A 144,179-nucleotide genomic window follows, 5' to 3' on the forward strand; every position below is an offset into this window, starting at 1 on the left:
AGTCAGTAAATTGCATTAGAGATAGTTCCCCAGACCTGAAGGTCAGAGTGTCTAGACAGGGCAATTTTGCCTTAGACTTTTGTAGGGATGGGTAGACAGGTTACAGGTGTGGGGGACTTGACAGTGGGATTGTTTTGCAGCTAAGAGAAGTCTCAGTCAGTCTTAAACAGGAAGTGTTTATCTCTGTGTCTACCTAGTTTCTTTTTTTAAAAAATTTTTATTTATTTTTATTTTTTTAAAGATTTTATTTATTTGAGAGAGAGAGAGAGAGAGAGAGAGAGTAAGCGAGCACAAGCAGGGGGAGCTGCACAGAGAGAGAGAGATACAGGGCTCAATCCCAGAACCCTGAGATCATGACCTGAGCCAAAGGCAGATGCCTAACTGACTGAGCCACCCAGGCGCCCCTTTGTCTACCTAGTTTCAAGGGAACAAGCAGTTCTAAGCTAATTATTCATGAGACAAAGAACAGGACATTGAGCAAAGGCAAAAGGGTCTATGTCTGGCCTTGTCACTCCTAACCAAGATTTTGTATATGTGTATATATGTGCTTTTCTTCTCTCTCTCTCTCTCTTTTAGTTGGCAGCATTTCAAATCTATGCAAAGGAAGAGAGAATAGTATAATGAATCCTTATATACAATCCTCCAATTCCATTAAGTATCAAAATTTGGCCACTCTCGATCATTTATCCCTCTTTACTTTTTTCAACATATTTTAAGACAAATCCTAGACATTGTGTCACTCACTCCTACATACTGGAATATGCATTTGTTAATTATATTTAACCAATTTTTGAGGTTTGGGAAGGCTTCCTAGAAGAAGCGGCATCTAGATTGAGATCAGAAGGATGGATCACAAATAACCTGGTGAAGATGTAGGTGGCGGCCAGAACAAGGCGCCAGGAATGTTCTAGACAGAGAGAAGAGCATGCACTAGGTACATTTTGAGGAGAAAGGGATCCATGAGCGATGGGAGTAAATAGGAAGCGGTGGCCCTTTCATAAAAGGCTTTGTGAGCCTCAAGTTCCAGAAGGCCTAAATTCACTAGAGGAGAAAGGAGAAAACGGTGTATCAAAAGATTTCCCCAGCCCACGGGCTCTCTGTAGCTTCACTCCACTGGGGTCCACTTTCAGCTCTTGCCTGAGGTGGGGAATCTAGAATCTCATGGGTCTCAAAGCATCAGACTAAGCAAAATGTGCACAAGGGACTCAGTTCTCTCACGCAGCATCCCCCATTCCTGCCGGCCGAGGTGGGTGGGCTCCCGCCTGGTCCACCCCCTTCCAGGCTGTTAGATCAGAAGTGGGGGCTTGTCTTTCACAGATTTATTCCTCCCGAGACCCACTCAGAGAAGTGGGGAGGTCCATGTTCTCCAATGAAAGAATGGGACATTACACAGTATACAGCTCAGTCCACAGGCCAGGAGAGATATGAGCTGGCAACAGAGACTTGGGAACCGACTGCAGAGATGTGCTTGAGGTGGAAAGTGAGCCTAGGCCAGTAGCCAGAGGGATGCCGATATTTAAGTGCCTAGCAGAGTAGTTACATTACATCTTGCCATTATCTCCTTAAGCTTCATAATTGCATTGGTTCGTTATTTTTCTTGCACCCAAGTGTGTTCCTGTAGTAAAAACTACACGTCTGTGGCCTTGTCTTTGGAGATAGTAAACCTACGAGATCACAGCAGGCTGTACGAGGGTACAGCAGCTTGGAGACGGTGGAGGCGACAGTGAAGTGATCAGGAGGAGAGAGAAGCCAGCTGAGTCCCTGGGAATTACAGAATTATAGGTTGGGGGAGGGAGAAGCACGGAAGCCAGAGTCACCGAAGGGGGAAATAGTTAACAGAACGAGCATGGGGACCCACCCAACACAGAATCCACATTTAACAAAAATCCATTTCCTTTATTAAATATTTATTTAAAACATTATAATGACCATTTATTAAGAGCCACATGCTTGGCATCTTTTCTCGTGATTTCACATAATTCTAGGGACACCCCGCTGAAGAGGGATTCGCAGTCCTGTCTACAATGAGGAAACGTTGGCTCTGAAAGATCATCCAGTGCCTTCCTGGTTAGAAGCGCTGGAAATGACCTATGTTCTGGCTCAGCCACTTGTCTAACTGTGGGGCCTGGGGCAAGTCCCTTCATCCTGTACCCCTTAAAGACACCTGGCATTTGAGAGACCCCCGGCTTGGAACCACCGGTCTAGGGGGGCTCTAATGCCCCTGCACTCCAGCTCCGCGGTCCAAATCTCAACCCTATTTCACAGATGAGGAAACGGAGGCCAGAGACAACGCCGGGTCTAGAACGCAGGGCTCCTGGTTAATAAGAACCTCTCATTGTGACGCTGAAGCTGCGGACCAGCGCGGACAGTCCCTTCTCCCTGGTTGCACAGAAGGAGACCATGCCCAGAGGAGATGCTACGGTGAAAAGAACAAAGCTGGAGACGAGAGTACTCGCAGCCGGGCTAGAGGGTGAGCGCCCGCCCCGCCTCACCGCGCCTCCCTTCCGCGCAGGTGCGTCGGGGCGGGAGCCGGGAGGATCCGGCTTCCGGTTTCCAGGCACTACTGACGTAGCCGCCCCTTCGCTGGGGGATGCCGTCTCCTAGAGCAGGCCGGGGGACGCCCAACTTGGCTCCTTCCTCGCAGCCAGAATGCGGTCGCCACGGAAACCGCCTCCCGCGTCACCCGGGACCACAGCTCCCCCTCCTTCCCACGCAAGGGGGAGAGAGGTTTCGTCCAATGAGATAGCGGGAGTCCTGTGACGTCGGCGGTAGCTAAGTGGGCGTTGGCCGAGAGCGGAGCCCGAGCCTGGAGCCTCGGGCAAGGGGTTGGGAGGGATGGTGCTGGGTGAGAAATAAGGCTGGAGTCCAAGAGTGACAGCTTCCTCTCCTCCTGGATGTCCCACAGGCGCCTCCTCTCGTGTTCTCCCCGGATTCACCTGCCTCCCCGTCTCCCCCCCCCCCAACCTGTTGAATTCAGTTTCCACGAAGGTGGCCCCTAGGTGGGGGAGGACGGATGGGAGAGAAGCATTGTCAGAGAAGGCTTCGCTAGGGAAGCCGGTCGCTGAGTTTTGATTCTGCCTGGAAGGGTTGAATGGGGTTCAGACAGCAATGGGAGGTAAGGGTGAGGAAGGCATTTCTTAATTGGGGAGGGTGCAGGATGGAAATGCCACCCTGGAAACAAGCTTGCTGAGCTAACTGAGGTAGGTGCACATGGGGGAAGGAGGGCACTGGCCCGAGGCGTTATGTGGAGCCTGAGTGCCAGCCTTCTCCGCTTCCTCCTGCTGGAGGTGGCCAGCAGACAGTGAAAAATGTGGGTCTGCAAGCCGCGGAGGCCCGAGTGAACGTCCCTATACGGCAAGCGTCTACGCACTGGTCTTTGTGGTTGGGGTGAGGAAGGGGGGTGACTTTGTCAGGAATTCTTTGGGCCCAGAAGGTTCTGGGGCTGTTCCTTAGAAGGCCACAGAACCTGGCTCAACCCAGCTTGGAGAGGGTCCCTGGAGGGAAGTCCATCATTCCTCCCTCAGTCACTTTCTCAGTGTGCGTTAAGGGCCACTGTGAGCCAGGCCCTGTCCCAAGGACTGGAGATACAGTAGTGCACACAACGACCAGGTTCCTGCCCTCAAGGAGATGGCATTCTGGGGTGCATTCGAGCCTGCCTTCTAGACTCTAGACCCCAGACTCTGCTCTGAAAGTGATCCTTTGTGTCCAATGCAGTGAAGAGATCATGACCAGACATGGCCCAAAAGAGGGTAACCCCCCTTTTCTTAATTTCAGCTTCGTTGAGGTATAATCAGCATATACAATTATAAGATATTTGAAGGGTACATCACAGCGATTTTATATATATATATATATACACACACACACACACACACACATATATACGCATTGTGGAAAGATTCCCCCCATCTAGTTAATTAACACAGTCATCACATTACATGTTTGTCTTTCTCCTCCTCCTCCTTCTCCCCTTCTTCTTCTTCTTCTTCTTCTTCTTCTTCTTCTCCTTCTCCTTCTTCTTCTTTCATGAGAACAGTTACCGTCTACTCTCAGCAAATTTCAATTACACAATACAGTGTTTTCAACTGTGGTCACCGTGTTTTCCATCAGCTCCTCAGACCTTATTCATCTTACAGCTGAAAGTTTATACCCCTTTACCAACTGTCCCTATTTCCCCCACACCCCAGCTTCTGTCAACCACTTTTCTACTCTGTGTTTCTATGAATTTGGCTTTTTTTCCCCCAGAGATTCCGCATATAAGTGATACCATGCAGTATGTGTTTTTCACTGGCTTTTCACTAAGGAGTGTATCCTTTCTTGATGGCATCCTGACCATATCCCAAAACTGCCCTTCCCTCATGCTAAGGACTGAGGCCTCAGGGCCAACACTCTAGGCCCCTGGGTAGTATTCATCCCCTCTGCCCCAGTCTGTTCTCTCCCCTTTGGTCTCCAATCGGAAGATTCACCCAGGAAGAATAGGACCTGGGTTCGAGCCTCAGTCCTATCCTGAGCTGCGGTCTCAGGAAGGAGTAAAAGGGGTACGGTGTTGAGGTTCAAGGGATTTGGGGGCCGGCCAAGGAAAAACATGACCACGAAGGACAGTAGCACACAAGCTTTAACAAAGTTGGGCTTGAACAAGATCACACACCCGGGAAGTCCCTCCGGGCCTGAGACCATCAGAAGCTTACGGTGAGCTGGTGAGCCACCATCCGGCAGAGGGAGGCAAGGGAACCCCCAGGGATGTGGGACTCACAGAGGGGGCTTCCAGGTCTAGCTCCTGTAGCTCAGCAGCATGGTGGGGAGTGTCTGAGTCAAAGGGCAGCTTGGGGTCTTATAACTGTCAGACTCTCTCTTATCTCTGGCTCGCAGACACGGGGTGAGCTGTGTCTTGCAAAGTATGCAAAGCAGGCAGGCTCGAAATGGTTAAAAATCTGCTTGTTTGAGCTACTTTTTAAATAAGTGAATGTGTAAAAATTTGCATTTTGCCCTGGGGGGCTTTTGAGCTGGTGGGTTTCAGCCCACAGAAAGAACAGCCTAGGGACTGATGCGTGGAGGCCATCTTTGTTTTGGCTCATTTATATAGGACACGGACTGCAGGAGCAGAGAAAGGTCTGCTGATGGCCTTCCCTCTTCGCATGACCTTGTCTCAGGATCCCCTCAAAGACTAAATGAGGGCATCTCATGGGGGGTATTTTCCACCCTTGGAGGACTCCGAAGCCTGGCATTCAGGGTCCTTCAAGATCCGGCCCCTGTTGGCTCCTATACCAGTTGCTAAGTATTGTAATGGCACAATGGGGAGATAGTCTCCTTAGAACAACTTTCCTCACGTCATCCCACTTGGAAGCCACAGTGGCTCCCTATTGTCCACTTTGTCCCACAGACTTGGTGGCTTCAAACAACAGAACTTTCTTGTATTACAGTTCTGGAGGCGAGAGCTCCGAAATCAAGGTGTCACGGGACCGTTCTCTCTCTGGAGGCACTAGGAGAGGAGTCCTCTCTTGCCTCTCCCAGCTTCTGATCTTGCTGACATTCCTTGAGTTCCTCGGCTTGTAGAGGAACGTCTGCGCCCAGGATCACATGCTGTCTTCTCCCTACGTGTCTCCCAGTGTCTGTGTCTGTCTCTCTTCTTACAAGGCCATGGGTCATGTTGGATTAGGGCCCATCCTTCATGACCTCATCTTAACCTGATTATATCTGCAAAGATCTTATTTCCAAATGAGGTCATACTCACAGGTATGGGGATTAGGACTTCAACAGCTCTTTTTGAGGGACACCATTCAACCCAGAATACCAGGTGACTAAGCTCCTGTTAAGTGACTGTGATAGAAATACGCAGCAGCATCCTTAGCCCTTTCTTAGGAAACAGCGTGTGGGTTCCCTTTGCTTTGTCACTGTCTCTTCCTCCATCTTGCCGCCCAGAACTTGAACTCTGATCTTGAGGCCATGGGAGACGAAGCAGCAACACAGAGGAGCTGGGTTCTTCATAGTGCAGAGCACACCTCCAACCTGGACTTTTACTTTAAAGAGAAATAAATTTCAGGGGCGTCTGGGAGGCTCAGTCAGTTAGGCATCTGCCTTCGGCTCAGGTCATGATCCTGGGGTCCTGGGATTGAGTCCCACGTTGGGCTCCCTGCTCAGCGGGGGAGTCTCCTTCTCCCTCTGCCCCTCACCCTGCTCTCTCTTTCTCAAATAAATAAATAAAATCCTCAAAAAAAAAAAAAGAAAAAGAAAAAGAAATTTCAGTGCTTGCTTTGATATACTAAAAATTGGAGGTGACACGGAGAAGATTAGCATGGTCCCTGAACCAGGATAATACGCAAATTCGTGAAGTGTTCCATATTTGTCTGGATGATCTAGAGGGTATCGTGCTAAGTGAAATAAGCCAGTTAGAGAAAGACAAATTCCACGATTTCACTCATATGTGGAATTTAAGAAACAAAACGAATGAGCAAAAGGGGGGAAAAAAACCCCAGAGAGATGAACCAACAGGCTCTTAACTACAGAGAACAGACTGATGGTAGGGGGGAGGGGGTGGGGGGGAAACAGTGACAGGGGTTAAGGAGGGCACTTGTCAGTGAGGAGCCCCGGGGGATGTATGGAAATGCCGGATCGCTACGTTGTACACCCAAAAATAATGTAACACTGTATGTTAACTACACTGGAATTAAAATTTTTTTTTAAAAAAGAAAGAAATTTCAAAGCGTATAAATCCTTTATTGTGGAGATTGTACTCATAGCAGCAGAGCCCGGTTCCAACTAGTAACACTTTGTGCCGTCCTGGACTCGGGATTTCACCATGGGGATTGGTTTCCCCTCAGAGTTGCCATGGGGAAGTGAGCACAGGTCCTTTTGCTTTTAGGTTTTCAAACTAACTTGGGGTTTCTGTCACATCCTCCCTTCTCGGGGCCACTCACCAGTGCCTCATCTCTCTCCGCTCCTCTTTTTTCTCCCTTCCTCAATTCAGAGGGTTTCCTAGGGCAGGGAAAAAGTTACTCCCTTGCATTCATCCAAATCTATGATTTCTGCCAAAAACGGCCTGCGCTGAGTCCCTTGGGGCTTTGACATTTGAAACTCAAAACCTTTATCTCTCATTCTGTTGTCTCAAAGATGTAATCTGAAAGCCAGAAATCCAGAATGGACATTTTTCTGCAGCTGTACCCCTCCTTTCTCTGGGGTTGTGAGACCAGAATGCTACAGCTTATGTGCCCTTGTAGGGGAAAGGTCACAAAGGCCCAGGAATGACCAGGAGTGAGGACACGCTGGCTAATTTATCAAATATGCTCCTGCCCCATGATCATGCACCTCTATGTGGTGTCAGAAAATGCCAGTACTGATGATGTCTCTAAGAATCTCCCCCAAGGGGGCACCTGGGTGGCTCAGCCGGTTAAGCGGCTGCCTTTGACTCAGGTCGTGATCCCAGGGTCCGGGGATTGAGCCCCACATCAGGCTCCCTGCTCAGGCTTGGGGGGGTGGTGCTGGGGGGCTGCTCCTCCCTCTCCCTCCACTCCTCTCTTTCCCTCTTTTTCTTCCACTGCCCATGCTCTCTCTCTTTCTCTCTTGCTCTCAAATGGAGAAATAAAAAATCTAAAAAAAAGAAAGAAAGAAAGAAAGAAAGAAAGAAAGAACGAAAGAAAGAAAGAAAAAATCTCCCCCAAAAGAAGTGTTCTGCGTTCGAAATAATTTTGAGAAACAGCTTTTACTATGCGAATATGCACCTTGATGTAGACAGAGTGCACATATCCTAAATGTATCTTCCTTTCCGGAACCATATACAACACACCAAAGCACAGGAGAGTTCTGTCTTCTAAGATGTGTCTTTACTAAGAATATATGTGTGTGTTGTCCAGGAAAAAACATAGCTGGTACAAAGGGTGGCCTCTGGGGATCCAAAGTGGGGAAGCTGACTTCCTTTTCACTGTACAACTTTTGCTCTTTGGGGTTTATGCTTTCTATGTGTACGTGTTACCCAATGACCTGGAACGGGCGCTATCTTGGGAAATGAGCGGCTGAGCCGTGGCCCGGGCAAGGCGACCTGCCCTGTCCCGGAGAACCTGGGGGGCTGGACAAATCGAAACCATGGATCCTGGCTGGGTTTGCCAACGCTGTTGCCGACCAAACTTAGATAAACCCGTCGCAAGAGAAGCCAATAACTCAACAGACAAGGTTTTTGGGAAAGAGAAAGGGAGAGATTTATTTCGGGTGCTGGCAGCCAGGGCAGGTGCAACAGAGCAGGCAGAGAGCCCGCGATCCCAGGCGAGGGTGGTAGGGATGTGTTCAGCATGAGCTCAGGGGCAGGGAAGGGGACCTATGGGGGGTGGTCTTCTAAGCATTCCATTGCTATTGGGGCTTTCCCCACCTAGCAACTGGAATGTTCCAGTCATTGCAAAACATCTTCAGCGCCTCCAGAAAGTGCCATGAGAAATAAGAACCATGGGTTTCAGTGGGAGCCTGAGTTAAGCCATCTTGTCTGTTACTGATTTTAATGGTTGGGGTCTGTAGTTGAGCAAGAGGGCTTGGCGACTCATGTATTGAAATAGAGACAATAAACTGATGGACGCTTAGGTAAGCCCAAAACTGGATATGGAGTTGACATCAGGTTTCAGTGAATCCTGCTGGGGGCTGAGCTGCTGACCTCCGTTGAAGGTCATCGCAAGGTACATCCCTCAGAAGCTTGCCACTGAGGCTGCTGTAAGAATGACATCGAGGCTGCTGTGAAATCGGAAAGCAGGAAAAACAAGAACAAAATCTGATTTAACTGCTCTGGTGTGGAACTGGATATGGCAAATGTTTTAAAAACTCTAAGGAGTAGCCAGAGTCAAGACCCACTGGGACTAGAGGAAACTGTAAGAGGTCTTCCAGAAGCCTTTTCTCTTGTTTTGGGCAAAGCACTGGGGGAAAATTCAAAAGTAAGACTTGGTCTCTATCTTCAAATGGCTCCTGGAGCTGGAAGTTGCTCTGTTTCTTATCAGAGATGTTTCTGGAAAGAGCCTCTCCCCCCACTCCCTGTTTACCCTCAGCTTCTTTACATAAGAGCTGGGGCTGGGGCTGGGTTTGTTCAGAGAGAGCTGAACCGAAGTATTGTGTCAGCCTCGAAGATAAAGAGCTTTGGGTCACCCGGAGCCCTGAGGGCAGCTGGCCCTTCCAGATACTTCTGGGAGAATTCCACATTCCAGATCACACATGCAGGCGTGGGGAACCCGGGGTGGGGGGTGGGGGGCTGTCCCTTGGCTTGTACAGCCGCAGATCCGAATTTTGCTCTAGAAAAGCCTTTTTGAGTGCCAGCCCTTGGACAAACTATGTATTTTTTGCCATCTTGATACAGAGTCACACAACCTTTTCAAACTCTAGCAGTGGAGAAATCATAATTTCTCAGGAGAGAGAGCATTCCAATTCTGGAAAGTTCTATTTTATCCTAAAATTTTTATCTTGAAATCATTATGGGCTCGCCGGACATGGCACAATTGGTACAGAGGGTCCTGTGTTCCCTTCGCCTCACTCCCCCCACCAGTGACATCTTATTTGGGGGTAGGAAGTTTCAATTGACACTGGCACATGACTGGTCTAGAGTACAGCACTTACTCACTTGTGATCACTTTTTTTAAAAAGATTTTATATATTTGTTTGTGAGAGAGAGAGAAAGAGCACAAGCAGGGGGAGGGGCAGAGGGAGAGGAAGAAGCAGGCTCCCCACTGAGCAGGGAGCCGGATGCGGGACTCGATCCCCAGGACCCTGGGATCATGACCTGAGCCGAAGGCAGACACCCAACCGACTGAGCCACCCAGGCGCCCCACTTTTCATCACTTTCTAAATTACAAAAACCCTGTATTCATTTGTGTTTGCCACTTGTATAGATCTGCATAGAAATTCCTGTATTTAAGATATAGATCTGTTTCATCCCTGAAAGAGAACTTCCTGCTGCCTCTTTGTGTTCACACCCACCCGTTTCTAGATGGGGAATGTTCTATAAATGGACTCGTACAGCATGCAGTCTCCATCTGAAAGGTCACAGCTCGAGGGATATATAATTCACACACCATTCATTCAAAGTGCCCAGGTCAGTGGCTCTCACTGTAGTAAGAGTTCTGCAACTATCAGCACAGTCAAGTCAGAACCTTGTTGTCACCCCAAAAAGAAACTTTCCACCAGTCAGCACTCGCTCCTGATTTCTCCCCAACCCTCAGCCCCAGGCAACCACCGATCTGCTTCTGTCTGTATAGATTCGTCTGTTCTGGACACTTCATAAAAATGGAATCATATAATATTTATAATCATATCTACTTAGCCCTTTGTATTCTGGCTTCTTTCCCTAAGGATGATGACCTTAAGTTTCATCCCTGCTGCAGCAGGAATCAGGACTTTATTCACTTTTATTGCTGAATAATAGTCCAGGGAATAAATAAAGCACCTTTGTTTCTCCATTGATCCGTTGTTTCCCCTTTTGGCTCTGATGAACTGATTGAATTGATTGGCTATTATGAATTGATGGATTGTTTCTACTTATGGCTATTATGAATAATGTTACTGTGAACATTTACATACAAGTTTTTTGTGTGGATATATGTTTTTATTTTTTTAGGTATATACCTAGGAATGGAATTGCCAGACTTTAGGGTAACTCTATGTTTAACCTTTTCAGGAACTGCTAATGAAGGATAGTTGGAAGATAGGCAGGCAGGGACGAGGGGCCCCCACCCTAAGAGGAAACCACCCTTAAAAGGATTTTACACCACCCTGGAAGGAGCCCTCCACCCTTTCCCACATGATAGGTAGATGACAAAAACCTGATTGGGTGCGCATGGAGGGTAAATCAGATTAAAGCAGCCCGCCCACAAGCCCATAAAACCCCCTTAGATTTAGAAATTCGTGGGGCAACACTCTCGGTTCCCCTCCCTTTTGGGGACTTTTCTGCTATCACTCAATGAACTTTACCGCTCAGTAAACTTTGGTTTGCTGCCCACCCCTCTTCGTCTGGTCTCTTTATTCTTCGAAGCTGCGTGACCAAGAACCCCGGGCAGTAAAGGCAAAGAAATCCTGTAACACTGCCAAACTGTTTTCCCAAGCAGCCGTCCCAGTTGACGTTCTCACCAGCAGCGGATGAGGGCTCTGATTTCTCCACATCCTCAACCAACACTTGGCGACTGGCTGTCTTTCTGATTCTAGCCGTCCGGCTGGGTGAGTAGAATCTCATCGTGGTTTTTGTGGGTTTTTTTTTTTAAGATTTTATTTTCATTTATTTATTTTTTAAAGATTTTATTTATTTTCAGAGAGAGCGAGAGAGCACAAGCAAGGGAGAGGGGCAGAGGGAGAGGGAGAAGCAGACTCCCTGCTGAGTAGGGAGCCCAATGTGGGGCTTGATCCCAGGACCCTGGGATTATGACCTGAGCTGAAGGCAGATGCTTCACCGACTGAGCCGCCCAGGCGCCCCTAAACGTTTTATTTTTAGATAATCTCTACACCCAACATGTAGCTCGAACTCACAACCCTGAGACCAAGCGTCACACACTCCACTGACTGAGCCGGCCAGGCGCCCCTCACTGTGGTTTTGATCTGAATTTCTCTAATGACTAGAGACATGGAGCATCTTTTCATGTGTTTTATGGCCTTTTGCATATCTTCTTTGGAAAAAATGTCTACTTGAATCCTTCTAAATTGGGTTGTCTTTTTATTGTTGTAAGAGTTTCCCCACATAATCTAGATACAAGTGTCTTAGATTTATGATTTGCAAATATTTTCTTCCGTTCTTTATGCTTTCTCGGTAGTATTCTTTGAAGCACAATTTTAATTTTGAGGAAGTCCAATTTATCTCTATATTTTTCTTTTGTTGTTTTTTTGTCTTCTTTAAAAAAGGATTTTATTTATTTATTTGAGAGCGAGCGAGCATGAAAGTGGGGAGGGGGAGAGGGAGAGGGGGAAGCAGACTCCCCCCTGAGCAGGGAGCCTCATGCAGGACTCGATCCCAACACCTGAGATCATGACTTGAGCTGCAGACAGACGCTCAACTGACTGAGCCACCCAGGCATTCCTTTGTAGATCACTTTAGAAAGTACTGCTATCTTGGCAATATTAAATCTTTCAATCCACACACACAGGGTGTCTTTCCATTTATTTGAGTCGTATTTAGTTTCTTTCAACAAATATTTTTAGTGTTCAGACCATAGATTTTGCACTTCTTTTGTTAAATTTATTCCTAAGTATTTTACTCTTTTGACGCTATTGTAAATGGAATTATTTTTCTTTTCTTTTTTTGGAATTATTTTTCTAAATTTCAGTTTCAGATTATTCATTGCTAGTATATAGAAATGCAACTGATTCTTGTATATTGATGTTGTACTCTCCAACCTTGCTGAACTTACCAGTTGTAATAGTTTTCAATGGATTCCTTAGGGTTTTCTTTTCTTTTTTTTTAAAGATTTTATTTATTTGAGAGAGAGATCAGGAGCGTGAGCTCAGCAGGGAGCCCAACAGGGCGCTTGATCCCAGGACTCGGGGATCATGACCTGAGCTGAAGGCAGACACTTAATTACACTGAGCCACCAGGTGCCCTCTCGTTAGGATTTTCTATATACAAAATCATGTCATCTGCAAATAGAGAGGTTTTTTCCCATGCATTTAAAAAAATGTTTATTTATTTTTAAGTTTATTTGAGAGACAGAATGCACACGAGCAGGGGGAGGGGCAGAGGGAGAGGGAGAGAGAGAATCTCAAGGAGACTCTGCACTGACCATGGAGCCCGGCTTGGGGCTCGATCTCTTGACCCTGAGATCATGACCTGAGCCAAAATCAAGAGTCAGAGGCTTCACCGACTGTGCCACCCAGGTGCCCCTCCATGTTTTTTAAAATAGACTATTTTTTAGAGCAGTTTTAGGTTCACAACAAAATTGAGACATATACTCTCTGACCTTACACATGCATAGCCTCCTTATCAACATTCCCCACAAGAGTGGGGGGTACATTTATTACAATGGTGGAGCTACAGAGACACATCCTTACCCCCCAGAATCCAGAGTTCACATTAGGGTTCACTCTCAGTGTTGTACATGCTATGGGTTTGAACAAATTTATAATGACACGTATCCATCATGATGTATCCCACAGAATATTTTCACTGCCCTAAAAATCCTGTGTCTGCCTGTTCATTCATCCTTCCTCTCTCAACCCTGGCAACCACTGGTCTTTTGACTAGTTCCATAATTCTGCCTTTTCCAGAGCATTTTGTTGGAATTATACAATATGTAGTCTTCCAGGCTGGCTTTCTTCACTTAGCGAGATGCATTTAATTCTTTAGAACTGAACAATATTCCCATTATCGGATGTACCATCATTTATCCATTCCCCTACCAAAGGACATCAGGGTTGCTTCCAAGTTTTGGCAATTAAAAATAAGGCTGCTTATAGACATCTGAGTGCAGGTTTTTGTGTAGGTGTAAGTTTTCACCTTCTGTGGGTAAATACCAAGGAACACCATTGTTGGACTGTACGGCAAGAGTATATGTAATGTTCTGAGAACCACACACTGTCTTGCAAAGTGGCTGTTCTGTTTTGCATTCCCACCAGCAACAGATGAGGGTTCTTTTTCTCCACGTCCTCACCTGCAGTCCTCACCTGCATCTCGGTGTTGTCAGTGTTTTGGATCTTGGCCATTCTAACAGGTGGGTAGTGGGCTCTCGTTGTTTCGATTTGCATTTCCTTGCTGACCTACGATGGGCAGCATCTTTAAATACGCTGCTTTGCCAGCCCTATGCCTTTGATGAAGTATCTGCTATGGTCTTTGGCCCATTTCTAAATTGAGTTGTTTTCTTATTGAATTTTAAGTGTTCTTTGCGTATTTTTGGGTAACAGTCTTTTAACAGCTGTGTCTCTTGCAAATATTTTCTCTCGGTCTGTGACTCGTCTTTTCGTTATCTTGACTGTGTCTTTAATTCGCATTTTTCTAATGGCTAAGGATGCTGAATATCTCTTCATGTGTTTATTTGCCAGCTAGTGTAAGACCCGTTTATGCTTTTTCTCTCTTTCCTGTTTTCTGGGGTTTTTTTTGTTACTGTCGAGAGTTATTTATATATTTTGGTTATGAGGTCTTTGTTGGATATGTGTAATCATATACTTAAAAAATTAGTTTCAAGCATGGAAGTAGCCATGAATGCATTCCTTTTTTTTTTTTTTTTTTTTTTTTAAAGTAGGCTCCATGCTCAACACAGGGTTTGAACTCACAACCCTGAGATCAAGACCTGAGCTGAGATCAAGAGTCAGATACTCGGGATGCCTGGGTGGGTCAGTAGGTTAAGTGTTTGTCTTTGGCTCAAGTCATGATCCCCGGGGTCCTGGGATTGAGACCCCCATCAGGCTCCTTGCTCGGTGGGGAGTCTGCTTCTCCCTCTGCCTGTCACTGCCTGTGCTTATGCTCTCTCTTTCTCTCTCTGACAAGTAAATTTTTAAAAAAATTCTAAAAAAAAAAACCCAAAAAGAGTCAGATACTCAACCAACCGAGCCACCCAGGCACCCCACATGAATGCATTCTTTATTTAAAAATAGTAAAATAAGTTTAAGTTTAAACCCCCAAATCCTTTCCTTTTCCACCATCCCCCAGGGATAACCATTATTATGTATTTGAGGTATATCACCTAGATTTTTAAAAAATAACTTTTTTCAAGATGCACAAACTCACAGAATGTATATGGGGCTGTTTTGTATATGGGTTTTACAAAAAGTTATACTGTTTGTATCACAGTGCAAGATGCATTTTTGAATCAGGGATATTCTAGAGAGCTTCTTAATGCTGATAGATATCTCTGGTCTGTTCCTTCACACTGTTGTAAAGCCTTGCATTGTATGACTAAGTTATGTTTAGCCTCACCTCGGCTGCAATCATCCAAGCGGTTCCCAGGGCTTCTCCAGCGAACAGTGCTGCAGTGAACTGCCCTGTGCAGGGCTCTGGGCACACGTGGGAGTGTTTCTTTAGCAAGATACAGAGAAAGGGAATGTTGAGAACATTAAAGTGTGTGCCATATATATAATATATATATATATATGCAAGATTTTATTTATCTTAGAGAGGGAGGGGGGAGAGAGAGAGAGAGACTTAGAGATGGGGCTGAGGGAGAAAAAATCTTAAGCAGACTCTGTGCTGATTGCGGAGCCCAACACAGGGCTGGATCCCATGACCCTCAGATCATGCCCTGAGCTGAAATCAAGAGTTGGACGCTCAACCGACTGAGCCACCCAGGGCCCAGTGCTTTTTCTATTTTAATAGGTCCTGCCAAATCACCCTCCAAGATGTGTGTGTTTCCCCACGCCTTGGCCGACAACCACATGTCTTTTGAATGTAAGACCCACTATTTGGTGGGTCCATTGCCTACCAACTGCGAAGAAGAGGCTGTCTGAGGGCGGGGAAGAGGAGTGGGACTCAGACACGTGGCCGGGGAGGGGGAGGGGGGAGCTCACACCGACCATGCCTTCTGTGTCACGGGGCCTGTGTTCACATGCTTCCAGCTCATTTCTGTTAGGGACTGTCACTGACTGGAGGGGACGGAGGAGGCATGAAGACTAAGTCCAGTGCGGATTCTGGATTAGAATGTGAAACAGAAAACGTGAGAACACTGGTGAGATCCCATGAAGTCTAGTTTAACTGTGGTGTACCAGTGTTAATTTATTCCTTGTGACAAGTGTGACCGGGTTATGCCGGGAGAAAGACACACAGGAACTCTCTGTCCGACCTTGGCAACTGCCTGTAAATCTAAAATTATTGTAACATAAAAATTTGTAAAAGAAAAGACTTGAACATGCAATAAAATACAATGTGTGGACTGTATTTGGATCCCAACAGAAACAAACAAAGAGATTTGGGGGGAGAAAACAGCAAAAATTTGAATATAGATTGGGCATTAGACAATATTAAGGGGTTATTATTAATTTTGTTAGGTGTGATACCATGTTTGATGAACAAAAATCATCTTTACCTATTGAAGGTACGTGCTGAAGTATTTATAGGTGATATGATATAATAGCTGGAATTTGCTTTAAAATATTCAGAAACAAGGGGGGGCCCCTGGCTGGTTCAGTGTGTAACTCTTGATCTTAGGGTCATGAGTTTGAGCCCCATGTTGGGTGTACATATTACTTAAAAAACAAATAAAATATAAACGGACACCTCCTTTAAAAAAAAAGTTAAAATATTCAGAAACAAAAGAGAAGTACTTAGGGGTAGGTAAAGCGATATAATTTCTTGGGGTTACTTTAAAATATTCCAGAAAGAAAAATGTAGTTGGGGAAAAAGATGAAAAACAATTGGCAAAATGTTGCTACTTAATGAGACTGAATGGAAGATACAGGGTGTGGGCGGGTGTCTGACATACTCCTCTCGACTCTTATGAATGACTAAGTTTTTCCATAATAAAAAGTTAAATAGGAGTGACTTCGTGACACCCACTTTTTCTTCCCATGGGACTTTTTTACTCTTCCATAGCACTTCCTCTGTTGTTTGACGCTGTCTGTAGGACCTGTCTCCTCTCCGCACCAACCTCATCCAGTCCGATAAATGCTTCATGTGTACCAGGCCCTGTGCTGCCCTGGGGGACGGGATGTAAGGAAAAGCAACGTTGTTGCTAACTCATTGAATTTATAACCCAGGGTGGGCCAGGTCCTCTGGTCATGGCACTGGATCGCTCGGCTCTCTGTTTGTGTTGTCCTAACTCCTTACTTTAAGTCTGACCTTTCCGCCTCCGGTTTGTAAGGACTCTTGTGATTACACCGGGGCCACCGAGATAACCCAGGGTGATGCCCCGTCTCAAGAGCCGTACTTCATCACACCTGCAAAGTCCCTTTTGCCACTTAAAGGTAGTAACATATTCGCAAGTTCTGGGGGTGAGGACGTAGACATCTTTGAGGGGGTGTTTTTCAGCCGACTCTGTCGTTTTTTGGAGTTCTGTGTTTATCCTAAAAAAGACTTGGAAGTTAAAGAGATGATTTAAGCAAAGGGAAAACCTGATCAGTTCTGACCTTTGCTCTGTTGTATCCGGGATGGACGTGGTGGGCGGGGCGGGGGGTGCAGCGGTTAGGAGAGGAGCAAGGGCGTCTACGGTGAGAAATGAGGAGGCTGTCGAGACAGCTCAGGTGAAATCACTCAGCCTGGATGAGAATGGTAAAGATGGAGAAGAATGAAGAATTATGTTTGATGAATGAATGAATGAACCAAGGAACAGGCTGTCTTGGAACAAAAGGAACTTGCTTCCCGGCTTGGACGTTTCCACTCTAGAAGCACAGAGCTCTGCTGCTGAGACGTGCAGACCTTGACCATTGCAGCATGGCCTTCCAAAGCCCACGTGGTCCAATGTCACACAGACATGGTTTTTATTAAGAACGGGGCCAGGCACGGTTAGAACCTTCCTCTGCATTTAAAAATCACATGCCCTGTAATAAAAAGTATATTGTCTGGGCCGTCCTCACAATCCTCCTAGAAGGTAGGCAGTGAATGCCTGTTTTACACTCAGGGAGAAGCCACAGAGGCCAGATTGGAGTCAGCCGGCCGGGTTCTGGGAGCCTCCGTCTCCCCTGGGCCCTGTCTGCAGGTAAAGCACCCTGGACACTGTGTGCAAGCTGGAAAGGCGAACGGGAAGAACCCGAGTTAGAAGGCAAGGCGTGCATTCTAATTCGTGTGACCTTGGGCACGTTCCCTCCCCTTTCCGGCGTGTGAAACTAAGGGAATGGTGGCTACGGCCCTTTCTAAGCCGACTTCTAGGACTCTGGAAAATGCATCTGAGGATCTTTCCACCAAATCGGGCATCCTTTGCCAAGGTCAGTCCGCGGACAGCGGGCGGGGCTACAGCCTGAATGCGCTTGCAATGTGGACGAGGGATTGCTGCGGGGCCTTGGAGGTGTTAGCTTTCAGATCAATCTGCTCCTCTCCCTTCAGTTCAACACATTGTTTCTAGGATGTTTGGAACGCTCTGCCCTTAGGAGCCTTTCCTGCTGGGTGCTTGCGACCACCCAAGCATTTCAGCTGTGTGTTTTCCTTTACATAAAAGCCACCTCCTCACCCTCTCTCAGATTAGCAGTGCAAGTGCCCACAAGCCTCACAGCCTTCCCCTGCCCCGCCCGCCCCCCAGAAGTGGTGTTCTGGGGAGACTGAGGCTACAGACGGCCAGAGCTCCCCCCGGCGCCCCCAGGCCTCTGCAGGCGGCGGTCCGCAGCAGCTGTGTGCGGGCTCTCGGATGAACCTGCGGGCTGCTAGACGAAGGCTGGCCTTCCGCTGTGGGGCCTGACTCCACGGTTGAGCTCCGCTCAAAACTGTCCGTCTGGGCCCTTGATCTTTCTCTGGCAACCAGGCCGTCCGCACGAGGGGCCTCCTCGCCTCGGCTCGCAGCAGGCTCTGCAGGCTTTCCCCAGACCATCAGCGCATAAGCGGCCGTGGCCGTGGGGCCGTGGGGTCGTGTGGGGCGCTTCCCACCTTCGTACAGGCTACACGACGGTTTCTTCTCGTCTCCACTCTGCTCCTCGTCCCCGTGCGGTGTTAAGGGCATGGGCGGCACACTCCCGCGCTTCCGATGCCGGCCGGTAGTTGCTAGCTTTGTGGCCCCGGGCGAGTTCAACTGCTCTCTGGCCTGTTCCTTCATCCGCAAAATAGGGGTTAATGATAGCACCTGCCTCACAGGATGAACGTGGAATTTCAATATATATATATATATATTGAATTGAATAAATGGAATATATATATATATATATGTATCTGGCATATAGGATGCACTCTTGCTATTATAGTATTTTTTTTTAAAGGAGGCTCCATACCCAATGCGGGGCTCAAACTCAGGGCTCTTGAGATCAAGACCTGAGCTGAGATCAAGAGCCGAACGCTCAACCCACTGAGCCACCACCCAGCTGCCCTTATTACAATGAATTTACATGTTGACAATCTAAGAAATATGAGGTCTAGCCCAGAGTAGGGAGACTAAGATTAAGATTTAATCTATTTTTTTAAAAGATTTTATTTATTTATTCAACAGAGATGGAGACAGCCAGCGAGAGAGGGAACACAAGCAGGGGGAGTGGGAGAGGAAGAAGCAGGCTCATAGCGGAGGAGCCTGATGTGGGGCTCGATCCCGTAACGCCGGGATCACGCCCTGAGCTGAAGGCAGACGCTTAACCGCTGTGCCACCCAGGCGCCCCTAATCTCTTTTTTTTTTAAACTTCCCCTCCCTCTGCATGGGGCACAGAGGTCCTTTCTTCAGCGTCAATCTCTGTAATCGCCCCTAACTCATGTTTGTCCTTCATGTTATAGTCTCAGCAGCACCCACATCTACTGAAAAGGACATGCACGAATGAAGACCTCTATTGACCTGCCGCTCTTGACTTCCAAAGTAATTTGCTAAAGGAGACTTAAAACACTGGATTCAATCAAAAGGATTATTTTGAAAACTTTGCAGGAACTTTTGGTAAATGTTTTGATGGTTTTACTCTAAAGGTAGTAATATAAGGTTGCCAAATATTAAGATTTACGTCCTTGTTGCACAATTTTGAGAAATGACATTCTGATTTTAAGACTGGAACTTAATCTAGCCTTTGTTTGGTATGTAATATTTAACAGCATACCCCGTATCGGTGTTAAAAAATAGTCCCAGGGGTTCAGTAGTTGGTCAAGCGTCTGCTCAGGTCACGATCTGTCAGGATCGTGGGATTGAGCCCCACGTAGGGCTCCACGCTCAGTCGGGAGTCTGCTTCTCTCCCTTTGTGGCCCCCATCCCCGCTCATACACGCTTACTCTCCCCCAAAATAAATCTTTAAAAAAATGGGTCCTGTGAGGTTTAAACTATGCTAATTATAACTTAAACGTGCTCATTCTGGCACTGCTTATGAATTAAGTAAGAAATTAATATTAACTGGATTTTGAAAGATAGTGCTCAGTCAAAATGGGGCCACTGTTTCTAACCCACCGACTGTGAGTTAATAGGCCACATTTCCCACCAGACATCCGATGTGAGACTGAATGAATGGTCTGAGGCTTGCTGAGATGGTAGCAGGGTGGTGACTCCTGCCACAATTTGGAAATTAAATGACCCATGGGGATTATTCTGATTAGAACATGAATATAAAGCCATCCCCTAGTCATTCTGGACTTCAGTGGTCGTCTAAAGTGCTGCACACCCGTGACTTTCATGACCACACGGGATTCTCCCAATGCTGCTGTCATCTAGGGAATCCGGCATTCCCCCACAGAAAGCCCTAGACTGAGAGCTCCAGAGATGTAGTGTGTGTGTGTTTAAGGTTTTATTTATTTGACAGAGAGAGAGAGAGAAAGAAAGTGCACAAGCGGGGGGAGCGGCAGGCAGAGGCAGAGGCAGACTCCCCGCTGAGCAAGGAGCCCGATGCGGGACTCGACCCCAGGACTCTGGGATCATGACCCGAGCCAAAGGCAGATGCTTCACCAACTGAGCCACCCAGGCGCCCAGAGATTTAGCAGTTTTAAAATCTCCTGTAAAGATGCCCAGGTTGATAAGTCTGAATGTTACATGTTATATCTATCTATATATATATAGTAAACATCAAGTAACAGCACAAGCATTTAAAAAAAAGGAAGTTTATTGGTCTTTAAATGGCTCAAATTGCAAATAAACCAGTCGGGTAGTGGCATCAGCCTAAGACATGTGACGCATCTTTGTCAGTTGGCTTCATAGCACCTCAGTACCCAGGAGAGGAAAGGTCTAAAGCAAAGTCACAATGTTAGTGGTTAGGACCCCTGGTTAAATAAGACTGCAACGAGTACACATGGAGATCGCTGGGCCCGCGGGGCCGGCGTTACATGGGTAACTTTAATGCTGCACATGGCATAGCCTATGAAAAATACGAAATGAAAGATGTACATCTCAAACCCTTTTAAGGACAAATATTTAGCATGACAAGTCAGATGTAATATCTAAAGAGCTGAGTTCCTAAAAAGCCTATTTTTTTTTTTTTTAACTTTACGTACACACCTGTTACCTGGAATGCCTGAACACATCTTTGACTTGTTGAAATTAGGACGGAGCAAAAAGAAAGACGAACTTAGTTGAATCAACTGTCTGAGCCCCGTTCCAGAGAAGGAAAGAAAAATCTGGACAGCGGTATATTTCCCGTTGAATTTATGTTCCCAGATAGCATGCTAGAATTCTTCCGGTGGGCGCACCACACAACGGCGACACAAGCTCATGTCTGGCCTGCGTTTGCCAAACACGCTTTCTGCACTACACTTGGGGTGGACTGTCTGGTGTTAACTTGAGGACAATGTGGCTCTGGTCTGGTGTTCTTCGTGCTGAACTCGGACTACAGAGACTCCCGAAAACTCTCCCAGAGCCAAGCTGTCACCTCTGAGCACAGACTGAGAAACTAACAGGCGGCCAGCACGCACACCTTCCCCAAGTGCCCAGTGCAAAATGCACGCACACTCATGACGTTTTTCCTGTGCCCTGTTCCAGAGAGACCAACAACCTAACACATGCTCACCACTGCAGAAAGGGATTTCCAGGGACCGGCATCTTAAAAGAAAAAAAGGGATCACTGAAACGTAACTGCTGAGTCCTCACAGTCTAAAATTATCTTACAAGTATATGCTGGCCCTTCACTGCGAACTACCTTACAGTTAATTAAAAGGAATCACGGTGCTCTGGAACCTTACTTTCAAGAACCAGAGTATGGCACACATTTTGAATTTGGACAGACTCCTAGCAGACGGTTATTTTTTTACGAATCTTCTATACAAAAGTTGTACTCCATACCAGGCAGATACTCTCTCACTGGGACACATGGGGCGATGGGCCCATGGCACTAGTGAGGACACACCCAGAAGGATGTCACCGGGTATTTTTCGGTTTCTAAATTAAGGCATATTCAAAAATTTCCATGTACAAGTTTTACACCACTTTTCCACGTTAATCACCAGGTAATTAATGCAGGTTCACAGATGAATTACTCTCAATTTAACTATATGCAACAATCATGCCAATAACTTTTCTTCTATATTTTGCATAACAATGGTTAAAAAAAGTGGTACAGTTTAACTACCATGTTCACAATTGTCATTTTTCAAGGCAGTAGAAGACCAAGACATTTTAAAATGATATAAAATTTAAGCTTTATAATAAACCAGAGGAAGTGGCCTTTCCTCCCATCCCCCCCACCCCATCTCAGCTCTAACAGTTCCAGAAAGACTGCCCTCGAAACACAAGCCCACACGCTACATTCAGGACTGCGATAAATGTAGGCAATTATGAAAGAAGTTGAACTTTGCTTCTTGGAGAAGCCACATTAATTTCTTTTTTAAGTGAATTTGACTTTCAGTGCAGTTCCAATTCATGCTTTTAGTGATACATAACAATTTCCAAATTGTTAAAGTAATTTCAGTCAATTGAGCCTTCGATGGCAATGCTTATAAATTATATTTATTAGTATGGTCAAGATAAGAAAGGAGTTTGGGCTTTGATTATAAAATGCAGCATCTTTCTCTGATTCTCTTGGCTAAACTTTTCCTCTTCTTTTTTCCGTTCTTTTCTTTGCTGTCTTCCATCTTTCTGGCTCGAATTTCCCTCATCAGATCAAAAAATACCTAGAAAGAAGAAAACAGGGTAAATAAAGTCAACAGATAATATGAGATTGGTACTCCTTGGAACCACAGCAGTAAGCCTTGGGAATAAACTAAGAATAACTACTTAAGAGCTCTTGTTTGGGGAGTATAGGGAGAAGACTGCAAAAAACCAAAGTCTCCTTCTCCAAGTAGAGTGGGAAAATTGGGAAATTTTCTGAGTTACACTTTTCAGTAAAATTGTTCACATAATATAACCTAATCTTCCCATCCCGACTTTCAAGATAAAGACGACAATAGCACTACAAATGATAGCTCCAAAGTTACAACTCAGTGGATTCTGCTTATAAAATTAATGAATGTAGGGGCGCCTGGGTGGCTCAGTCGTTAGGGGTCTGCCTTCGGCTCAGGTCATGATCCCAGGGTCCTGGGATTGAGCCCCGCGTCGGACTCCCTGCTCAGCGGGAAGCCTGCCTCTCCCTCTCCCACTTCTGCTTGTGTTCCCTCTCTCGCTCTGTCTCTGTTAAATAAATAAAATCTTTAGAAAAAATTAATGAATGTATTTTGCCAGTTCATATTTAAAGGTAATTAATTTATGTTTAATAAAATTTATATTTAGTAACTTCTCTTCAGCTCCATTTTTAGAAACAAAGCTGAGGAAAATAAGTGCTTCCTTTATTTTGATACTAGGTACTAAGAAGACAATTTTCTTTGTTGCAACGTATTTGAGATTTTATCAATTCTGATGTCTAGAAACTGGAAAATGAGACCTATTAGCATCATAATTTAAAAATTACTAGTGAGTGTAACAACTCAAAAGTTAAGTATCATTAACAAATGTCCAAGGGCAGACCGACAAGGGTCTAGAAGGACATGAGCTTACACCGTACACACAGTTGTGAGTATGTGTATGATGACCGATGAATACCTTTCATGGTCTACACTCTCATATTCTGAATTTAAAAAAATTCAGTTATTACCTCTGTTTTACTTTTCTTGTAAGCATAAAATAAGAAGTGACACCACACCGACTTATTAAGAACTCAATTGAAAACAAAGATTTCAAAAATTCTAGTTAGCTTGTGCACTGTGAATGTTGTAAGTCAACAAATGTCTGTTACGTAATGGCCGGTGTGCGTCTAGCTCTCTAAAGGAAAGGCTGACTGGAAGAGCGAGGTGCTGTAAAGGGGAGGTAGTCAGCTAACCTGCATGGGTGTCGAACAGGAGTTATGTGGATTTGCCTGCATTTGAAATACAAACGATGAAATGATAAACCAAACACTAATATTATTTTCAGGACGAAGGGAACAGGGGACCCAGAACAGTGAGGCGTCTCTGAATATACTTCATTATGCAACTTCTACTTCAGAAATGTAAATGTTTTACAGATTAAAAAAACGAAATTAAACACAAAAAAGCAGCTGCCAGAAACTAAAAATCAAGCTAAAACAAATTAAGATGAATAGCACGTAGTTGGTGACATAGTCACACAGAGGAAAGAATTCAAGAGACTTTAAAACACAGCCTATGGAATATACATCTCAGAGCAGAAGCTTAATAAAAGCAAAACCTCAACAAATAAAAAACAAAACAAGCCAAATCTTAAACTTCACTTGGTAATTTAGCTGTTAATAGCAACAGTGGTATTGCTCTTCCGGAACGATCTGACACGCACGCTGCAGGATAGTGTAAGAGCAGTGATGCTACGTAGCTTAGGAACCAAGACTTCCAGTGTGAGAGAGAAGACAGGAAGTCCAAGAGGGAGAAAGTCCTGAACGCTAAAACTGAACTAGAAGTAACAGTATGATCTCAGGACTTGTTTTCTTTTAATAGCACTTCACTGAAAGGCCAGGAAGCCAAGACAAGGCCACAGCGGAGAGCACATTTGTCCTCAGGCTACGGCTGCTGAACACCAGTGGTCCTTAGATAAATGGCGGATTCCTGATGGGGAGCGAGAAACAAAAAGTCAGAAAGCAAAGAAGCTATTAAAAAAAAAAAAAGGCAAGGAAGTGATTAGAGACTAATGGCTTAAGTCAAAGGGGTGCAAATGGTTAGGACAGGGAAGAACTGAGCAAAGAAACCCCGCGGAGAACGCAGGAGACTGGACCACACAGGTGACACAGACCTCGGGGGTCTCTGCCCCCACTTGCTGCATCGCGCTTCCCTGGGGTGATTTCAGAACGCCTGGCCTTTGAGTCCACATCTGGCCAGCCGAGGCAAGAAGCTTCCAGACTGGCTACACGTACTGCCAGAGGACTCCCTGCAGCTTCCTCATGCACATATTATCACTATGGAGTGAACGTCAGAAGAAGGTTTAATTTTTTTTAAAGGAGGCTCCATGTTGGGCATGGAACCCAATGCGGGCCTTGATCTCACGACTTGTATATTCTGAGCAGAAATCAAGAGGTGGATGTTCAACCGACTGCGCCACCCAGGCGCCCGTTATAAAATTTAAAAAGCAAACTACAGAAATGCACGATCTACATACACAAAAATACTATATATGTACACATAGTGTACAAATGTACTGTATATACTGTAAAAATCCTATTTATACGGGGGAAACACAAGCCTTCCCTTAGACTCTATATACTGGTCTTTAAATAAGATAAACGTCTGGAAACATACACCTGAGTTACCAGTGGTTACCTGCCAGGAAGGGGAGTGGAGTGGAATTTGGGTGAAGAGTGACTCCCCTTTCTCCTTACTTAGAATTTTTCTTCATACAATAAGCATATGTTCATGTTTTTAACGAAAAAAAAAATACAGTATTTCTACTAAAATTCTTTTCGCAAATTGGTTCTCTTCACGTAAGAAATCATACTCTCCTTTTTGACATCTGCTTGCTCAACCTCTTGCCATTCCTCCAGGGTGTTCCTTAAAATTAGGAGCAACCTTGGAGTTAACGCTTTAAAGAGCCAGAGCGTTCAGCCAGAGGGCCACTAACAGGGTCACGAGATGAACCTGGCACCCCGTGAGTCCACAAGCAGGTTAGCCAGCTGGTCCTCTTGCCTCTGGGTGACTCCTCTGTGACAGGCGTGGCCTCTGGGATGGGCCCGGCTTATCACTCAGATGGTCACGGAGCTCTTCACAGGGTGGATTCAAAATCTACCTCTTTGAAACTTCAGGGCCAACGGTCTACTTGGAATCCAGCGGAGGACATGGCATGAGCCCTTAATGTCTCATAGGGGAGCTAGGGTTTATTTTCTGTGACAAAACAAGATACTTCCCAATATGATAGGAGACAGTGGTAACTAACACTCACGACCCCAGAAAACCTGTCCCCGGCTTCCAGACTGGGTGACATACACCCTGGGAGATACCACAGGTACGCCAACCAACAGTGAAACAGCGAGATGACGTGCGAACCACGTCGGCCACACCCAGAGCTCGCAGCTGCCATCATAGGCCTTTTGAACTTGAATCAGGTATGTAATCTTTCCACATCTCAGTTTCCTCATCTAAAAAGTGAGCATGAGAAGAGTACTTCTGCTTTACGGGGTGAAAGATGCATGGCTGGTGCCGGCCACAGTGCCTGCGTCTTCTAAACATCAATGAATAGGAGCTCTTTTAACTATTAACATTATTTCCTCAGCAAGAAACCAAGTATCACCTAATTCTAGAAACTGCATAGGTGCTGCAAGCTACTTTCATTTAGCCACTGGGGTACTTTATCTGGCATTTACACTTTTCAGGGTGTAGCAGTACACGCAATTGCAGTATTCAGTATGCACTTGTACCTTGGTTTACAAGCCGCCATATTTAATGTGATTTTGCTCTGGAGAGGTGACCACTGACTAAATACTACCTTTGCCAAAACCAGCCACAGTAATACTCCCTATGTGTTCTTCCAGTATCTTGCCACTCTCCATCAAGAGGTGAGTTGATTCCCCTACCTCCTGACCCTGCGGGGGCTTTGGGACCAACAAGGCCAAGAGAACGAAGTGGAAATAATGCTGCGTAACTTCTGTGGCTAGGTCATAGAAGGTGATGTGGTTTCTTTCTGGTTCTTCTTCTCTTGTGACGCTGGCTTGGCACTCACCCTGCCACCCTGCTGTAAGAAAGCCTGACGTAGGACACCTGGGAAAGGTCACACGGTGAGGAACTGAGGCATCCTTGGACAATAGCCAGCATCAACCGGCTGAACGAGACATGTGTGAACGGTCTTTAGAACCTAAGCTGAGACGCTTCCAGTTCCCAGACCTGAAGCTTTTCAGCGGAGGTACCAGACGCCACGGAGCAGAGACAAGTCATCTCCACTGTGACTGTTCAAATTCCTGGCCCAGAGATTCCATGAGCATAATAAATGGTCGTATTCCCCCGTAAGTTTTGGGGTATAGTTTGTTACACAGCCAGAGTAAGTAAAATAGCCCTACACCTTTACCTTTCGTCCTCTGAAAATACATGCATCTGGCCAAAAAATTCATGCCAGCAGATGACACCACAGGGACTGTCAGAACGACAGCTTCATGGCCTGCATGGTTACTGCTCGCCTCTCCTCGCCCTGCCTCCCCCCCAGTTTAAATAGGTTTTAGAGTGTGTGCTCTACAACCCGCTCAAGACACCAATTAGAAGGAAACCAAATACACACACGACGGTAATATTCAATGTTGCCTCTCAAAACTCCAAACGCACCGAACTTTAAAACATTTTCAGTACTACTTTAAATATACTTGCCGTGGCTTTAGAGAAAACTGGTACACGAAGGAGAAATCTTGTAACACTCATTTTGTACAGCTATCCTGGGCCTACAGGAATCCGACCACGTGACAAACCGAATCAGCTCAAGACAGTATATGACAATGTCTTGAAACCTACAGTAAATGAACAGAATCTCTAATTTTTTTTTAACCTAATGATTTCTGGATCAGCGTTATAAACCTACGGGCACAAGCAGACTGGTTCGCTAACACCTGAGGCCACCTAGCGCAGTGCTACTTGAAGTGTGGCCCCCACCCGCCCCTGGGCCACAGTCTGCACCACTGGGAAGCTTACTGGAAATGCCAATTCTCAGGTTCCACCCACAGCAAATAAATCAAAATCTCTGGGGGTCAGACCCAGGAATCCGTGTTCCTGAAGTTTCAAAGACGATTCTGCCAGTTAGACTCTGAGAGGCACCGGCAGAGCCGAGTAGTGCTTGATGGCTGGAAAAGCCCCTTGTGGGGGGCTCGAGGTGCCCACGCCTCGGCCCAGGGGGCAGTCTTTCCTGAACACAGAAGATGTGGGTCTCCGGCAGCAGGATGGACTACTGCACCGGGGCCAGCTCCTAGAAAGGAGGCAAGGGTGTTCCTCACCTGCACTCAGGGAAGGGCCACCTGAACAAAGGGGGAAGATACAGAGGAGGGCAGAGGAAAAAACAGAGGGTGAGGGTGGGGAGGGTGGGGAGTGTGGGGGCAGTAACAGATTTCAAAGCCCTCTCATCTGGGGCTCCTTTGTCTTGGGAGGCACGTTCCTTCTGAGAACCTACATGGTGCTGGGCAGGTGTCAGCTTAGAGGACTTAGGCCATGCCTTCTCAATTACCCAGCCCATCAGGATAAGAAAAAAGAAAAATTTAAAAAGGGCAGGGATTCAGGTCAGAAATCCTGTCAGTGCTAGAAAAAAAGTGGTGTCTCGTGTTTCAGTGTCTCCTGGGAAGCTGAGGACAAGGTGAAGTACCTGAGCGATCAGGGCGGATAAAAATCAGCACATACTAAATCCCTGTTGGAAAGTTCCACCAGTCTCTAGACACAATGGAGCTGAGTCAGAGCGAACCTTATTGTTAACACGATGTAGCCGTGAGGAGGGCCGCCCTTTACCTTGTCAACATTAGCTCGAGTTTTAGCAGATGTTTCCACATAGTTCACATTCCACTGGTCGGCTCTGGTTTTTGCCTCTTCTACGGAAACCTGCCTTTTATCTTCTAAATCTGATTTGTTACCAACCAGCAGAAATGGAACGTTCTCATCTTCTTTTACTCTTAAAATCTGCTCCCTGGATAAGAGGAAATGAGAAAGAAATATTAGTATTACCCCCGTGTGTCAGACCAACAAAATAACAAATACCATCTGCAATGAGCATTTATTTACATGTTTCTTGAGCTCATTCATCGCATGGTGGGAAATGAGCGTCACGTCCTCCTTACTTTACTCTCAATCCCTTGCATCACACACTCACTTCGTGGACGAAGGAACAACACACCACAGAGGTGAGTGTAAATATGGAAGTAAAGGTACAAAATGGAAGTGTCAAACGCTACTTCCTCCAAATGCTTTTTAAAAATAAACTTTTACAAGAAGGGTGGTTTTAGATTTGCAGAAAAGTTGTGACGACAGTACACAGTTCCCGTACTCTCTGCGCTCAGTTTCCCCTACTGGTAACATCTGACGCGAGGGTGTGCGTTTATCACAACTAATGAGCCAATCTTGATACATCATTATTAACTGAAGTCCAAATTCTATTCAGATATTCTTAGTTTTTACCTAATGTCCTTTTCTTGTTCCAGGATCCCGTCTAGATCCCACACGACGTTTAGTCATCAGCTCTCCTTAGATCCCACGTGGCTCTGACAGCTCCCAGACTTGCCTTGTTTTTGATGACCCCGACAGTTCTGAGACTTGCTGGTCAGCTCATTTGTAGAAAATCTCTCAACTGGGATTTGTCTGATGTTTTTCTCATGATTAAACTGGGGTCATGGGATTTGGGGAGGAAGATCACAGAGGGAGGAAGTGCCATTCTTATTCTTACTCATATTCTTATTACCTCATATCAATGGTCCCATTAAATGTTTTTAAAAGCCCCACACAGGCCAGACATCTCTTGAGTATAGATTTTGCGTTTAGAGAGAAGTTACAGGCCGTCAGCAGTTTTAAAGGTATGACAGCTCTCTCTCAGTCACGTGACTCTGAGCAAAGTACTTCTTTGCCTCGGTCTCCTCCTGTATAAAATGGGGCTAACAACAGAACCTTCTGGTTGCTAGGAGGGTGAAATGTAAAGTGCTTACTTAGAACTGTGCCTGACGCCTAGTCAATGTTCAACGAATGTTAGCTGTTCTTAATGATTACTAGTACTCTACTGGAGAAAGGGGTTTTCTTCTAAAATCAACATTCTCTTGCTACCTTCCCGATGCCTCTCCTTTGAAAGTAAGAGACATTGAAACTACAGGAACGGTATTCTAGATTAAGAGAAAATGAGAAAATTAAAGGTGTGATCAGAATGACAGGTCAGCAGAGGACACTGATTTTGAGGGATCTATCGTAATGTTTGAGATGGAATATGAATCTTCGCCAAGCCTTAATCTCCGATTTGTCTACTTTGTGCTTCCTAGACAGTGTCGCCTGAACACCACTGCCACCTCCGCCGCGAGCATTTTACTGAGTGCTCCCGAGGGGCCGTGGGCTTTAAATGCACTAACTGCACGCATTACGTTATATGCCCCGCTGAGAAACAACTGCTGCCAGTTTTAACTGTCAGATGTCCTCCTATAAGACACGGCCCTGAGTTTAAGAGAGGACAAAATGCAAAAAACTGTGTGTCCCGGAGTGTATGAAATTCGCTAGTATCTAGCTTGTCTTGTTCATGCTTGGAGCAGTGCCTGGTGTGTGGTGAGCACTGAGTGAGTATCAGGCAGGGTTATTTTTAGTATTCTTCATTCATCTGATTACCGATGTTGTCGTAAACATTCTAACAGACTCCATGCTTGCAGGCAGCTCTCTGGACCCGCACTCCCCGTTTTCTAGCATGAACAGATGGTGGACCACATAGACAGTCACCTCCGTCTTCCGCTTCTGCATTTACCTTAGCCACCCTTTTAGGAAGGAACAAGGTCAGTGGGGCACAGTAACTGGGGACACGTGCTGAGCTGTGTAGGATCGAGGGCTGCGATGTTTCCCACCACTCACGTGAGCTCTTGCGAAGAGCATGTCAACACTCACCATTGCTCTTATTACATTTCTGATGTGCTTGTGAAGAGGATACCGGTCAGTGATAATCTTTTTCCCGTAACAACAAATGTGCTGTATCTTCTTAACTGGTTTCCTTTGTGATCAACAGCCTCAACTAAGATGTTAACAACGGACTTAGCCCTTGATCTCACTAACCAGAGACGGACCCTGGTTTTTGTGACTCTGGTACTTCTGGTCATACGTATATATAGTCATTAGTTTATTTCTTAATAAACACCTAGTAAGGTACTCTGAGTCGCTGCTTCAGGAAGACCAATACTGAAAATACAGTGATAGCGTTCATCACTGCTGTCAAAAACGTGGCCATGGAAAGCCTGGACTTACTGGGCTCGGGGGTGAGAAGACAATATTCATTATAGTTAATTAGTTGGTTTTAATGAGCTACTTTCCCGGATGTCAGAGAAAGGCAATGCTATGTCTACAATTTTCTTTTCTTTTTTTTTTTTTTTAAAGATTTTATTTATTTATTTGACAGAGACAGAGACAGCCAGCGAGAGAGGGAACACAAGCAGGGGGAGTGGGAGAGGAAGAAGCAGGCTCACAGCAGAGGAGCCTGATGTGGGGCTCGATCCCAGAACACCGGGATCACGCCCTGAGCCGAAGGCAGACGCTTAACCGCTGTGCCACCCAGGCGCCCCTATGTCTACAATTTTCATACACATTTTACTTCATGTGATGCCTCCTTTAAAGAGTGTTAGAGGCTGTTATACAATTTTAGAATAGGAAAGTACCTTCACAAACTGGTCCAATGTCTTCGTTTTTGACATAAGGAAAATGAGAACCAAAAAAAAAAGAGTTTTCTAACATTTCTACCAAACCTTTACTAAGCATGCCCTGTACGATACATGCCAGGAACTGTGCCAAATATGGATACTAGGGATTCTCAGATGGGTAAGAAATGGGTTCTGCTTTCAAGAGTTTTCCCCTTCAGGAAAAACACATGCCCATCAAGCGGATTCCGAGAGTGTAGTAAGTATGCTGGTGGCACCGTCGCAAGCGCACTGGGTGTGCAAATGAGGGGCCGGGGGGCTCTGCCCTGGAGGCGGGAGGCCCAGGAAGGCTTACGAGGAGCGGTCTGACTCTGTGGGTCAGACCACGTGCAGCGGAACCATTCGGACGGTCTCAGAAATGCTTTCCTGTCGCCGCTGAGTCACTGGGACTATATTTATTTATGGGAAGGGCAACACGTCGGAGGCACAACAGAAGAGTAATGAATGATTCACTTCTTCTCTGTCACAGCAGTAGCCCAAGATTCTTACTCTTGGCATCAAAAGACTTCATTCCCAAAAAAAAAAAAAAAAAAAAAAAAAAAAAAAAAAAAAAAAGACTTCATTCCCTTGAGTTACCACTTTGGCTTTGGCACCTCTGGTGACATTATCCCATTACCTAGAACAGGACTTGCTACATAACAAACACTCAAATCTTTGCTGAATGAGTGAACAAGCACTGACGTTTATGTAACTTTCAACATGTCTCCCAAGACTATAAGTTACTGGGGCCTGCCACCCTTTGCACTTTATCACGTACAAAACTCCTTCCTTAAAGAAACCAACAAGGTTAATTTTACCAATAAATCTGCATTTTATTTATTTATTTATTTATTTGAGAGGGTGAGAGAGCAAGCACGATGAGGGGGAGGGGCAGAGGGAGAGGCAGACTCCCTGCTGAGCAGAGAGCCTGACGTGGGGCTCGATCCCAGGACCCAGGGATCATGACCTGAGCTGAAGGCAGACGCTTAACTGACTGAGCCACCCAGGCGCCCCAATGATTTGCATTTTTAAAGTTTCTCAATGACATGCTTTTTTGCAAAGAATGCTCTCTTAAATTCCTTAGAGACTTTCAAGTCTACATGAAAAGGAAGCTTTATATGAGTCCAGGTTCAGGTTTCACTCAACCACCGGAAAACTTCTTTCCTCATCAGCGGAAATCCTTCTTATCCTTAGGCTCACCTATCTCATGAAGGCCTCTGAGCTTCTCTCCTCTCCTGGATCCCTGCAATGATCACTGTCCACATCTCCTACCTTGTCACTACCTTGCTCTTGGTTTCATGCCTCTTTCAACTAAGCTGTGTGAATCTTGGAAATAGAGGATACACTACATGCTTCTTTTGCGTCCCTCATACCAAGGCAAACTCGTAACACAGAAATAAAAAAATATAATTAAAGAATACTTTTGGGTGCGCCTGGATGGCTCAGTGGGCTGAGTGTCTGACTGTTGGTTTTGGCTCAGGTCATGACCTCAGGGTGGTGGGATTGAGGCCTGTGTCTGGCTCCACGCTCAGCACGGAGTCTGCTTAGGATTCTCTCTCTCCCCCTTCCCCTGTCCCTCCCCCTGCTCACACTCTCTCTAAAATAAATAAAATCTTTAAAAAAAAAAAAAGAATACTTTTGATTATGCATGCAGTATTAGAGACTACTCAAGAACTTATTTATGCCGTAGTTCTCTTAGAACCCCTCCCCCTTCACCAACCACCTCCCTGCAAACCAAATGGATGACAGATTTTGATTAAGCAAACAGCAAATAAGATATAAAAAATATTACATAACACAACCTCGTGTGCCAATCTATAGTATTTTTATTTCTATTAAAAAAATCAGTGTGTGCTGTCGGGCATCTATGTTGTGAGGACGGTGGCGATGGGCCTGCTGAGCATTCCACAGGCACTGTCACCAGTGATGAACACAGAGATCTAAAATGTGGGGCAGAGCTCCATGATGGGAGCCAAGTGTCAACTATGACGGCAGCAGCAGTAGTATGCTCCAAAGAGAAACACCTCAGTAACAGGTACTGAGGCTGTCACGAAGTCACGCTCCAATAGAGCTGGCACTGGGACAGCGGTAAGATTATGCGAGGTGTGCCAAGTATCTGAGCATCAGTACACCATGGATGGGTCACCGACTGCCATCAGAGAGGGAATAAACAGAATTACACAGAGTGAAAGACTAACAAGTAACCACCTCTAGTTATCTGCTTGTTTCGGGGGGAGACACTACTGTGCGGAATGTCAGCGCAAAGGCGCCAGTCCCCACCATACCTGAAATCGGCTGTGGCTGCAAAGGATTCCATTTCTGTAATAGAGAAGACACAGAGGAAACCCTCCCCGCTCCGGAAGTAGTTGTCTCTAATTGCGGCATAATCCTCCTGCCCAGCGGTATCCAAGATGTCGATCTGCACTTCCTCCCCATCCAGCACCACCTTCTTCCGATAGCTGTCTGCTTTGGTAGGCTCATAGTCTTCCACAAACTACAAAAGATAAAACATGGCGTCAAGTGAAGTTGTCAGAACAGTACAGAGAGGTCCCATGCACTCTTCCTTCCGTGTTCCCCAATGGTAAACACTACATTAATTTATATTTTCATTTTAGATAATTCAGTGGCTTCCAGTTTTGCAAAAAGCAATGGCTGAATGATCAAGTCTAGACTGTTTACGGCTTGGAAACTGTGCCTTCTTCCTGCAAACATCATTACCTGCAAAAACGATTATACATCTATTTCATCAAATATATAAAAACTCCTTTCAATGTGACTCTAAATATAAATTTTCATGCCAGAATTGTGGAAATAACTTGAAAGTGCGTCAATAGTGAGGTAAGTATTGAAAGTGGCTGTGAAATCTCTTCTCTAAAATGAACCAAGTCAATGAAGTGGCTTATACTACTCAGAAAGGCAAATCACGAACTTTGACATCTCTCTCTAAATGTCTGATCTTTTAAATAATACAATTAAACAACTTTACATTCCCACGTCTATCTTCAACTCTGTACATCTCACCTCGGTATTTTTCATCAGTGTATCACTGTTAGCATGTGTGTATGTATACATACATACTTTTGCCGGGTTTTTAAAATTAGTTCCTATAAATATTTTCATTATCTGATATTTTCTTATTTATTTGCTCAGTGTCTATATCCCCCTATGAGATTATAACCCCTGGGAGCAGGGACCTTGACTATACTACTCATCACTGTAGCTCCCAGGGCTTAGAACAGTGTCTGGTACATGGAGGATACTCAATACATAATTATTTAAGAAATGAACACAGGGAATTTGTAACTACAAAGGCTACAGAACATTCTACCATATTTCCATGCTAATTTTTATTACATATTAAATATTTATGAAGATTTTAATACAAATGTTCAGATATCACATCAGATACTACTGTGAATATGAATATTTATGAATACTAAGTGAAAGCTTAACCATTCATCAAATGTCAGGTACGTGAATAGTCTTACTTTTGACCTCCTCCTTATCGTTAAGAAGGGGCCTGATTTAGCGATTAGTTTGAAAGACTAGAGATTAGTTTGAAAGACGAGCTATTAAAATGAACAGTATGGAAAACAGATTGAATAGATAAATAAGCAATCTCATTTAAAAACCATTTCAATCTCTTCTTTCCAAATTTTTTATTATAGCCCTTAATGAGCAAGACAATGGCTGGATCTAAACCGTTTGCTGTGACAGAAATGCCGATGAGCAGGCCATCGGGTGCTAAGGATGTGCAGGATTTGCTGTTAGCAGACCAGGCTTCATGCTCCATTACTCATCGGAGATCACTCCTCTTGGGCAGGCTGAGAAACCTCTCCGAGGTTCTGTTTTCTCGTCTGTAAAATGGGGATACTACCATACCATGCAGGATTGTTATAAGGATTAAGTAAGAAAGAGTAACCATAAAACCTTGCTTCTCTGGAGAAGAATTGAGATAAATGCTTAAACTGGATTATCAACTCTTAAATCATTTAGGCTTGATAAGGGTCTTCTGGGAAAAGAATATATTGCTGTATATGGGCTGAGACCTTAACTCTGTGGCAATGAAGTCTGATATAAATACAGGCACACAAATCTGTAGCCTTCTTGTAATTATGTTTTAGGGACAGAGCCTTCACCTGTCTAATGGTGAGTGCAGCGCCATGCCAGATACTACAACTGATTTTTTCACTATTATTAAAATTACTTTATTTTTATTATTACTATTATCACAGGACACTTTATTAAGTTAACTTTAAGTCCCAATCAGGTACTATATCTACCGGTTCTACTAATTCAAAGAGGGAACCTCCATTAAACACTTAGAACAAAAAAGCCAAAGTTAGATTGCTTAAAAATAGGTACTATTTCCAGTTTTGTTTTTTTTTAAAGTATTAACGTTTTTAAGGATCTTGAGTTATTGAGTTGTTAAATCAAGATGCATATAAATGTTGGCTCTGAATTTAAAAATGGGAAAAAACGATGAGCATCTTTCAAGGATTCAGGAATATATCTAAAACGGCACCAAGACGAAGCCACAGAAATCCTCTCTGAAAGCCCAAACTTTGCTATCCATTATAAAACGGGCACTCACCTCATCATACATGAACTGTAGGGTCAGAGCGGACTTGCCCACACCGCCACTGCCCACCATGATGACTTTGTGCAGGGCCAGAGAATTCTGACCCTTGGGCTTGTTTGCAGCCATCTTGTGTCACAGAGTTTGCAGCAAAGGAGTAAGAAGAATCTAGGAAGAATGAAAAAATAAGTAATGGTCAGTACATTCTTCTTCAGAATTCCAAGTGTAGGAAAGAGATACGGTGTCCTTGGGCTTCAAGACACTCGTTTTCATTTTCACGAAATCACTGGGGTGAATTTAAACAGATGGCCAATGAAGTATGCTCATTCAGAGGAAGCAGCCCTTATCAAGAGAGCACCAGGACAATACAGCAAGTAGAGGAGTCAAGGGCGTTTCTCCTGGAACAGCTCGTTTTCAGTAACGAGCTGTGACCCAAAGTGAAAATGCTGACAATCACGGAGCATTACAGGTACTAGAATATAACCACACGGATGATGAAAACAGGCTCAACAATCGCTTTGTTCTCTCATTAGCCTTTATCGGCAATAATTAAAGAGATGTTTCTTCTAATTCTAGTAAGAAACAACTGACTCCCCTCCTACGCTGCTGCAAAAAAAAAAAAAAAAAGTTGCCGACTGAAAGGCTTACTCACTGTCGGTTTATAAATGAAGAAACCTCATCCCAGTAACTTGGTAGCAGAATTAGAGATAGAATCCAACACCGTCTTATCACACGTCTCAAGGGACATCATGGAGAAGACGGCCGATCTAACTTAAATGCCTGGACCCGGTGTGCCCTCACTTTGTTCAGAACACGCATTTGGGTACTCCTTGTATGTGCTCAGGGTGGGAGGACCAGGTTCCTCCAGAAGCCGGACGCTGCTCTACACATTCGGCGCCCAGCACCCAGCCTTAGAAAACAAGGCCGTGACGGCACAACCAATAGCCCATGTGGAGCCCAAGCTAGAAGCCTTTTTGTTGTTGGAGGTTTGAGCGGGCTGCAGCACCCTTCCTTCTCAGCATCCTTTGCCTGGTTTTGATCACAGTACAGATTTCCCAAATTGCAGCTCACAGGACCACACCAACTCCTGCCTCCCCCCCCACCCCCCGGGTCCTGGGCCAGTGTCTCCCAGCTGGGCTGCATTGGACCCCCACTGGCCTCCCTCAGTTCTGCAGGTACTCTTTGGTGCCTCTTGGCCCTCGCCATGCAGTATCCTGCATCTGGCAGACTCTTGAATTCTATTTGGCTAAGACCTCTCAGTTTTGGGGTCTCAGCCTTACCTGAAACTCTCAACCTCAATTAGTTAGGCTCTTCCCTGCCCTGTACTCTCATACAGCACCTGATTCTTCCCCTCATAACCATTATTACAAGTTGCAACTGCGTGAATGTGTTAGTTGCTTATTCTGGGTCTTCCTCCCTAGTATCACCAGAAATGACGAGTGCACGGGGCCACGCCTACTTGCTTTACTTTATGCTTAATGGGATCAACACGGCTTGGCAAAATCAGCCACTTGGTACAAACCTGTTGAATGAACAAATAAATGTGCTCAGTCTGGCAACCTCGGGGAGTGATTGAGACGGCACTGGTATAAAGCAGCCATTGCTACCAGAGATTCTATCACAGGTCTGGGCAAGGACAGTCAGTCGGCTGTGGGTCTGTGCTTCACACACTGGCTTACGGGCACCCGAGAGCTGAGCAATTCTCAGGCTGCGCCCAGAAATCACACCTATATGACTATTTGCCCAAACAGAAAAGTCTTTTTTTTTTTTTTTAAAGATTGATTTATTTGTTGTACAAAGACAGAGGAAAAAAGAGAGAGAGAGAGCACATGCGTGTGAGTGGGGGGAGAGGCAGGAGAGAATCTTCAAGCAGACTTCCCCCCCCTGAGCGCAGAGCCCCACAAGGGTCTCGATCTCAGAACCCATGAAGTCATGACCTGAGCTGAAACCAAGAGTCCCACACTTAACCCACTGAGCCACCCAGGCGCCCCCTCAAACAGAAAAGTCTTAAGAAAAAAAACCAACCACCACTCATAATCTTATTATCCATGTAACAACATGAACGTGTTATACTTTGAGACTGCTTTCAATCTGTATGGAGCCTACCCTGAGCTGACATATATGCAGTTTCTGATCCCATTTTGTGTATCATAAACAGTTTAGCAGAAGCAGCTTGCCCTGTGAAGTGTCCTGTAAAGAATCTATACTTGGAGGCTAGCAATTTGATCAACTCAACAAACAAGAATTGAGTCCCCCGTTTTCCTGGGTACCAAGGACATGATCATTAGATTATGAATGACTATCACGGCTCAGAAATACTGAAAAATAACAGCATATTTCAGATAAGGAACTAAACGCCTGAAGTCTTCCCAGCCTAAGCAGTTTATGGAACATGATGGTGCTGGTGTTCCTACGGGAATCAGGAAATGACTTCTCCCCATTATGATCCTTACTTGCTGGTAGCTGTAATCACTTCGTGACTATGTAACTACTGTCTTATTTTTAAAACAGTAAGTATACTCTAAGAGCTCTGTGTGTGTGTTTTGAAAGCAAAACATTTAGCAGCTATAGCAACTGGGTTAAGAACACTTTTCCTTCCAGAACAATTTACAATACTGTTTAAATATCTGTAAATATATAATTTAAATATCTTCATTATACTTATTTCATATACATATTTAAATATATAAAATATTTAAATATTGTAAAATATTGTGACTTAGATGTAAAAAAGGCAGATTCCCAAAGACATTTTTCCAAAGTGCAATAGGTCCCTAACACCTATGAGCTGCATATCCCATACGTTCAAGAAGCTATGCAGGAGGAGAAGCTTCCACGGAGGAGACACTCCTCTCTCCCCAGTTCAAAAACTTGGCATTCCACAATTTAGCCCCAATCCCTAGTCTAGATGTTGTTCTGATGGTAAACAAGCCGAAGGCCCTGCCTACCTGGAACTTCAGACAAACACATACATAAATAAGAAAATTCCATAGTGCTAATTTAAGTGCAATAAAGACGTTGAGGGGCTCGGGGCCGAAAAGTAGGGGGATGGGCTAGTTTAACCAGGACGGTCAAGGATGACTCCTTTGAAGAGGGAGCATTTGAGCTGAGACCTGAATTTTATGAGAGAACCAGGCAGCTCTGAGGGAAGAGCATTCCAGATGAATGACAAATGCAAAGACCTAATATGGGAGAGTTTGGCGTGTTCCAGGTGAAGTCCAGAGTGGATGAAGCCTTGGGAGTAACAGAGGGGAGAGTAACAGGAGGTGAGACTGAGAGGTAGAGGAGGCCAACTGACAAAAAGCTTTGCAGGCCATAGAAAGGTGTCAGAGTTTAATTTTAATTGTAATGGGAAGCCCCTGGAGAGTTTTTAAAGCAAGACAGTGACAGGATTTAACTTCTCTCCTTAAAAAGATTAGCCTGGCTGGTGTGTGGACAGTGGATGGTAGAGGCCCAAGAGCGGAGAGCAGAGGAGGCTGTCTCATAGCCCATGCAAGAGAGGGCAGAAGCTTGGCCTACAGCAGCTGCAGCCCAAATGGTAATAGTACGAGTCCCCCATAACTAGTACTTGCGTAACTATCAATACTATCAATACTGGGGACAACGACAAACCTTTACCGAGCATTCACAAGTGCCAGGCACTGTTCAGAGCACCTCACACATAACAGTTCCGTTGGGGACCACATGTTATGAATGATCCGTCCTATGAGACGTGTACTATTTTAATTTCATTTGAAAGCTGAGGAATCCGGATCACAGAAGTTGACTTGCTCGAGGCCGAGTCAGGACTCAAACTGAGGCAGGCTGGCCTTCCCAATGCTATCTGGCGTACTTCTGGAGAAACAGCTGACACGGGGGACACGGATGGGGGGGAAACAAGAGTATCTTCTAAAAATACTGAATGTGTGGTGGTGCCACTATTTAACATAGAAAAACACAGGAAGGAATAGGTCTGGGAAAGAAATCCTAAGCTCTGCTTGTATATTGGATATCCTGTTGGGGATTGAAAAGGAAATTGGATGTTCTAGTCTGGAATTCAGGAGTGAGGGTAGAGATGGACATAAAAATTTGAAGGTTTACAAATGTACAGATTTAATGACATCCCTATAAAAATACCAACATTTTTCCAGAGAAGTAGAACAAATAATACTAAAATTTATATGGAACTACAAAAAACCCTGAGTAGCCAGAGCAATCTTGAGAAAGAACAAAGCTGGATATTTCAAGATTTACTACAAAGGTGTACTAATCAAAACAGTATGGTACTGGCACAAAAACAGACACATAGATAGATGGAACAGAATAGACAGTTCAGAAATAAACCCATGATTATATAGTCAATTAATCTTCAACAAAGGAGGCAAAAATACAGAAAGGGGGAAAGACTGTCTCTTCAACAAACAGTGCTGGGAAAACTGGAGACCTACACGCAAAAGAGTGCAACTGGACCACTTTCTTACACCATATATAAAAATAAACTCGAAACAGAAAAAAAACCCCACAAAACCCTCAAAATGGATTAAAGACTTAAATGTGAGACCTGAACTACAAAACTCCTAGAAGAAAACGCGGGCAGTCATCTCCTTGACATCATCTGTAGAAACGCTTTTCTAGATGTGTCTCCTCCTCAGGTCAGGCAAACAAAGGCAAAAGTCAACTACTGGGACTGACCTAAAAAAAAGCTTTTGCAAAGCAAAAGAAAACCATCAACAAAACAAAATGCAACCTGCTGAAGGGGAGAAGGTATCTGCAAATGATATCTCTAATAAGGGGTTAGTAACCAGAGCATACAAAGATGTTATACAACTTAACACCAAAAAATCAATCTGATTAAAAAATGGGCGGAGGACCCGAACAGACATTTTTCCAAAGACGTACAGATGGTCAATAGACGCATGAAAAGATGTTCAACATCACTAGTTGTCAGGGAAATGCATACCAAAACCACACTGAGGTATCACCTCACGCCTGTCAGAATGGCCAAAATCAAAAACATAAGAAACAAGTACTGGCGAGGATGTAGAGAAAAAGGCACCCTTGTTGCACTGTTGGTAAGAATGCAAATGTGGCAGAGCCCCTGTGGAAAACAGTATGGAGGTTCCTCAAAAAATTAACAATAGAATTACCATATGATCCAGTAATTCTACGAAGTGGGAATTTACCCAGAGAAGGAAAACGCCAATTCAAAAAGATAAGCACCTCTATGTTCGTTGCAGCATTATATATAATATCCAATATATGAAAGCAAGCCAAGTGCTCACTGACAGATGAATGGATAAAACAGATGTGCTAAATATACACACTGGAATATTATTCAGCCATAAAAAGAACGAGATCTTGCCATCTGCAACAACAAGACTACACCTAGAGGGTATAATATGCGAAGTGAAATAAATCAGTAGGAGAAAGACAAATACCATATAATTTCTCTCATAGATGGATGGAATTTAGGAAACAACAAACAAAGAAAAAGAGAAACAAAAACCCAGACTCTTAAATACAGAGAACAAACTGGTAGCTGCCCAAGGGGAGGTGGGTGGAAAGATGGGTGAATAAGCAAAGGGGATTAAGCATCTACTTACTGGGGAACCTGGGTGGCTCAGCTGGTTAAGTGCCTGAGTCTTGATTTTGGCCCAGGTCATAATCTGAGGGTCATGAGATGGAGCCCGCATGTGGCTCCACACTGGGCATGGAGCCTGCTTAAGATTCTCTCCCTCTGGGGCGCCTGGGTGGTTCGGTTGGTTAAGCATCTGCTTTTGGCTCAGGTCATGATCCTGGAGTTCCAGGATAGAGCCCCATATCGGACTCCCTGCTCAGTGCGGAGTCTGCTTCTCTCTGCTCAATGGGGAGTCTGCTTCTCTCTCTGCCCCTTACCCCGTTCAGGTTCTCTCTCTCTCAAATAAATAAAATCTTAAAAAAAAAAAAAAAGATTCTCCCCCTCTTCCTCTGCCCCTCACCACCAGCCCCCGATACTCTCTCTCTTAGAAAAAAAAGAATACACTTATTGTGATGAGCACTGAGTAATGTACAGAATTGTTGAACCATTATACTGTATATCTGAAATTAACATAACACTGTATGTTAATTATACCTCAAAAATAAATAAATAAAAGAGAAATGTAGAAGACAGGGTGCTTCCAGGAGCAAAGTACCTTTAAGAGTGGGCCAGAGGAGTGGAGACAGGTCATGAAGGAGGAAGGCCATCTCTTTCTTTTTAACAGGAGGTGAGGTAAAGCAAAGAACAGGGGTATAGGTGAAGGTTGCAGACAGATTTGATCATTTCTTTATTTAACTGCATCTATATTTCCTCAATGAAATATGATCACACACCAATTTAGTGAGGGAGTTATAATTCAAAAGCAAAGCCTATCTAGATAGATCAATGGAACAGAATATACAGTAACAGATCTGAATACATACTATAGTTTAGTGCGTAATAAGGGTGGCATTTCAAATGGAGGTGGGGAGGGAAGCATGGAGGATAATTCAATAAATGGTACCAGGACAACTGGTGAGCCATCTGGAAAAAAATAAAGTTGGATCCATTCTCCCTACACCAATACCTACACCGTAAGCAGATCAAAGACTTAGATGATAAAATAAAATCACAACAGCACTGGGGTGCCTGGGTGGCTCCGTTGGTTAAGCGTCCAACTCTTCATTTTGGCTCAGGTCATGATCTCGGGGTTGTGGGATTAAGCCCTGTGGCGGGCTCCTCGCTCAATGCGGAGTCTGCTTGAGATTCTCTTTCCCTCTGCCCCCCCACCCTGCTCATGCTCTTCCTCTGTCTCAAATAAATAAATAAATAAATAAATCTTAAAAAAAAAAAAATCACAAAAGCACCAGGGTTGGGGGGGGGGGACCTGAAAGAATTGTTTGATAATCTCAGACTGGGAAGGGCATGAAGTATTACATAATACTCATCATCAAATAACTGACAAATTTTACTACTCAAAACAATTTCTATATGACAAAATCTTCTACAAGCAAAGTAAAAAGATAAAGATAAAACTGAGGAAAATATTTGCAATTCATTTCAAAGAGATAATTTCCCTATATAAAATGTTACTATAAATAAAATCAACAATTATAGGAAAATGGGCAAAAGGTACGAATAGTCACAGAAAAGGGAATATAAATGGCTCTAATCGGCTCAACTTTGCTGATAAGAGAAATACAAATAAAATTACATTGGGAGGGGCACCTGGGTGGCTCAGTTGGTTAGGCAGCTGCCTTTGGCTCAGGTCATGACCCCGATGCCCTGGGATCGAGTCCCGTGTTGGGCTCCCTGCTTAGCGGGGAGTCTGCTTCTCTCTATCCTTCTCACCCTCCTCCTGCTCATGCTCTATGTCTCTCAAGTAAATAAATAAAATCTTAAAAAAAAAAAATTACACTGGGACACCATTGTTTTACCCATCAGGTTGATAACAATTGTTTGCAAAGGTCAGCAAACTATAGCCCCTTGACCTGCTTTTTGTATGGCCCGTGAGCTACCAATGGTTTTATGTTTTGAAGGATTGTAAACAAAACAAACCAAACAAAACCAAGAATATACAACAGAGAATGTATGTGGCCCACAAGCCTAAAATGTTTAACTTCTAGCCCTTTACAGTTTATCTATCCTGGGTGTAAAGAAACGGGTATGTCCATTCACCAGAGTGCGAGTGTAAGCTGGATACACGGAACAACCCCAACCACAAAACACGTGGATGCTCTTTACCCAGTGATTCGGAGGGGGCCCCAACATAGTGTTAGAGCAAGAAAAACAAGATGTAGAACAATGTATCTTGTATGCTATGAACCCCATATACAGATGAGGAAGAGGCCTATTTAGGAATTCACTTGTTTATTGTATCTGGAACAATATAAAATAGTGGTAACACAGGGTTGCCTGTGAGGACGGAAATGAAGTCACTGGTGGATAGAAGTGGGACAATGGCTTTTTATTGTGTACCATTTTTTTGCATTCTGATTTTTGTATCATGTGCATATACAACTTGCTTTAAAACAACAAAGAATTAAAATTAGTCATAAAATAAACTAATAATATAAGCTTGTTTATTTCTTGCATTCACTTGGCAAAAGTGCAATTAACTACCTTGTTTCAACTTTCATCCAAACTAGGAACTGGAGGACTGAATCTACATTTTAATTAAAATATGACATATCCATGTGTGTGCATGGCTTTCTCCCCTCAACTTATGAGACAGGGATTCTTGAATTTCAAATGGTTTGGTTTATTTGGTTTCTCAATTATCTTCTACCTTTTACTGTTCAATTTTTTTAAAAGTGATGTCCTAGAATAATACTAGAGAACCTATTTGGTTACAGGTGGGCTTCAACTTTTCAACCCTATGGTTTTTCTCTGCTTCATTCAGAAACTAGACACCTATACCATGTTCAAAACAGTCATAAAATATGAATTCCCTGATTACCCCTCCCTCTCTGCCTTCCTTCTTTCCCTCTCTCCATCCACGAAGGCACTGTTCCCAGCGCTGGGGCTGTGGAGTTGAATGAACTCCACAGGCCACGGCCTTGCCGTGCTGTTTAGTGGATGGGTAGCCACACTGTATGAGTGTCCTGTGGCTGCTGTGACAAATCACCACAAACCTACAGAGGCTTCAAACAACACGCATTTATTGTCTTACAGTTCTGATTGCCAGAAATCCCCAGTGAGTCTTCAGGCTCAATCAAGGTGTCAGCTGGGCAGGTTCCTTCTGGAGGCTCCAGGGGAGAATCTGTTCCTGGCTTTTCCCACTTTTTAGAGACTGGCTTCTCCTGGCCCTTAAACAGTCTCAAATTCCTTTGCAAAAAGAATGAAATCCCCTTGCTCCACCACTACACTCTCTGCTTTTGTGGTCACATTGCCTTCTCCTCTACTGTAGTCAAACCTTCCTCCACTACCTCCCTCTTAAAAAGGACACTTACAATTACATTTAAGGCCCACCCAGATTGTCCAGAATAAGCATCCCATCTTAAGATCCTTAATTTAATCACACCTGTAAAGTCCCTTTTGCCACAGAAAGTAACATTCACAGATTCCAGGGATCAGGTCCTGGATATCGTGGGCTGTTATTCAGCCTGCCACACACAGAAAGGGCAAGATGCTTCAGACTACAAATCTTCAATCCAAATTTGAAACTCTCTTAAGAAACTTTCTAACAAATGATCAGTCTAGTTCTCCAATACTGAATAAGGAATACTCTATCAAGTAAGATATCAAACAGTCCCTGCCCACCAAAAACAAAAATCCCAATAATCTTCATATTTCCCACTTCATTATTGTCTTTAGACTTTCCTAACAAAGGCACTTATTATTAGTGGTAAAAGTTCTTAATGAGAGATTCCTTGTAATAAAGAGATTAAATGAAGCATTCACCCCCTCCAATATCAATACTGCATTAAAGGTTTATGATCACTCAAGTACAGTTCTTATCAAACTACTACTAATCACAAGTAGACAGAAGCCAAATTGGTGACTCATTCTCAAAATGTAAAGTATTTCACACAGGCACACTCACCCATGACACTCCCTATCTGCAGTAAGAATATTTGCTCAATAACACCCCCCCCAGGAATTCAGTATAAAATTAACAATTTTAGAAGAGTTAGAGTATATTTGACCAAGGAAACAAGACACACTATTCTTTTTGAAAGGGATTTAAGACTATTTAGGCTCATTACCAGGCACAAATATTATCACTGGTATAATTTTCCAGTCATTTAAAGAATGGGTATTATCAATACTATTTACTATTCCAGAAGAAGCTTCCAAATTCTCCTCAGAGAGCTAGCTTAACATCAACAAAGTCCTAAAAAGAGACTAGAAGAAATGTAGATTAACTGACCTATCATGTGAACACAGTGCAAAAACTCTAAATAAAAAAATGTTAGCATATAGAATCCAGCACATTAAGAGTAAACCAAAGTGACCAGGTGGGATTCAACCAGCTATTGCAAGAACAGCTTTATATTTTAGGAAGTCAATATAATTCCTTATATTAACAGATGAAAATAATCATATAAGTATCATCATAGGATCTAGAATCTTCGATAAAATTTGAAGTCCACCACTTATAAAAACCCTTAATAAAGTAGAAATTTATTGGTATTCACTCAGTACAGAAACTGGTGACTTTAAAAGCAAAACCCTAAAAATCTCATCATGCTTCATGACAAAATAAAAGCATTTCCACTAATGTTTTTGTCAGGAGTAAGATAAGAATGCCCACTATCATCACTCTTTTTAGCATTGTTCTGGAAGTAGCATCTGATGACATCAGAAAGAGAAATAATGAGCACATGATCATTATTAACTGATAATATAATTTCATACTGAGGCCAAAGGAATCAATTGAAAAATTGCTATTACGAGAGATTTCAAAGGGTATATGGTTCTTAACAAATATGTTATATAAAAAATGAATTTCTTTTCACATAGCCAGTTAAATGTGTAATGGAAGAAGGGGCCAAAGCAATTAAATGGGGGAAATGACAATCTTTTCAACAAATGGTCCTGGAACAACTGTAACAACCTTGGAAGAAAAGAACCTCTACGCATTTCTCACACTATACCAAAAAATTAATTCGATATGCATGATAGACTCAAATGTAAAACAAACATATGAAGTTTTCAGAAAACAGGAAAATACCTTTGAGACCCTGAGGGATAAACAGGTTTCCTAGAAAGAACACAAAATACATGAAGCACAAAAGAAAAAAAACTGAAAAATTGGACTATCGAAACTAAAATCCTCTGCTCATCAGAAGGGACTGTTAAGAAAATTAAATGGTAAGCGATAGGCTGGGAGAAAATATTCACAATATATGTCTGTCAAAGGACTTGCATCCAGAATATATAAATAACTCCAACAATTTATTAAAAAAAAATAGAAGCAACCCAATAAAAACTGGGCATAATACTTGACCTTCATAAGCACTTCATGAAAATATTTCTTTGGCCAAAAAGTTCATGAAAAATTGCTCAACATTAGAGGGAAATTCAAATTAAAGTCACAACGATTTCCTACTTCCGGCCCACTAGAATAACTAAAATTAAAAAGTCAACATTGAATGTAGGCAAGGATGTTGAACTATCAGAACTCTTATGCCTTGCTGATGTGCGTATAAAAATGGTACAATCATTCTGAAAAATGGCGATTTCTCAACAAGCTAAACATATACATACCCTATGACCCAAAGTTCTACTCCTACACTTTACCCAAGTGATATATGTACACAAAAAGACTTTTTTTTTTTTTTTAAGATTTTATTTATTTATTTGACAGAGATAGAGACAGCCAGCGAGAGAGGGAACACAAGCAGGGGGAGTGGGAGAGGAAGAAGCAGGCTCATAGCGGAGGAGCCTGACGTGGGGCTCGATCCCGTAACGCCGGGATCACGCCCTGAGCCGATGGCAGACGCTTAACCACTGTGCCACCCAGGCGCCCCCACAAAAAGACTTGAACAAGAATGTTAATAGTTTTATTCATAGTAGCCAAAACCTGAAAACAACCAAATGTCTAACAATTAAAAAAAAATACATATATACATAATATTATATATAATTGAAAAATGGAAAAAAGACTGAATTTACAACAGCATTCACAAAGGGTACATAAGAAAGAATAAGACTAACACAAACTGTCTAAGATATACATGAACACAATTTAATAATGAACTTAGATAACTTTATAAAGAGTGACTCAAATGAAGAAAGATACTGTTTTGGGGGCAAGAAGATCGTATATTGGTTAAGGCACAAAATCCTGTAATAAAAAAAGACTATTACCTTATAATATATAAGAATTTATTTACAAAAAAACCCCAAAACACAAACACCACTGAGTCAAAAGACAAGGGACCTGACTTAGGGAGTCATCAGATCTATCTCCTGAGTTTTCTTTACCCTTAAATTTGTGAAGACAGTTTCTGATGTTGAAAACCGGCTTTAACTTTTTCTTTAAAGGCAGTTTGGTTTACATACAATAAAATCACCCTTTTTATGAATTTTGATTAATGTACAGAGTCACATAACCACCACCACAATCAAGATACATAACATTTCCATCCCTCCAAAGAGGTTCCTCTTACCCCTTTGCAGTAAATCTTCCCCCACGAACCCATCCCCTGGCAGCCGCTGATCCAACTACAGCTCCCATCACCTTTTCCAGAACGTTATATAAATGGACCATGTTGTATGGAACCTTTTGTACCCGGTTTTCATTCTCCTAATAGCTAATCATGTTGAGCATCTTTTCATGTGGTTCTGTCATCTACGTCTTTGGTGTTTAAATCTTTTGCCCACTTATAAAAATTCGGTGGGTTGTTTGTTGTTTCAGTGAGTTTTAAGAGTTCTTTATATTTGCTGGAACAAAATCCTTTATCAGAAAAAGTCTTCTCCCAGTCTGTGCCTTATCTTTTCGTGTTTCATTTTCTTTACATGTTTTTTGAAGAGGAGCAGCTTTTAATTTTGACAAAGTCCAACTCATCATTTTTTTGTTTCATACTTTTGGAATTCCAACAAATCTTTGACGAATATGAAGTGACAAAGAAACTATTGTTTTGAATATTTATAAACGAAGCCTTTTTCATTAGTCATTACAAAGAGAAGGTGGAAAGAAGTCCAGGTGAAACATAACATTAGGAGTAACTGTCACCCGAAATTCTTAGGAGGTTTTCCTCCACTTTCAAGTACACGAGCAAGCGCTATATGAGCAACATTCAAAGTCGGAAAGTTTTATTTTTGAGGCACTGTTTTATTTTTGAAATGTAACAACATACTATTTTCCAATTATTCGAGCTGCACTGAATAAGGAGAATACAAAATTATAATAAAGACTGAACTAAGGAAAGTAATACTGTTCTAAAGGTACAGTAGCTGGAAACCACTTAATGATGGCCTAACATTTTGCCTTGTCTGAATAGTAAAATTCTTTATAGGACTTGCCAAACATGTCAGATATCAGAGCACAGACTTAAAATCACAAAGGCTCGGATTACTTTATCTTCTTGGGTCTCGGCATGTTTGTAAAGCCAAGGTTAGCATGAATTAAACAGCACAAGTAAGATGTCTAATACGGTAAGGATTGGTAATACAAACATTCATCTTTCTACGCTCTTTTTAGAAGATCCTACCTTTCTGTGCAGCATGTATTCAGCCGCCAGTCAGGGCAAAATTACTAACAGCGGCACAAAGGTAAAGCCCTTGCCACAGTTAAAGCTAACAAAAATTCTCTAGAACAAATGAGGAAGTGAGGGCTGAGACTTAAAAGACAAAGCACTAGGCTACCTGGAAAGCCCAGGAGGGGGAGAGATGAGGCCAGAAGTAAAAAGGGCCAGAAATAGAACCTTATGTACCAGGAATTTAGATTTTTGTCCTCAGAGCAGTGGAGACCCACCAGGAGTTTTGAAGCGAGAGACTATGACTCAGAGGCAGGCAGAACGGCTGGAAGGCTAGAGGGCCATGTGGACTTGAGTGTGGACCAGGGAGAAGGTGTGGATGGATTCAAGAGACACTCAACCAATTTGGGGACAGGTTAGATGTGAGGGGTGAAGGAGGAAGTTCAAGCCAAATCACCCAACTTTCTGGCTAGAATGGACACGGGTAAGGAAAAGAAGAGGAATGAGCAGCCTTTTGTGGGGGGCGGCGCTGAGGGGTAGGTGGTGAGAAGGGTTCATGCAAGGAAATAATGGATGTTATCAATACTGATCTTTTAAATAGATCAAAACAATTCAAAACAAGAATCTAAGTATAGCCTAAGTATAAGTGGTTTTTTTCACCCCGGCCTCAGTGGTTTTGTTACCACATTATGACTTTATTTATTTTTTTTAAAGATTTTATTTATTTGAGAGAGAGCGAGAGTGTGAGAGAGAGCACGCACATGAGTAGGCAGGAGGGGCAGGGAGAGAGAGAAGACTCCCCACTGAAGAAGCCTGATGCCAGACTCAATCCTAGGATCCTGAGATCATGAGCTGAGCCAAAGGCAGACGCTTAACCAACTAGGCCACCCAGGCGTCCTTTTATGACTTGATTTCAATAATGTTGAGAAATAACAGGGTGGAACCCGAAAGGTAAAACAGTAAAAAACCGATAAACTACTATTTACAGCTATTTTAACACTTGTCTCTGAACCCCTAAATGTGCTTTTTTTTTTTTTAAAGATTTTATTTATTTATTCGACAGAGATAGGGACAGCCAGCGAGAGAGGGAACACAAGTAGGGGGAATGGGAGAGGAAGAAGCAGGCTCATAGCGGAGGAGCCTGATGTGGGGCTCGATCCCATAACGCCGGGATCACGCCCTGAGCCGAAGGCAGACGCTTAACCGCTGTGCCACCCAGGCGCCCCCCTAAATGTGCTTTTGAAGTAAAATTATGTAGTTTACAAAAACAGTAAACAATTAGTAATTATAAACAATATATATTTTGCTTCTGTACTGCTATGGTAACTCTGGAAGGATACATAACAGATCGTAATCATTTGAATTTTGAACCATGTGAATGTTACTTATTTGAAAATTAAAAACATTAAGTGTTATTTACTGAATTTACCAGCTACAAAACTGGATAAAGAAACAATACTCAGAGACTGGATGCTTAAGAGATCAAATAAAAAAGTATAATTTGGATAACCTGTATCTGCTTTAGGTTCTACTGTGTATGAGTTTTAATTAAGTGTATATATATATATATACACACACACATACATATATACATACACATATATATACATATATACTGTTACAGTTTCTCTTATTGATAGACTTATGAACTTCATATTGTCTAGGAAAGCTCTGCTAATTAAAAAAATGCAGACAGAAAAAATAATTGAATTAATCATGTCTGAATGATTCAGCTTAAATATTATTCAAGTAAATAAGACTTATATGAAACCTAGAAATTAGAGGGGCGCCTGGGTGGTATGGTCTGTTAGGCAACTGACTCTTGGTTTCAGCTAGAGTCGTGATCTTGGGGTTGTGGGATCGGGTTGGTGTTAGGCTCCGTGCTCAGAGTGGAGTCTGCTTGAATTTCTCTCTCCTCCCACCCCGCCCTTCTCCCCGTGTTCTCTCTCTCTCTAAAATAAGTCGATCTTGAAAAAAAAAAAAACCCTAGATATTAGAAGAAATACTGACAAGTATAACAGTAAACAGTCATGAGCACCTGAAATGTTTTTAAGGAATTTAAATTCACATGAAGACATTTGTTAGATTCTACTTTTTAACGCATGTTTCATTAGTATGTTAGCTCTGTGTAAAGAGGCTTCTCTGATCTTTCAGCTTATTTTTGGATTTCCTTTCTGTTTCTTTTTCCTATGCCCATCTTCTGAGTCACCATATAATTACTGAGAGTCAGGTACCATGCTAGGCATCGGGGGGCAGTGGTGGATGGGCACAGAGATAAGCAGGTCAGGATCCCTGACTTCAAGGATCTCACAATCAAGTACTAAGACATGGTGGGAAGAGGTTAAGCTGTAACACACAAGTTTGCTTTCCGTATCCCTTTCCACTAAAGTTATACTTGTTTTTCTGTGTTATTTGTTGACTTCCTGGATGTAATTCTTATGGCTATTTAATATGTCATTCTGTAGATGTATAGCAGTTTACTTACCAAGTCCTGTAATAGAAGACATTACAGCCGGTTAGAATTATTCAGTATAACAATGAATGACCATCTATTTCTATATTTAAAATGCTTTTCATGAGGTAGATTCTAAGAAACAGAAATGAATGAATGGATTGTTTAAGGTTTATTAGGCATAATGTCCCACTCCTTTTCAAAAGGGCTGTACAACTGTTCACAACATTCCCATTAGCGATTGGTATTCTTTAAAAAAATTTGCTAATCATGTATCAGGAAAAAGACCTCATTGTTATTTCTATTTCATCTTTGATTACATGAAGAGGATGAATATTTTTTCCATCCATTCAGTTATTTTGTGAATTGTTAATTCATAACCTGTACTAATCTGGCAATAGTATTATACTAATTTTATATAATATCATGTCACCAGTGGCAGGTAGATCTCCTTCCCATTACAGACCTGGACACTCCATGTCCACTGGCATTTTAACAGACACGCTTCACTTCAAGGTTCTTGGCCAAGGAATAGGATGACAAGTTGGATTCTTCTCCAAATATCAAAACAAGGAGAGTTTATCTTGGGTCGCTAGCACTTTCACTGGAACTCCTAGTCCTCCTCAGGCTCCGAGATTAAAAGAAACTTTGTTTGAAAGTAGATTTCCAAAATAGCATGGGAAGCAATGTTGCTGCAACATTTGTATGGGCTGGGTGTGTGGGTAGGATATCCAGTTGGCTCTTAATACAGACATATATTGATACCATGTCCCATCATCTCTTCTGCTCTGCTCCTACTGACGCAGCTTGAAGTCTCTTCAGCCATCTTTGGGGAAGAAGAGATTCCACTTGCAGCCTTTCCTCAAGGGGATGCTGGCCTGGGGCTTCCTCCACCCCAGTTCATCCATCAGTGCCATCTGTTTTCTGTCTTCTAAAACCTGGAAAGTCTCTGCTTTGCTGATGGCCATTCCATCTGTTCCCATTCTCAGTGCTGTTATGAATTTACAAGTTTCTGTCTGTAAATTTTATTTTCCTCTGTCATTTCACTGGGAGTCGGGGACACAGAGGAGTTAGTCTATTGCCTTTCATTACAAACTTCAGTTAATATTCTTAGCTGACTTACTTGAAATCCCAAATTATTTCAAATTCAGGAACTATGAAAATCTCAAAGATAATCTAATTAAAATTAACCTCAGTTATCTTTTAAGATTATTTATTATTTGAAAGAGAGCAAGCGAGAGGGCACGAGGTGGGGGGGCAGAAGGAGAGGAACAAGCAGACCCCTTGCCAAGCAGTGACCACGACACGGGGCTTGATCCCAAGACCCTGGGATCATGCCCTGAGCCAAAGGCAGATGCTTAACCGACTGAGCCACCCAGGTGCCCGAAATGCCTCAGTTTTAAAGAATACAATTATCCACTACCAATTTTAAGAATAAATAGGTTTCCTGAAATGAGTGACCAAATAATCACAAATACAGAAAAAAAGATTAGGCAATATCTGACATAGAAAAGGAGTAGGAGTGGGGTGCCTGGGTGGCGCAGTTGTTAAGCGTCTGCCTTTAGCTCAGGGCATGATCCTGGCGTTCTGGGATCGAGCCCCACATCAGGCTTCTCTGCTAGGAGCCTGCTTCTTCCTCTCCCACTCCCCCTGCTTGTGTTCCCTCTCTCACTGGCTGTTTCTCTCTGTTAAATAAATAAAATCTTAAAAAAAAGGAAAAGAAAAGAAAAGAAAAGGAGTAGGAGTGAGGCACAAGTGGGAGAAAAGAGAAAGGATAGCCAGTAGTCTTCACTGCTGCTATAGAGAAGTGTTGAAGTGATTTTTAAAAAACCCATTTTCTTTATAGAATTGAGACAGGTCAGCTAACTAAGAATTTACAAAGGGCCATATTGATCAGTCATACTCTGCAAATTAAGTACTGAAACTCTTTTTATAAACCAGGAATTTATTTTTTTTAAAGACTTTATTTGTTTGAGACAGAGTGAGAGAGACCAAGCATGCACAAATGGGGAGGGGCAGAGGGAGAGAGACAAGCGGACTCTAGGCTGAGCAGGGAGCCCCACAAGGGGCTGGATCCTCCAAGTCCCAGGACTGTGACCCGAGCTTAAGGGAGATGCTTAACTGCCTGAGCCACCCCGGTTCCCCATAAACCAGGAATTTAAAGTTAAAGATTAACTCTACAGCAATAAAGAGAAATCCCTTTGTACCAACTAACCTCTACTACAGCTCTTTTATAGGCCACTTGCTGAGTTTCTACTTTATGGAAATGTGGTTGAATAGCCAATACTTTTTATTTTTATTTTGGGGAGGAGGGGGGTGCTCGATAGAAACTTCAACAGAGAAACCCAGCTGTAATAAGTCTACATGGTTGGAGCAGGTGGTGGTTATCTTTCCAAAAGGCAAAGCCTGAGTCCAGCTGATGGCACACAAAGATTACAAGCAAAGCCAGGATACTCCCCTTTCCTGGTTGTGGCCCCATCGCCCGCTCAGGATGTGAGAAGAGAGACTGAACTACTGCCCTGAATGAAGGAAGAGGTCCGACCAGGCAGAGACAATATTCTGACAGGAGACAAACAATCACTGAAGAGGATTCTGATCTAAGCCCTACAGGATGGGGTTGAAGGTCAATCGAGCAGTAGCAAAGGATGAAAACCTAGGCTAGTTATAGATCTCTGTGCCTAAGGAAAAGAACAGCAACACTAAGGGAGAAGACTAGAACATTAAAATGCCTTTTTTTTTTATTAATAAGACAGGAAATGGCATCTTTCTTTTCCTTGCTGTAGTGGCAGCACCCTTGCTGGTTTTCATGCAACACGATTTCTGTAACGAGGTCTGCGGATGAGCTTGCTCGGTCACGGGAGAACACGAGGCTGCCCGCTAATGCCAGAGGCAGGCCTTCCCGCAATGCCTCTTGTAGGTGGTATTCTCACGCTGGACCCACAGAGGTGCCCCCAACGCCATCATGTGTGGCAGTGAAAGCTTCTGAAACATTGCAATGGCATGACCGACAGGTTTTTTGGGGGGGGGGGGGCTATGTCTTTCTTGTACATGCAGACTCTTCTGGAACAGCTGGAGTTAAAGGATGAGCAGGAGTTTGGCTTCGAGCCACAAAGTTTCAGACACCCGCCACAAATGCCTCTGCCCTATTTCACTACACATTCTTTTCTGAGAAACACATTCAGTGGTTGAGTGTTAAGTCCTGTGGTGGAAAGCAATGACCTGCTGGCCACCATCCACCCTCCTTCTTCCTCCATGTGAATCTCACAACAGAGGAGGCCGTAGACGGGAAGGTTGTCTCTGTTCCTCTCACCAGGGAAATGACTTGGTGACCTAGCGAAAGGCGTGGGCAAGGTAGCCCCCTGCCACAGAAGTGCGGCCGTCCTCTGTCCTGCAGACGGAGAACTCCTAGGCCTCTCCACCGGCTCAGGCTTTAGTCCTGTGAAACGAACATGCCAATCCGGTCAGTGATGTGCTGCCGGGGAGGAGCCCTCCTTCTTGAGGCTGGAGACCAGCGGAGTCCACACGCTCATGACGCGGTGGGCCACGCCTTTTACTTCCTGCCACCACTGTTTTCACAGGTCAGGGCTGGTCAGGATGGGCCTGGTCAGGATGGTCCAGGAAATGTGGGCCCCACTGATCAGGGAGGATTGGAACACATGGGACGGATCAGGATCTTCAACCGTGACTCCACCTTTGTGGCTGCACCAGCACCCTGGCCGACCACACTGGAGGCTCCCACAGATAGGCCCCTGTTCTCGGCACAGGACTGGCAGAGACCGACACGGATGCTCTGTTCGATGAAGTGGCGTACAGCCCAGGCATCCTTGTTGCCATCACCACGGGCAAAGCCTTGGGAGGCTATGTCAAACAATGCAAAGAAACTGTTCTTCACCACCGCTGTGATCTCCTTCCACTGCTCAGGGCGAGGGTCCACTCCCGTGGGATTGTGGGCACAGGCATGCAGGAGAAGAACACTTTGCTGTGGTATTTTCAAAATGTCCTCCTTAGTGCCTGTGAAGTCAAAGCTGCACATCTTGGGGTTATCGTATCAATTAACCTTGTGGCTGCATGCCAGAGTCCCTGAAGACGGGTGTGTGATTGCCCCAGGATGGTTCCCCAGAAAGACATTTGGCTGGACTTAAAAAATCTTTGCAGAAAACTGGCTCCAATCCTTAAGGCCCTAGTTCCAGAAATGGTCTCCAGGGTGACATAACCTGCTACTTTTCAGCACTTGGTTGTTCTGCAGCTGCCTTACAAAATTCAGCAAGTCTCATGATGGCAGGTATTCTTTGTCCAAATTTTGGCAGCAGTCTGGGCCTCTGCCTTCCAAACGCTGGGGAGCACATAAGGCTTTCCATTACCATCCCCACAGGCACCAACTCCCAGATTCACCTTTTTGCTGTTGGTGTCTCTCTGACAGGCTTCTGGGACTCCCAGGATGGGATCTGGGGGCCCCATTTCCACACAGGTCCACCAGGAGCTGGCTCTGGCAGAGGCCACATAACGAGGACTGGGAGGAAGGCGGCAACGAACCCAGACAGCGCACCTGGTTGTGACCCAGCAGGGACATGGTGGGCGCAGAGAAGGCAGTGGGGAGCTGCGGGGCGGAGCGGAGGGCCAGCAGCCAATTCTTTTTAAATAATAACAGGGAGTCATTCAAAATACGGAAAGAAAGAATATCGAAACCGGTAACCTCTGAAATTGACTTGCTATCACGCACGGCACCAGGCATCCACGTAGTCCCATTAAGCGTTTGGTATGTAGTCTATGATGCTTACTGTAGACGTACGGCACAGCTAAGACAGGAAATATCACTGTTTTTTAATTAAAAACTCTAACAATGAATATAAGAAATAGACAATCTGAACTTATGTTTAATAACAACTTGAGTATTTGTCAACTAAATTCGCAAATGTGTTTACCACCGGCTCATTTCCGAAGGCTGTGCTGAAGGCTGTTGAGGAGTCTTAACGTTATCATTAGTGTTGATCAACCACCTACACACACGTACACAACGCACACACACACATGCGCAAGGGATGTGCGCTCCTCCCTCACTTAACTTTTCATCATTATAAAAAGTAACATGTACTCATCATATAAAACTTGGAGAGTAAAGAGACAAGGGGAAAGTCGCCTGTGTCGTCCTCTTACCTAATGTTAATATTTTTGAATTTTTATTTTCTTCTAGGACGATCTTACCTTTTTTAAACGATTTTATTTATTTATTTGAGAGAGAGAGAGCACAGGTGTGGGGGGGGCAGGGAGAAGCAGATGCCTCACCAAGGAGGGAGACCCATGCAGGGCTCAATCCTGGGACTCTGGGATCATAACCTGAATCCAAAGCAGACGTTTAACTGCTTAACTGACTGAGCCACCCAGCTACCCGACTAGGACTATCATACAAAGCATTCAGCCAATCATATGGTTCAAGAAGCTGGTAGAAAATTCCCAAGGAAAGGAGGAAAAAGTAAAAAAGGAAAATTAAAAAAAATACCCAGAGATAAGACAATAACATTGGAGGAAAATAAATATTTTCACTTATTGAGTATTTAAGTTGGATACTTTTTCAACTACTTATCTCAAGAAACTCTTAAAGGACATTAAAACTATAACCCACATTTTACAGCTCACCCACACAGAGTTTTTAGAAGGTGACCAAAGTCACACTGTTTGTGTGAAGCCAGGATTTTTAAGAATCCAGATCCTAAGAGTTTACCATCTAAACTTTACTACCATTATGGAAGAAACTGATAAGAATCACCTTTCTACAGGGCTCAGGCCCCAGACCGTGTTTATTTTTTAAAGATTTTATATATTCATTTGAGAGACAGAGAGAAAGAGAGAGTGTGAGTGGGGAGTGGCAGAGGAGGAGGGAGAGGGAGAAAGAATCTGAAGCAGACTCCGCACTGAGCAGACTGGGGCTCGACCCCACAACCCCAAGATCGTGACCTGAGCCATAACCAAGAGCTAGAAGCTCAACCGACTGAGCCACCGAGATACCCCGGACCCCAGACAGTTTTAAAGGCAATTTCTCTTAAACATAAAAAGATAATTCTCATGGGTAGCACAGAAAAGCTACCCCATTCATTTCGTTTGGGTAAGAGAAGCCAGGGGTACCAAAATATCAGTAATCATACCAAAAAGAAGGCCACATTATAATTTCATTAAAGAACAGACATTTCATAAAATACAAACACCCGATTTTTACCTCTTAGTAATGAATAATTCATTACGGTTAAATGTGTTTTATTCCAGAAATACTAACAGCCAAATATTAAGAATGCTAGAATACGATCTAATCACATGAATAAGCCAAATGAGAAAACCCATATAATCAGAAGAGAAAAGAAAAAGGCATTAGGCAAAATTCAATATTCCTTCCTGATAAAAAATTTTTGAGGTAACCAGCAAAGGGTACATGTTGTTTAGTGTTTACATAGACTTATAATGACATGCTTCACAAATTTGAGAGTCCTTTTTCTTCAGGAGCTACACGAAACTTAACCTTCTCTGTTTTTTAAGAAAGTACATATACCACTAAAGCCAGCCCACTTAAGGATTAAGGAGTGCAAATCAGAGAGAACATGGTGGCGGGAGGTAGAAAAAAGCTCAGATTTCTCTTTTCTGGGTTTTAATATTCTTGTCTATAGCTGTCAATGAACGAACAGAAAAATTTTGCCCATAATTTTGGGCTTGTCTAGAATCCACTTACCCAGAGATTTCAAAACACTGGTTAACAGTAAGAGAACAGGGGTGCCTGGCTGGCTCAGTCGTTAAGCGTCTGCCTTCGGCCCAGGGTGTGATCCTAGGGTCCTGGGATCGAGCCCTGCATAGGGCTCCCTGCTTGGCTGGGAGTCTGCTTCTTCCTCTCCCACTCCCCCTGCTTGTGTTCCCTCTCTCGCTGGCTGTCTCTCTCTGTCAAATAAATAAATCAATCAAATCTTTAAAAAACAAAACAAAACAATAAAAGAACAAGACACAAATTACTATCAGTGAAGGGGAGAAAGCTGCTGTTCAAAGAATCTGCCTCCATTTTCTCTTGGCTACGTTAAAATTATGTGGGTAAGCTGCCATCGTGAGTCAGGTGAGTGAAGGCAGTTAAACTAAACTGTGGCCTGCTTACTACAGCTTATTCTCTTTTGCATGAAAAGGCAAAACTATATTGGAAAAGTGCAAAATCCCAAGTTTAAGTTGTATGAAAGATAATGTGAAGTGATCTTTCATAACTGGGGGGAAAAAAAGACTTGGAAGTTCCTTGAAAATCATGAAAACATCTTATAGCACCTAGATTTTCCTTCCCAAGGTTGAGTATTGATAAATATTAATTTGAGATTTGATCATATCTTAAAGTTAAAAATGACAGTAATTTGTGGAGTCATAAAAATAAAATTTCAGTTCATGACCAGATAATGGATTACATGAAAAACATACAAGTCTGTATAAAAGAACTTGTACATAAAAGAAAAACAACCTGAAGGGAAGATTATCTGACAGGTATTTTAGCAGGCATATGAATGAGAATCATCTGGGGAGCTTTGTAAAAATGCATTTACCATCGGGCGCCTGGGTGGCTCAGTCGGTGAAGCGTCTGCCTTTGGCTCAGGTCATGATCCCAGGATCCTGGGATCAAGTCCTGCATCAGGCTCCCTGCTCCACGGGGAGTCTGCTTCTCCCTCTACCTCTGCCTCTCTCTGTGTCTTTTGTGAATAAATAAAATATTTTTAAAAAATGCATTTACTCAGGGGGCGCCTGGGTGGCTCAGTCGGTTGGGTGCCAGACTCTTGATTTCGACTCAGGTCATGAACTCAGAATTGTGAAATTGAGCCCAGCATTGGGTTCCACACTGGGTGTGGAGCCTGCTTGGGATTCTCTCCCTCTGTGCACCGACCCCTCTCTGCTCGTGCTCCCTCTCCCCCCGCCAAAAAAAGTACTTATCCAGGACCCATGCATGAAGATCCTAATTCAATGGGCTAGGTTGAGGGCAGTGTATATTTACATACTGTAAAAGGCTGACTAGATAATTCGAATTTGCATCCTGGTTAAAAACCATCACTCCGCGTATCTATAAAGTTGAAGATATAAAACTGCCAACATTAGATTTCTTTTTTTACTTACAAAACAGCAATTCCATATGATTCATTTAATAGAAGGTGGCCAAGACTAAAAACAGCTACCATTTCCTGAATATACTACTTTGTACCAGGCACTAAGTTCTGCACACCTGTTGCTGCAAGTTTCCTAACACTAGCCGAGAAGTGGGCAAAAATATACCTGGACTTTGTATGGGGAAGCGAGGGGGAAAGAAAGGCAGCTGAGAAAAGGAGGAGCGGAATCAGGGATGATACCACAGGGTAAATCATCATTATGCCTGGAATAAGCACCACTGGGGTTCTAGACGGATTGATGGAGGCAGAAGAAGAGACTGGACAACATTAACTTAAAATGAGTCCCACATACAGCAAATGTCCGTGTGGTCAAGGAGGGACAAGCCTCCTCTGTCATTTCCAACATGTCTAACAGCCAGAACATAGAGCAGGATGCATGTCCTATTACTCTAAGTGGAGTTGGGGGGTGGGTGCGGTGAGCGCGAGTGGGTAGAAGGTGCTGATTGGGGATAGTCAGGGCTCATCAGGAATGGTTGGGAATCATAGGCTGAGTAGCAGGCCCATGCACAAGGAAGCTTCCCATATCTTTAAACTGCATCACCAAAAGCCAACCATATATTAAAATGAAAACATTAAACATGTGCACCTAAATTCAAACTGGGGGGTTAGCAGCAAAGCTGTAGCACCTCATTATCATGTAAGGCTCATAGGCTTCAGTATAGAGGACAATCTGGAGATAACATCTGGAAGGTCCAGACCGCAGAGAAAGTGAGATTTACCTAGGGACCTCATTCAATACAATTTACCCTTCGGTATACTAGCCTGTTTCTTCCAATTTTACATGTGATAGGATTTAACAAGTTATTTCCATTTTTACCTAGAAGTTTCACTGCAAGATGTTAAGTCAAGTAAATACAATGTCACTGAAGAACTACAGAAGGAAGTCTTAAAATAGTCCATCCTCTCAGTTTTCATAAGAAGAAATAAGGGCTAGACATGAGTTCAGTCACTTGCAAGAAATTCTGCAGAAAGCTGTGGTAGAGTTAAAACTAGAACTGACTGACCCAGGATGGTACCAGCCAGCAGAATCCATGTATCTGTCATGGATGTGACAGATGTGAAAGCACTGAGTACCCACACATGACCTTTGGAGCCAGTGCCCCTATCCTCATTCTTTTGCTCTATCTCCAAACCCAGGGTGCAGTTCAAGCGATGGGCTGAGCATGTTTATTTTACTATTATGGGCTTCCACAGGCTCCAACTAACCTCCGGAAGGACTGGTCTCATACGATCTAGTAGTTTCATGTTATGTCAGGTGTTGAAAAACATGGTCTTGGTTAAGGCAGTGACAGGTGCTATATGAAGACAAAGAAACTTCTAACAAGAAACTCATTTTAACAACAGAGCCTTCCCGTTGCCAGAAAACCAGCCGCTGCTCCTAAATCACCTTTTTCCTTTCTGGGTTCTTCCCATCTCTTACTGTCATCGAGCATCTGTAGGGCCTTACTGAGAATCATAACTAATCCCAAATTAGTGAACCTTGACCCTACAGGTTTGAAAGGAAGAAAAATAAAATACCAAAACCACTTACATACCATTTTATAAGATTTCATACTGAAAAACAGCAAGGATACATACATGAAGCCTGTATTTAATTCCAGTAGACTAAATTCTTAAGCCTAAATATAGTTGTCATTCTCACAAATCCAAGAAGCAGAAGCAAGAAAATTCAAGTAGTTCTGAACTTTGAATTGCTAGTTATATTTCATTTGACAGGATGCAACTATAATGTACAAAGCCTGGGAATAAAGTATCAGAAGAAGAGTATTGACCCTGCCACCCCCCCCAAAAAAAACTATGTATTAACTAAAATACCAAAGAGACTGATACAAAGCCCCTCCTTGTTAATATTGCCTGCCTCTTTATGTAACCACAACCTATCACATTAAAAGGGACATTAGTCTGACACGGCTTAGCTAAAATTCTTCAAAGTCTCGATAGTGCTCTTAGGTTGAAATCTAAATTCTGTAATACTGTCTCCCTATGACATCTGCCCCTGATCATTTCCTGTTTTACACTTCTCCCCTTAAACCTTATATATCTTGATCCTATGCATTTTTCAGTTTCTACTAGTGAAATATGTCTAGACATTTGGGGGAGTTTGAGTTAAGTGGATAACAAAGTGGGTTGTACGTAGTGGAACAATGGTACCAAGGAAAGAGAACAGACCCTGTAGGAACTGACATGACATAAGGACTTGAATAAAGAAGTAGAAGGTATACTTGAAAGTGAGTTTACAATGATCACATTTTCTGAATGCTATGTTGAGATCTACACACCATTTTTTAATAGGAATAATAAAGTGGGGGTTATTTTATGAAAAGATTAAGGAATAAGAAAAGAAAAATTTTAGCTATCAAAAGTTTATTGTGTTATCCTATAATATGTTTAGAATTTCATTTGTAACAGCTTTCTTGAGGTACAACATACAATAAACTGCACCTATTTGAAAGTCTGACCCACTGTAATCTCCCCTTCCATTGCCAGCCTCCTTTAATACATTGAATGAAATACACTGTTTTCTATATAGGTTAATTAGCATTTTCGAGACATTCTAGAATTATGCAATATGTATCCCTCAGGCTTCTTTCATTCCGTAATTCTGAGATACATCCCTGTTGTTGCCTGTATCAGCAGCCCTTCTTCTCCTTCTATTCTGCACAGCACTCCACTCTATGGATACACCACCATTCGTTTATCCACCCACCTGCTGGTGGACAAGTGGGTTGTTCATAGTTTTTGACCTCTGTTGACAAAGGTGCAAAAGGCAATGCAGTACAGAAAGGACAGTCTTTTCAATAATGATATTGCAACAATTATGACATCCATATGTTAAAAAAAAGGAAAGTACCACATACAAAAGTTAACTCAAATTGGATCATTCTTACATGTAAAACCTAAAATTGAAAAACTTCTAGAAGAAAGCACAGAATTAGTCATGTGGCCTTGGGTTAAGTAATGATTTCTTAGTATACCAAAAGCAGAATCCACAAAAGAATAAACTGATTAGCTGGACGTCAAAATTAAAAACTCCTACTCTTTAAGAGAGTTAAGTAAATGGTTACACCATCATCCACTACATTCCTATGGTGTGCCTTTTACTCCTGTGATGTACTCACTTCCTGATGGTGATAAGTGGCAGCTACATTTGTGGTGAGCACAGCATAACACACAGACTTGTTGAATCACTGTGCTATACACCTGAAACTAATGTAACACTGTGTGTCAGCCGTACTCAAAAATTTTTTTAAAAACATATTTTTGGCCTTCAAAAAATGAAAGACAGTTAAGAAAATGAAAGGAGGGGTGCCTGGCTGGCTCAGTTGGGAGACCATGAGACTCTCGATGTTGGGGTCCTGAGTTCAAGGCCCACATCGGGTGTGGAGCTTATTTTTTAAAAAATGATGCAAACAGAAGAAGAAAATGAAAGGACAGAAAGGCCCCAGTGGAAAAGCTGAAGTCAACACGAAATCTGAAATATTCAAAAAGATACAAAACAGTCTCAGCGCTGCCGACAAATAAAGTGGGTGATGGTGCCGCTGGTAAAATGTGTCTCCCGACTTCCCACACCACACATTTCCATCTGAATTATGTACCAACTGTTTTTGACAACTATGCAGTCCTGGTTATGATTGGTGGAGAGCCACATGCTCTTGGACTTTTGTGTTTTTCACTGTCTTCTCTGTCCTTGTTCAAAACGTGAAAGAAAAGTGAGTGCCTGAGATAATTCACCACTGTGCAAAGACTCCTCTCTTGCTTGCTGGGACCCAAACTGATCTCAGAGATGACCCCTCTCCTACTGAGAAGCTTTCAGAACAAATAGAAGCCTATCACTCCAGAGACCGCTTGAAGGCTATCGAGTATGTGGAGTGCTTTGAACTCATACAGAAAGGCCTGAAGAACGTGTTTGATGACGCGATCCTGGCTGCCCCACAGCAGGGAACCCGAGGAAGGGCTGCAGGTGTGTGCTGCTGTGAACGTCTCGCCAGAGCCCTCTCCCCACAGCTGGCGTCAGCACCGTACTAAAAGCAATGTTTAACTCAAGCTACAGATGAAAATAAGATCTGTCTTTCCAATGACAACAAATGCCCTGCACCTTCCCACATGTGCTTGTGTGACCACCGGTATGGCCTCCTGCCTCTCCCAGTACTGGTTAATTCTGCAGAGTTCTATGTTGTCAGAAAAGTGATCGGTACAAGCTTTTGATCTGTTGTTTCAAAAAAACAAAAACAACCAAATGTTTTTGTTATTGTTTTAAAAGCAAGGCATGCTTGTGGTCTTGTGAGGACTCTGTAACAGACTCATCTGGACTGCTGAAGCTGCTTCCTGGTTCCACTCCAGAGAGTAATCAGGGACATCTTACTGGTATTTGTTTCTTTTCCATTTTGGGGGTGTGTGTTTAGTTTGTTTTTATTTAGTCTTTTTTTAAAAAAAAAGTCATTAACCAGTGGATAGCCCTTAAGGTGTAGACAACAAACTGATTCCACGTCCTAGATCTAGTTTAGAAAACATGTCTCCCCACCCACCCCCGCGCCCCCCCGGCCCCCAAACATGCTCTTAGGAAGGTGTGTAGTAAAAGCCTCCTGTAGTAACATACCCCTTTTTGAGAGCTGACTTTTCTGTCCACCCTTGAATAGTCCACTATTTGATGAAACTCATAAAAGCAGGTGGTAGCTGACCTGCCCCTGCTCTTTTCTGGAATGCACTCTGTATGTGACTGTGACTTTCAAGGAGATCTGTCTGCCACTTGCTGAGTTTTTTTAAAGCTAATTTCTAACATCTACTATTGATAAATGAAGAAAAGTATTGCATCTTTTGAGATAAATCAAATGGATTGAGTTTATAATTAAAAAAAATTTTTTTCCCTTTCAAAAATAAAATGAGGGGCGCCTGGCTAGCTCGGTCAGCAGAGCATGTGACTCTTGGTCTCAGGGTTGTAAGCTTGAGCCTCATGTTTGAGGGTGTAAAGATTACTTTAAAATAGTATCTTGGAAAAAAAAAAAAAAGAAAATGAAAGGATAAACTACAGCCTGGGAGAAAATGTTTAGAATTAAAACTAAAAATACTGAGGAAAACGGGTGCCTGGGCAGCTCAGTCAGTTAGTAGGCTGCCTCCGGCTCAGGTCATGATCTCGAGATCCTGGGATCAGGCCAGCGATGGGCTCCCTGCTCAGCAGGGAGTCTGCTTCTCCCCTCTCTCTGCCCCTCCTGATTGTGCTCTCTCTCCAATAAATAGATTTAAAAAGCCTTTAAAAAAAATAAAAAATAATAAAAAAGAAAAAAAAGAAAAAGGCAAATTCTGGCTCACTGGCAGATTCTTTCTGATTACTTATGGTAAAAAATGAATGAGCTGTCTATAAGCTCCCAAGAAAGGATTCAAACAGTAGGAAAGAGGGTGGTAGAGACTCAGGTAATTAAATTTAAATTACTTCTTATTCTATAAATGTACTTTTTAGCTATTTCTAAGATGACTAATTTAATGCATATTTGATACCATATTAAATCAATGGTGAAAAAAGTTCTTGATCCATACAACTTGATCAAAACATTTTCAATGAAAACACTGTATGCGAAATGTATACATAAGGGTAAAGAAAGCTGTTTAAACAGAACCTCTTCTGTGAAGCATGTCCAGCCTTCCGACTGCTCTCTGGGGCCTGAGTGGCTACGTCCTTGGTGGTTCTAGAGCATTCTGGACATAACTTCTACCAGTGCTTCACACCACATTAATTACTGGGGGCTTTTCAATAGCAAACTGCTTTTTTTTCAGTTCTGAAATCCCAGCATCTAGCACGGTATCTAGCAAATAACATACATACACTTTTGAAAAAGAAATCAAACTCTAGAAAATGACTGGAGAACAGGTCATCAGTATTGGTAAAATCCTGAGATATTCCCCCAACCAGAATAGGAACTCCAGTTAAGAACTGCTGATTGAGGGGCGCCTGGGTGGCTCAGTCGGTTAAGCGTCTGCCTTCTACTCAGGTCATGATCCCAGGGTTCTGGGAGCCAGCCCCACATCAGGCTCCTTGCTCAGCAAGGAGTCTGCTTCTCCCTCTCCCTCTGCCCCTCCCTCCCTACCCTATTCATGCTCTCTCTTTCCCTCTCTCAGTCAAAAAAATAAAAAAGAAAATGCTGATTGAGGGGATGGACAGAGAAAGGAGAGCCAGCAGCAGAGACAGTCAGGCTGCTCCCACATCTGATAATGTGATGTTGTATTACTTGGAATTACAATGTATTATGCATTATGGACAAATTAAACACTGGTCTCAGAAGCTAAGTTAGCTTTTCCAAGACTAATGTTCAAAAAAAGCCTCAGAAAAAAAATTAAATGGAATAGTCAGAGATAATTCTAAGCTCAGCAGATACTTCATGCAATTTTCTTAATAAATTAATATAACCATGTCAATGTTATATAACATCTGACTACAAAGCAATTCAATCTTCTGATAATGAGATCATTTACTAAGATCACGTAAAGCAAGTGGCAAATCTCTACAAACATTTTTTGCTTCTTACCTTACATATGTATTATAAGGTTTAGGAGTTTGGGGGACATTAGATGTGCTACGTTCTTATATCCAACCCAAGAGGTTTACGTAAGGTAAGTTTATAGTCACTGACCTATTTTTGCAAATCAACTGAGGATGTGAACATCCCAGTCACTTTTGAGAACCTAATAACGTCTATGGACCCCTCAACACAGAAGCCTCACCATCGTCCTATTATAACTATTAAAACTAATATAAATATTACAAAGTTTATACCTACAGTTATTGCTTTTGTTGGATCTGTATGTGAATTATTAGTAAGAACTGATACTTGAAAAAAAGACTATCATAATCATGGTTGCACAAAGAATTAACAAGGATACTTACTGTAACATTACTCATAATAAAAAATGAATTAAATTATGGATAGCCATAAAATGGGATTATAAAACAATTATTTAAAAATGACACTGAGTACTGAAGGACACTGAAAAATGTTCACAAAATATGTGAAAGCAGCTCACAAATAATGTGAAATATGAAAACAGATTACATATTAGTACAAACAGGAAAAACATCAGATAGCAAAATAAAATCTCAGTAAGAGTAATCTAAACAGAGGCACATGAAAAATGTTTAATTTCCAGAGCCTTTTACTTCTCTGAATTCCAGTTTTCTATCATGAATGTTTCTTCTGTAATCAGAAACGAAAAAAGCTTAGGAAAAAAGAAAAAATATTTATAACAGTGTTTGTGGTTGGGCTTTAATATAATCAAACTGTCAGTAATAGCTGCTGTGGGCAGTTAGGAAAACACTGGTCCCTACCCGGCAAAGCTGGAGGTACACAACATAGTTTTGTAGACGTGCAAGTGAGTCTGTGTAGTCAGCCTCCAAGATGACTCCCAACAATCCCCACCTCCTGGTGTTCACAGCCTTCTGTAGTATCTTCCTATAATGCACCAGGGTTGATCTGTATGACGGTTACAATACAGCAGAAGTGAAGGCATCTCACTTCCAGGACTAGGTTATAAAAGACTAAGGCATCTGTCCTGGGCACTCGCTCTCATCACTCTCTTCTGGGGAGCCCTGCTGTGAGTCGTCCCATGAAGAAGCCCCTGTGGCAAGGCACTGAAGCCTCCTGCCGGCACCATGTGAGCGAGACGGAAAGCCAGACCTCTAGACCTAGCCAAGTCTCTAGACCTAGCCAAGTCTCAGACGACGGGAGTTCTGGGTGATACCTTGATTGCAACTTCATGAGAGACTGAGTCAGAACCATACCGCTCAACTGCTTCTGATTCCTGACCCCCAGAAACTGTGAGATAATAACTGCTGGTCGTTTAAAGCCGCTAAAATCGGGGTCATTTGTAACACAGCAATGGCTGATTATATGGTTAGCTTATACCTTTGGAGACTGCAGTCCTTCTAAGAACCCACCTTAGCTTGAAAAAGCACCTAGGCTGTAACTCCTTTTGCTCTAAATTCATGGTTCTGATTTCCTTCTGGTCTGACCCAAACCAGAAAAGACATGTGAATACCTTTCTCAAAATGCTCAGTTCCTTAGAACTGCCTTCTACTTCTCCTCTCCCACTCATATTTCATCTCCTCTTTCAGTTACTGTAAATCTAGTGTCAGCAAACCCATTCTGCAAGAGTCAGATAGGAAATATCTTAGGCTTCTCTGTAGCAGCCATCACTACAGCTTGAAAGCAGCCATAGACAACAGCTAAATAAATGGGCACAGCTGCATTTCGATAAAGCTTTATTTCAATAACAGTAGGTGGGCTGATTTTAGCTCCAGAACTGTGCCTTGCCAACATGCTATAAACGAAAACGAGTAAGATCAATGCTTCCAAATCATGCAGTAGATCCCATTCCCTCTAGCTGATTCCAAATATTGCTCCAGAAAGCCCAGAAAACCCATGCATCAATTTGTCCCTCTCTACTGAATATAAACATGTTACTTCTCCTTTCTTAAAAAGCAAAACTAAAGACAAAACAAAAAACAAAACAAAAAAACCCAACATAAACACTCTCAACCCTGCTTCCATTTCTCCAGCTCACTCTTAATTTTCCTCCCCTCCTCCTCCCGAAGCCTACTCTTATCAGGCTTTTGTTAAGATCATCAACGATCTCCAGTTTGCTAAGCCCATCAATTCTCAACCTCCATTATACTTCATTTAGCAGCAGCAGTTGACCCAGATGATCACTCCCTTTTTCTTAAAATACCTTGTTTTATTTCCAGGATACCATAATCACTTGGTTTTCCTCAAATCTCTATGGCTGCTCCCTTTTGATCCCCTTTGTTCTAAGTGTGGTGGTTCTCAGGGTTCGACTTGAAGCTCTGTTTTCTGTCTATACTCATTTCTTCATAAACTCACTCAGTATACTTCTCAATGGACGACACCCAAATTTATACCTCCAGATTTCCTCCCTCCCATGAAGGCCAGACTTAGAGTCAGCTGCCTACTCGACATCTTCAACTGGTTGTGTTCCAAACTCCAAACTGTCCAAAACTAAACTCCTCGTATCACCTACCTCAACCTACCTCTCTCTCAGTTTTCCCCTTACTTTAGTAAAACGGCAACCCCATTCTTTGAGTTGCTCAGGCCAAAACCCTTGAGTCATTTTTGCCTCCTTTTTCACAGCCCACATCTGATCTGCTGGCAAATCTGTAAGCTCTACCCTCAAAATAGATCTACTCCTGAGAAGAATTTCCATGTTACCCGGAATAACACAGTCTCACAATGAAATGTAAGGTCCTAAGTTATCTTGCCATTCCTTCCACTAGAAGATAAAACATATGGCTCACTCCCTCACATCACTTAGGACTCCCCTCAGTAGAATATGAGATTCGTGGGGGCAGGGAACTTTTCTTGGTTTACTGTTTGTTACATCTCCATTACTTTATATAGTGCATAACACATAGTAGATCCTTACGCAGTATTTGTGGAATGAATGAGTTAACTGTGAAAAATGACAAACAATACTTTCTAGTTGATGGAAAAGTTACTGGTAAAACAAACTGGGTACGTTAACTTTGTTCTCATTTCCTACTTTGAGTGGTTTTTAAAATATAATCAAAGCCCCTTGTAACTTAGAGCGTAAAAAAGACTAGAATCTGAGTCCTTGGTCTAGGTTCTGCCACTTACCAGCCTCTAAAGTCTTTAGTTTTTCTTCAATGACCATGGTTTTCACATATGTAAAATGAGGACTGCACTAGGAAACTGGGACCCTTTCAAAACTGACCAACATCCAAAACTGTACATGACTTCAGAGACTTATGCAATGACAGATACTCTTCAAGCCCACAGGCATCTGACCACAGCCTCTATAAAGGTGTGTTGATAGGGAAGCATTAAGTCTGACTTCCTGGAAAAAATGTCATGCTATATAAGGAGAAGTGGCAGAGCAGCTGATACGTTGGTGACACCGACGTGAAACACTTACTTAAGGGCTTTAAGTGTCCAAGGCTTTACGTTAGATACAATAATAATGCTGGAAAGTAGATATTTTCTTGGTTTATTTATTATTTTTATAGGTTTTATTTACTTCTTTGAGAGATGGAGAGACAGTATGAGTGGGGAAGGGGCAAGCAGACTCCTCAAGGAGCCCGATGTGGGGCTGGATCCCAGAACCCTGAGATCATGACCTGAGCTGAAGTTGGACGCTTAACCAACTGAGCCACCCAGGCACCCCAGGAATTTTCTTTGTTTAGATTTTTGTAATAGACCATGTAAATGAGCCCCCAAAGTTATGTATCATGTCCAAGGTCACACAGCTATTAAATGGCTGAGCCATTTATTCAAATACAGGTTTATGAAATCTTTGATACTAACAAGCTGACTGGAGATGTGAACAGAGTCCATCTGTTTCCCAGTGCTACTACTCATATCTATTTGGATATTTACAGACAACTGAAACTCAAATGATGATCCCATTCAGGCTCACAGACCCACACCTGAAACTTCAGTTATTCTTGATGACTCTCCTTAACTTTTCATGTGTAATTAATCACTCGAGCTGTACACATTCTACCTCCTCAGTATTTCAAATCAGCTGCTTTTCTTAATCCCCCTGATCCTATTTAGGACATTATCCTATCAGCCTGGGCTGTTCTAAGAATCATATTATCCCCGCCTGATAGCCTGACCTCTTCCGGTGCATCCTCTAGAATACTGACCTTGAGAGTAGGCTTATATGCACTCCAGGATGAATAGAAAATGAGCCACTGGAATAGGGGAAAATATCAGAACTTGTATTTACATATGTTTCTAATCTTAAAAAATGAGATAGAAATTAAACTTCACTAATAGCCAACATGCTGACTGACAGTGGCATCCTCACTGGGTCTCTGTCAAAGGGAGAAGGTCCATGTGGTGTTTGAGGGGTCGGACCTGAGAGGAGAGCGAGCAATCTGAGAGAGGTGGAGAGTGGTGCTCTCGTAGCTGTTCACTGTCAGGATATTAGGGTGTATTTTAGTTTACGTGACCCAGGTAGATAGATATAAAAAATATAATCTAAGTTTTACCTAAAACATCTTTACAAGATAGATAATTTAATAAGCTTCCTGAAAAGAAACCATGAATTGAAAAGATTCACGCAAGCGCAGGTGAGCAACAAGACAATGGCAGAGTGTCAACTCATTTTCGCTTCTAGTATAAGCTCTTCATCAGTTTCATGGAAGAAAACAATGACAAAGTACATCAGTTCTGAGAAGTAGGCCAAATTGAAATGAAAGACAGAAATGGTAATGTGGATTTATATATCTAATTCTGTGTTAGGTTCAGGTCTCACTGCTAATGACAGAAAACCCCAAGTAACAGTTAAAAACAGAAATTACTTTCCGCGATGATGGAAATATAACAGAGATGGGCAATCCGGGGCTGACAACATGGCTCCATGGTTTCAAAGTTATCTAGCAACCAGCATGCTTCCAGTTTTCTAGGGCGCAGCTGTCCCCATGGTGCAGAGGATCCCCAGTCATTACAAGTAAGTTTAAGGTGTGCAACCCTCTCAACTTTAAGAGCCCTTCCTGGAGTTTCACAAATCATTTCACCTTGATCCCATTGGCCAGAAAAGAGTCACCTGGACAATGGTTAACTGTAAGGGAGCTGGGGATTTGTAGACTTTGTCCTGGGCAGTGGCACACCCTGCTAGTATCCGGGAAGTTCATTTACAAAAGAAGGGGAACACTGAGATCAGCTGTCTCCAACGTACAAACAATAACCCTCATTTCTGTTCCTCATTGTTTTTTTTTTTTTTTTTTTAAAGATTTTATTTATTTATTTGACAGAGAGAGAGACAGCCAGTGAGAGAGGGAACACAAGCAGGGGGAGTGGGAGAGGAAGAAGCAGGCTCCCAGCAGAGGAGCCCGATGTGGGGCTCGATCCTGTAACGCCAGAATCACACCCTGAGCCGAAGGCAGACGCTCAACCGCTGTGCCACCCAGGCGCCCCTCTGTTCCTCATTGTTAACCAAGAGTCAGCCACAGCACCAAAACACAAAAAGGTCTGAATGATGAATTTTTTTCCAGGTAAGTATGGTACAAACTGATATGAGGCAAAACCTGAACTGGACAGACAAGAGACTCTTTGTACTATTGATTTATTTAGTGTGAACAGTCATACATTTTGCTGTAGAAATATTATCTGATTAATGGATACTGCCACAAATGATGAAATATTTAGTATATGCATAAAATTATCTCTCTTAAAGTCTAAGGATTCCAAATCCTAAAACACATCCATTTTGGATAAAAGGATTATGGAATGGTAGTATGAGACGATTAGAATTATTAAGGTATTTTTATTAAAAACTAAGGGCTAGAACGAGCAAATTTCCATGTTTTTTTAGTCATCTTTAAAGTAATGCAATACTGAATTGAAACTTTTATAATTACTCTAAAATTAAGCGTAAAGGTTCATAAGCATCCATTAAGGCTTCTTACTTAATACCAAAATCCACATTATACTCTATTAACACTTGTTCTTCCTGCCATGGTAAAAACGCCTGAAGTAACACAGAAAACAAAAGGCAAAATTTCACTAACTGAATTTCACTAACAACAATTTCACTGACACAACTGAATTTCACTAACAACAAACAGTGCTGGAAATCATATAGGTTTTAGGTTAACAAGATTCTTGGACAGGTAGATTAAAGTACAAATGTTTCTAACGTGTCGGCTAAAGTATTTGCTGGATTCTAGAATAACATAACACACAAGAGCTGCTTTTTATTTTCAGAGACGAGATCTCTGAAAGTAAGTTACTTCTTTCATAAAAACAATGTGCTACATGGAAAAACTATGTAGGTGCATCACTGATGGAGCTATTTGGATGATAGGAGGAGGATTCTAGGATAAGCACATAGAGGTAGCACCACATCTGAAACTTACTCTCTGCATAATTCACAGCTAGTGCACAAAATGTTAGGCCATTAATATGGTTCATTTTATAAAAATAAGACCCTTAAAACACAGAGGAGAAGAGGGACCATAACCCCACTCATTTTCTAACACCAACACAATCTTGATATGAAAACCTGAAAAGGAAAAGAAAGTCAATTACAGGCCAATCTCTCAGGAACAAAGATGTAAAAACATTAAAGATATGAGCAGACCAAAACCAACGATACTGAAAAAATATATATATCATGATCCAACTGGATTTATTCGAGGAATACAAGGTTCTATTCACAAATTGATGTGTAATTCATAAAAGGGGAGAAAATCATAAGATTATCTCAACAGATACAAAAATTGCATCTGACAAAATTCAACATTCATTCGTAAGAAAAGCCTTATTAGCAAACGAGAAACAGAGGGAAACTTCTTTATCCCGATAATATTTATAAAAACTTTACAGGTAAACTAGCCAATGTTTTCCCCATGAGACGAAGGATAAGACAAGACTTCTTACTATCATCACTGCTAGTCAGTAAAGTCCTGGAAATTCTAGTTAGTGCAATAAAGCAAGAACAGAAATAAAAGGCAAAAGACTGGAAAGGAAGAAGCAAAATTAAGATTATTCATAGACAACATTCCAAAAGAATCAAATTATCAATATTCACAAGTGAATTTAGCAAAATTGCTGAAAATGTGGTCCTAAGTTGCAACATTATATTTCAGTATTTAAAAAGTAATTACAGGATCAAGAACCTAAATGTAAGACCTAAAACAATAAAACCCTTGGAAGAAAAAAAGGACAAAAGTATCTTTGTGATATTGGATTTGGCAAGGTTTCTTGGCTATGACACCAAAGGCACAGGTAACAGAAGAATAAATAGACAAACTGGACTTCATGAAAATTAGAAGATTTTGTGCATCAAAAGATGTTACTGACAGAGTTAAAAAGGCGACCTACAGAACAGGAGAAAATATTTTTAAACCATGTATCTGATAAGGGATTGATATCCAGAACATACAGGGAGAACTATAACTCAACAAACAAAACACCAAACAGCCTAGTTTAAAAATGGGCAAAGGACGAACAAACAGACATTTCTTCACAGAAGATAAACAAGTGGCTGACAAGCACATGAAAAGGTGCTCAACATCACTCAGTGTTAGGGAAATACAAATCAAAACTACAAGGAGATACCATGCACATGCATTAGGATGACCACTATCAAAAAAAACAGAAAACAAGTGCTGGCAAAGATGTGGAGAAATCAGAATCCTTGTGCGCTGCAGTGGGAATGAGAAATCGCGGAGCCACTGTAGAAAACAGTATGGCAGTTCCCCCCACAATAAAAAATAGACTTCCCACAGGATCCAGCAATTCCACATCTTGCTTTATACACAAAAGAATTAATTGAAAGCAGGGTCTTGAAGAAATATTTGTGCACCCGTGTTCAGAACAGCATTATTCACAACAGCTAAAGCATGGAACCAACCCAAGTGTCCATGGGTAGATGAATAAGCAAAATGTGGTCTATACATATAATGGAATATTAGTCAGCCTTAAAAAGCAAGTAAGTTCTGACACAGGCTACAACATGCACGAACCTTGAAGACATTATGCTAAGCAAAGTAAGCTAACACAAATAGGCAAATACTTATAAGATTCCATGTATATGAAGTATTTAGAGCAATCAACATCATAAAGACAGCAAGAATAGTGGTGGTTCAGGGTCTAAGGGGAAGGGAGAATGTGAAGTGATTATTTATTGAGTACAGAGTTTCAGTTTTACAAGATGAAAAGACTTACGGGGATGGACCACAGTGGTGACGGTTGCCTAACAACGTGAACGTGAATGTATTTAATACCGCTAACACTTAAGATGGTTAAGATGGTAAATGGCATATGTATTTTACCACAAAAAAAGGAAACAAAACCAGTAATTACATAGAATTTGAGAATGAAAAATTAAAAGTATGTATAAGACTGTTAGTTGTCTTTTGCTGCACAACAAATTACCCCAAAACTTAGTGACTTAAAATAACAGACATTTATTATGCTGCAGTTCAAGTGGCCTAGCTAGGTGGTTCTAGCTCGAAGACTCTCCTGAGGCTACAGTCAAGACACCATCAAACTGCAATCATCTAAAGGCTTACACACTGGAGAATCTGCCTACAAGATGGCTCACTCACATCCCTGTTGTGGCAGAAAGCCTCTGAGCGCGTCTCCATTTGGGCCTTTCCGCTGGTCTGCTAAATGTTCTCTTAACATGACAGCTGCTTTCTCCAGAAGAGCAAGGCAGAAGACAAAACGTCTTTTATGACCTTGTCTTTGGAAGTCACACAATGTCACCTGGTCAATGTGAAAGGGAACAAAGAGGTAACAATCTTTGGTGGGCAATTTGGAGGATGGTGACCACAGAAAACTTTAAAAAAAAAATTATAAAACAGGGATGAGAAAATTTAAAGAAGACCTAAATAATGCTTTAGTTCATGTTTATGGATTGGAAGACTCATTACTGTAAAAAAAGGTCAATTCTCCTCAAATTTATTTACAGATTTAATGCAATCCCAATCAATATCCCAGCAGGTTTTTTGGTGGAACCTGGCAGTTGATTTTAAAATTTGTACAGAAACATGGGGCGCGTGGGTGGCTCAGTTGGTTAAATATCTGCCATCGGCTCAGATCATGGTATTGTGGTCCTGGGATGGAGCCCCGTCTCAGGCTCTACGCTCAGCACTGAGTCTGCTCCCCCCCCCCAACTCATGTTTTCTCTTTCTCATATAAATAAATACAATCTTAAAAAAAAAAATCTGTATGGAAACAGTAACACCAATAATATCCAAGACCAACTGTGAGGAACAGTCATCAAAGTACCCAGTGGTTGGTAAACTAGGCTGCTTGGGTTTTTTTCTATAATAAATTTACTTTACTTACTTTTAATGATATGGATTTTTCAAATGTTGGAACAATCTCAAATTTATAGAAAAGTTACAAGTACAATACAGAAAGGTTTTTCCCTAAGCCATTCAGGAGTAAGTTGCTGGGGCGCCTAGGTGGCTCAGTCGGTTAAGTGTCCAATTCCTTTTTATTTTTTATTTTTTTTTAAGATTTTATTTATTTATTTGACAGAGAGAGACAGCCAGCGGGAGAGGGAACACAAGCAGGGGGAGTGGGAGAGGAAGAAGCAGGCTCCCAGCAGAGGAGCCCGATGTGGGGCTGGATCCCAGAACAGGGATCACGCCCTGAGCCAAAGGCAGACGCTTAACGACTGAGCCACCCAGGCACCCAATAAGTGTCCAATTCCTGATTTCAGCTCAGGTCATGCATGATCTCGGGGTTGAGACTGAGCTGTGCGCCTGGCTCCATGCTGGGCGTGGAACCTCCTTAAGATTCTCTTTCTCCCTCTGCCCCTCCCCTGCTCTCTCTCTCTCTAAAGAAAAAAAAAGACGACTAAGTTGCTGATATGATGCTTCATCTCACCTGAATACTTCTCAGTTTATTTTCAACAAACAAGGACAATCCCCTACAAGCCAATATACAGTCATCACCACTGGGATATGAACATTAACATAGTCCTATCATAGAATCCTCAGACCCTATCCCAGATTCTGCACTGCCTTAGAATCATGTGTTGCATTTTCTTTGGCCTCCTTCAGTCTGGAACAACTCTTCATACTTCGACTTTCATGAACTCAACAATTTTGAAGATTACTAACCAATTATTTTATAGAACATCTCTTAATTGAGTTTTGTCTGATGATTAGATTCAGATTATATTATCTTCCATAGGACCGACACAAAAGTGATGCTGTTTCTTCTGTCCACATTTCTTTTTAATAGACTTTACTTTTTTTAGGGCGATTTTAGGTTTATGGCAAAATGCTCCTCTTCGTAAATAAAGTTTTATTGGGACATAGCCATCCCATCTGTTTATGTATTGACTATGGCTGCTTTTTATTACAACAGCTGAAGTGAGTGGTTTTAACAGAGACCATATGGCCTGCAAAGCCTACATTGGATATTTTGGCCCTTTGAGAAAACCTTTGCTGACTCCCATTCTACTGACTATAAAGACTTCTTTTTCAAGCTACAGTAATTAAGATAGTATGACATTAGTGAACGGATACACCGGGAGCTGGCAAGTTTTTACTGTTATGAATGTAAATGTACCCCACTTTAAAAGATAATCTCACCTGAACACCAACTTAAAAATTAATTTCTAACCTGTTTAAATCTATAGTTTCACTGGATTTTGAAAACATTATAAATACACACAAAAAAGGAAACACATTTTGATGAATTTGCAAGAACTGACTGACATCAGAGAAAATGGAAATCAGCAAGACAAATTTCATGAAGAATCTGTCCTTATTTATTAGATAAAATTAAAAACTGAAGACTATCATTAAGCCAACACAATGAACAACATCATTCTCCCATTTTTGATCTATATCTTAATGAGGCATCTATTTCTAATGTGACAAGCATTAGATATAAAACAGATTGCACCTAAAACCAAGCCTTTGAATCACCGTCTACTGTAGCCCCCGGCACTTATAAGAGGGCCTAAATAATACTTGTTTTTTAACTTACTGTTTTCCAGCTCTACTGAGGTAAAATTGACAAATTTCTATTTGCAGAAATTGTACACAACATGATGATTTAACATACTATTTATCTGTTGTATGAATGAACCAAGACTTGTAAAAGTGATAATAAAGCACATTTGATTACAGGGCTTTCATTAAACAATGTCTTAGTGCCAATGAAAAATTTTTATACTATTAAAATTTTTAAATTTAAAATAGCTTATATAACCTCCCATTATTTTCTAATTTACATTTTATGATTTATAATGTATACTGTATAACTGCACAGCAGTATATATATGTGTGATTAAAAAAAATGGGAGTTTCTAGAATTCTGTAGTGACGGGGCATAATGATCAAAAGATCACTCCTCTGTAGCAGAGGTACTCAAAGTCTAACTAGTTAATGACCAGGAAAGAACAAATTTTAGAGTATACATTCAGAAACTTACAGAGAAACTTAAAAGTAATTTTATGTCTATTCAATCTAACTTCTAAAATGGGCTTGTTTTCTGTTTTTAAAATTTCATTTTTCTAGTAATTCATTTTTATTATATTTTACAAACTTCTCAGTCTGATATGTATTGAAAATTTTATTTATTTATGTATTTATTTTAAAGACTTTATTTATTTATGTGACAGAGAGAGACAGCGAGAAGGAACACAAGTAGGGGGAGTGGGAGAGGGAGAAGCAGACTTCCTGCTGAGCAGGGAGCCCGAGGCGGGGCTGGATCCCAGGACCCTGGGATCATGACCTGAGCTGAAGGCAGAAGCTTACGGACTGAGCCACCCAGGTGCCCCCGAAATGAAAATTTTAAAAATAGTCCTTCACCAAAGTTAATTTCAGGAGCACTGCTATAGAGAATGATCAAAACACAAATCTGATCACAACGATTCCTAAATTTATTTGATGGCTCCCCAACGGCCTGAGATGAGGGGCTTTATGATCTGTCTACAACCCTCCCAACCATCTTCCTCAGAGCCTTGCGTTTTCCCCTCCTTACCCCCCGGGAATATACCACACTCACTCTAAATTCATGGCATGAATTTGATTCCCTGGTCCTAAACCCTCCTGATTTCTTTTACCAAATTCCTACTCATCTTCCTGGTGGTCACTTCCAGAAAACTCTCCTTGTTCCTTAAGCCTACGTTAAGTGCCTGTCCTTTTATGTGTCCAGCACAGAACCTGGCACACAACAGGCACTTATTCATTTAACAAACATTTTATTAAACAAAACCTACACTCATGTCACCATACCACACTGTCTCCCCCAAAATGTTCTATACTTGTTTTAAAAATGTTTCATTCTACTGACAAATAAATGAATGTCTATCAGCTTCAAATATTAAAGAATAAACAAAACAAATGATAATTTCTAAAGGGAAAAAACTCCCTCAACTACTATCAAGCTTCCCTTTCTTATTTATGAAACATTATTGCCAACATGTCCAAGTTTTGGAATGAAGAAAACACACATTAGTAACAACTTTCATCTGAAAATTACTTTCATATGACTGCCTTAAAAAGGAATGCTTCCTGGGACGCCTGGGTGGCTTAATCGGTTAAGTGTCCAACTCTTGATTTCGGCTCCAGGTCATGATCTCAGGGTCGTGAGATCCAGCCCCAAGTAAGCCTCTGCCCTGGGTTGCTTAAGATTCTCTCTCGCCCTCTGCCCCTATTCATCCCCCACTCCCGCTCCCAAGTGTGTGTGTGCTCTCGCTCTCAAAAAACCCAAATAACACGGAATGCTTCCTTTTGAACCCTCCTGCCCTAAAACACAGGTTTACTGACTAACCTAGCAAAAATAAACTACAAAAAGGAAACCTGCTGCTGTTTATCCTTGGCCCAAATACTTTAATGTAAGTGAAAATATTTTATACTGACAGTAAGTTGAAAAACTGAGTCCTGAGTTCTGAACCCAAATGATGTTATAATTACAGTCTCAGTACTTTAAACCAAAGAGCACTTCACACTTTTAAGGGAAGTCATTGAAAAGTCTGAATGTATCATACTTCTTCATCTATCAACATAAAGAAACATCACAATTTATAAGCAGAGGGTGGGTTTCCTACATTTTTCACAAATCTGTCAGGTAATTCTATACTGCATGACAAACTGTTCTTAACATGAAATTTACTAAAATTTCACTGAAAGCACAGATAAGCTTACTATTTTATAATCCTCAAAGGTAGCAATGCTCTGACAAGATTACTGCTAGGTTTTAAACAACCAAAACAAACAAACAAACAAACAAACAAACAAAAAGACTCCATCAATATTCTGGCACTATACATTTTAATCTGTTTTTCATTGAAGATTGTCAATATGTGCATCAAAGACTTAAAGATGTAATAATATTAGAGAGTTGAAACTTACAAGAATAAAGGGCAGTTGACTACTTACATCAAAACAGCAACCAAATGAACAGCTGGGGTTTGGAAGAAAAGGAGAGGAATTTCTGGAGTAATACAATCTTATACTTTTACTTCCCAATCCAAAAGAAAGCAATTGCTAACTAGGTAATTTTAAAAGTACTCACATAATTTTTATATGAAAATTTAAATTGTTTTGCTTAGTCTAATAACAGCATTCTCTAAATATTTATCAACTGATGGCTGGGGAAGTGGACCAAATGTGTTAGCACACAAAAGGAAGACAAGCTGTAATAAACCTTAACACAGCCAAGATGACAGGAAATGACAAATTCTAACTGTACAGATTACCCGCCCTCTGCAATCAATCATCAACAAGTGAACAGCTACTATTTACTGTGGACCTTATTTTACGTAATGCTTAACATACGTTAAAAGAAATCATCATCATGGGAATTTAGTAAAGAGATGATAATCGATGAGAAACAAGCGATTTAGCCACCAGAAGCAGTATCCAGATAGGATGGTATTTTAATTTTTGAGGTGCATTCGACGAAGATTTTGAGTTCAGAATTATATGTCTCACAAATTCCTCAACTTAACTGAATAGTTTTTAAAAAAATTCCTTGGTCACCCAGAATCATAATGAGCAACTATTCTCCTGTTAGAGGCTATTATGAATTCAGGGCAGTTTTCCTTGGACTCAGTAGCCTTAGAATGTGGAACTCTGAATTCTCCTATGGTTATGTTGTATCTTCCTGCCTCTTGCCTTCCTTTCATAGCTGTCCCTCGCTGATCACTACTGCCTATGTGCTTGCCTTCAGCAGCACCCCTGCATGCCTAAAACTTGTCTGGACGGAAACTACTAGGCTTACTGTAATTAGATATAAAGTAAGAGTTCTGAAAGATGGCATGATTATTCTCTTGAGTATCAGATGCATAATAGCCTTCAGTGCTAGGACCTTGCTTTTCTACTGTGGATGTTCAAAGGTATGCTGTTTTTTCTATTTGTTTGTTTTTAAACTTTACTTCTTGACTCTAATAGCTTTTACGTTTCCTCATCTTCTACCTCATCTGGCTGAATCTGGACAATTACATGGAAATAATGAATCTGAAACTGTTTAGAGTCAGGGCCTGGCCACAGAAGGGAATATACAGATTCTAGTTTCCTCCTTCCTCTTTAAGTATGTTTCATATTTTAAGTTGTAAAATTTCACCTCGAAATAAACGAATGTTACTGCATTATTTTTGGAAGCCTGTGATCAGGATAGTTAGGAACTAACTAAAGAAATGAGGGATGTTTGGCCTGAACAGGCAGACACTAGGGAAGCTGGCAGAGGAGCTGTATCACTGCCATCTTCAATTACTTGAAGAAAGGTATCTGTAAAATGCCTTCTCAATTCTGTCAACAGATGTACTGCTTAACGAGGGCTCAAAAATATGTTTGTGTACTAAGTGCTTCTTCAGAGAGCAAACCAGCCACAAAGAGAAGTCACAGGATAATACACTTCAGGACAAAACAAGAATGATTTTTTAAATGAAAACATCCAAAAATGACCCAGATTTCCACAAGATCACCGCAAGTGCTTAAGCAATGGCTAGTGGCTGGGTAGTTTTGAAGGGATTTTTGTAAAGGGTCGAAGAATACATTAGAAAACCTTTCAAGGCCCATTCTTCTAACTCAGTGACAGATGATACATTTTATGCATTTCATTTTCATGCTGCATTTCACTTTCATATTGAAAACAAATCCTAAAGAGTACTGGAAGAGTATGCAAGCAACATAAGAGCCACACAGTATCCAGAGTTATTTGTTCAACTTCAGGGACAGTATTTATACAGCAGCTGCATCTATCTATTAAAGACTTTAGATAAGAAACATTTTAAGCGATAAAAATAATTTCCTTTTTATTTATTTTTTTTTTAAAAGATTTTATTTATTTATTCGACAGAGAGAGACAGCCAGCGAGAGAGGGAACACAAGCAGGGGGAGTGGGAGAGGAAGAAGCAGGCTCATAGCGGAAGAGCCTGATGTGGGACTCGATCCCGGAACGCCGGGATCACACCCTGAGCTGAAGGCAGACGATTAACCGCTGTGCCACCCAGGCGCCCCTAATTTCCTTTTTAGAGCAGGAAAATCACAACTACATCAACAGCATCATCACTATCACCACACGCATCATACACTCGATGTCACAAAAAGGAATTGGGAACTATCCTTACTTTAAAAAAAAAAATCACTTCGGAGATGAATCATACAACATATGGACGCTGACAGAGCTTGAGAACCCAAGTAAATGAAAGAGGAGAGGAAGGAAACTAATTATAAAAAATTGATTTCAGCAATCTGTAGGAATGTAGAAACTCCAAGACAGTTGGATATAACCCCCACTCAGAGAGCTAAAGAAAACTACATGAAAGAACACTCAAGACAAGTACAGAGAAATCAGCCACAATTCCCAAGTTGTTACCATTGTTAACGTTGGTTGCTCCTCACCTTCATGGGAGGGGGAAAGAGGTGTGTGGAATGTTTTAGTTTAAATCAAATATCCATCAGTTTGCTTAGATAAGGAAAAGTACTCCTAGTAAAGGCTCATTTAGCATTAAAACTAATCAGATAACAAATGTGATTTTTTTCCCAAAAACTCCAGATGTTGAGTTTCTATGTATTACTCTTGGTTTAACTTCACAAAGGTGGGCAAAAAATGATCCGACACCCCTAAAGAAGCAGACATATGGTTTGTCTGCCTAGCATCCCTTCTCCTAGAGGGACCCACCCTCTCTTTACTTACTGCATTACAACAGTACTGCAAATCTGGATGCTCCGCCCCTCTCAAAAGTGGGCAAGAGACCCAGGCTGGCCAGAGTGCTCCATTCCCTGGGCTACAGAGAAAGACTAGCTCTTTCTGCTGAGCTGGGAAGAACTGAATCTGGGGATGAAAGTGGCCACCATGTGAGGAGTCCACCAAAAGAATGAAGAAAGAATCAGAGCTGAAGAAGGGAGAGAAAAACACCAACATTCTGTTTTGCTTAAAATAGTCTAGGGGCGCCTGGGTGGCTCAACTGGTTGAGCGACTGCCTTGGGCTCAGGTCATGATCCCAGGGTCGTGGGATCGAGTCCCGTGGGGAGCCTGCTTCTCCCTCTCCCCCTGCTTGTGCATGCTCTCTCTGTCTGTGTCAAATAAATAAATACAATCTTAAAAAAAAAAAAAAAGACAGTCTAAACTGAATTTCTGGCTCTCACAACTGAAAGAGCCCTAATATCTGCAGTATCTCGGCTTCTCACAGTTCAGGAGGGAAGTTTCTCAGCGCTTAATTGCAGAATGAAGATGAAGGTGACTATCATTGTCTTTAATTATTTACTCCGCTTCTGTACTAGCTCGACATATGGAAGAATTGAGAAAAGATTTAGCTTTTATTCCAATTGTCTAAAAACGCCCCATGGCAAATGAGAAAAATTAAGCAAGGCTCGTGGTTAACATGGTTACAAAAACAAAACAGCATTCTCTGGGAGAAAATCTTTGCCAATCACATATCTGATGAAGGATTGTACCTGGAACACACAAAGAACTCACAATTCAGTAACGAGATAGATAGCCCAATTTAAAAAAATAGGAAAAAGATCTGAGTAGACATTCCACCAAAGGAAATTTGTGAATGGCTAATAAGCACATGAAAAGATGCTCAACACCATTAGCCATTAGGGAAATCCAATTAAATCACAATGAGATACCAATTTATACCCACTGGAATGGCCATAATAATTTCTAAAAAGACTATAACCACTCTTAAAGATGCAGAGAAATGGGAACTGTCAAACCCTGCTGGTGGAAATGCAAAATAACGTGTAGCCTCTTTGGAAAAGTTTAGTCCCTCCTTAAAAGGTTAAACATAACTGTACCATACCACTAAGCATTTCTACTCCTAGGTATATACCCAGGAGAAATAAAAACATATGACCACACAAAGGCCTGCACATGAATGTTCAGAGCAGAATTATTCATAATAACCAGAAAGGGCAAACAACCCAAATGTCCATCAACTGGTAAATGGACAAGCAAAATGTGGCATATCCATAAAATGGAGTACTTACTTACTATTCACCAATAAAAAGAATTATGGACACATGCCACAACATGATGAACCAGAAACAAACAAACAAACAAAAACCCCCAAAGATTACTTATGGAATGATTCCATTTGTAGTAATGCCCAGAAAAGGCAAATCTGTGGAGATAGAATGTAAGTTAATGGTTGCCTGGGGCTGGAGGTGGGAATGGAGATTATTAACTAGAAATGGGCAAAGGGATTTTATTGAAGTGATAAAAATGTTTTAAAACTGGATTATGGTGATGGTTACGCAATCAGTTACTAAAAATGACTGTAAACTTAAATGGGTGAATTTTATGGTATGCAAATTATATTTCAAAAAATTTAATTAGAAAAAATGAAATAAGAGACTAAAGAAGACATAATAAGCAAATAGAAATCATGAACCTTGACCAGACCCCGGATCAGAGGAAAAACAGCTATTAAAAACATTGGGTGGCAAGGAGGGAAGGAAATCTGAACCTGGGCTATGTATTACATGATGTTATAAAATTATTACTAATTTCCTTATGTGTTGCAATAGCATTAAGGTTATACAGGAGAATGTCTTTATTCTCAGAAGATGCAAGATAAAGTATATAGAGGTGAAGTTTCATGTTGTCTCCAGCCTTCTTTCAAATAGCAGAGAAAAATAAAAGCGTCTGTACTTAGAAAGATAAAGTAAATGGGGCAAAATGATAATTGGTAATTGGTGATTGGGAAATACAGGTGTTCAATACTCTTTTAACTTTTTTATAAGTTTGGAATATTTCAAAATACAAAGTCAGGGAGGGCGGGGAAAGAACACTCTCCTTTCAAAATATAACCAAATGTAAAAGAATCACCAATGCAGTTCTCTATGTATTTCACAAAGAGGCATATAGTTTTATCTTTATTAACATAAAGAGGCATATTATCTTTATTAACATACAGATAATAACAGGGAACATATGGGAACTAAAAGTATAAAATAGTTACGCAGAGACTTAGCAAGTTAGAGCTTTATGAACATGCTAATACTAACCAATACTTTCTGAAATAATCATTTAAGACAAAGCAACATAGTTATTAGTTGGTGTGGAAATATTTAAGTTAAAGGTATAGCCAAGAAAACATTGTTGAATGAAGGCCAATAAATTTTCCCATCCCAAAAAGCACCCATTCCACCTACATCTCTTGGCTGATACAAAGATCAAATGAGATCGTGTACACAAGAGTGCTGTTTCGATTTTAAAAAATTTAGTCACTTACACTTTGTACCTTCCTGGTAAGAATAGGAACACAAACATAGGATCAAACCTAGCATCATTTTTGGTTACTCTTGTGTATAACTGGTGTTCCTCAATTTTGTAGTCAACACTGCACCAACAGATCTTCATAACACTGTCTGTGTTCATTATGAATGATTCCCCTTCACTCTGTAACTTAGGCATTTTTTCTTTCTACTTGTTATGCCACAATTTTTGACAGTGTGCTTTTAACAATTTAAAGTTGTAACAGCTTGAAACTCATCAAACACACTAATGTAAAACAGAAATCTTGTTATGAATCAAAAGCAAAGTTCACTTGGAAGTTCAAACAAAAAGCCACGTTTATAGTTTTTACAATAAAGAAAACATTCTTGCAATCGGGCCTCAAAGTAAAATATCTAAGAAGAAAAAGACATGATATGCTAAGATGTCATTACTTCACATTCACAGGGCAGCTCAGACAAAGTATTCTAACAGATGAAAGAAGATAATCACACCCACTGCGATGGATGTAATTAAAAAGAAGGACTGTAACAAATGTTGGTGAGGAGGCAGAGAAACTGGGAACCCTCATACACAGATCCTGGGCATGTAAAACAGTGCAGGTGCTTTAGGAAACAGTCTGGCAGTTTCTCAAAATGTTAAACATGGACTTACCACATGACTGAGTAATTCCATTCCTATATATATATACCCAGGAGAAATGAAAACACACGTCCATGCAAAACATGCACATCAATGTTCATGGCAGCATTATCCAATATAAGCCAAAAAGTGGAAACACCCAAATCTGTCCCTCAACTGATAAATGGCTAAACAAAATGTGGTATATCTATCCAATGGAACATTATTCAGCCATAAAAAGGAACGAAGTACTGGTACATGCCACAACCTGGATGAACACTGAAAACACGCTGAGTGAAAGAAGCCAAACATAAAAGACCACATAGTGTATGATTCCATTTATGGAATCCAGAAATGTCCAGAACAGGAAAATCCATAGAGATGGTGAGTGGATAAGTAGTTCCCCTGGGCTGGAGGGAATCAGGAGCCATAGCTAATGAACATGGAGTTCCTTTTTGGGGTCATGAAAACGTTCTTAAATCAGACAGACAGTGGTGATGACTGTACAATGCTGTGACTACTAAAAACCACTGAATTATACTTTAAAAGAGTAAATTTTATGGTATGTGAATTACATCTCAATAAATCTGTTATTTTTTTTAAATCCAGCCCCTCCATTCACCCAAAATAAGCAAATGACGTAAAGACAATTCATAGAGGGACGCCTGGGTGGCTCAGTTGGTTAAGTGCCTGCCTTTGGCTCATGTCATGATCCCAGGGTCCCGGGAATGAGTCCCTCATCAGGCTCCTTGCTCAGTGGGGAGCCTGCTTCTCCCTCTGCCTGCCACTCCCCCTGCTTGTGTGCATGCTCTCTCTGACAAAGAAACAAAATTAACATACAGATATGTTAAACATACTGTATGTTAAAAAAAAGACAATTTACAGAACAAAAAATATAAATGACCAGTTACTGTACAAAGAGTTTAAGCAGTTGTGCCCAAATAAACTTTAAACAAAACAAAATATAAAGACAAGAGTGAGTTTTATGATCTCATAAAAGCAAAAGAGCCAAAGCAAAGAATAAGAAGAGATAAGCAGACCAAATGATCAAGTTTTATTTATTCTGAGGGATCAAGAAAGCTACTAAAACCCACAAGCAGCAAATAAGAACAAATGAAGTAACAGACACAGAGAATGATCTTAGCTGTAGCACAGAGACACAGAAATAAGGAGACTGTGGAGACCAACAGGGTAGTGGGAAAGTTAACCAATAATCCAGGCATTAAGACTGGGACAACCAAAGACCTCAGGGAATGGGGATTTTCTGTCACAGACAAAATGTCTTAGGCAGAAGGATGAGGGGAGACAGACTGTCCTCAGCCTTAAAAGGTGGGGGTAGGTGAAGTAAGGGAAAAAAACAGGAATAGAAAAAAAATCAGCCTCCTCCCCAAGCTCTGCCATCAAGGTGCCATCAATGTACCAGAGGGTGGGACTTGAGGGTCTTCAAGGCAGGGCAGTCCCCACACCCCGTCGAGGCTGAACTGCATGCCAGTGAGTTCTACTGAACTACATGACTCAGAGAGAAAAAGGCAACATGGGTCCCAGGAAAAGTGGAGTTGGACAAATGGACCACTTAGCTGGTGAGTGAGAGCTCTTCAACCTAGGCACAAGAAGAGATTATTAAACACTCTACCCACCAGTGCTCCTGAGACAGTGAAGATGGACAACAGGCCATGGACTATGACTTGGAAGGACTTCTGGGGAGTAGCTCCTCAGAATAAGGGGCAAGAAATTAATAAATATCCTATCACCCAGCACTCCTGGGAAAGGAAATACTTAGAATGACAAAGACAACAGGATGTGGATTGGGAGTTCACAAATGGACCTAGATAATTGTGAAATTATAAGAAATCTACAGAAAACATGCTATTTAAACTTTCTGGGTGAATTAGATGGCAGTAAAATGAAAGCACCGTCTAGAACTTGGGAGGCAGCACTGGTGTGTATCCATAACTGACATGGGGATGGAACGTGCGCTGGACGCCCAACACTTGATTCCACACAACCGTATTGCTTCCAGCTAGAGGACTAAGTCTTTGAAAAATGAATTCTGGGGCACCTGGGTAGCTCAGTCAGTTGAGCATCTGCCTTCGGCTTGGGTTGTGATCCCAGGGTCCTGAGATCGAGTCCCACATCAGACTCCCCACTCAGTGGGGAGTCTGCTTCCCCCTCCCTCTCTGTCCCACCCCCTCCGTTCAGGCTCTGTCTTTCGCTTTCACTCTCTCTCAAATAAATAAATAAAATCTTAAAAACAAAACAAAGCATATTTTAAACAAAAAAGAAAAAGAAAAAAGAAAATGAATTCTGGAGAAAGAACAGATGATCCAGACCCTACAGACTTGTCTGGAACCACCCCACATCTGTGTACGTTAGGTGGATAAACTCATCTAATTACAAACCTGCCTAGCCATATGGCCTGTAGCCCCAAGAACCCAAGCCATGACCACATCAATACAAGGTAAGCCTAATTTATCTTTTTGCAATGCAAAGAAACCACTTGAGACTGCGAAAGCCTAGAAGGGCACCCTCAGATCATCATAGACACATGGCAGCTTTGGCCTAGAGGGGAAAAGGAGGTCACCCTGTGGCATCCATGACTGGCTGAGAAAAAACTACAATGAAGTTCGACAAAACTGTGCGGCAAGGTAAGAACAAAACTTAGGACTAGTTGCATGAACTGGGAAACTACACATCAGCCCTTACTGTGCTTATCTTTGTACTTTGCCTGCTAAGAAAGTCCACCTTTCCTGCCTCTCACCACATGCATCTCCATTTATAATCACAGAGACAGTGAAGGACTGCAGTCTTTGAAATGCTCTTCCATATCTAAGTTAATATCTAGTACAATGTACAAGGGACTTCTGGGTATATCCACAGGAAAAAAATAATAAACCAATCAGCATCTCTTATTAAAGACACAGAAAAAAATATGTATATATCCACAGAAAGAAATAATAAAGCAATCAGCATCTCTTATTAAAGACACTGTTAAACTGCAGCTTAACTGTCCTGAAGATATTAATCAATACAATTAGATAGGAAAACAATTAGAGGCATAACCATTGGAAAAGAAAGGATTGAAATCTCTGCAGGTGATATAATAGTATCTGAGCCTAAAAGAAGCAGTGATAAAAGTAATTCAAACAATATGAGTTTAGCAAAAATCTGTAATATTCATATACATGAGTAATAACAGAACATAATAATATATAAGAAAATTCTATTTATAATAGCAACAACAACAACAAAGATAAAATGCTTAGGAATAAACTTAACAAGAAATGTTCAAAACTTGTATGAAGGAAATTATAAACCATTCCACAAAGACATAAAAGTAGTTTTGAAAAAATATTGCTTATTCTAGGTTAAGATGTCTCCAGCCATCAAGAAATTATTTCTAAGTTAAATCATAAGTTTTATGCAATCTCAATAAAAATAGCAATAAGCTTTTTAATGAATGGACTTAGATAAACTGATGCTAAAGTTCATATGGAAAAATAAAACATGCCGTAGCAGGGACAACAATGAAGAGGATGAATATAATGGGGACTAGTCCTACATGGTATGAAATCATACACAATGCCTCCATGACTGAAAACAGTGTGTTATTGGTGCATGAATAGTCAGACAGTCCAACAGAATAAAATACACCCAACTACATATAGAAATCTAGTATATGATAAAGGAAGCAAAGTTTTTTGTTTTTTTTTAGATTTTATTTATTTATTTGACAGAGAGAGAGACAGCCAGTGAGAGAGGGAACACAAGCAGTGGGAGAGGAAGAAGCAGGCTCCCAGTGAAGGAGTCCGATGCGGGGCTCGATCCCAGGACTCTGGGATCACACCCTGAGCCATAGGCAGATGCTTAATGACTGAGCCACCCAGGCACCCCGGGAGCAAAGATTTTTTAAAAATAAATGCCATTGGGACAACTGGATAGCCATGTAGAAAATGATAACATTATATCTATTCCTCACACCAAATACAGAAATGTACTCCAAATGGATCAGAAAACTAAAAGTGGAGAATGAAACTATACTGAGTATTAAAAGGCATGGGTAAATTCCTCTATAACCTGGGGATAAAGAAAGGCTCTCTAATAATAACTAAAAATCCAGATGTAATAAATTTAAGATTAATATATTTGATGGGGTGCCTGGGTTGCTCAGTCGGTTAGGGATCTGCCTTTGGTTCAGGTCATGATCCCAGGGTCCTGGGATGGAGCCCAACGTCAGGCTCCCTGCCTAGTTCTCCCTTTCCCTCTGCCACCCTCCTGCTTGTGCGCTCTCTCTCTCTCTCTCAAATAAATAAAAATAAAAATCTTCAAAAAAAATAAAATAAAAATAAAAATTGGGCAAATAACGTGAACAATTATTTTTTAAAATGTGAAAAATGGCCCTTTAATATACAAAAAAATGTTCAATTCACAAATTAAGACTATATTGAGATACCATTTCTCACCTATTAGATTGGCAGAAATTCAAAAGCTTGACAATACACTCTGTTGGGAGGCACTCTTACACACTGCTGGTAGGTATTCAAAATAGTATAACTTCATTAAGGAGAGGAATTTGGCAATATCTAACAAATCTTATATATGCACTTATCCTGAATATTTACTTCCAACAATACAAAGACACATGTACGTAAAGATTTTCGTTATAACGTCATTTGTAATTGAAAAATACTGGAAATTACTTAAATGTCCAAGTACAGGAGACTGGTTGACTAAACCATGGAGTACTACGCAGTTAAGAAAGAAAATTATTTATTTTAATTTACATGTATCTTTTTTCAAATAGCTACTAAATTTTTAGGACTTAAATACTTATTAAGTTGCTTGGGTCTATTTAATAAATCAAACCGTTAGGTGTCTCTTTTGATCTAGGGATGCTGTGAAAAAATTGATATAAGGATGCCATGCACTAAGAAAGTTTGGGAACTTCTGGTAAAGGCCTGTGAAGGCTTTTAAGAATGTATTTATGTGTGTAGTTATGAGTTATGTGTGTAGGTACTATGGACTGTGGTCAACAAAATTTACAATAGACTAATGAAGGCACTGCCCATAGTGGTCAAAGTGCTATGATGAATTTTATGGCAGCCCATAAAAAGAGCAACTAGCCCAGTCTTGAAAGTTGTTGAGGTTTTTACTTGTTGGTTTTTTGGTTTCTTGTTTTTGAGGGTTGAGATCAAGAGAAAGAATCTAATCAAGAAACAGTTTTTGGAGAGGTACAAGCTACACTGAGTGCTGGAAGACAAGCAGGCATATACTAGATGGGGGTAAGGAGGAATGGCTGCCACTAGAAGAACATGGAATGGCGCACTAAGAAAACGCAAGCATTCTAGAAGCTTGGTATTGCTGGAACAGAATATCCTAGAAGAGGAGAGATGAGGCTAGAGAGTTAGGGAAGGAGCAGGTCTTGAAAGTTTTGTATATGACATTAAGGATGAAAGGAGTTTGGATTTTATTAAAGGGCAAGAAGGAGCTGCAAACAGGCTTTAAGCAGGGGAGTGTCACGACTGCTCTAACCAAGTGTGGAGAACAGATCCGGGTGGGGTGGGCAACAAAAGGCTAATAGGCTGCTGCAGTAATCCAGAATAGATCTAGACAGGGCAGCTGAACCAAAACATTTGCAATCAGTAGTGGGCGACCTCCATTTTCAATGAGTTACTATGCTAGCTACTCAACTGCACTAGAAAGCAGGGATCCTGTGGCTTAGACAACTACAGTCGTGATCTTTGTGGAAGCTGGGGATCTCTGCCTGCCCTTCACGATGCATCTGGGAGTAGAAGTCATTTCATAATGTTGCTATGTTTTATTCTCCAACATGACATCGTCAAACCCTGACATTTAGTTTCAATAAGTGAATTCAGCAACCCAATTGGATCCCAGACTTCAAAAAGATTGTGTGTCAAGCGTTAGGTCTATTGCATCTAATAGGGAATTCTAACTGTGAAGGACTTTAAGAATAGTATCCTAATATTTTATGTAAGCTTGCTGTTTTTGGCTTGTACAGACTACCCTCTTGATGTTGAGGAATTATACCTCAGGTATAATTACATCAAAGATTCAAATTCTCTTCTAAAATTTACTCACATGACTCTTAAAACTCATAGAGCTTTAATTTCATTTTTTCTATATTGTAACCAAATCCTTTTGAGTGTAGTAAGGTAGTTAAGAAAGGTGCCTTAGAGCCAAAGAAAAAACAAAGAGTAATGGTTCCTAATGGGGGCTGGGAATGAGCCATTTTTTACTTAGACCTACATACTGTTTGAACACATCCTTCAAATTAAGCCCATTCAAAGTGCATTTTTCAAAAAAACTGCACAGGCTTGGGAAGGTTAAAGAGAGTTCTACCAGTACTGAATAGCAATTAGACCCTTACAAGAACCCTGCCACCTTTAAGCCTCTATATTAAAACCAAAGTGAAAATGATACATGGTTTGAAACGGTAAAAACAGACCCAGGATACCTCTGCCTCTTTTACCATTCTTCCCAATTCCGCCCCCTCTTCCCCAACATTCTCCCACTACCTTCTTTAGTGAAAGAACTAAAAAACAAGATTTCAGGAAAGGACACTACAAAATAGGTTTTCCATAGTCCCCTCAAGTAGGGATTATTCAGGTATTTAGAGGTAAAAAGCAGTAATCAATCAACACCACCGCTGGTTCCTAACACTTTACTCCTCCAGGACCCTTATCTGAACATTACCCAACCACTTCATCATGGCACACACAGTGGATGATAACACCGTATTTGCAGGCACGCTGGAGATAACCAGTGGTAACCCCAGGGCCCACTTGATGGCCAAGAGTGCTGAGATCATTAGATTCATGTTCCTGGAGCTCAGTTCAATCAGAAACTTGTTTTTCCTCAGCTTTTTAGGATTAATTGCAACACGCAATGCTCTCGGAAATCGTTACTTTCAAATCCAGACTCTCCTAAATACTAAGTACTAGCCTCTAGTCAACAGCTTCACTTAGGCTTAGTAAAGTACGGAAAAACTACCTTACAGAGGTACTGTGGAGATTAAAAATAATATAACTAAAGCTCTTATCACAGTGCTTGGCAGGCAATCAATGTATACGGATTGTTATTACCAAGAGAGTTGCTGAATTAAAAAAGAGAGATCTGACCTCTGTATAGTGGTGATGTTGCTGAGATAAGAAACTGCAGGCTTCCCTCTCTTTAGTGTCTAAGAGTTAAAACATCTTATAAAACAATAAAAACCGGGGCGCCTGGGTGGCACAGCGGTTAAGCATCTGCCTTCAGCTCAGGGTGTGATCCCAGCGTTGTGGGATCGAGCCCCACATCAGGCTCCTCTGCTATGAGCCTGCTTCTTCCTCTCCCACTCCCCCTACTTGTGTTCCCTCTCTTGCTGGCTGTCTCTATCTCTGTCGAATAAATAAATAAAATCTTTTTAAAAAAAAAAAAAAACAATAAAAACCATAAACTGTCTCCCTACTACTTCCAAATCATAATCTTTTTCCTCATGAAAAACACATACTATTTTTAAAATGACTGTCCTTGTCACCCATCTATAAGGATTACAAGTGTGTATAACAGTGATACACACGCATACAAGAAGTGATTCTGGTACATTCATTTATATCCTGCAGAAGCTGAGCTTGGAAAACCGGTGCAGGACCACCACCAGACATTTGGAGAGGAAAGAAGATATCATCAGCACTTTTTTTTTTGGACCTCTCCAAAGTGAAAATAACCCAACCATCTATAGACAAAAATTATTCCCCCACACAAATGGTAGACAAGATTCTTCCCTATAATTAGCCCTTTTCTCCCTGAAAGCCCTGTAAAGAAAGGGTTGTATGAAACTACTTTAAAATACGTGATACAGATGACTGCACATTCAGCAGACACACTAGAGAACATCTGGATCTCTGCAAAGAAATGTGAAAGTGGCTACTGGTAAATCACGCCAAGGTCATATCAGGATGTCAGAGGATTTCATGTACCCATGGGAGAAATAAGCCACTATAAGCAATTCTGTGATGTATCATGTTTTCCGAACAGTGGTGATTCCCAATTTCCTCTTTTTTATAAGATATGGTAGGGTTATCAACCCCAAACATAAACTTCCTATCACTAGGAAATCTCTTCTTAATAACCCTGGATAATCATGTTTAAGTAGTAAGTATTGAAGACTGGAATACAAGTTATTTTAATGCCCAATCACAATACCCCAAATATAATTTTAACCTTTCAGGGAGGATAGTTTTGGAAGGACAGAAAATGATTCTTCTTGAATTGTCCTTTTACCGCGCTAAAAAAACATTAAGACAAAGCAAAGTCTGTATGTTCCAAGAAACAGGAACACAAACAAAAAACCAACAAAATAAATGACTCCTAAGGCAACTGTGGGATCACCTACACATTCATTCATTTAGTGAAGAAATATGGGAATAACTTCTATGTTCCAGTCATCACTGTGAACACAGGGACGCATAAGACATGGTTCTTGTCCTGAAAATATTCAGTCTAAAAATAATGTCTCAAGAGTCACAAGAGTCATTTTATAGTAATATTGTATTAATAGACACAGAAACACATAAACTAGTAAGATACATTTAAATATATTAACAAACAAGCTTAAAAAAAAAAGGCCTTCTACTGCCAGTTAGTATTAACAAATTTTGTTATCCGAGTTTGGGAACATGATTAAAGTTGTCATGTACTTTCAGGACAAAAATTAACTTATGACACATGTTTTAGAAAGGCCTCCCCACTCCACCCGCCCCACAACACACACCAAACACAATTTGTAAATTGGGTGCTTTTCAGCTTGACACGTAGGGCGTGGCACTGGAGTTCTCACACAATCCCAAAGACACTTGGATAAGCTCTCACAAGTCTGGCCATTCAGGTTTCCCAAGTAAAGGCCAGTTAACTCCCTAATTCTCCTTAAACCTTGAAACAACACTGCCACCTCTCTGTGCTGTCATCCCTGCCCACTTACACACATATACCCAGGCTAAAACCTACAAATCACATCTTCCACTCCTGGAAAACCATAAGGAACAAATCACAGAGGAATTACCCCCTCACTCAAAAAAATATCTATATTCTCTTTCTCTTTAGAGGCTAGATTACCCCAATATGGGTGAACCTGTGCAGTTCAATGCAGAGCATCTAATGATTTCAGTCTGAAAAATCCATTCCTTTAACTGGCACAAAACCCTGGCGGAGATGCTTAAAAAGCAACTGCTCTAGTACAGGCGAGGAGTGGAAGAAAGGAAAGGAGGGGAGAGGGGCGGAGTGAAGCGCGGGGACTGCGGCGGTGGCGACGGGTCCCCCCAGGTCGCGGGCACCGCCCAGGCGGAGACCTCGGCGCGGCGGGCCAGAGATGCAGGGTGACCTTCCGACGAGGCCAACTCAAGGAGGTGCTGGGCTCGGAGGACCGCGCCGCAGCCGCCGGCTCTCGGGGGTGCGCTCGCCCGCACAGCACCGAACACCGCGTCCCGGATTCCAGCCCGGGCTCGTCCCGCAGCTCGTTCCCGGGTAGAACGCGGGATGTGCAATCTCGGCGTCCGGGCCCTGAGCCTGGGCCTCGGCCAGCCGCCGCCCGGACACACCCCCGCCGCCGCCACCCCGGCGGCCCCAACCCCTCCCGGGGCGGCCCGGGCAGGCATCACTCACCTGCACCGCAAGCCGGTCCGCCGCCCCGCGGGCTCCGGAAGCCGCGGCTGAGCTGGCTTCGGTCGGAAAGCGCTTGGCCCCTGTCGTCTGGGAGGCTCCCCGCCGCGAGCGGCAGAAGGACGAGTCCGACGGGCGGCGGCGGAGCCTGGGCGGCAAGAGGAGGAGGAGGACTCGGGGCGCTCCGCTCTCCGGAGATCCACCCTCCTCCTGGCCGCTCTGCAGCAGCCGCCGCAGATCACTTCCGGGGCGCTGGGGGAGCGGGGCGGGGCCGGCTGGGGAGCAACTTCCTGTCCGTGGGCGGAGAGGAGGGTGTTGGGGGCCGAGGCCGGAGAACAATAGCCACGAGTGCGCGGGCTTGGCGGCGTCCACCCGCTGCGTGCCGTGAGCTGGCTGCACTGCCCTATGGACAGCCCCACCCACGGCTCCTCGCGCCGGGCGAGGTGGAGTCGTCTCCCGGGGTCCGGGCGCTGCCGCAAGCCTCGCGGAGGTTCCCGGATTTCGGCGTCGGCGCCGCGACGTCCTTGTCTCTTTCTGGGGACCAGGAGGGGGTTCTCGGGGAAGGAGGGAAAAGCGGAGGCCGCCATCTTGCTTTCGGGGGGCAGCTGCTTCTCCCTCGTTGTCCAAGGGTGGAGGCCACTCTGTCCCGTGGCCGGGGTTTTCCAGAGTGGAGCTGGCGACGTGGCTCGTTGCGGGCCGAATCCTTGGAGATGGTGTGCTCAGTTGCCTGCCCTGGCGGGAGAGTTTCGGCAGTGCCCTGGGCCTCGTGTCTAACTGCTGATCCCTGGAGAACTCGGCCCCGAGGGTGGTCTGTGATCCTTTACTGAGGGGGCTCAAGCCTCCCGGACACCGCAGGTCTGCTGTCTGGTGCGGCGCTGAGACCAAACGGCGCCCCCATCTTGTGATTTGGGCTTAAGTTAGAAGTAGTTCCACTAAATCGGTTGCTTTATTTGAGTCCTTCCACAGATTGGAAATAGATCGTTTGCCTAACATCCGTTAGCACTAAAGAGTCTTACATTTATCCCCTTATCTCCTCCCACTGTTGAGTACCAACTCCCTGCTTTGCACATATCATTCAAGGAGTGCCCAGTCTAATGGGCAGACGTGAGAGCAAATAATTATGATTGGAAGTATGGTATATCGAGGTATACAGAGGAAAGAGTGAATGACTCGTACCTGCGTTAGATTTTCAAGATAAGGGATTTTCCCGCACAAACCTAAGGGGGTGGGATGGTAAATCCAGATCCTAACAAAAAGGACATGCAGCACAGGGACAAATAATATGTATTTAGAAGTCTGGATAATAATTACCGGACTTTAAAGTTCAAGCCTGAGTTGCTGAAAAAGATGAATCTGGAGAAGCAGTTAGGAACCAAATTGTGAACTCCTTGGTGAGGCAATGAATAGAGGAATGACCCTGGACAGTTTTATAATTTAGGCTGTTGGTAGAGGCCATTAGCTGAGGGGAGGAGAAGGATAAGAGGGCTTGTAGACAAGGCGTGACAAATCAAGAGAAAGGGTAAGGACCATTACACGAGTGTCAGGGAGCACTCAAAGAAGAGGGATTCCTAAAATATCAGGATGCTAAATCAACTGATCATAATTGTAATTGATCGCTGGGGGCAGATTCTGGGTAAGCAAATAGAAGTGGCCACATGATGCCTTGTTTCGCTTTTAGGGGAAGGTAAAGGTGTAATTTACCAAATGAGATAGGGAATGGCCGGGATGGGATGGGGAAGGGATGTGGAAAACGAGTGCGATTTTGGACCTGGCCAGCTTGAAGTACCAGTGGTGCTGTCTAATGGCAGTTGCTACATGGGTCTAGAGCTCTGGGGAAATTCTGGGGGGAAGTTAGAAACACCACAGGCTTGTCTCACCACATCCAAGCCCACTGCAGTCTCACTTCATTGAGCACAGTTTCAAAACCACTTTCTCCCTACCTTTTCTTGGGAAAATTGCTGAAATATTACATTTTTAAAGTCCCCACGTGGTGATACGTATGCCCGTGCACATGCTAATACTCAAATGTTTAATGTTCTTGTTAAGGACCAGGAAGGTCAGGCTTACAAAAAACCGAGTATGACAGTGATAACTAGTATAGCAGCACAAACTCAGAAGATGAAATATCATTGTTAATTTTAAAAAATTATGGGTTTAATCCTTGCAATAAACAGCTTCTTTAAAGCAGCCACAAAGGATTGAGGACAGTAGGGTGCACAAATATCTCTTGAATGGAGAACGAGGAGGATGACTTCAAGAAGAGTGAGCAATGGGAACACAATGACAGACAACCTCAAGTTCATTAGTCAGCCTGTCTCAGCTGCTTTTTGCCTGTTGATAGCCACGCTTACCTAGCTGAAAGCAGTCAGAAATAGAATGGATCATTTTGAGCGAGTCTTCAGAAAGCTACAAATAACAAAAGCCCTATAAATAAGAGCTACAGTGGCAAACCAATTATTAGTTTTTATTCAGCATTTTGAACATAAAAAATAAGGAACTCTCACCTTTAGTTCACAGATTATTCAAATACATTATTCTCAGCTTTCCTGGAGTAGAAATACATGTAGGTGTACTAAACCGTGTAATGGATACCATACTGAACTGGAAATGGGAACAATGATCTCAAGGCCCTTTTTTGTTCTTTCTTCACCATATGACCCTAGCACAGTCACTTAACCTCTCCATGCCCTAGTTTCTTTGTAAAATAGAGATAATAATAACCCTCTACTGACCTGCCTCTCAGAGATATTATAAGAAATAACAAATTAGTGCTTTAAAAGCTCTTTGAGGTACTTGGATGAAAGGGTATAATTGTAACTACATATCATTAATAATTAGCACTAATATCCAGTAGAACTCATGAGCGTTCCTAAATTTGCTGCCTGGGCGACTCAGAGAACATGAAGGATTCTGTTTTTAAAATAGGCTTAGATTACAAAAGGAAAAAAAAGAGATTTCTTCTTGTGAGTTTGATTTTTATTATGATCAAACCTTGTGTATTAAATATAGTATGAGTAAAAAGTAAAAGAAATTTTTAGTCACTACAATTCTTACGTTCACTGCTGTTACAGCTAATCTATGTTTTTTGGGGGGATGTATAGGTAAGTATGCTTTTGTCAGAATCTTGTAGAATTAATGATTAGTTTACTGAAATTAGTTTACTGGAATTGTCTATGAAAGCATTACTCATGTCCCTATAGAATAATAAGAATTTTGCCTGCAATTACATGTTTATCTGACACATGAAGCATTCCTGTGAATCTTCAGTCATTCCCATCGTTGTTTAATCAGAAATACAAAATAAAATGTATGGGCCTGTGAAGTTTTGTCCAATATCTACCCTACAGTAGATGAAATGTTGCCTATTAGATTAGTGGCTTCAGTATTTCTACTTTGAAAGATATATGCATAAACACATTTAAACATATTCATGGCTATATAATGTGCATATTTGTATACACATAACTTATTATGTACCAATTTAATATGATGTGAATGTACATTAACCACACATATAGTAACAATAGTAACAACAAAAGCCTCTTTGGGTGTATTGGCCAGATAAGAAAGCAGTGGTTATTAGCAATTTGTCACTATTGTTGGAAAAGCAACTCAAAATACATGTTATCTACAATACCCATGGTACCTTAACATTTATATTACTTCATTTTGTTTTCACAACTTTGTGAGGCACACATTATTCAAAAAAAGAGGCTCAGAGGGCTTAAATACTTGCTACAAATTGTCGAGTAGCAGAGTCAAAGTCAAACTTTTGAGACTCTCCAATGCACTGTTCCCTGTAGTACTTGATACCGCGATTACCAGCTTGATAGGACAGTAATGCCAGAATGTATTTATAATATGGACATTTCTGGCTTAGATTGATTGCCTGCAGAATCTAAAATTCAGCCAGACTTAAATTTTTAGAACTTAAGCTGCTGTTCTTATGTTTATGGCTGTGTCTTCACCAAAAACTTTGTTGTATTCATCTGTGTATCTGTCATGATGTTGGGCATAAATACTCAAAGTATTTTAGGGATGAAAATAGAAAGTATATTGTGATGATCAGTTGAATCAGAAAAAAGCAACCCATATATATAATCACCTCCAAAACAGGTGTGTATGTGTGCGTGTATAACACCCTCCTTCGAATTCTGATCATCAGGTTTGGGAAGCTCTAGTTTCATTAACTTATTCAAGGTCACCCACAACCGTAAAAAGAGCCAGAAACAAACTCAAATCTTTTAAGTCCTAGTTAAAGATCTTTTCACTGACCCTTTACTGTCCTTTAACTGACTACATACGACGGAGTAGGAGACAAAAAATAGCGATTTCCATTTTTTTAAGTTATTTTTTTTTTACCATATTGTGTTACATGGTTTTATTTTTTATTTTTTTTAGAGATTTTATTTTTTTAAGTATCTGTATACCCAACATAGGGCTTGAACTCACGACCCCAAGATAGGAGTTGTATACTCTATGGATAGAGCCAGCCAGGTGCCCCTCTGTTACGTGGTTTTAAGATTAAATGAGTTCATACCTGTAGAGTGCTTTATATATGTAGAGTGCCACTTGGCATGTGACTAGTAGTGTAAGTGTTAAATAATAGTCTGTTGTCTAATTATAGTGCTCCCGTTGCCCAGGGTTAAAACTGGTAAAATCATGTTAGAAAGAGACATTTTCTGTGTAGAAAAAATGTATGTAATTAATGTTGGAATCCTCAGTCTTTTGGGGGGGGGTCATGGAACCTCTGAATTTGTAGAGCTGAAAGTATTTCTATGTTGTTTCTTTAAATCTTTCTTGACATATTAAAAGAAATGTTAATAATATACCTATTAAATACAGTTTTGGACTTGTAGCTGTGTAGTATTTTCATATCATTTTCTTTAAGATAGTTATAGTTAAGGCACATGAGATGATGTACTATATTTTACATTGTCCTCGTATCACTAAAGTAGTTCCAAAATCGATTCTAATTGTTGTGTAATCAAGTATTCATTGTTTAGAAGCCATTGGCTGCTTGGATTGACCTGTCAAATGAAATAATTCCCTGGGACGAGGTAATACATAAACTTGGTTCTATTAATTTCTCTACTTCTCCACAGGTTTCTTTTTTGAAGATTTTATTTATTTATTTATTTATTTGAGAAAGAGAGAGAGGGAACACACAAGCAGGGGGAGCGGGAGGCAGAGGGAGAGGTAGATGCTGGCTCCCTGCGAGCAGGGAGCCTGATGCGGACTCGATCCCAGGGTCCCAGGATCATGACCTGAGCTGAAGGCAGACGCTTAACTGACTGAGCCACCCCGGTGTCCCTACAAGGTTTCTTTGTAGTCTTTCAAACTTGAACAAATTTTTATACTTGTTAACTATAAATAAAATTGTACATTTTCATCCTGAGTAAAGAGCCCAATTTGATATTTTTAAGGGCTCTATGATATATTTTGAGAAAGTCTGTGAAAGTGTGCCTTTGGTCAGCATCTGTGACTATAAAAACTGATATCCATCTTAGTTTTTGTTCAATTTTATAAGTTGTATTACTTTTCAGAGGAATTATCGCATAGCTGGCAGCCATTTCTAGTGGCTCCTGTATTCCTTTGTGTATGGGGGGGGGCATACACATACACAGAATGCCTTCACATCTTCATGCAGAATATGAATTTAGTCTAATATACTTCATTAAGTGAATTATGCTATACCTTTCCAGAAGTGGGGATAGACCGTAACAGAAGGTATTTATAAAGTCAGGAGGGACCTGGTAGGTAGAGAGGATTAGACCAGAAGGTACAGATCTGAGAAGCCGGAAGGGAGAATTAGATGCTGTTAGTGGTGAAGCAGCTGACTACCAGAGTCCAGAGTCAGCCAACAAAAGGAATTAAATTAGTATTTATTGAATTATTATTGAATATTTAGTATATTTCAGACTTTGTAGCAAGTACCTTACCAAAGAAGGAATGCCTGGCTAGGTTTCATAAATCTAGGTGCCTTGAGTCTTGGAAGTCAGAGAAAATGGTATTAATAAGCAAGACACTTGAACAAGTCCTATTATTCTCTGCCTTTTAAAATACTTATACTGGGGGCGCCTAGCTGGCTCAGTTGATATAGCGTGTGACTCTTGATCTCAGGGTTGTGAGTTTGAGCCCCACGTTGGATGTAGAGATTACTTAAAGTCTTAAAAAAAATACTTAGGGGCGCCACAGTGGCTCAGTCAGTTGACCATCTGACTCCTGAATTCAGCTCAGGTCATGATCTCAGGATCATGGGAGCATGGTTGGGCTCTGCGCTCAGCGAGGGTTCTGCTTGTGCCTCTCCCTCTGCTCCTCCCCCCAGCTCCTGCTCTCTCTCTTTCTCAAATGGATGAACGGATAAAATATTAAAAAAAAAATACTTATACTGTATAGTTTATTATAAGAATTAAAATTAAATGAGATAGTGAATGTTAGTTATTATAATCAAACCCACATCTTTTGAACCATATCCATCCCTTCTTCGTTCTTTCCACCGTAGAAGACCGTCATTCTGTCTGTATTCTGAATCTCAACTCCTCTCTACTGGAGGACCTAGCTCCATCAATTGTTCTCTTTCTGTTGTGTATTCAAACTGTCACTCTACCTGTTCCTTGCCATTAGTATTTTCATTTGTGAAAAGTATCTACCTCACATCCTCCCTCCCTCTAGCTTCTACCCAAATTCTCCTTCCTTTTGCTAAAGAAAAATTTCCAGAGAATTTTTGTGCTTGTTATCTCCCCTTCCTCGCCTCCAAGTCACTCCTCAACCATTTGTTACCAGGCTTTCATTCCCAACACTGCTTTGAAACTACTCTGATAAAGTCACCAATATTATTCCTATTTTTATGATATCTTTTACCTCCTTTTCTTTTTGAGGGGAGTTGGGGGGCAGAGGCAAAGGATGAGAGAGAATCTTAAGCAGGCTCCACACCCACCACAGAGCCAGGCACAGGGCTTGATCTCATGACCCTGAGATCACGACAGAAGCCGAAATCAAAAGTCGAAGCTTAACCAACTGAGCTACCCAGGTGCCCCATGATATCTCTAACTTCTTAATGTTTCAGCAGCGTATGAATTCATTGAGCATTCCTTTGTTTTTGAAGCAATCTGTTTGCTTAGCTTCTGTAATACCACACTTCGCCCTCAGAATAATGTTTGATCAAAAATCTGGGCACCCTGTTGTCCGGCGAAATTGGCACATAAAGTTCACCATCATAGCCCATGAGGTAGGGTGCCAACTTACAGTAGGTTACAAAGTCATTTTGACCTGATCTGGTTTCCCACCAAAGCAAGAATCTCTCAATAGCACTGCTGTAACCTGGCTATGTTCATTTGACCTGAAGGGCGTCTCACTGTAATTTCAGCCAATTGTCCTACTTCTAACCTGTGGAACTACTCAGAATAGGTCTATACCATATCCACATACTAACTTTTCAAATAAATTAAGACTCCTGTTATAGTCTCCCAAGTGTTCCCCCCCCCCCAGGTTAAATAGCCCCAGATTATTCTTCTAATCCTCATAATAGTACAAGATTTCTTTGATGCACTCTACTTTTCTCAGGTTTCATAAAATATGATGCCTTGAACTGAACACATTTTCTAAATGGGTTCTACCTCCTTATGCTGAAAAAAAAAATCAACTTTGAATCTCTGTTTATATTCTTCACATAAAACAAAAGGAACTTCTTGTTGTGAGAACCACTAAAGCCATTATTTACAACTCCACTAAAACCATTATTTATGACTAATAATTAAACTAGCCTTAATATAGTATATACTATATATATTGTGCATACAAATATATATACACAAACTACAAACTATATATGTAGATGTATGTATACCTCTTACACATCCTGCAATGTATCATTTTCCTTGAGACTCAAATACCTGTGAAAGTCACACTGTATTCTTAAAATCCTGATTTTTTTAGGTATCAACCTATACCTGCCTTGTGAGTCAGGTGAAGATGACTCATACCCAACCCAGGAGTAAATCTGGATTGGTCTAAGCCAGTTAGGGTGTTTCTGGATGGAAGCAGTCTCCCTTATCAGGACATTGGTTTAACAGCAGGCATGTGATACCGTTCTGGCCAATTAGATGTGTAGGGAAGTCTGCTGGAGTTGCTTCTTGGAAAGATTTCCTCATTCATAAAAAGGAGATTCCAAGAAATGGCCTCTTTCTTGCCTCTGGATATTATATCAGGATGTATTGCCAGGAATTGCATTTTGCCGTCAGCTGGAAATGTCAGAGTGAAGATACTGAAAGCACCTAAGTCCTTAATGTCAACCAACCCCTCCTCCATACTTTCTGCCCTTCCTTCATCTTTGCCATTATATGAGATAATTAACTACCTTCTCATTTAAGTCAGATTGAACCAGGGTTCTCTGTTATTTGTATCCAAAGTCATCTTAATTGATAAACTCTGCCCTTGATCTATTTCAAAAACTGAGTTAACTCTCATCTCACCATTGGTGGAAAATCCAAAATCCTCCCGATATTTCTTTGAAGTTCCTCAGACTGACATTCTTCAAGTCCAACTTCTTGATTCTATTGAATTCTTGATCACTCATCTCATCTCACTGGCGTAGTGTTTCCTTATGCATTGTGTTCATCCAGCCGTGGAACATGACTTCTTTTACTCAGTATAAAAAAATCCATTCATGTCAGACACACAGGGCTCTGTGTGTGTGTGTGTGTGCATGTGTGTGTGTGTGTGTGTGTGGGTGTGTGTGGGTGGGTGGGTGGGTGGGTGTGTGTGCACATGCACGCACCAAACTTTACTGAAGGTTCAGGATAAGGGAATAGAATTTACATTACTCCAGTAAAACACCTTAAAATGGATTATTAGACATTCTTGTTTTTAAACACCCTCAGGAATTCTGTCTATTGGAAATTTTCACTGATCACCTTCCGTAGTAGTCTCTGGTTTCAATCTCCAAGCTAATCTCTTCAGGAAGAAGCACTTCTTCACAATTCTCAGACCTTGTTTTCAGATTAATTTAGTTTTCCATCTACTTAGGGACTGGGATTTAACTTCACGTATCAAAACTCATTACATGCATTGCTAAATTAAGAACCATTTACTTTGGGTCTTACTTTTTGGGAACATGGAAAAGGTGGCAGATACTTGAAAACTTCAGTCTGTCCGTTCATCCTGTTCTATGAGTGTCTGCCAAAGGAAGGAAGCAACACGGAGTAATGTTCTCACTGATAGGAATTCTTCCACTTCATCTTGGAAGAAAGAAACAGCTATAGTAACAGCGAATTTTATTTGTTTGTTTGTATTTATTTATTATTTTAGAGAGAGAGAGAGCACGTGAGTGGAGTGGGGGGAGGGGGATGGGCAGAGGGAGAGGGAGAGAGAGAATCTTAAGCAGGCTCCAGGCCCAGCACGGAGCCTGATGCAGGGCTTGATCCCACGACCCTGAGGTCATGACCTGAGCTGAAACCCAGAGTTGGACACTCAACCGACTGAGCCACCCAGGCGCCCCAAAGTCACTGTGAGTTTTAAAGAATATGTCCCCCCAGGGTTAGCATTACAAGAATGCTAATACAGGGACTATGTGAGAACATTTGCAAAGTGAATCTTCTCAGAAACCTTGAATCTTTTTGTCTGCTAAAGACCTCTGTGGCATGGGAATTCCTCATTTCATCACCAATTTCTACTTATGGTAAAACTTTGAGTAAAATAAAACTTGGCTTTTAAAAACTCTTAGAAATGTGTTGTCTACCTACCTCTCTGCAAGTCTCTTAGGTATCAAGGAAGCCAACGATGTCACTGGTTTTGTTTCAGCGGTGTATGGGTTGGGCTGGGATGCAGTGTCTTTCTGGCAGTAGCAGATTGGTGAATTTTCGGGGAGAAACTGTACATGCTTAGTCTGGTCTAAATTTAACCATGTCTCTCTAACCAGATATTCTCTTAGGTCTCCTTTCTGACCGGCTGTCTTTTTGAGTCCCTCTGGTCTGCTTCTAGAAAGGATGGAGGTAGCACGCATGATCCCAGGACCAATTAATTCTCCACAAAAAATCCCACTAGTTACTCTTTAGTGGTTCCATTTTCAAAAGTAATCGGCTCTCTTAATCCATTCATTTTGTCATTCATTCCTTCATTTAATATTTATTGTTTTCTATATGCTGAGTATGCCTCACCATTACTCTCCTTGAAGTTAGAATACTCATGACTATACTTCAAACTCCGGTGATTTCATATCAGTGTCAAATCGATACAATGCTCCTCCTAAGAATTCAAATGGGATTCAACGCAACAAAGACCAGTGAGGTCAAGGGAGTTGGGCTCTTCTTTAGAGTTCACTGTTACACTCATTGTCAGCTATTCTTGAGAATCAAAAGAAATAGTGCCATACACAGATTTGTTTACTAGTGTTGCCTGGCTCTGTAAACATTTTACAGTGTTTTCATAAAAGTAGTAGAGGTGATGACAGAACTCCAACTTGAATAAAATTAAACAATGAGATTTATTCTGTTGCTGATCTCAGTCTGCTTACTGTAGCTACCGACTGAGTCAGCTGTAATGTCAGATACTGAGCACGCTCGTGGCATAGAGTTTAGTAATATGACGCCAGTTCCAAAAAACCTTAGATAACTTTTTAGAATTGTGCCTACCCCAAAAGCAATTTCATTTTGCTCTTGATTGTGTTTGGTTTGAACCATGTTTGCTTATGCAAAATAATACTAACCAAAGCATCTCTTTCAGAATAGATTCTAACCACCAAGAGCTACACTTGTAAATAAACATACACAGTTGTTTTAAAGATGATGATGCAACGAACTTATTGAATTCATTTCCTGAGGCTGCCGTAACAAAGTACCACACACTTGGGTGGCTGAAACAAGAGAACCTCACAGTTCTGGAGGCTAGATGTGTAAGTTCAAGGTGTGGACAGGGTTGGCTCCTTCTGCCAGGATGGGGTTGTGAGGGAGAATCTCCTCTGTGGCTTCTGGTGGGCTGTTGACAATCGTGGGTGGTCCGTGGCTTGTAGATGCATCACCCCACAGCTGTCGTCATCTTCACGTGGCGTTCTCCCTGGTGTATATGTCTGTTCCCAAATCCACCCTTTTAATAAGATCATCAGTAACGATGGATTAGGGGCCTACACTTCTCTGGTATGACCTCATCTTAATTATATCTGCAATGACCCTATTTCCAAATGAGATCACAAACCGGGGATTAGGACTTCAACATAAGAATTTGGGGGTGAGGGGTACCTGGGTGGCTCAGTTAGTTAAGTGTCCAACTCTTGATTTCAGCTCAGGTCATGATCTCAGGGTCCTGGGATGGAGCCCTGTGTCAGGCTCCGTGCTGGGCGTGGAGTCTGCTTGAGATTCTCTCCCCCTCTTCCTCTGCCCCTCCCCCTGTTCTCTCGCTCTCTCTCAAAATAAATAAAATTAAAAAAAAAAGAATTTGGGGGGGGACACAATTCTACCCTTAACGCTTGTAATTAAAATCATGTTTTGTAATAATTGTTCCTCCATTCCTTCAACAAATATTTACCATTTGTGTGCCAAGCACTGTGCTAGATACTGGGAATAACATAATAAAAAAGATACACGCCTTGCCCTCAAAAAACTTTAGTCCATGGATTTGTGCCCCTTTTCACCTCCGGGGAAATGAAATAAAGCACAAAGGGACTATCAATGATCATAAACCATAAGGCAGGATAGCTAAGAGCAATAGTAACGGCCAATATTCATTGAACACCATGCAGTGTCGCCCTGTAAATTATCTCATTGAACCCTTAAAACAACACTACAAAGCAGGAACTGCTACTTCCATTTATAGATACGGAAACTGAAGCTCTGGGAGGGCTAACAGATGGCCGTGGGAGAATTTAACCTGATGGTCTGGCACCTGAGCTGGATTCTCCTGCTACCTGATCCCTACATTTACATAACATCTGGTAATGGTGGGAAGAATTGAAACGTGTCTTTTTCTTTTCTTTCTTTTCTTGTTTTTTCCTTTCTTTCTTTTTTTCTTCCTCTCTCCCTCCCTCCCCATCCCCCCTTCCTTCCTTCCTTCCTTCCTTCCTTCCTTCCTTCCTTCCTTCCTTCCTTCCTTTCCTTCTTTCTATTTTTTAAATTTTATTTATTTGAGAAAGAGAGAAATAGCGAGAGAGAACAAGAGGGAGAGGGAGAAGCAGGCACCCCTTGGAGCAGGGATCCCAATGTGGGACTCAATCTCAGGACACTGGGATCATGACCTGAGCTGAAGGCAGACATTTAATGGACTGAGCCACCCAGGTGGCCCTGAGAACATGTCTTTGCATCACCTTTGAACGGTGTGTAAAGTAATACCTAGGGTTAATCCAGGGTAGGGTTAGAATTTCTTCTCTTTCTCTGTTGCTTTCTTTCTGACTTGTCAACATGCACAAATCCACTTGTTTCTTTTGTCAGCATTTCTTCCTATGTATCTTACTTCGCCTTTCTTCCCCGTTTCCCTAGAGGGCTTTCCTTTCTACCCAGAAAGTGAGTTTGCACTGCAGAGTGTGCTAAATCCAGGTTCTGTACAGAGAAGTTTAATGGGAAGGTAGTTGGCGTACTACTCTAGGACAAAGAACAGAGAGCATCTTACCTTTTAGAGATAAACCTTTTGGAAAGAGGAGGGGTGGAATTCAGTTCTTTCCAGAATCAAAAACAATCCTGTTTTCAGAGTGTATCTATTGATCCCACCCCTTCCTCTATCAAAAGCCCAGCATCTTAGTGCTACTGCTGACACTGGTTTCTTTGATAAGTAGATAAGGGGTTGCTGGCTGATCAGAGGTGTATTTTTTTCCCCAGGATTTAAAGCAAAAACAACTCAGTAACGGCACCTTTGTGAAGAAAAACAAAATGTGATAAGCTGAGGCCACCTGGTTCTTTGAGCTGATAAGTCTCCAAAATTAAACGCATAATAAATTAAACAGGTGCCCAGTCATACATTCCACTGTCTCTTTTCTAATAAGTGACATGATTCTGAGGGTGAAACTATTCTGTTTGATAATGTAGTGCATTGTGCGTAATACAAGAAGGGTATCTAGTCTCTCTCTCTCTCTCTCTCTCTATATATATATATATGTATTTTTTGCATTTCCTAAAGACTTTACTAGGATCCTTTCTATTGTGAGGAAGGCACAGTTCAAAAATAGCTCCCTTCCAGGGACAAGCCTTGCATTTCCAATCTGTTAAATGATGGCAAACCCCACACTTACTGTGACTTATTCCAGAAATGTCTTTTAAAGTTTAGGTACTAATTATCACTGGAAGCACAAACTGAAAGAAGGTCAAGTCCAGTGATGGAGAATCATATTTGTTTCCAAATCTTTCCCTTGAAATTTGCATAGACATGACCCATCTACTTACTGTAATGTTAATTGATTTCCCTACATTAGTTGTGTCTTGGGCACATTCATTTATTCGTATCTCCCCTAAAAGTGAGAGATAAGAGCCTTATCCTCAAGGAGCAGATTGCTGAATAGGGGAGACAGGGAGGTAAATAGGGCATTTCAGTGCAATGTGGCAAGCGATAGGATGCAAGTATGGGGAGCCCCCAAGCCACAACCTAAGGCAGGCTGTGAGGTGAGTGGAGTCAGGAAAGTGGTCCAGGAGACGGAAACAGTTAAACTAACTCAATGAGTAATATCTATTGTTAGAGATGACTTACAGATCGCCAGATCTGTTAAACTCAATTTTGCCAGTTCCCAAGTGTCCCAAATAATAAGTGCCTTCCTTTTGCAAACTCTAAAAAAAAGAAAATTATTTTGATGATGGAGAATTCAGCCATGTGTGACTTCCTTTGTCTTTTCTAGCTCAATTAATGAAGGCCAGAGACACTAAGAAAAAGATGTATTCAATGGAGAAAATTAACAACTGGGCAGGAGCTTAACTGCTTGAGTTAGAGGAAGAAATATCCCATTTATGGTCTTAACCAGAAAAAAGCAGGTATGATTCCTTCTCATTTCAGGAGGGCTTAATGTGAGACAGTTTCCAAATGCATTCCTTAGATACCAAATCTCTGTTCTTTCCATCTTTAAGCCCAATCAGTCTAGGCTTTAAAGTCGGCCACGTATATCTGTTTGCTGCTGCCACACGCAGCTTTGAGTAAGTGTGATGATAGCAACAATAATTGTACTTGAGAGTCAGAGGTGAGGGGCCCATTTCCCCCCTCCTTTTGTAATACAGCAGTTACTGAAGAAGTTGTTTAGAAACTTTTTATTCATTTATTCAGATACTATTCATCCTTAAAAAAATTATAGTACACTATGTAAATTATATATTAATGAAGTTGCTTTATTTTTTAAATATCTATTTATTTATTTGAGAGAGAGCGAGAGCTGGGGGAGGGGCAGAAGGAGAGGAAGAGGGAGAGAAGCAGACTCCCCGCTGAGCACAGAGCCTGAGACATGGGGTTCAGTCTCACAACCCTGAGATCTTGACCTGAGCTGAAATAAAGAGTTATATGCTTGACCAAATAAGCCACCCAGGTGCCCCCAAAAAACTGTTTTAAAAAGACATTTATAGTGTGCTCCAATGTCATCCCCCACTGCCAGCCCCATGAGACCAGCAGCATAGTTTGGCACATAAAGATTTTTCTTCTCCTTCCCCTTCCCTTTCCCCTCCTCCAACTCCTCCCCCTCCTTTAATGTTTCTTAAATTGAATAGACTATATGGCCTCCTTGTGTCCCTCTATAGGGCTCTCCATCTTCCTTGGCACATGTGAAAATCTTTTCTCCTTTCATGGTTAGACCATTAGATATGAACTCAAAATCCCCTTAATTCAGAAATTGACTGTACAATCCTCTAGAAAAACTCTACTTAAATGTTTTTATCAATAGAAAGAGAACAACTGAATGGAATGCTTGGAAATGCTCCCAGGCACTTCCTCAACCTTGGGAAAATAATCCCCCATCTATATTGTTTCTATTCACTAATCCACAGGAATAGAATTGGAAGGATAAATCAGGACAAGTAAAAATCATATTAGTAGGGAGGTTCTGGGGAAAAAGTAGCCTGACAGCTTCTTTCCAGCAGAGAAATGAAATAGCAGCACCAGAAGATGAGGGGAGAGGCTGTCCTCTTTCCAAATATTTCATCTCTAAAAGGTGAGAAAACAAATCAAAGCATATTTTGGTAGCAAGCAACAGGGTTGGTATAAATAAATACAATACAGATGTCTATAGATGGAGCAGATTTTTCTTGGTTAAAGGAAAAAAATGAGGTTCCACTTCCATTAATGGTTGAGTAGCTTGTATCAGATCAACCATTCCATAGGTAACACTTTCAAGCTCTGTGCAAAATATAAGAAAACAACTGTATGAAAGCATTGAAAAGTGACCAAAGCAGGCAGAAAGTGGAGAGAGCTGACACTTGGAAGAAGGGCAGGACATTAGATGAGTTTTCCATTTTTGATGACTCTACTGCCGTCAGCATCAGGCAGTGTAGCTAAGGCTCAGAAGCTTGTAATCTCACAGGTTAAATATTCAGAACCAGTGCTTGGAGCAACTACAGCTGAAACATGATGGCGAATAATCCAGAAAGGAGAGAGCCATAGAGAGGGCTCCAGTTCATGAGTATAAGCTCTGCATGAACTTTTGGCTGATCCCTGCACTACGTGTGTGGAGGCCAGAATCCAAGCAGCCTCTACAATGCTAAGAGAACTGAACAGAGATTTCCGAAGCTGCCCAACACAGGAGAGTCAGAGTTTGGAGCCTAAGTTCTGCCAAGTTAACCGTCTTCTGTTAACAAAAATTGATAGTCTTGAGAACATACTGGAGTTCAGTCTCTACAATGTATCATTCAACATGTCCAGCGCAAGATCCAAAATTACTAGAATGAAGAAGGCACAGGACAGTGTGACCAATACTCAAAGAAAAAGATAATCAATAGAGACCAACCCTAGATGTCTCTGATTATAATCGGCAGACAAGGATTTCAAAGATAGTTACTATAACATACTTAAGGATATAAAAGAAAATATAATTGCAATGAACAAACATATAGGACATCCCAGCAGAGAAACAGAAATTAAAAAGAAATAGCCAAATGGGGGCACCTGGATGGCTCAGTTGGTTAAGCATCTGACTCTTTTTTTAAAAAAGATTTTATTTATTTATTTGAGAGAGACAGTGTGCACGAGTGGTGGATGGGGGGAGGAGCTGAGGGGGAGGCAGAAAGAATCTCAAGGAGACTCTGCACTGGGCGTGGAGCCCTACATGGGGCTTGATCTCACGACGCTGAGACCATGACCTGAGTGGAAACCAAGAGTTGAACACTCAACCACTCAGGGCCCCACGTGTCTGACTCTTGATTTTGGCTCAGGTCTTGATCCTTGATCTCAGGGTAGTGAGTTCAAGCCCTGTATTGGGCACCACACTGGGTGTGGAGGGTACTCAAAAAAAGAAAGAAAGAAATAGCCAATGGAAATTCTAGAACTAGATATTAAAATACCTGATATAAAAAATGCACTGGATAACTTTAACTTCAGATTGGAGATAACAGAAGAAAAGAATTCGTACCCTTAAAGATAGGTCAATAAAATTATCCAATCTGAAAAAACAAGAAAGCCTGGGAAAAAATGAGCAGAGCCCCAATGACTTGTTGAACAATATTAAGAGGTCTAACATTGTGTGTAAATGGAGTCCTATAAGGAGAGAAAGAGAGAGAGAGACATGTTTCTAAGTTTGGTGAAATATCCAAGACTCTTGGCAAACTCCCAAGCACGTTAAGTACAAAGAGAACCACACCTAGACACATCCTCCTTAAACTACCGAAATCCACAATTAAAGGGAAAATCTTCAAAGCAGCCAGAGAAAAAGAACACATTGTGAACAGGCAGCAATGATACATAACAGCAGTTGACTTCTTACTGGAAGTCAGAAGGCAATTAAATGGCATATTTTAGGGGCTGAAAGAAAAAAAAAAACCAATCTGGAACTTTATATCTATTTTATATCTAGTAAAAGTATCTACAATTTTACGTCTGGCAAAGATACCTTCAAGAATAAAAATGAAATAAAGGCCTTTTAACGTCGATGAAAACTAAGAGACTCCATTGCCGTACAATAGCACTTTACAAAAAACGCTGAAGAAATATTTGGGACTGTGTGTCAAACAGCATCCTTCAAGTTTTATGTAGTTGTTTGTGTTCCCAAGAAGCCAGGAATGGAACGAAGTTTCAGTCAAAGTAGTGTATTTAGTAGAGGTTATGGGCTGAACTGGGTCCCTCCCACGGTGATAAGTTGAAGGCCTAATCCCTTGTACCTCAGAATGTGACTGTATTTAGAGATAAAGACTTTAAAGAGGTGATTAAGCTAAAAGGAGGTCTTCAGGGTGGGCCTGAACCCAATATGACTGCAGTTTTTATAAGAAGAGGAGACATGGACACGGGGAGAGACAGCAGGAACGTGGGTGCACGGAGAGACACCACGTGGGGGGCGCAGGGAGGAGGCAGCCATGTGCAAGCCTCCCATGGAGGCCTCAGAAAGAACAAAACCTGCTCACACCTTGATCTCAGATCTCGCGTCTCCAGGAGCATGAGGAAACACGTTTCCGTTGGGTAAGGCACTCAGACTCTTGCAGTCTGTTATGGCAGGCCCAGCAGACGAACACAGTGGGTGGTGGTCCCAGGGAACACGGTAGAAAAGTGGGGAAGACACAGGGGCCGCCACTGCAAGGTGTACTGTGAAGCTCCGTGGGCGACGGGCAAGGGGGGCATCCGGTGGAGAGGCCCCAGGGGACGTTGCTAAAGATCACAGCGTTTAGGGGGACAACGTTTGCCCCCAGGCGGACAGGGCTTCAACCTTACGGCTCTGAATTTAGCTGTAAAACAGGGATAACATTAGCTCTTAATGAGAATAAAATAACAGTTTCCCTCTGAAACCCTTCGCCAGTGTTTGACATAATCTAGGTGCTATGATGATTTTATCATTTAATAAATAGATACTAAATAAATACTAAATAATCATTTCATGACAACTCTGTGAGATTAGTGTAAGTGATGATAATTCCATTTAAAATATCTCCATTTATTGAAATGATTAAAATTTGTGTTGAGAATCTTAACTCCAGCATTGTGGTTTATAAGTGTTCAGCATAGTGTCTTAGTAAATACTTAATATACTAAATACTTAAATACATAGTATCTATTCGGTGATAATCCATTTACATACACATGTGATTTTCATGTTGATGGGGCTGGGCTGTACTGCAATTACACTCCCTTGTGTTCTGAGTTTCCTGCTTCTAACAATCACATACTGTCAAGTATAACACATATTTTATCAGTGACACATGTCAGGTGTTTACTTCCTCTAAGGCCCAAGGTTTGGAAAGGGACTTTTGGTGAGTCACCGTCTCGGTGTCTCATGATGTATGACCTTATTGTCTGCCTGCTGCCTCCCCTCCGAGCATGGCTTCCTGAAATAAGGCTGCATTTCCCTAAATGCTGACTGGTCACAGCGGCTTTGCTGCTGTCCAGACGCCGAGGCCAGATTCCTGGAATCGCCCTTGATGGGCCTCATGGTGATTCCCGGCAAACACGAGAGTACTTTGTAACAGCGGTATCAGGTACGTAAGTAAATCACCTTCAGTTATGGAAAACATACAGGCTCATAACAGCATTAGTGATCAAAAACGGATTATCCTTTCATAAGCAGTAGTTAAGAGGAATAAAAATTTAAATACAGAAGTTCTATTTTCACATTTTAAAAAACAATTTTCAGGTCACACACCTGAAACTGAAAGAGCCAATTCACTTTTTCTTTTTTTTAAGATTTTATTTATTTATTTGTCAGAGAGAGAGAGTGCGCACAAGCAGGGGGAGTGGCAGGAAGCGGGAGAAGCAGTCTCCCCACTGAGCAAGGAGCCTGATGTGGGATTTGATGCTTAACTGACTGAGCCACCCAGGCATCCTGAGCCAAGTCGCTTTTTAAAAAAAAATTCTTCTTTAAGAGAATGTCGAAAACACATCTTTAATAGTTTTGTTTCTATTAAAATCATGTTAAACGTTTTATTGATTTCAATGATGGGGAAAAATCAATTTGTGTGTGTCTTATAAACAGTACTAGGAACTGGGAGATTAAAAAAAAGGATTTGATTTAAAATGTTCACTCACTCATTTAAGGTATTTATTATGCTCACATATCACCAAGCACTAGTCTAGGTGGGGGAGTCACAACTGTGAATAACATACAATTATTTCTTGAACAACCCAGGTTTGAACTGCGTGAGTCCACTTATGCACCTTTTCTTTTTACAGTAAAGTACTGTAAATCCTTATGATTTTCTTAATAACATTTTCTTTTCTCTAACTTACTTTATTGTAAGAATACAGTATATAATACCCAAAACATATAAATTATGTGTTAATTGGCTGTATGTTATCAGTAAGTCTTCCAGCCAAAAGCAGGCTATTAGTAATTAAGTTTTTGGGGAGTCAAAATTATACATTTGGATTTTCAGCTCTGCGGGAGGTTGGCATCCCTAATCCCTGCATTGTTCAAGGGTCAACTGTACACTTAAAAAAATTACTTTCAGGGTGTCTGACTAGCTCAGTGGCATAGAGCATGGGACTCTTGATCTTGGAATTGTGAGTTCAAGCCCCATGTTGGGTGTAAAGATTGCTTAAAAATAAAATCTTAAAAAAATTACTACTTTTACATTTGAAAGAATTATTTCAATCAACAAAAATATCTGGAATAAATTATGAAAGAACAATGAATAAAAACAATTCCCAGCATTTAGCAAATGTCAAAGACATAGTCAAATCCCAGATGAGGAGTCAGGGATTGGCAAATTATTTCCAATTTGGAAAATGATTGACCAAAACCAGAAGAAAAACAAAAATAGAAACAGTCACACATGACACATAATCAAAAAAACTACCACGAAAATGGTTGGGCAATAATGGCACAGAAGAGTCAAGGAATGTTGGCCATTGGAAACTTAAACCCATGCACCAACAAGCAATCCCAAATGGATCCAGATAGCCACCAGATTTAATAAGACAAAATTCTAGGGATGGAATAAAATAAAAGAGGAAAATCTAACAGTCATCTGAATGTTCCCACAAGGGCTATGTCTTGGTGGGTTCCCTTGGGTGCTTGATAAGCTCTTACTTACTCTGTGTTCAGCAATTCTATTTCTTCGGTTCAGAGCAATCAAGTTCTGGCAAATTGAGTCATAGACACTATAAATTCAAGAGACCTAAACACACCAGAGCAATTATGTCACTTTATGCATTAATACCTTCCCAGTGGGCAAAATCCTCATAGACGTCCAAGATATCCTTCCCCAGAAAATAAAGGGGACTTGCATGAATTTAAGGAAGTGTCATCTAGACAGTGGGAGAGTAAAGACTCATCCTGTGGAATGTTACTTGTCCAATACATGTAGACTGAGTGCTTACTGGATGTCTAGCCGCGCACTAAACACTGAGGATCCAGATTTTAATGAAATCTGTTCAATCCCTGTAAGAGCGCACGGACCAGTGGGGCAACCCTGAGGACTAATTATGACACGTGATGTGGCAATGTAGGAGGTCCCAGGGAGGCATGGAGGAGAGAGTTATTACTTTAGCCCTGGCAGAATGAGTAATGGCTTCCTCGAGATGGTACTTTAGTTGAAAAAGAGAAGACAGTGGAAACAATGTATTCCAGGCACAGCAATAAATACTTAGAAGAACACGGGGTACTTAGGGAAGAGCGTGTGTTACTCTCACTGGTGGGTGAGGCTTTGTTGTGCTAACAGGAGATGACACTGAAAAGGAAGGCTAGGTGGGGCGCCTGGCTGGCTCAGTGGGAAGAGCATGCGACCCTTGATCTTGGGGTTGGAGTTCGAGCCCCATGTCGGGTGTAGAGATTACTTAAATAATCAAAAAAATTAAAAAAAAAAAGAAATGAAAAGGAAGGCTGGGACCGTAGTTTCAGTCATGGAGACACATGGAAGAGAACAATATGATCAAACCTGGGTTTTAGAAAGATCCTTCTGGCAATATTGTGCAGGGCAGAGGGACTATGGGAAGTAAGTAGGGAAGTTGAGACAGTATTCCCATAGCACAGGCAAAAATGGTAAGGCAGTGGAAGTTAAAGTCAATGCATTTAACATCTGTCCCTGGGCATGACTGAGTGCTCAGCTAAAGAAAATTTTTTCCCCCTAGGACAGTATTGGATACATACCAACAAATATGTCTGCGTTGATTCTCCTTTTTCTCAAATCCATCTAAACAATCAGCGAACAATTAACTCGATATGTTTATCTCTTATTAGACCTTAGACTTCTGTCTCCGCCTGGAGTTCAGGAGATAGTCTAAATCACGGACAAGATTTTAAGAGAGGGTAGCCTATTACGTATTGAAGTCTGACGGTTGCCTTACCAGATAGGTAGGAAACGGGCTTTCTGTTACACCAGGATTCCTCAGGTGTTTGGGAGTCAAAAGGGAATACTGCCTTTGGAGGGTGGGGGAGGGTGGTCGGATTTAGACTCTGCTGGTTCAACACCAGCTTGAGGAAAATCAGGTTTCCTGCACACCTAAGAACCAAGTTTGAGCTATTTTATATTCTATCAAAAGGAATATGGGGACTTTTACTAAAACTCAGTAGGATTTGGGGTCCTCAACTGCATAAGAAAAGATAATTTATCTGTAAGTATTTTTATACACATTAGTTAGTCTGACCACTACTGTATTCTAATTAAGCAATTCCGATGCTGCAAAATTGACATCCCACCAGAAGGACGCATTTCAGTTTTGGAACATGAGTAGAACACCAGTCCTTCTTTGTATATATGTTTAGGGACGTTCTTCCCAAACAACAAATAGCTTCAATTTCAGATTTCAGATCCTAAAATCCACACACTCTTGAGGCCACTGACCTAGCCATATATATATATATATAGAAAGCTACATAGGAGAAATGTTTATCTATGGCTATCACTTTTCAAAATTCACCAATTTCCAAGGTAAATTAGTTTCTATTGCTTCTAAAACGACCACAAGTGACTGACTTTATAACTTTTTTATTTTACACTAAACTGAAACTAAAATTGCATAGTGTATTCGTTTTTCAAGTAAATTCTAAAAACGGAGGGTCATGTCTTTAGAAATCAGACGCAAGCAAGAGAATAAACAGGAAGCCGGTGTGTTAGGAAGAACAAGTAAGTGGATGTAATCAGCAAACAGCTTCCAACCAAATAGCCACATACTTGGTAGGAGTGGGGAAGCCTTCTCCTTTGAGAGGACACTTATTGCCAGAAAACGAACACTGGAAATTCCTGTCCCTGCTGGGCAGTGTGGGGGGTAGCTGTGATTTTTCCTTCTTCCAGGCTTTGCCAAGTTTACAAGCTCCCTCCATGTACAAAGGACCAAGTGTCACTAGCTTTTCAAAACCAGAAAGTCCACAGTAACATGTTAATTAAATCTAGGCTGGAGCAAAAGAAAGACTGGAGAAAATGTAACATCTCTCAGAGACAGATATAGTTCTGGAGCTTTAAAAAGACCTGGAAAAAAAAAAAAAGAATAAAAGAAGCCCTGGAAACCAGAAGAGACTAAGAATAAATTGGAGCCAATTAGCCAAGAAAAGGAAATAAAAAAAACTAAATTGAATTAAAAAAAAATAAAAAGTAGTGAGGAAGATACATACAAAAGTTTTTGTTTTCCAGATTTTATCCTAAGTTGCTACCTTTAAAGCATTGGTATTTAGACCCACGTTGACCCATGTGTCTGCTCACTTTGCCATGAGTAATAGGTCGTAATGCATCTTTGACTCCCTTGAAGTGAAATTTATAGTAACTTACCTACAGACATAGTTTAAAAAATTGTGATGGGGGCCCGTGGGTAGCTCAGTTGGTTGGGCCTCCGACTCTTCAGGTCATGATCTTGGGGTTGTGGGATCAAGCCCTGCATTGGGCTCAGAGCTCAGCATGGAGAGTCTGCTTGGGATTCTCTCTCTCCGTCTGCCCTCCCCCCCCTTTCAAATAAATAAAGAAGTAAAATCTCTTTTTTTTTTTTTTTACAGGGCTGTAATTGTAACATAAAGGAGAAGTAAAAGAAGATACTTAACGCAAAAACATCAGTATTTTAAGATGTGAGTGTGTGGGCACTACGTGTCCAAGGCATGACAGTCAGCAGCTGAGAGGGGCCACGTGACAGAGAAGTTAGCTGCATTGGTGACTTGATACCCGGAGCCGCTGGTTGTCAGTTGGCAAAATTTCAAACACAACCTATTACAACATTCTTTCTTTTTAGGTAGTTGCTGTAGTCCCAGAAAAATTCTGTGTGTACTAAACTGCACACACACACACACACACACACACACACACACACACACACACAAGGTATCTTATGTTTTTAAAGAAACCATGGTACCAGGGTAGTAAAGGAAGGGGTTGTAGAACAAAAGTTGAACTGAAAGTCAGGTCACCTGATGCTGAGCCTGAATTTCCTCTTGGTGGTGCACACGGGCCATGTTGTGCCCAGCATCTCAGGCTCCGTCCTTGCTGGGGCATCTTGCCACCGTCTGAGGCTTGCTGGCAGACACAGCTCTTCCCCCGCAATGTGAGGCGCCACACAGTGCTTCTGCTTGTCCCTGACAGAACAATGAACTGAACACTCTTGCCTAGGACTTAGAATCTGAAGGGAGTGGACGAAAACCCTGGAGTAGTCCTGGATTAGGTGGCAGTGGTGTTGCTGAGGCAAATGGCAGACGCAAGAGCCCACGCTGCCTGGGGGCTTGCAGGGGTCGGCGAGCTGTGGACTCACTTCCTCAACCTCCTGAGCTTGGTCCTTCCTTGGCTTCCCAAGATCCCGCCAGGAATGATTTTTGGGGCTTCCGTTGACCAGAACCGTTGTACGCATCCTAGCCATGAGCTCTGACACGTGCCATTTCCCTTGGGTCTCAGTTTCCTCCCACGTATGGTGACTGAATCTCCTTCTAGGCTTGATGGTTTCCAGTCACTGTTGGGGAGACATCCTTTACATGTTGTTTGAGCTTTAGAGTTTCCAAAGGGCTCTCAAGTATGTTATCTCATCTGGCTTCAAGGAACAGGGAGTAAGAGGTTGTAAGCAAAGTGTTTATTCCAGTGCCTGGAACATACGAAGCCCTCGGTAAATGATAGTTACCACTGCAGACACAGCTGATACCTAGGATGTATGATGCAGTGAAAAGATAAAGCTGTTTTTCGTATATTTGGTATGATTTCATTTTAGTAGGGATTTTGTTCTGCACACCAAAGTATCCTCTCCGAAAATACCACATATTTAATATGTATCTGTTGAAGCAATGAATTTTCATAAAATAAAATTGTGCCATTGGCTAGTGTGTACCTAGAAAGATCCCGGAGGAATCTGGAGGGGTGGTTTATCAGTTTGCGTAGGCTTACACAGACTGGATGGCTTAAACCACAGAGATTGATTTCCTCAGAGTTCTGGATCAAGGTCAAGACGTCAGCAGGCATGTTTCCTTCTGGGGCCTCTCTCCTTGGCCTGCAGACAACTCTCTTCTCCAGTGTCCTCACATGGTCTTTCTTCTGTGTCTCTGTGGATGTCTAAGTTTCCTCCTCTTATAAGGATACTGGTCAGACTGGATTAGGGCCCCCCTAGCAGCCTCCTTTTAAGTTAATCACCTCTCTAAAGACCCTGTCTCCAAATATAGTCACATTCTGCGGTATTAGGGAATAAGGTTCCAGCAGGAATTTCGGGGGGACACAATTCAGTCCATAACAGGTAGCAATATGGCAGATTTACTTTTCCTGAATAATATTTTCTACGCTGTTTCTGTAATGTTTAAACACCTCACGAGGAACCTAATTATTTTATAATTTGGAAAAGCGATAATGTTAGAACAAAGAAAAACCTATTTGTGTTCATATTTAATAAGTAGTTAGATTCTAGGGTTAGATCATTATAAACAGATTTTCCATTTACACGAATGTCGCCTGGGGCATTTGAACGTCGCAAGAGGTGCAAGACAGTCCTGTGTCGTGAAGGGTTGACCTGGGCTTTGCAGTACGTACAACACCCTCTCCCTCCAACTATTGCCAGTGGCACCCTCCTCTATCACTCCGAAAACCAAAAACAAGTCCCCAAAGTTTCCAAAAACTACCCACCAATCATCACTTTAAGGTATAATTTTATATTAATATACTAATTTTATACTAATATGCATTTTCTTTTCTCTCTGTAACCATCCCTCCTCCCAACCCCCAATAAACAAACAAACAAAAAAAAAAAAAAAAGAAAAAAGAAAAAAGAAAAGAGAGGAAGAAATCCTGCTAATTACCTTTAGCCATGGCAGTGGGAAGCGTGGCTGCGTCTGAACCATGGCGGAATTTCATGATAGCTGAAGTTGTCTAAAGACAGCTAAAGCTCTTGTTGCAGTTTATCCAAACAGCAGGTACGATGCTCAGGAGAACAGAAAATAAACAGCGAATGTGTAGTGAGCATCGCAGGTGTACCAGGCATTGTCCGAAGTGCTGCACATTTACAGATTCATTTATTCTTCTCGACAACCCTATGGCGTAGGCTCCATTATTTCAGAGCTGAAGGAACAGGCAGAAGAACTTGCAAATGATGGAGCTTCAGAGCGGACGATCTGCCATCCTCAGCCACCCGGGATACCAGCTGTCCTTACGGAGCGTTTCCTGGGCATCCGACACCGAGTAAGCACTTTACTTGCCTATGTTACGGCAGGCGATCCTCAGAGAAACAGTGAACTTGCTACCATTACCTCCATTTTACAGATGTGGGAATTAGGAGGCTCAAGTGTTTGCGGAAGCAGAACAGCATAGTAGGTATGTTTGCTTACGGTTTATTAACATGCACAAAATAATGGCAGATTTGACCAGTTATTGCCCTAATCCAATCAACATGGAGAACCAAAGAAATGATATGAATGTATATATTCTCTTCCAAATCTAACTTAGCAGTCAGTCACTTCTTGTTGGATTTTTTGAGGTTCTGGGTATCTTTTTTTTTTTTTTTTTTAAAGATTTTTTTTATTTATTCATTTGACAGAGAGAGAGACAGCCAGCGAGAGAGGGAACACAAGCAGGGGGAGTGGGAGAGGAAGAAGCAGGCTCCCAGCGGAGGAGCCTGACGTGGGGCTCGATCCCAGGACTCTGGGATCACGCCCTGAGCCAAAGGCAGACACTCAACGACTGAGCCACCCAGGCGCCCCGAGGTTCTGGGTATCTTATTATTGGGTGCGATGTATTGCGGACAGTGATTCATATGTATGATATTGGTTTTCCCTGGGACTCAATGAAAAAGAACTCAGTTGAGCTAATAGGAATTCCAATTTTGTGAACCGATCTTTCTCTTTTAAAATGGAAGCAATATTGTGACAAATCCAATAAAACACTTTTTAGTTTTAATTTTTGTTTGTTTTGTTTTGTTTTGTTAAGTCCAGTCTACTTACACTACTGAGAATGTACCCACATTCGTGGGGCACCACCTCGCTGGCATAATTGTTAGTGGCAGCTGAAGCAAACCTTACAAGGGCTGTTAGAAAACGCACGAAAGGCAAATAGAAATGGCTTCTCTTCCAAACCCCTTTCTCTTCCATTGGGGTTTAAAGTTGATTATGTATACTTCAAGGAAAAATATTAGGTTTCGATATAAATGAAAAAAATTATAAACTTAATTTTTTTGATTTATTGTTGTATGCATCCTCACCAGATAGTAAGCAGTCTGGGGATCTTTTCCTGATCCACTGTTTTGAATTAAGTACATTTGCTTTTTTTCTGGATTCTGATTTTCAGGATAAAGCACATGTGGTTCCTTTTCTTAAAAATGAATAGTTTTCCAAATATTTTTCTTGTTGTAAAACAGCACAACATAAAAGAAAATTCTGAAAAAGAAAAAACTCCTCGAATCCTACCACATGAATACATTACCATATCTGAGAATAATCTTCCGGTTTTTATCTGTAAAGTACACGTTTTTCAACATAACATAATTTGTCCACATTGGTATGTAACATTAAGCTTTCACTTAAAAATACCCCATAAGTATCTCTTGTTTCTCATAATGATAACCTGTAATGGGTGTGTAACAGTGCTGTGAATAGATGGATTATAATTTACTTAGCTATCCTTTTTTTCAAAGATTGATTTATTTATTTGAGAGACAGAGAGTTCGTGTGCAGGGGGAGGGGCAGAGGGAGAGAATCCTCAAGCAGACTCCTTGCTGAGCGTGGAGCCCAGGGCAGGACTCAATCCCATGAACTCGAGATCATACCTTGAGTCATGACCAAGAGTTGGGTGCTTAACCAACTGAGCCACCCAGGCACCCCTTAGCTATTCTTTTAGTGCTGGCTGGTCATTTAGGTTGTTTCTAATTCTTCTCCACTTTAGATAGAATATGGCAATGAGTATCTTTGTGCTGAGTTTTTATTACCTGTTCAATCATTTCTTTAGATCAAATCCTAGAAGCAGGATATCTTTGATTTGATACAGACCCCGCCATATCAGACTGAAAGCTGTATGGTTCTTCAGCACGCGTCTTTGTCAGCCTCTCTCCTCATTCTCTCCATCCACTGAACAATATCTGTCCATGGCCATCGACTCTGCCTGACCTTTCTCCACTCGTCCCTTGGTTGCTTCCCTTGAGACAGCAGTAACCTGGGATGAGGTCAGGAGTCTCATGTTCACACTAAAGAGGTAGAGCCCGTGAGCAGCTCAGTGAACACAGATCACATCTCTGACCTCAGGGCTGCTGCTCCCTTCACGAAGGCAGTCCTTCGTTCTAGCATATGGACAGAAATAAAAATGGTCTCTGAGCTGACAAATGGGGTCGTAATGAACAACGCCAGATTGCAGACCTTGTGGGAAACTCATACAGTCCTATAAGAAGATTAAAACACAGACTAATAATATATTATTTGGCATCTTGAATAGCAAAACAAAGTGATTTCAAATGACAATAGTTTAATTGGCTCTCGCTTGGGATTTAAATGTCTAAGTGCATTAAATGAGTTTTCCTTCTATAATCAACTCCATGACCATAATTTCCAGTACAGATGAAACATTTGTGGTTAGTTTTTAATAAGTAAATGACTTCATCACTGAAGGTTCCTAAAGTATGATTTAGTGTTTTATGGTATAGTTTATAATCACAAATGAGAGTCCCTGGTTATTTTAGGATCTGATTTTGAAAGAAATGTTTTGTAGTGTTTCCAAAGAAGAAAAAGAAAGGTCTTTTATTTTCAGGTTATTTACATTATACCCTCACTGCAGTCCAGTTTTGCTTTATTGGCAAGGACTGTCAAATCACTCTTATTGTTGTCAAATCACTCTTATCATTACAAAAGATTTGACAAGCTATTTATATTTTATGTTAAAAATTACATAACGGTGACTGTGCAACTCCCAAGGAAACAGGCTTAATAGTAGCTGGAAAGAGTCGTATCTGATGTGAGGAAAAGCTCTTGCTGAAGACTCGTTGATGAAAAAGACAAGGGTTGTGACATATTGGATAGGTTAGCAAAGTAAGTTGTTGTCTCTCCTTACCTTTAAATCCTGAGAAATTGTGTTTGTGTATGAGAGAAATAGAGAAATGCAGATAGAGATGAGATAGAGGGAAAGAGGAAGGGGGGGGAGAGAGAGGAAGGGAAAGAGGAAAAGAGAGAGAGGGAGGGAGAGAGAGGGAGAGATTAAGATTGTTTGAAACACTTTAGCCATAGTCCCGCCTGACAAAATAGAGATGCTTCAAGCATGTGAAATTATAATTTTATATCACTTCTCATTACAGGCCGTATTCTTTGGGTTCTAGGTATTTATTTTTAGGCATCAGGGATTTGGAGAATAAAAGCTGCTTTTTTCTTGTGAACAGGTTTCTGTAGGATTGGTTATTTTGATTTAGAAAAATTTCCAGCCTAGAATTTAAAAAGGGGAGCATCCCCATTTCTTGAGTTTCTTGACTCCCCAACCTTCCCAGTATTACAAACGACTCAATCTGTCTGGCATAGCTTTAGGCATCATCATTGGCTTCTTGTCCTTGTGACCAAAGAGCACATTACATTTCGGGAGGCAGCAGCGCCACCCAGTGGCCAACTAACTCCACAGCTCCTGGGAACATAAACAGGATCCAGACCTTCCCGGCCTCTCTCCGGCCTCTCTGCCGGCCGCGAATTGCACACGCGTGCCTGAAAGAACCGAGAACTCAACTTCTCAACTTCCGCAGCATTGAATCCATCACAGGTAGGTCTTGTTGTACTTTGCTCACCTTCTTTCTGGAAAGATCAGACTACTTATAGGGCAAGGAAATGGAGTTTTGTGTACGTTAAGGACTCTTGGCTCTTTTTGGCAGACGTGTAGGAATGCATATATTTGTAAGCCGTGAGCTAACATTCTGCTTGTGAAAGTTTCAGTAGAAATTTATGAAAGCTAAAGGAATATTATCACAGAATAGGTGGCACAAATTATCCTCTCCATGAGGAGTGTAGAAAGTCTAAGGAGTCCAAGGAGAATTTAATTTCTGAATATGCGAAGTGCACCTTGCTGTACCAGTCCCTACATGACAGATTCTCCACCCCCCCACCCCCGGCCCCCAGTAGGGAATGGTATTTTTCTTTTTCTAGGGTATAGCAAACACATTTCTGGTAAATTCATCGTTCTTTGTAGCTGCTGCTGGTTATTATTTTTAAAGATTTTATTTATTTGCGTCAGGGACAGAGCACAGGGACAGAGGGAGAAGCAGACTCCTCCTTGAGCAGGGAGACATCTGGGGCTGAGCCCTATATGGGACTCGATCCCAGGATCCCAGGATCATGACCTGAGCTGAAGGCAGATGCTTAACCGACTGAACCACCCAGGTGCCCTGTAGTTGCTGATTATTATGCACATTTTATTAAAAATAAATATTACTTGACTGGAGAAGATTTGAAAAATGCAGAAAAGTAGAAATGAACAGTGAGGGGAAAATACAGTTCATAGTCCCTCTACCAAACACAACCCCTGCTACTGGGCTATTACTCAGTGCACATCTACCCTGAGCACAGGCTCTGGAGCTAGCTTTGCTTGCTTTAAATCTCATCTGGGCCAGGTAAGTAATGGTGATTTGGAAGAGTTATTTTGTCTTCTCGTTGCCCTGGTTCCTCGTCGCTGGGATGGGGATAATTATTAGCTCTGTTGCAGGGGGTTATTGTGAGAAATAAGACAATTAATATATGCAAAGTTTTCGGAACAGTGTTTGTATATCATGAATACTGTATTTGTTAACTATTTTTTCCCCCACTCCTCCATTTCCTCCAGCTCCTTGCTGCTATCAGAGATTAGGCACCAGGCATCCTGCTAGAAACAAGTATTTTTGTTTCTTTCCATTTTTTTCTCTTGTGGTTTCTTTCTGTCCTTTCTTAATAGCTGAAACTGTACTCCAAATGTAATTTTGTATCTTTAAAAATTATACTGTAATTTTATTCATTAGTGCAATTTTAAATGATTGCTAAGTAGTATTGCCTTTTTTCCTCCGAAAATTTATTTATTTATTTGGTGGGGGCAGATGGAGAGGGAATCCCAAGCAGACTCCCCACTGAGCACAGAGCCCACATAGGGCCTGATCTCAGGACCCTGAGATCACGACCCTGAGATCAGGATCCCGAGATCACGACCTGAGCCAAAATCAAGACTCTGGACGCTCAGCTGCCTGAGCCACCCAGGTGCCCTGGTAAGTAGTGTCGTCTTAATGCTACTGGTATAAGACGATGACACAATTTGGGTATGTGGATTTTATTAACATGCAAAATGAAAGGAATATTTTTTCTTGAAGTTAAATACAAAGGTTCCTTTTCCCTTTCAAAAACAAAAGAATGTGATGTATTTTGAATCCTAAATTTCTGGTTTTATTTTCCTTTTGTCTAGTAGATTCGCTTATTCTTGAGTCAAACACTATGCCTGTAAGTATAGGTATGATGCTAAGTGCTGGGGATTAACTATGCATAAGGCTCTTCCCTGAATAAATGTGAAGTCTGAGATACTCAAAATGATGCGGAGGGAATACTGGGAGGAACAGCTAACTCTGCCTAAGGAAGTTGAAATTCGAGCTGGGATTGAAGGGTAAGCAGGAATTTGCTGGGAAGGAAGGAGGTGGAATAGAATAATCTGGGGAGAAGGGTCAGCCATGAATAAAAGTCGAAGTTGGGAAGTGTCCCTAAAGCATCGAGAAGCGTGGGGTGCACGGGGAAGCGGAGGGCAGGATGGGAAATCACACTGACAATGCTGCTTGGGGCCAGGAATGAAATTCCAGTTTATAATTTAGCCAGTAGAAAAAAGGGAATAAATACAGGCTTTAAAGTCTAGAAGGAACCTGTTTTGGTAGATAATGGTGGCAGGGAGCCTGGACAGGAAGACCCCCAGATTGGAGGTACTGACGTTAGTGACGAGGCTGGTGCAAAGGCTAACTAAAATCTGGTGGTTAGAATGAAAGGGGGCCAGATTCAAGGCATGCTTTTTTTTTTAATATTTTATTTATTTATTTGAGAGAGAAAGAGCATGAGTGTGGGGGCGGGGAGGTGGGCAGAGGGAGAGGGAGAAGCAGACTCCCCACTGAGCAGGGAACCCCCGATAGGGGACTCCATCCCAGGACCCTGGGATCATGACCTGAGCCAACCTGAGCCACCCAGGCACCCCCCCAAGACATGTTGTAAAGTAGGACGGATAAACTCCCCATTGGAAGTAGGGTACGATAGCAAAGGAAAAGCAGAGAAAGACTTAAACGTTTCTAGCTTTTACAAACCACTTATAAAATGAATGTCATGGGAATGTAATGTGCAGCATGGTGACTATAGTTAATAATACTGCATTGTATGTTTTAAAGTTGCTAAGAGAGTAGATCCCAAAAGTTCTCATTACAAGAAAAAAAAATCATAACTGTTTGTGGTGATGGCCGTTAGTTAGGCTCATTGTGGTGACCGCTTTGCAATATATACAAATATCAAGTCATTATACCGTCCCCCTGAAACTAATACAGTGTCATATATCAATTATATCTCAATTTTTTAAAAAAGGTTCCTGGCTTTGAGTGAACAGAGATGACAGGAAAAGATTGCAAGTACAAAAGGCAAAGCGGTTTGGGTGGGAGGGAGGGGAGAAGATGGAAATGCGGTCAGTTTTAGACGCGCTCTGCAGCGAAGCCCGGAGACAGGCAGGTGCAATTGCAGTCGGAAATACAGGTCTAGAGCTTGGGAGAGAAAGAGGGGTGGGAACAGCAGCTTTGGGATAGTCAGTATATTTGAAACTGTGGGAGCAAGGGAGACGATCTGGTTAGAGTACAAAACAAGAGGTCCAAGGATGAAAGTGCGGAATCCTCAGGCAGGCAGAGGAGGGGAGACTTAGCAAAATGACAGGAAACCGTGAGAGACCAGTGTAAGCAGGACAAGGAAACGTGCTGCTGCAGAAGGCAAGTGGAGGGACTGTGAGAGTCGGGGATGGTCACCGTGTCCAGCGACGGGGGAGACAAGTCAGGGAGGGGCCGCTGTGGAACCTCAGCCACAGGTGACCTTAGCAAGAAGCAGTTTGACGCTGAGGAGTGAATGGGCAGGAAGCAATCTGAGAGTGACAGCAGGCTCCTCTTCTGGTACTTTGTCGGGAAGAGGTAAGAAAGGCCGACTGTGGGACAAGTACCATCAGGGTGGAGATTTGAGAATTTCCGTCTAGCCAGAAGTCTGATCGGTAGTTTATTAACATAGCATATGACATTTGCTTCATCCATCGGTCTGAAATTAGTAAGATTTTCACTTTTATTTAATTGAAATTAGAAAGGTGTAAAATAAGGACCTTTCTTGTATACATCTATATGCCTCTCTTAGACTCGAACACAAAGCTTCGGCTTTAGTTTGAAGATGGGTGAGAATCCCAACTTGGACTTGGTTCCAAGAAAGCAGTTCATAAGCAGTGCTAAGGATATAAATGAGATAAGGATGCGGGGAGGTAAATGCAGCTGCCCATTTCCTGTTTGTCTATCACACACATTGTGGTGGCCTCAGCAGCTCCAGCAACTGAGATGTCCAAAAAGCAGAGTATTGTGGACTCTTCCTCCCATTAAAACAAACAAATAAGCTCCAGGGATTTCAGCACCTAGAAATTATTTAAGGTGAAAATTCTGTTTGTAAGGAAGCCACACCGCTCAGGCCTCATGTGTGGGTTCTGCGCTTGCTCTGGCGCAGTCTTGCTTTACCTTTATGCTCATCTAGGTCCTTCTGTGGTAACAGCCGACAGGCCTATAGCATGAGTCAGGACAAAAGACACACGGCAAGTGGGGTTTCTTTCCCTCGCTCCTGCTGGTTCTAGTAGGGGCTTGTGTTCATTAGACACAGGTATAATGGGCATACCATTAACATTCATTTCTGCAGTCCAGAAACTTCTTTAAAAGGCAGAGCAGATTTAAAAGATATGTTCGACCAAATAGCCTCATCAATTCAGCTAATTCTCTTGATTTCCTGCTCTGTGAACATCTGCACAAAAACACACTTTCAGTGGTGGCAAGGGGTATTATCTTCAGAGAATTTTAGCAGGGTGAGCCCAGATAAAATCTCAAGGTTTACTGCACTGGTGAAATTTCCACTCCGGGTGTGACTTTCTTGAGACACATTATTAGAGATGGAGATTTCATATCTAATACGCAGGGCAGAACAACACTTAAGACTTTAGCGACTGCGTATTAATATCCCATGTAGATTTGAAATTTTGGCTGTCCATAAACGTGGAAAAATATATATATCAAGACAAATTAGTAAATATCTGAAATAGTGTTTATACCTAGAGAGATATAAGCACTTTAAAAAAAAGATTATTTTTTTAAATTTTATTTGAGAGAGAGAGGGAGAGCACAGAGGCAGAGTGAGAGGGAGAAGCAGACTCCCCACTGAGCAGAAAGCCCAATGTGGGGCTCAATCCCAGGACCCTGAGATCATGACCTGAGCTGAAACCAGAGTGGGACACTCAACTGAGCCATCCAGGTGCCCGTAACAACTTTTTAAAAGTAACTGTCAAATGTCATTTGATATCGTCAACATGTTTCAGAAATCCTCAAACAGTATGTGGTCTTCTTTTTAATTTTTAAAAAAGATTTTAAGTAATCTCTACATCCAGTGTGGGGCTCAAACTCACCACCCCAAGAACCACTTGCTCTTCCGACTGAGCCAGCCAGGCACCCCAGTATATGATCTTCTGACTTCAAACTTGCTCTAATTTCTTCATGTTCTGTGAATTTTTTTTAAAGGTTTTATTTTTAAGCAATTTCTACACCCAATCTGGGGCCCGAACTCACCACCCCAAGATCAAGAGTCGCATGCTCCACTGACAGAGCCAGCCAGGCATGCCTTTTAATGTTCTGTGAACTTGAAGGACGTTGTGAGATCACAGAATACTTTATGAATCTCTTGAAAGACTTATCAGATTCTCTTATCTTAGTATGTCTATCTTTTAGAGAAAAGGTCTGGTCTGAAGGCAGGCACCTCCTAAAACTTTGTATTTTAACCAAGAAAGCGCTGAAAAATCCTTTCCTGTTCTCATATACTTAGGTCCTAGAGCAAAAGCTTGAATCTTAATTTTGTCCATGCTAGACTAAGAATATTGCTCCAAGGTAATATAGAAGTCAGTGGCTTCAGTGTTATTCCCATGTGAATATGTGAAACAAAACTGCAGTTTGGAATAATCCGGCACATTGTTAGGGACCACTACTAACTCCATACGTGGAAAAACCAGGTACTTGAGCATGAAATGTATTTTGTATTTTCTATGGAATTGTATGTCCTTGCCTCTAACATAAAACTAAAATGAATTTTATGGGGCGGCTGGCTGCCTCAGTTGGACAAGCATGCGGCTCTTGATCTGGGGGTTGCGAGCTCCAGCCCCATGCTCGGTGTAGAGATTGAGAATAAAAGAGACAAAAACAAAAATGAATTTCAATATTTTGTTTTTAATCATCAGTATAAACGTTTCTTCAGTTCCTTACACTTATAGCCTCTTAATTTCAATATATATATATTTCTGTATATCTATGTGTGTCTGTTTACAATGTTATCCACTAGGTTATTTATGGTACCTTTGGTCTGATTAGTTGGTGGTAAGGTCCTAACCACCTGACGGTGACGAGAGCAGAAAGCACGGTTAGGTCCCTACAAAATGTGTTTGATTCTTGTTCACTTTTGCTAATGAGTCTGAAAATGCTTGATTTTGATCAGAAACTTGAAAAGGACAACGGCAACTTGAGTTTCTGAGCGTATCTTAAACGACATAAAAATTACCAATGACAGAGAAAGAAAAGCTCTTACTACATTTAATAGTGTTAATTGTGAAGATATTGCAAATTTCCGTGAAGGATAACCGACAAGTGATGGGTTCAACGTAGAAACTGGTACAAATTTTGGTTAGTTTGTTAAGAAACAAAATGTTCTAAGAACTGTTATGAACATTACTTTCATTAGACAAGTGAAGAGGATTTTTACAGTTGTTTGAGGTGCTGTAATATGTCAAGTGATATCCCCAGCTGTTTTACTAAACCAGCTGTCTGTTCCAAAATCCACGCGAGGCTTGGGTTTTCGGAATGTCCGTGCTCCGGCACCCTACAACATTCTAAAGATGAACAACCTGCCTCACCAAGACTCTTGCTGCAGTTTTCGTGAAGCTCGGCATGATTTTCACAGAGTCTTTCATCGTTAGCTTCATCCGTCTTTTTCTCAGCTGGAGCCACAGGACAAAGGTCCATATCGTGAATAGAGTCCAATAAATCTACCACATGGGGCTGAGAAGTGATTGATTTTAGATGTCTGAGCACGTACTCTTCACACTGGCCAACTGCATCCAGAAGATTATTTATTTTACTGATCAGAGCCGAACCATTATCATGAAGGTGACACCAGGAGAGCAAAGCACTGAATGAAAATATAAACGAGAGTTAAACAGGAAAAAAACTACACAGTCACAGGCTTTTCAAATTTTTGATGCTAAACCCTACATGTTTCTTTTCCAGATAACACCATGCGAAAATGAATCAATAATAATGCAAGTCAAAATCAGGAAAGTAATGATGCTAAAATGGATTTTAAAGTATATAAAGATATTATCTTTTGATACAAATTAAACAACTGGAAGTAATCATATAAATTGCTTATATTCCTAACACCTCCTTCACAACTCTACATCCACTTTTCTTGATTTTAGATTTTTTCTTTATGACTGTGTAGCTTCCGCTGAAGAGGGATTTTTCTCCTTCAAGGACATCACACAGCTTCTGGACTAGTGATTCTCAGACTTGGGTGTACATTAGAATCACCTGGGCAGCTCTTAAGACTGTCAAGGCCTAGGTTACATTCCAGACCAATGCAACCAGAATCTCTGGGGGTATTATTTTTTAGAGCTTCCCGGCTGATATCAAGACGTAGCCAAGTTTGAAAACAATTGTTCTAACCAATACAGTTACTTGTCATCAAAACTAAAGGCTAGAAGAAAAAGTTTTGTGGCAACTTCTCTTTCCCAACTTTGTTATAGAGTATTCTCTGTTTGTTGCGCTAATACTTTTCTTGAAGAAGTAGAGAATTCTTCTAGTCCTAATAGATATTTTTCTTTATTTTTCTAGTACAGACAATACTTTTGTTTTCTGACATTTCAGATTGTTCAGGTAATCATGATATAAAATAATGGTTGTTGTGAAAAGTAATCCTTTTTTTTTTTTTTTTTTTTTTTTTTAAAGAGAGGGAGAGAGAGGTGGGCAGAGAGGCAGAAAGAGTGAGGGAGAGAGACAATCTTAAGCTGGCTCCATGCCCAGTGGTGACCCTGACGCAGGGCTTAGTTCACAACCCTGAGATCATGACCTGAGCAAAAATCAAGAGTCGGATGCTTAACCGACCCAACCACCCAGGTGCCCTGAAAAGTAATCATGTTTTAAAAATGGAATCAATTGATATAAAAGATTTAGCAATAAACTTTCTGAGCTTGTAAAAGATTTAACTTGATGTAAAATGAACACTTGATCATTTTCTTACTGTAGACTATAAATTCTGATTTCTGATAGCTGAATTTTCTAAAACCTCCAACAGTGAATTTTTTTGTTTTGATAACTTTTGTTTCCTACTCTTTTTAAAATTAGTGATTCTGGGGCGCCTGGGTGGCACAGCGATTAAGCGTCTGCCTTCGGCTCAGGGCGTGATCCCGGCGTTATGGGATCGAGCCCCATGTCAGGCTCCTCCGCTGTGAGCCTGCTTCTTCCTCTCCCACTCCACCTGCTTGTGTTCCCTCTCTCGCTGGCTGTCTCTATCTCTGTCTAATAAATAAATAAAATCTTTAAAAAAAAAATTAGTGATTCTTTGAACTGTTTTATGTTTTGTTTTTCTATAGAGTGCAATTTAAAAGGTATAAAGCATCAAAGACGACAAGCCTGTCATGCTCCGAGCTCCTTCTGCCATTTGACCACTTGGCTCTGATATATGCCATTATTACTATGGAATCTAGACAGGTATTCAATATTCAGCACTAAAGTAAATGGAATCATTTTTCTCTCTATTACAGTTATAATTTTCAGCATACACTTCTAGTCTAGAAGTCTGTTATACTGTGTTCTGCCACATGAGCAAGATTAAAAGCTTTAATCAAAACCTGAGATGCAAATTAGTGGTAGTTCAGGTAGCAAAAAATATACACCGCCTATCATTTCTTTGCAATGAAGGACAACACCTGACTCACATATTAAAGTGGATGAACTGATGATTTTGACTTTTTGAAGGCAATCTTATTTTATGCTCCGTGGTACTTTTTTGTGGATTTAACACCAGAAAAAGCACTTCGGTCTAAATGCTTTATTTTTACATACTATTTTTATAAAAGTCCTCCAGTAGTACTGAGGTTAAAATGACTCAGTATTTAAGTTTAAAAAATTACCTCAATGTTCCTCTGAGTTGTCCATAGTTTATAATGATTTCTGCACCTTCCTTATAACCTTGATTGAAGCCTTGCTGAAGAGTAACTGCTTTGCCGGCGTCTATTCCATCTCTATAACCTTCCTGAAAATAAGTAATGAAGAACTGCAGCTGTAATTAACACCAAGTAAACCACTGTAGGTTTTTCTAGAAAGTCATAGAACCAATCTGGAAAATGGATGAAATAGGCCTTTACTACTTACTATTTACTGTTTAACATAATGGTTCTACAACAAATGGCATAGCCAGCCACACAACCAAAGCAGACTATGCTTTTCATAAAGGTTTATTATTGGCATATCCTACTTTTGAAGTCGACTTATTTGGCACATGTGAAAATACTGATTCTTACATAGTTTTTAAAAACCCTGTGTTAACAATGCCTTTACAGAAAGGAAACAGAGAGAGTTACATGTCTGGCCCCTTGGCAACACTGACTGATGTGGGTGGGTGAGAAGGCAGGGCAGTAAATAGGTTATAAAAGGTCTTCAATAATCAACTCAAGTAGGGAGAAAGATGTGTTAGTAAAAAGATGAAAAGTGTGGTTTTAGAAATTCTACTTGATATCTAAATTCAAATAAACTGCAAATTCTCTGTGGGCAGGGATTTTGTCCTGCATCTCCCACAGTGCCACAGCACGCCAAAGATGATCACCATTTACTGGTCTAGCCCCCGCCTCACATAAAGCATTTCTGAAACTGATAACACGGTTGTTGGGCTAAGCAAACATTTTATTGAAACAAACAAGGGCAGATCGGGCGCAATATAACGGTTGGCAAGGATATTAAGTGGAAGCGGACCTCACCATGGGAACTCAGCTCTGAGTGCTCCAACTGGAAACTGAGTGTGTGCTATTAAGCTTAGTTTCAATGAATAGTGAGACAAAGTAGATGGGTAATTCACACCTAACTAATAAATCAGAAACCAACTTTGGTATTCCTTCACCTAGCCACCAGTATTCCACAGTAGCTTTCCTTTATTGTTCTTAGACATTCCTAAGTTCACTTTTTCCGGATGTCTCGATTAATACCACTCCTAACCTTACGCTCTTCACCCGTTCAAGCAACCCGTGTAAACACGTCCTTTGACAGCCATAATTAGTATACTCAGTGTCTATGTTCCTCCCCCACCTTCTCCGTAATCCTCATCAAACTGCAATCTCTGCAGTCTAGACCTACTTTATTCTGCTCTGTTTCCAGCGTCTAACGCGCCCCGTGGTTTCACACGCTTTCAAGTGGAAAATCCTAGCAGGATCTGGGCGGCAGAAGTAGGGAGGGCAGCGCCGGGCCGGACTGGGACCACTCTGGCCTCTACTCTCGCGACCCTGACTCCTGACAGCGCCGCGCCCCTCTCCCCGCAACCCTGGATATTCTCCCCCGCACCCGCCACGCAGCTTTACTTTGACTCGTCTCTGCATGTGGCTCCGCCATTCCCGCTGCACCAGGAGCGACTCGTCCGCTTCCTCGTCAAACACGTCCCCCTCCTCTCCGGGACCCCGGACCAAGGGAGCCCTTTGAACCCACGACATCACCGAGGCAACCACAGGGCTGCTGGGCGCCGGAAGCGCCGGCAACTTCTTCCGGTCTGAGGGGCGGGGCGAAGGCTGCGAGTCGGGCTCGCGCGGCGGCGGCTTATGCGCGTGCGTGTATGGTGTCGGTTGTTGCTGGGTGTTGCCGGGTGAATCTGGGTTGCGGACTGTGCTTTTTCCTCCCTGGTGTTTGGGGCTCCCCCCATGGACCTAGAGTGTTGGCCAGCGCCTGTTGTGGGCGAGGCGGATTCCTTGCTGGCGGGGCCGGTCCGACCTTGATCTCTACGGAGGGCAGCTGAGACGCTCAGTGAAAATCTTTGCATTCCCGGCGCGGTCTGTGCAGTGTTGTGGGCTTTGGAGCCCCGCGCCTTGGGAAAACCATTCGAGGCATTTCAGTGGGTGGGTGATTACTGACCAACGTCTCTCTTTTAGAAGCCCCCTCAGTACATTTTAGGGATTTGACAGCCAGTGGTTTTTAATTGTTAGTAGCAAAGAAACAATAGAGTCGAAAAGGTAGCCACTGCAGCCATTTTGAGATCAGTACGTACAAAGAGTACTTTTATGAAAAGAATGCATTTCTCGTTGATTCACGGTATCTTTCAGTGGCTCCCGTTCCTTTTCAGATCCCCTATTGGCTGGGTGAGGACGGGGACTTGTTTATCTACAAATACTTAGCACCAGCGTGATTCTGACACGTGGCAGATGTTGAAACAGATGTTAGTGAATGAATGGACACCAGTAATATTGCTGTTTTGCTTTTTGTGTGGTCACGTGGTAATGATGATTTATTATTTAATGTATTTTCGGTGCTAGGCACCGTTGTAGCTTTTGGGATACATCAATGAATGGCAGACAAAACTTAGCAGCTCTCCTCCGCTTTACATTCCTGTAGAATTGACAGGATAAACAATTAAGCACTGTATAAGTAAATTACATAGTTTGTTACAAGGTCATGAAGGATACATGCTATGAAAAAAAATAAGCGAAGTTAAGGGGAACCATGAGCATGCGTGTGAGGGTGAGTGGGTGGTTTAGGTGATAATTTTAAATGCTCAGAATTTTGCATCATATATATATATAGTAATTAAACATATATGTTTATTACATATATAGCATATACATATATATGTATGTATATAATTTACTTGGTAGGTCCATGGAATATGTATAAAAACGCTCTATACTTCGCCACATAAAATATCTTAAACTTAAAAACCCAGATATTTTATAAGTCATATTCTCTGATCACAATCCAACAGAATTAGTAATAAATAATAAAAGACTCCAATAATTTAAACTATTACACTGGGTGTTAGAATCCCCTTATTTCTCTTTGGATCAAAAAGGAAATAAAAACTAAAATGGCATACAATAAGCAATTAAAATCTGAACACTTCCTACCAGAAAACATGGGGCCAAATGAAAGTTGTACTGAGGCAATTCTATAGGCTTAAATGTCTTTATAATTAAAGAAAAAAGAAAAAAAGACATACTTATTATGTATCTTAATTAGTAACAAAATAGTAGTAAGAAAAGCAATAAAAATACCAATTGAAATTAATAGAAAATCCCCAAATTTACATAAATAAATCCTGAAGCTGGTTCTTTTTTAGTAAGCTCTACATCCAACGTGGGCCTTGAACTCACTACCTTGAGATCAGGAGTCACATGCTCCATCACCTGAGCCAGCCAGGTGCCCCATGTGTGTGTCTGTGTGTTTATTTTTTACTTTTTATTTTTTAAATAAGCTCTATGCCCAACATGGGGCTCAAACTCCTGACTTTGAGATTAGGAGTCACATGCTGTACCAACTAGGGCACCTAGCCCTAGATAATCCTCTTTCGACCGTGATTAAAAAAAAAAAAAAAAAAAAAGAACAAAATTATACAAGGTAGAAATGAGAAAGGAGGTAATGATACAGAAACAAATTCAAGTACTATAGTAAATAAAATTCAAGAGCCACACATTTGAAAACCTAAGAGATGTGAAAGACTTTCTAATAAAACTGACCCAATGAGTAGAAAACACAAAGAGACTAATAACCCTAGAAAAATTGGAGATTAAATATCCACTATAAAAAATAGCATGAAGACTTTAAAGAAAAATGGGTGGGGCACCTGGATGGCTCAGTTGGTTAAGCCTCTGACTTTGGCTCAGGTCATGATCTTAGGGTCTTGAAATCGAGCCCTGAGACGGAGGGCTCCATGCTCAATGGGGAGTCTGCTTGAGATTCTCCCTCTCCCTCTGTCCCTCCCTCCCTCCCTCTGTCTCTCTCATTCTCTCTCACATAAATAAATCTTTAAAAAAAGAACAATGCATAATTATATATTTTTTACTTTTTTAGGGCAAAGAAAAAGAAACTCCCTAAATCATTTTATGAAGCCAGCTTTATAGTAATCTGATAAAGATAGTATAAAAAAAATTCCACAGTTCAAGTTAACTATGAATAGGTATTTAAAAGCACCTGGCTCAGTCAGTTAAGCATCTGACTTTGTCTCAGGTCATGATCCCAGGTGGGATCGAGCCCCCGGTTGGGCTCCCTGCTCTGCAGGGAGCCTGCTTCTCCCTCTCCCTCTGCTTGCCACTCCTCCTGCTTGTGCTCTCTCTCTCTGTCAAATAAATAAATAAAACCTTAAAAATAAGAGTCCAGTACCATATCAAAAGAGTAATTCAAGATGTTTTATTCAAGGGAAGCAAACTTGCAATATTAGGAAATCTAGAAGCATATTTCATTGGAATCAACAGTTCAAAGCAGAACAGCCGTTATCTAAGCCACAAAGTCATTTGAAAAAAATTAGCAAAATAAAATGAAATGGAAAGGAACTACAAATTGATAAACACTTTATGAAAAAATCCAACTGCGAGTAGTAGTCTAAACACTCAGATATTTCCTTGAAGCTGGAGAAAAGAAGGGCCATCTAGTGATGCCCATTATAATTCAATGTTCTTTTGAAGACTAGTAAATGCAATAAGAGAGGTAAACAAAGTAATCTATAAAATGTTGGATAATAAGAGATGAAGTTATTTCTTTTTGCTGTTTATATGATTATGCCTATGAAACCCAAGGAATTCTGTTAAAAACAACAGAATAAGGGAATTTGATAATGCCGCCGGCTAGAAGAAAAAGAAACAGACCAACAGCCTCTTTATTTTCTAGCAATAACCATCTAAATGTAAATGAGATAAATATTCCACTTGCAATACCAACAGATACTATTAGATATAGTATTTATATATTTGTTTAGTATTTAGTATAGTATTTATACATGGCAGTAATACATTTAAAAAAATCAATCTTATTGAGGTATAATTTACATGCAGTAATATGCATACATTTTGCATGTAGTGTTTGATGAGTTTTGATAAATATATACCTCTGTGTAACCACCACTGAATCAAGGTATAGAAATTTCCATCACCCTAGGAAATTTCCTCGTACTTTTTTGCAGTCAGTCCCTCACTACCTGAGGCAACCTCTGATTCAGCTTCTATCACCCAAGATTAGGGTTTTTTTTTTTTTTAAGATTTTATTTATTTATTTGAGAGAGAGAGAGAACAAGCAGGAGGAGGGACAGAGGGAGAGGGAGAAGCAGGGAGCCTGATGCGGGGCTTGATCCCAGGACCCTGGGGTCATGACCTGAGCCGAAGGCAGACACTTAACCGACTGAGCCACCCAGGTGCCCCCACCAAGATAAGTTTTGCCAGTATTAGGACCTCATAGAAATGGAATCATATAAGCCCTTTTAAGTATTTGGTTTCTTTGACGCAGAAGCCACTTCGACTCAGTGTTTTTGAGATTCATTCACGTGGTTGCATGTACGCTGCTCCTTTTAAATGCAAAGTACTCTTTTCATGGACTGGATACACCGTAATTTGTTTGTTCACTTATCGTTTGGATTATTTCCAGTTCTTGGCGATTGTAAATAAAGCTGCTGTGAACATTTTTGTACAAGTTGCATTGTGTCCAAGTTTTCATTTCTCTGGAGTAAATGTCTAGAAGCGTAAATGTTGAGTCATATGATAAATACAAATTTAACTTTATAAGAAGCTGCCAAACTGGTTTCCAAAGTGATTGTACCATTTATACTCCCACCAGCAACGTATGCAAATGTCAGTTGCTGCACATCCTTTTTCTCACTTGGAATTGTCAGTCTTTTCAATATTAGCTATTCCGACAGGCGTGTAGTGCTATCTGACTATGCCTTTACTTTTCATTTTTCAGCTGGCTTATGATATTGAACATCTCTTCCTGTGCTTGCTTGCCATTTGCATATCTTTTTAAATGAAGTCTTTGTCCATCTAAAAAAAAAATTGGGTTGTCTTATTGTATTTCAAAGATTCTTTGTAGAGTCTGTCCTTTGTCAGATACGTGAATTATGAATATGTTCTTTGCATTATCCATCGGGAGATAGCCATGGAGGCAGAGTTAGGAGTTCATGAAATTTCCTGGGGGCTTAGGAACACACAATGCCTGTGAAAGGTAAAAAGCTGAGCAGGCATGAATAGGTGGAGAAAGCCTATGCAAAGCGATGTTGATCTGATCCCTGTGATAGGAAGTGTGAGATACGGGGACCTCACAGAGTCCTGGACAACATAGAAGGGACCTCAGGAGCCGAGGGCAAAGAGGAGGCTTTGGTTAGGTGCGCAGGGCCAGACTTTGGTAGCCCTGCCGTGCCCAGTTATGGGCTGGACGATGCCCTGGAAGAGTGTGATCTTGGCTGGAAGTCTGAGACAGATTTTGTAGGTGCTAACAGCTGGAGGCTGACAGCTGTACTCCTTTGTCAAGAACCAGATGATCTTTCAAGGTCCTTTCAAGTGTGTGATTCATTTTTTCCCCCCAAAATAGCTATCCTTTTCCTTTTTTTTTAATGAACTGTAAATAACAATGACATCTGCATAAATTTGGTGTCACAATGTGAACTTACTCAAAGTATTTATCTTGCAGCTCCCTATCTCTTATATAAATACTCTGTGATGAGGTCAACCTTTAGGATTCACTCTATTCTTTTCCTGTTCTTCTGCTTATCGTTCATCCTTGTCTTTTCTTTCAAAGCCTTCAACAATTCTTTTTTATGTCCTTCTATTCCCCATCTCTTGCTAAGTTTCATTCTTTATCTCAGTCTTCCACACTTTATTTGTGCCTTTGCAAACTGCTATTTTGTAGCTAGTGTAATAAACTCTAAGAGGGCACAGACCTTTTCTCCATTTCTGTTCCGAGTTTCTGGCATACTGGCTTTAATCATTAAGTCTCTGGCAGCCAGCCAGCAGGACTCCTAATTTCCATATGCCCAGCGAAGTTGTTTTCCACTTTTCCTTGTCCTTTCTAAACTTTTATACGTTCTACGATTCTCAGTGGTATTCAGTGATTAAGTCCTTGAGTGCCGTGTTTTTGTTTTTGTTTTTGCATGGAGACTGACATAGGGCTTGGACCCATGACCCTGAGGTCAAGACCTGAGCTGAGATCAGGAGTCAGACGCTTGACCAACTGAGCCACCCAGGCACCCTTGGTTGCTGTCTTTCAATTGCTTATGTCAGGTTTGCTCTAAGGGCATATAAAATGTAATATATGCAACAGTAATATAAAAAATAAAATTGTTGTTCGTGGTGAAAATGATAGGAAAACATTCAATATATGGCTTCTAGAGAAAGAGCCTTCTTTATTTTATAGTACTGTGTCTATAGGAGACTGGAGTTAATATAGCTGTCAAAGCTAGCAGGGAAATTATTAGTCCAATACGGAATGTTTGTTGAATATTAGAAAGGATGAAGTGGAAATGTCAGACAGGAAGCTGGTTGATCTTCCCAACGGCCTACTGATGGACAGCTATGTCTAATAGCATTTAAGCATGTTCAAGTCAGTCTTATCTTAAAAAAAAATCCTTTCTCAACTCCACACTGTCCTCCGGCTATTGCTCTATGCTTTCATTTCCCTTTACAACTTAGTTTCTTGAGTCTGTGTCTCCACCTTTGTACCTTTCACTTTGGAACCCTCTGCCATCTGGCTTCCAACCCCACTCTTCCATTTAAAATGAGAGTGAGGGGGTGGGGGCAACTTCCACGATATTTTTACTGGTGACTCAAACCTCTGCTTCCAGCCCAGCTCTTCTCTGCATGTCAGACTCATGTCTCTACCTACAGGACCAGATCTCCACTTAAATTTACCATATGGATTTCAGTGCATTACATCTGAATTTATCTCTTTTTTTCTTCCAGAGTCCTTCCTCCTCTTAGCCTTGCTGCTCTGACTGGTCCCATCCCAGACCTATTGGGTCAGAGGTGATTCATATGCTGTGTCAAGTTTGAGAGGCTGTGCAGCTCGTTGAATGACCCCTGCATCTGCTCGTTCACCGCGTTGTACATTTGTGTCCATTTCTCTTCATTCCCACTGCCACTTCCCTGGTTCCCTGGCTACTACCCTGTCCTACCTGGATATTCTAACAGCTTCCTAACTGGTCCCCCTTGCCTCGTGTCCTGTCCCTCTTCCAATCCATTCTCCCTAGTCAGAGCATTATTCCTAAAGCAAAATGGATAGGACGATCCCTTGCTTAATTCCCCGGACTACCTTCTGATTGCTCTCCAGGTAAACTCCAAATGCCTTTATGTGCTCGGCTCCTGCTTGCATCCCGGCCTCATTTCTTGCCACTCTTCACTTGCACACAATCCGTTTTCAGGCCTTTGACAAATAATTTTTCCTCTGCCTAGAAATGCAGACCTCACCTTCATCAAAGGCTACTTACATTGGATCTCACTCCTACTTGGAAGTTTTTTCTGGCTAATTGTCCTTCTTACATGTGTTATGGTCTTTACTACCTTATATTATCAATGTTTAATTGTCCGCCTTCCCTACTAGACTGATAAGCTCTTTGAGGCAGGGACACTGTGTCCTAGTTAACTGTCTTATCCTTTTTGCCTGGTATAATCCTCAATAAATATATATTAAATAAATGAATGAGTTTCATTAAAAATTCTTCAAACACTATATTCTAAGCAGCTCCGTGTCCTAGTAATAATTATGTAGTAAACCGTGTCTGTAAGTCCAGATTAAATAAGAACTAACTAAGATTAAGTTGGTAGAGGGGACAGTGGGGGTAGGCTAGGAAAGATACAGAGAGTTATAATTAAAAAAATCACTTTTCATGGCTTTTTAAAAACTTCTCCTTTAGATTTTATAATCATGTTTTTAATAGTTATGTATTTTGAGGTCTATGTATTTAACTGATGTTGGCATGCACAGGGACCCTTATGCTTTTGGTCTTGCCCATATTGTGTTTCTAGTTTTAACTTACCTCTTAGTTTTGAGCTCTTCAGGTTTCCCAGTGATGACTTATGAGTGATCTCTTTTCTGAGTCTGTGTATATCTGATGTCAACATTGTCATCCCCATGTCCTTTTTAGTTGTATTTGTCTGATATTAAATTATGTGGCCTGTTACTTTTAACTTTTGAACTTTTTTTTTTTTAAAGATTTTTATTTATTTATTTGACAGAGAGAGAGACAGCCAGCGAGAGAGGGAACACAAGCAGGGGGAGTGGGAGAGGAAGAAGCAGGCTCATAGCAGAGGAGCCTGATGTGGGGCTCGATCCCAGAATGCCGGGATCACGCCCTGAGCCGAAGGCAGACGCTTAACCGCTGTGCCACCTAGGCGCCCCTACTTTTAACTTTTGGATCACTTTATTACAAGTTTGTCCCCTGAACAGATCTGTATTATATATGTATGCATGCACACACTGACACATATCATGTGTGTATGTGTGTAGTTTGGTAATATCTGAGTTGCCCATGTCCTATATATGTATGTATATATGTCGTGTTGTGATATGAGCTGAGTTTTCACAGGGATATTTAGCCCATAAACATTCGTTATACTTTGGCCGTGTAGTCGAAGTATAGGCCATATGGAGGAGAGCTTTATTCTTTCCTTTCATGACAGGCAGAATAGAGGGTGATGGGGTTCAGAGGATTAGGGAGCAACTCCTTGGCAACAATAGGATCGAGGAGCTCCCATAGGCTGTCAGACAGCTTCTGATTTTAAGGACAAGTGGAAGAGGTCGGCAGGGTGGTGGTGGCGGCAGAGACCTCTGGCTTCAAAGGGTGTTGGTGAATTCCTGCTTTGTTAGCAAGAGGTAAAAGGAACCAGGTCTGACCTTTTGGGATCTTAATAAACATCCCCGGGGATTTTAAGGCATAGAAATATAAAGAAAGTTCATCAGGGAAAGATCGGCAGTGACTCCCGTCAGATCTGGTTATTAATCATTGTTTTCTCCCCGCTGTGTCACACATTTAATGCAGAAATTACTGAGGCAGCTGGAGTGGTCGGCACAGAGATGAATGGGGTTCACCTTCTTGCCTTCTTCCCACCTTGGTCTTCTCTTCCCCTCTTGTGGTGTTCTCTTTCTTTGGGATGGCCCTAGTAGAGGCAACATCCGTGCTTCCAGTTTTCCATAAGATCCAGCTAGTGGGCGAGTGAGGTCGCACGGCACTGTACCTAAGCGACGCCTGACCTGTGGAGGCCGCATAGCCTATCAAGAGCCTGGTCTCCGTGGGGTCATGTTCCCTCAGGGTGATGTCTTGGTCAGTTCCCTCTGTATATACCTGGGACTGAATAATTACGAAAAGGCCCTGCCTCTGTTCAGTAAGTGTGCGTAGAGGATTCTCGCTTTCCATCCCCCTTAATGGAATGACATTTGAGACTGTCCCCAAGGGACATATGGTAGACATGGCTAATACTCACCATTACCTGCTGGTTCGCCCATTTCTGGTTACCCATAACACTACACTTCCTAAATTGTTGGCACACAGGTGGGGGCCAAACAGTAAGTCACACTGGTAAGTGACTTGTGAGTGGCAGTGACTCATAAGTGGCCATGACGTGCTTCCGTCCCCGACTTCAGCTGTTTCAGCTCCTGCCTGAGCTCCAGCTCCTTATTCCCCCAATGTAGCCATCATTGGTGCTGATGGATCGAGGTGGTGGAGACACACGACGGAGCCAGGCTGGGTCTCCGAGTTACCACTTGGAGGGAGATTCCCTGGAGAACCATTGGACCTATAATAGACCTCGTATGTAGGAGAAATGAATTTTAATTTGTTAAGCTACCAAGATTTAGGGGTAACTATGTTATCTAGAAGAGCCCTACACATACAAGTACTCTATGGGCTCTGTCTGATCTCTCTGGGTGTTTTCTAATATACTCCCACGGTTTCAGTGTCCCCTAGGGGTTTCAACTCTCCCTGTCCTCAGCAGTATGTCCATTCCAGACTTTTCGATGGCTTTAGTCTTGCCTATTGAACTGTAAACAACTGGACGTCTGCAGCCGGAGGTACCATAGGAACGTCATACTTGGTATGTCTAAAACTAAACGCATTGTCTTTTGGCATCAAACCTGGTCTTCCTCCTATATTCTCGATATCAGATAGTGGCAGCACTTTGCCCTCTGTTTTGATGGGCAATGTAGCAGGGACGTTTGAGTATGGGCTCTGAATGGGTAAACAGCTGGTGATATAGCTATACAATGGAATATTATTCAGCCATAACATGGAATGAAATTTGGATACATGCTACAACCTGGGTGAACCTCGGGGACATGCTTAGTGAAAGAAACCAGTCACAAAAGGCTACATATTGTGTGATTCCATTATATGAAATGTCCAGAATAGGCAAATCTATAGAGATAGGGAATAGATTAATGTTCGTCGGGGGCTGGGAGGAAGGTGAAGTGGAGAGTGACTG

At 41.8% G+C, this 144,179-nt stretch overlaps 2 protein-coding genes, 1 non-coding gene and 1 pseudogene across 5 annotated transcripts; 1 reads left to right on the forward strand and 3 right to left on the reverse strand.

Moving 5' to 3' along the window:
- The first annotated feature begins 6,238 nt into the window (after positions 1 to 6,238).
- LOC113267493 (U6 spliceosomal RNA) lies at positions 6,239 to 6,344 on the forward strand. The gene has a single exon (XR_003320835.1). It is a non-coding gene; the product is annotated as a U6 spliceosomal RNA (small nuclear RNA).
- Positions 6,345 to 20,547: 14,203 nt separating this feature from the next.
- On the reverse strand, positions 20,548 to 95,624 carry RALA (RAS like proto-oncogene A). 3 transcript variants are annotated; one of them, XM_057304157.1, is made up of 6 exons: positions 95,026 to 95,268; positions 58,099 to 58,301; positions 35,825 to 35,977; positions 33,516 to 33,724; positions 28,337 to 28,511; positions 20,548 to 22,564 (listed from the first exon to the last, which is right to left on the reverse strand). In XM_057304157.1, the coding sequence occupies exons 3-6, from the start codon at positions 35,936 to 35,938 to the stop codon at positions 22,442 to 22,444; spliced, it is 621 nt and encodes a 206-aa protein (XP_057160140.1). In that variant the 5' UTR covers positions 35,939 to 35,977; positions 58,099 to 58,301; positions 95,026 to 95,268; the 3' UTR covers positions 20,548 to 22,441. The 3 variants fall into 3 exon arrangements, with proteins under 3 accessions (XP_057160140.1, XP_026358666.3, XP_057160139.1); XM_026502881.4 differs by lacking the exon at positions 58,099 to 58,301 and having other exon boundaries at positions 95,026 to 95,271; XM_057304156.1 differs by lacking the exons at positions 20,548 to 22,564; positions 28,337 to 28,511; positions 33,516 to 33,724; positions 35,825 to 35,977 and having other exon boundaries at positions 95,026 to 95,624.
- Positions 42,668 to 57,394, reverse strand: LOC130542039 (aspartate aminotransferase, mitochondrial-like; annotated as a pseudogene).
- Positions 95,625 to 129,910: 34,286 nt separating the features above from the next.
- Positions 129,911 to 134,497, reverse strand: YAE1 (YAE1 maturation factor of ABCE1). The gene is made up of 3 exons (XM_026502914.4): positions 134,325 to 134,497; positions 132,888 to 133,009; positions 129,911 to 130,885 (listed from the first exon to the last, which is right to left on the reverse strand). The coding sequence occupies exons 1-3, from the start codon at positions 134,451 to 134,453 to the stop codon at positions 130,456 to 130,458; spliced, it is 681 nt and encodes a 226-aa protein (XP_026358699.1). The 5' UTR covers positions 134,454 to 134,497; the 3' UTR covers positions 129,911 to 130,455.
- Between the last annotated feature and the right edge of the window lie 9,682 nt (positions 134,498 to 144,179).

The sequence above is a fragment of the Ursus arctos genome, unplaced genomic scaffold, assembly GCF_023065955.2.
Source record: "Ursus arctos isolate Adak ecotype North America unplaced genomic scaffold, UrsArc2.0 scaffold_3, whole genome shotgun sequence".
Lineage (NCBI taxonomy): Eukaryota > Metazoa > Chordata > Mammalia > Carnivora > Ursidae > Ursus > Ursus arctos.

Bases quoted from the DNA above. Each gene is read 5' to 3' on its own strand.
- RALA (XM_057304156.1), bottom strand. From the start codon at position 95,609: ATGGCGGCCTCCGCTTTTCCCTCCTTCCCCGAGAACCCCCTCCTGGTC. The intron at 58,302-95,025 runs GTGAGTGATGCC...TTTATTTGACAG, and splicing joins CGGACCGGCTTGCGGTGCAG to AGAGAGACAGCCAGCGAGAG.
- YAE1 (XM_026502914.4), bottom strand. From the start codon at position 134,453: ATGTCGTGGGTTCAAAGGGCTCCCTTGGTCCGGGGTCCCGGAGAGGAG. The intron at 133,010-134,324 runs GTAAAGCTGCGT...ACTTATTTTCAG, and splicing joins ACATGCAGAGACGAGTCAAA to GAAGGTTATAGAGATGGAAT. The intron at 130,886-132,887 runs GTAATTTTTTAA...ATTTTCATTCAG, and splicing joins CAACTCAGAGGAACATTGAG to TGCTTTGCTCTCCTGGTGTC.